The sequence below is a fragment of the Carcharhinus amblyrhynchos genome, chromosome 4 (assembly GCF_965287045.1).
Source record: "Carcharhinus amblyrhynchos chromosome 4, sCarAmb.v2.hapA, whole genome shotgun sequence".
Lineage (NCBI taxonomy): Eukaryota > Metazoa > Chordata > Chondrichthyes > Carcharhiniformes > Carcharhinidae > Carcharhinus > Carcharhinus amblyrhynchos.
In genome coordinates, this window is record NC_137327.1 from 120,813,732 (window position 1) to 120,957,910 (window position 144,179).

Genomic DNA, 144,179 nt, shown 5'->3' on the forward strand with positions numbered 1-144,179 from the left:
TTGACTGCCCCAAGAGCTTTAAACTCTATTACTCTGCTTGGGAGATTATTTCAGCAATTTATCACTCTGGTGAACAAATTAATTCTTCCCAATATCGAGTTTAATCCAGCACTTTTATACATCTGCAAAATGTAATGCTTTGGCTTTACATTGTCTATCCCATTTAATACTTTGCTTACTCAATAAATTCTGCCCTAACTCTGTTTCTTTTTATCTAATTCTTCTTTATTAAAACATTCCTCTCAGGATGCAGACACCATTGTCAAGAGCACATTCATTGGCTTTCGGGACATAGAAAATCATGGTAGGACTAGGCTATTTGGTCCCTTTAAGCTGCTTCACTCATCAATCTGATCATGGCTGTTGGGAACGCATGCATGAATCCTGCAAAATGGCTGCCACATGCTTGTCCAACCCGACGTGCTAAGAAATGTGCGTGTTGGGATGGAAGAATTGGGCCTGATGTTTTTTTTATAAGAAGCTTTTTTAAAGGTACACTAACATCACAATTCTAACTGCCAGGCAGTACAGGCTGCTACTATGCTACTCAATATTTTATTCTTCTATTCTTCTTCTATTCTACTCTTCTGTTCTGTTCTCTTCTAATCTCATAGGACAATCCTCTCTCTTCAGAAATCAAACCTTGTGAACATTTGCTGCTGCCATCTCAGGTAAATATATTCTTCCTTACATGTGGAGAGCATCCAGGTGTGAGACCATCAAAGCTCTGTACATTTGCACCAACATTTCCTTACTCATTTACTTGCCCTGGTGGCTGTGAGAAGCTGGTTGTGAGCTTTCACCTCGCAAACCCAGTTCTTCGCCACATCACTGCAAAAGATAATAAGAATCAAGCTGTGACATCTGAGCCAGATGATCATAGGTTCAAGTCCCACTCCAGAGACTTGAGTACATAATCACGACTGACACTTCCATCGCACCACTGAAGGAATGCAGTATTGCCAGAGGCATTTGGGTGGATTTTCAGTACTGAGGCTGATAGGTCAAGTTGAGAAAATCAGATCTGCCTGGGTAGAAAGTGCCTGGTCAGTCCCAGGGGTGCTGCTGTGGTACAGCCTCTTTGAAAGTGTCCAGGGATACTGTTCCTACGTTAAAGCAGCATTATCAATACAGCTCATTCTGATTAAAGAGCAGAGCCACCACGAGGTGCAAGATTGTCTGCACTCCTGGACAGGTTCATCATTTTTTAAACGCAATATACAGTTTGCAAGAAGTAAATCTGATGAGGTCAAGAGCAGACAGAGATTACCCAGAGAAATAACCTGCCAGGAGGCATACAGATCTGACTGCCACTTCTCTGAGAGTAGAATTGATCCAAATACAAATTGCTCAAATGTGAGTCAATAAATAATAATGTATATGCCTGTGTGAAGGAATCATTTCTTCGCTGCCAGCCAAGCTTATTTTTGATAGTTTTGCCCCGTGCATTAAATTGGGAAATAAACACATGGAATTACATAATTTACAAGACATAACAGGCCATAGGCTTAACTGCTCCATGCTGCTGTTTGTACTCCAACATGGACCATCTCTGACTCCACTTTATCTCACTCTATCAGTGTAGATATCGATCCTTTTCTCCCTAGTGTGCCTATCTACCTTCCTCTTAATTGGATGCTTTTATTCATCTCACTGACACCATATGGGACTGCATTCCACATTGTCACCTGTCTCCAGCTGAGGAAGATCCTTCTGAATGCTTTATTTGGCCCTTTGCAGCCTCTAGCTGCATCTACATGTAGAAATATCATCTCCACTTCCTATCCCTTCATAATCTTTCTGCCCCCCCATCAGGTCATCCTCTCAGCATTCTCTTATCCATAGGGTTCAAAATTGATAAGGATTAGATACGGAATTTTTTTTATTATTTGTTCATGGAATGTGGGTGTTGCTGGCTGGGCCAGCCTTTATTGCCCATCACTGTGGGCATTTCAGGGTTAATCACATTGCTGTGACTCTGGAGTCCCATGTAAGCCAGGCCAGGTAAGGATGGCAGATTTCCTTCCCTAAGGGACATTAGTGACTCAGATGGGTTTTTATGACAATCGACAATGGTTGCATGATCATTGTTAAACTTTTAACTCCAGATTTTTTGTTTGCTCATTTGGAGAGCTGGTGGAGATGTAGTGGGCTGAATGGCCTTCATCTGCATTGCAACAATGCTGTGATTCTGCGAATTGAGCCCCAGCTCCAGTCTTTTTGAACAATCCCATCAGGATGTGATAAATTATACTGATGAATCACCTCAATGTCCCTAACTCTGTAATTGCCTGCAGCCCCACAACCTTTGTGGATATCTGCGTTCATCTAATTTTGACTTCTTGAATATCCTCGATTTTAATCACTCCATAATTGGTGCCTTCTGCTGTTGAAGCCCAAGCTCCGCAATCCCCTCCCGAATCTTTTTTGTTTTCCTATCACTATTCCTTTCTTAAAGTCTACCTCCTTTTATGTGGACATTTAACACAGACGTAGAACCCCTTCAGCGCAGAAGGAGGACATTTAGCCCATCAAATCCACATCAACTCTTTGACAGAGTAGCTTACCTACGCCCTATCCACATAACCTAATGCATTTACCTCCGTGAATCCCCTTAACCTGGACATCTTGGGACACTTAGGGACAATTTAATATTGTCAATCCATCCAACCTGCACATCTTTGGACTGTAAAAGGAAACTGGAGCACCCAGAGGAAACCCACGCAGACATAGGGAAAACATGCAAACTCCACACCGATAATCACCCAAGGCTGGAATTGAACCTGGCTCCCTGGCAACTGAAAGATTGCAATGCCATCCCAACAATTTTTATGATTCAGCATCCAATTTTGCCTAAGAATATTTCTGCTTTACTTAAAAGCTGCTTTATAAAAGCAAATCGCCTGAACTATCATCATATTGTGATGATAAATTGGGGCAGAGCCATTGTGGCATGCTAGAATCGCAAAGTCTGGCAATTTCTGTCGTGCTCTCTCCATCCCTATAGCTACATTGGAAGCAAAGTCGGAAATCACATTCTTATGCGTAAAGGCATTTCCACCGATCAACTTTTAACATTCCAGCTGACGGTTGTCAAAAGTTCCAAAGACATCTCTAGCCAAAGATGAACACATTTGAGGCTCATAAAGAGCTTTCTGGCATCAATGGAAAATGACTGTGGTTTCATGGCAGGAACTTTTAATCTCCTTAAATGAATGAATGTGTTTTACATAATGATCCACAACATGATTTCTTTAATTATTTATGAAGGAAAGTCTTCAAAAAGTGGCAAAACTCCATCATGTATGTCCAGATGGAATTTTCACTTCGTAGTTCTTCAACTGTGGAAAGTAAGCAATTGGGATTTAATTTAATCAATGATATCAATATCTCCTTAATAGTTTGAGATCTACTTCTGTAATATAATTCACATCTGTGTTCGCCGTTTAATAGGGAATAGCAAAGATGCAGTTCTCCAGAGGAATGGACTTTTACAATAGAAGAATCCCATGAACTTGGGATTGTTTTTCTTGGAGCAGAGATGGTGAGGGGGAGATTTAATGGAAGTTATGAAAATATGAGGGTTTTGGGAGTCTAGGTAAGAAACTGTTTCCACTGGCTGAAGAGTTGATAAAAATATAGAATTCCTATAGTGAGAAAGAGACCATTTGGTGCATTAGGCCTGCATTGGCTCTGTGTATTCAAGAGGTGGCTGGATATAACACTTGGGACGAGTGGGATCAAAGGTTACGGGAAAAAAAGCACGTTACGCTATTGAGTTGGACAATCAGCTATGATCATAATGAATGGCAGAGCAGGCTGGAAGGGCCAAATGGCCTCCTCCTGCACCTATCTTCTACGTTTCTATGCTTCTCTAAAAGAGCACTCTACTTAGGCCCACTGCTCTTGTCTTTCCTCATTTAACATGGCTAATCCACCTAACTGACACATCTTTGAACTGAGAGAGGAAACTGGAACACCCGGAGGAAGCCCATGCAGACATGGCAAGGATGTGCAAACTCCACACAGTCACCCAATACCAGAATCAAACCCAGGTCCCTGGTGCTGTGAGGCAGCAGTGCAAACATTTTTGCCACCATCCCGCCAGATTCCTTGTCTCAGCATCTGCTGAAGCTTCATCCTGAGCTGTTCACCTGATAGGTTTTTGTCAGTGATGCTTTGCTGTTGCCTTTCACTCTCAGAGGCATGTCAAACTTCACTGGAATGGGAAATAAATCCACTGTTACTAATGTTCTAAAGTGCAGAATGACCAGTTGTGTTAACCTGCCTTTATATTTCATATTTAATGTCATTCTTGTTTTGGGAACGTGTGAAGTTCTACCAATTTTCTTCGAGAGAGATATAGACCTATTCTTGACTGGGCAGAGATCCCTCCTAGCAAACCAAAGTGCTTTTCTAGATACAATTCGATCTGTGTGATTTCATGGAGCGAGTGCAAGAGGAATTTCTCAAAATATATTAAAATTATTAGTCTTGGGTCATTTTTTTGTTCTTTCTCCTTCCATTCCATCCCTCTCTCTTGCAAATATCTGACACTAAACCAAATTTGTTAGAATATTGGTGTCATATTTAATCCCAGAGTAAGTTTCCTGCCATATATTCACATGATCGCTAAGACTGCTGTTATGGTTCAGGTCAGAAAGTGTTTTATGAAACCCACCTGAATCATAAATTTTGTATTTTGAATTTGGTTAGAATAAGCACGAGATGTTTCACTTCAGGTGTGATTCAAAAGATGCACTAGGGAGCTTTTATCAAACAAAGTTAATTTAATAATGAAGTTAACCTGCATGGAAAGAAAATTAGCAATTACTTCTAACAATTACAAACAAAACTAAAACAACCACAGTAATATATAACCCTTAATGAATATATATAAACTATTCCAATCAAACCAACCTCCATAAACAATGCTTTAAATAGGTTCAGTGCATTAAGGTTCACGTAATACTGGGATTGAGGCCGTTAGTTAAATTCTACAGTCAAATGTTCTTGAGACTTGTAACAGTTTGAAGACAAGACAGCTTCCAAAAACACCAGAGATACTCTGATTCAGCCCTCAATAACAGCAGATCTTCACCCTTCAGAAAAGCTACAGAATTTTCAAAACAACAGGGAGAAAGGGAAATTGCTTCTTTTTAGCTTGCTGTCCCTTCTAAAACTCAAACTCAAACCTATAGCCCCAAACTGAAACAGAAAATGAAATCCCTGTCACCTAAGCTGCCCACAGTTTATTTTCTCTCCTGCCAACAATGACATCACCTATGGCTGTGAGCGTGAATTAAAAAAAACTCTTAAAGGTACACTAACGTCACACTGCTTTTTTACATCACAATAAAAACCATCACTCTGCACTTGCCTCAACTCATCAAAGCTTCAGCCATCCCTTTCTTACCTGTAGAAAAAACTAATATAACACAGTCCTGACTGGCCTCACATTCTACTCGCTTTAAATATAAGGTCAACTAAAACCTGTGTTTCTACTTGTTCCAGGTTTTGTTCCTCCATCATCCCTATGTTTCCTGATATACTTTGGTTTCTGGTCAAGCAACATGTTGATTTAAACATTCTCATCTTATTTTCAAAGCTCTCCATGGCCTCCCCACTCTCTCTCTCTATAAACTCCTTCAACCCCTCAACCCTCCAAGATATCTGTGTTTGTGCAATTCTGGCCCTTTGACCTTAATTTAGCCACCATTCTTGGCCATACCTGGTCCCTAAATTCTAGAATTCTATTGCAAAACTTGCCCTGACTCCCCACTTCCCTCTTCCACTGAAACATTAACCCTTTGACAAAGCTATTGGTTATCTGCCTTAATCTGAGCGGAGGCCCGTAACTAGTGATGTGCCACAGGGATCAGTGTTGGGTCCATTGTTGTTTGTCATATATATCAATAATTTGGATGATAATATGATAAATTGGGTCAGAAAATTTGCTGATGATACAAAGATTGGAGGTGTAGTGGACAGTGAGGAAGGTTTTCAAAGCTTGCAGAGGGATTTGGATCAGCTAGAAAAATGGGCTGAAAAATGGCAGATGGAGTTTAATGCAGACAAGTGTGAGGTATTGCACTTTGGAAGGACAAAGCAAGGTAGAACAAACAAGGTAAATGGTAGGACACTGAAGAGTGTAGTAGAACAGAGGGATCTGGGAATACAGATACATAATTCCCTAAAAGTGGTGTCACAGGTAGGTAGGGTCGTAAAGACTTCTCTTGGAACATTGGCCTTTATAAGTCAAAGTATTGAGTATCAGAGTTGGAATGTTACGGTGAGGCTGTATAAGACATTGGTGAGGCCGAATTTAGAGTATTGTGTGCTGTTTTGGTCACCTAATTACAGGAAGGATATTAATAAGGTTGAAAGAGTGCAGAGAAGGTTCACAAGGATGTTGCTGGGACTTGAGAAACTGAGTTACAGAGAAAGGTTGAATAGGTTAGGACTTTATTCCCTGGAGCGTAAAAGAATGAGGGGAGATTTGATAGAGGTGTATAAAATTATGATGGGTATAGATAGAGTGAATGCAAGCAGGCTTTTTCCAGTGAGGCTAGGGGAGAAAAAAAAAACAGTGGGCATGGGTTAAGGGTGAAGGGGGAAAAGTTTAAAGGGAACTTTAGGGGAAGGTTCTTCACACAGAGAGTGGTGGGAGTGAGCTGCCAGATGAAGTGGTGAATGCGGGCTCACTTTTAACATTTAAGAAAAACTTGGACAGGTACATGATGAGAGGGGTGTGGAAAGATATGGGCCAGGCACATGTCAGTGGGACTAGGCAGAAAAATGGTTCGGCACAGCAAAGAAGGGCCAAAAGGCCTGTTTCTGTGCTATAGTGTTTTGTCGTTCTACAGTTCTGTTAATATTTCTTGATGGTGTCAAATATTGCTTCTGTAAAGTGCTTTGAGACAGTTTATTTCATTAAAAGCCAAACATAAATATGAACAAGGGCAAACAAACAAGGAGCAGTGGTCTATTGGTCCTCTTGAGCCTGCTCCACTATTGAATAAGTTCTTGGCTGATTTAATAGCAACCTCAAACTTGCATCCCAACTACCCCCAATAACCTATCTCCCCCTTGCTTCTCAAGAATCAAGCCACTTCTGCTTTATAAATAGTCAAAGACTCTGCTTCCATTGCCTTTTCAGGAACAGAACTCCAAAGACTCACTACCTTCTGAAAGGAAACATTTTGGGTGGATTTTTCAGCTGTATTTGCCCCAAGACCAGAAAATCCCGCCCAAGCTCAATGGATCTCTCCGTGGTCCATCCCCGCATCCGCTACGATTCCCATGGTGGGCAGAATGAGAAAATTGCACCCTTTGCCTTATTTCTGTTTCAAATCAGCAACCCTTATTATTCAACAGTGACCCCAGTTCTAGATTCTCCCACAAGAGGAAACATCCGCCCCTCTTCCACCCTGAGAAGGCCCCTTAGGATTTTATACGTTTCAATCAAGTTTCAATCATTGTTGTTGTTGCTGTTATCATGATATTATGACCATTGTGGTTGGATCTTGATAACCCACCTGGTCCTTCCCTTCCCATCTTGTCTTTCCACCTTCCAGTTCCATGATCTAACAATTCCCAGTGCCCTCCTTTCAGGCCTGTGGAATGCCTCTGGATTCCTGTCACTGCAAAAATCGGCACTAGACATAGCTCTTTAAATGCAGCCTCACTAACACTTCATAGAATCCCGATACACATCTTGGCATTTATGTGCCTCTGTGAGGTAATAATTACATATTATTATTAATGTAGCACTCACAATGCCAATTTCCAAAGAACTCTCTGGTCACAAGAGACCTAATTAGAAGTACAATCATTGAGAACTCAAATTTGTTTACTGCAATCTGGGCAATTATCTATGCAGTTTGGGATCCAGTTTCCAAGCCCATCATTGTTTTCTTTCAGGGGTGTGAGGCGAGTGTTACAAACCTTTATTTCCCAGGATTGTATTTTCAATCATTTCCAAAGATAAAAATGTTATTACTTCTTTGCTATTTCCCACTCTGCCGTTCAATAAACTTTCACAAAATGTCCACCGCAGCAATCTATACGTCTAGCCTCATTATTGCTACACTCTTCCATTATACGCCCTCCGCCCCTGTGGCTTTATGAATCGTCAAGTGCACCAGATATCGCATCATTCATTTCATTCCTCGCACAGCTGGCTGCATCCGTGCAGTTTGAAATCTCCTTCCCTCAGATGATTTGTTGTGTCATATAGCACCCAAGGTGGAGATAAACTATCCTTGTGGACTTTAGGGATAGAAAGAACAACAGCAACTAGTTTTTAAATAGTCACTTCTAATACCCTCAGAAGGCTTCAAAGTTTTCAATGGCACACAAGCTACTTTTTGAAGCTTAGGCACTACTGCAAACTAATTTCTGCACAGCAGGATCCCGCAAGCATTCGTGAGACCATTGGCCTGTGTGTCTGGTGCTGGTGCCCAGGCATTGGCCAAACTGTTCCTCTTCTGCCCTATACCCTCTAGAGCAACTGGAACAGACAAAGGAGGCACTCAGTTTAACATCTCAGCTGGAAGACAGCAATTCCAACATTGTAGTATTGTATGGTTTCCTTGATGCATTGTAGCGAATTGACAGACTCAATTCAATGATGCCTCCACTGTGTCAGAAAGAAGCAATCTTGCATTTATGTAACACCTTTCACAACACCTTTTTTTAATATGGGGCCAGTTAATCTACATCTTTCTTGGAGCTGCTACTATTTCTAACTTCCCTTGTAAGCTATGGTTTGGCCATCGTTCTTTTCTGATTTCTGTGCCAGATAGAAAATAAATTTCTCTTCATCTCAGTCCCAGATGTTTGACCGCTTACCCTGAGACTGTGCCCCTGTGTTTTAGATTTTCCGCTCAATGAAATCAATCTCTCAGTATCCACATGATCAATCTCTTTCAGAATCTTGGGGGCAATTCTCCCATTCAGTCATACTTGATTCCGGACAAGTCTAGAACCATAGAATCCCCACAGTGCATGAGGAGGCCATCCGGCCCATTGAGTCTGCATCCACCGCAATCCCCATAACCCTGCTTATTTACCCTACCAACCACCTGACACGAGGGTCAATTTAGCATGGCTGATCAACCTTACCGACACATCTTTGGACTATGGGAGGAAACTAGAGCACCCCGGAGGAAACTCACACAGACACAGGGAGAATGTGAAAACTCCACACAGTGATCCAAGCTGAGAATCAAACCTGGGTCCCTGCTGCTGCAAGGCAGCAGTGCAAACCACTGTGCCACCATGCTGTCCCAGTGATTCCAGCAGGGTTCATTTCACGTGAGCACATCTCCCAGGGCCGGACATTTGGTGCCATCAGCTTCCTATCAGAAATAGGCATGGCGCTAAATAAATTATGCTAATTTTAATATAATTTGAATGTTATTAATGGGCCCGGAACTGAAATCTCCAGGTCCGCTAGCATCTCACCACCCCTCAACCCCGCCCCACTCCCCCCTCCCCGCCTGCCAGGAGTGTTTCACTCCAGCAGGGCTTACAGTAGCTTCTCGCCTACAGGGAGCTGGTGAACTGACCCTGTTGGAGTGAACAGAGGGGCAATTTAGGCCCTCCAGTGGGTGAGGTGCCAGGGGGTACTCTTTTGGCATTGCCAGCTTGACAGTGCTAGCTTAGGCCCCCTAGACACTGCCCAAGGGGCAAATTGGCAATGTCCAGGAGGCACCTTTGCACTGCCCATCGGGCATGGGACAGTGCCAAAAAGATGGGGCTTAAGTGGGGGGCAGGGCCTCTGGGGAGGTGATTGGTGGGGTGGGAGATCCCACTGCCAGTCTGCAGTTGGGGCTGGTGGGGGCAGGAGGGAGGCCAGTGTTTGGGGCTGGCCATTTGGATGGGGTAGCTAGCCTGCTGGAGCGGGGGGATAGGGTGTAAGCTGCAGGGGGAGGGTCAGGATAGTGGTGGGGGGGTTCGGGGCTGGCCAGCAATCAAGCTGGCCAGCAATCAGGAGGCCAGCAGTACAGGGCCAATGTGCATGCGCCAATCTCTGCCATGACAGCTCAGTGTGTACGTAGCAGCCTGCTCAATGCAATGCTTCTGACCTCTTTTCAGCAAATAGGCCCCACCCACTGAATTTCAATGGGATGAATACTGAGGCACTCTTCAGTGCACAGAATGTGGGAGATTTAATTCTGAAACTCCCGCTGAATAATCCAGCGGGATTTACCCCAGGTTTTATGCTTAGAATATTTTTGGGAGAATCGCTCCCCTCCCTCCTCTTTGTGTGTATGAGAAAAATATTGGCCCAATTTACTCAGCCCCTCAACATAGGACAACTCCCTCCTCCCTGAATTTAGTACACATGTACCACCTCCAATGTGAATTTACCCTTTTCTAAATGTGGAGACTAAGGGACAGGACATTGCAAAGATCCATTGACATCAGGCAGGATTGTCCGGACTTGGGGAAAACACATCCGAAAACTGCACCGAGTATTTCAGGTGTGGTTTCACCAAAACCCTGCACAACTGTAGCAAGACTTCTCTAATCCTGAACACCAATCCCCTTGCCATTGAGGCCAATGGGCCATTTTTGCCGCCCTCATTGATGATGCATCAGTCTGGATTTTTGCAAAAGGTATGTCATTTGGTTCCATTTCAAAGAGTCCTCTCATTGGAGAAGGTTCAATGTTACCACTGAAAATACATGAGAGCAGTGTTCAAAACTTTGTCCAAAATAAGGCCAGTCAAGAATATGACCAGTGTATACGAAATGGAGTGCCTAGGGTGGTGTGGCATTGATCAGAAGTTGGATCAAAATTTGGATGAATTTTCTTGCTAATTTCACTTTGAATAGATGGATTCAATGTAAGGTTTTAAACTGTAGCAATCCATGTCTTGCAGATACAGATGTACATGGGAGAGAATAGGCTTCCAGCTACCTTCTGATGAATCTGCATTAAAATCTTGCTGCCACAGCCTTAAAAATAGAAAGCAAAGAGCAGTGTAATGAACAGATCACCAAATATAATTTGGAAATTAATGCCCAGTGGAAGGATTTTGTTTTATTACAGGTCATGATTCTCCAGATCTGACAAATTGCCCCAGCCTGGAATCTTGATGGTGAAAGGGACAAATAGGGATTCCGGCTGGGTGTTTAGTCAATCACAATCCTCCCCCCTCTCCCCACCTCTCAGATTCCAGTAAAGTGAAGTAAAGTTTATTTATTAGTCACAAGTGCCGTTTACATTAACACTGAAATGAAATTACTGTGAAATTCCCCAAGTCACCACACTCCCCCTGCCTGTTCGGGTCAATGAACCTAACCAGCATATATTTTAGCTTGTGGGAGGAAATCGGAGCACCCAGAGGAAACCCACACAGACACGGGGAGAATGTGCAAACTATACACAGACAATGACCCAAGCCAGGTATTGAACCCAGGTATCTGGTGCTGTGAGGCAATAGTGCTAACCACTGTGCCACCATGCCACTCAAGTCACATGATCTCTGTGTCACTGCCAGGATCAGTCCCAGGGTGCCAAGGGTTCTCTGCAGATGATAGAATCGCACCCATGGTATTTATCCATGACTCAGGGGCAATAAAGGAGACTGAGTTTTTTTCAAGTAAAACCTCTGATTTGTAAATAGTGAAACAAGCGTGTGCAGGGGCAGCTCATATTTCCAAAAGAGAGTCAAAAGAAGCAAAAATATTATCAATATATAAGTTTGCAACTGTTTTGCCCCCTTCTGAAGTGCAAAATCTGAAAGGCAAAATCTCCTACTGAAGGTGGAAATAGTTGATTTGCATCAATAGATTTGCTTTAAGGGAGAGATTGCAGTCCCAGTTCTGGACTGGGTCCAAATCTTACATATCTGTCTATTGATCGGGTTTGAAAGAAAGTGACTGGATGAAAAAGGATTGGAGGAGCATGGCAGAGATATGGATTGACAGGAGGTTGCCGCCAATTGCATCCATGTTAAATTAGGGGGTCCACATTAAGCCAAAAAGAAATATTATGGATATTGGCAGACATATAATAATAAAACTAAAAATTTGACAGTTCCAAACTACCCAACTGCTTGGGTTATTGCAAAAGATTAAAAAGTCTTAGCATTTTCTTATTCCAAATGGAGGAAGAAATTAGTCTATTGCAACAGAAAAAAAATGGTGATAAACATTGGAATGCATTGAAATAATTTAAAACCTGAAATAAGACCAATTGCTGAAAAAATAGAGAAAATCTGTGAGAAAGATCAAGCTGGATCAGAATCATAGAATCCCGATTGTGTAGAAGAAGGTCATTCAGCCCATTGAGTCTCACTAACTCTCTGACAGAATGTTTTACCTCACCCTGTCCCCAGCACTATTCACCGTGCCTATTCACCATAATCCCCCTAACCACACATCTGGGGACACTAAGGGGCAAATTAACATGGCCAATCCACCTAACCCACACATCTTTGGACACTGGGAGGAAACCGGAGCACCTGGAGGAAATACACGCAGACACGGGGAGGACGTGCAAACTCAACACAAACAGTGACCCAAGGCCAGAATTGAACCTGTGTCCCTGGAGCTGTGAGGCAGCAGTTCCAGCCACTGTGACGCATTGTCGCCTGCATGGTGCACGCATATGAACAATATTGAACCTGCCTTATTTAAGATGCCTTAAATTGGAAGGATTGCCTGCCTTGTCTGGTCAGGAGAGATAATAGATGGAAGGATAGGTTCAAGGAATGGCTGAGGCTTTATCTTGAAATCCACATTTAAAATAGAAGCAGGTTGGTACGAACCGCAATGCAGACGGTTCATATCCTTCATCAAATAGCAAACAAATTTGCCTTATGCAGCATGAGAGGGAGCACCTTAAACAGAAAGTATTGGAGAAAGCTGTGATCAGAATTTTTAATAAAATTCTATTGGAAATCCATCAGGACCTGGTGCCTTACTACTTCACATGGATTTACCTGCCTTTGGTACTTTATCTTGGGAAAGGGGTCTGTCAGACATTAAAGATGGGATGTCAATATCATCAAAAAATTGTGAAATAAAGCACAGTCCAAAAGGGAGTCTGAGGGATAAAGAGAGAATAAGTACATTAAAATTGATCATTGATCTCACGGTGATCGGTGATGCCTGGCCCTGCTGGAATGATGAGTTCAGTGAGGAGAGGAGAGGAAGCAGACCGGCGGGGCTCCTAAGCCAGGAGTCTACAACTTCCTTCGTCATGACCATATAATGCCCACCATGATCTGAGTGTAATGCTTCTGTGTGCTTAATAGACAGAGGATCACATTCAGTCTGTAAAGCCAGATGCCATTTGTATAATACTGGGGCAAGTGCAGTAGAATTCTATTGGTCCACTGAGAGGTGATGGCCTAGTGGCATTATCGCTAGACTATCAATCGGCTAATGTTCTGGGGACCATGAAACTGTTGTCGATTGTCGGAAAAACCCATCTGGTTCACTAATGCCCTTTAGGGAAGGAAGTCTGCTTTTCTTACTTGGTCTGGCCGACATGTGACCCCAGACTCACAGCAATGCGGTTGACTGTCAGCTGCCCTTGGACAATGAAGGATGGGTAATAAATGCTGGCCAGCCACTGATGCTCATGTCCCATGAATGAATAAAAAAATTGGTCAATCAATTGGGAGGTTAAGGGGATGGGACTGAGGAAGGGGCTCAGGTAAGATGCTGTGTTGGAGAATCAGTGTAGCCACAATGGGTTTCTGAACTGTGGCGATTCCATGATCCTAAATGGGGATTCCGATAAGGAATCTGAAAAGAACCGGGGATCACCCCAGCTGGGTGCAGAGACATTCACTAGGATAAATGGACAGCACATTGTCTGCCTTCTACGATAACATAATGGCCATTAAGGTTAGCTCTAGATTGAGAGTGAATGAATTGAATAACATTATAGATCAGAATTGCTGCACATTCTAAGAATGAAACATTTCCCAACACAACCCTTTCGTGTTGGAAAAGGATCAGATTACATCAGTGAGTGCCCCACAAGAAGGTAACACCCACTTTCAGATGATGTAAAGAGACAAAACATTATTTCTTTTAACTTGATGGTTTAGACCTTTCATATTCCAGGTAACAAAATGGATTGGATAACCATCTTCTGAGGCCTTAATATTTGTGGACACCATGACAATAAAAGGTTATTCAAGCACAGGTCCCCACAGATAAACTGCAACAAATAAAAGATTCAATGTATTTGAACCAGAGGTCATCCACCTGAAGAATGCTAAAAACTTATCAAAAGGAAAATAGATTTGTGCATTTGGAAACAAACAACAAAAAGAAAAAGAAGGGAAGAAAAGGAAAGAGAGAACAGAAAGGGGAACAAGGAAAGAAAAGCTCTTCCAATACAGTTACAATACTGGTATCTACCCAACAATGTGGGAAATTGCCCCGTACCAAAAAGCAGGACAAACCCAACCCAACCAATTACCGCCCAATCAGTCTACTCTCAATCACCAGTAAAGTGATGGAAGGGGTTATCAACAGTGCAATCAAGCAGCACTTATTCATCAACAACCTGCTTAGTGATACCCAGTTTGGGTTTTGCCAGTGTCACTCAGTTCCTGACCTCATTACAGCCTTGGTTCAAACATGGACAAAAGAGCTGAATTTCAGAGATGAGGCAAGAGTGACTGTCTTTGGCATCAAGGCTGCATTCGACCAATTGTGGCATTAAGGAACCCTTGCAAAACTGGAATCAATGTGCATCAGGGGGCAAACTCTCCACTGGTTAGAGTCATACCTGGAAGATGGACGTGGTTATGGAGGGTCAGTCTTCTCAGCTCCAGGACATTCTGTAGGAGTCCGGCAGGGCTGAACCATTTTCAGCTTCTTCATCAATGATCTTCCCTCCATCCTAAGGTCAGAAGTGGGAATGTTTGCTGATGATTGCACAATGTTCAGCATCATTCGTAACTCCTCAGATATTGAAGCAGTCCATGTTCAAATGCAACAAGATCTGGACAATATCCAGGCTTGGGCTGACAAGTGACAAGTAACATTCACACTATACAAATACCAGGCTGTGACCATCACCAGTAAAAGACATTCAACGGTGTAACCATCACTGAATCCCCCACTGTCAGCATCCTTGGGGTTACCATTGACCAGAAACTCAACTGGGCTCACCACATAGCACAGTGGCTACAAGAACAGATCAGAGGCTAGGAATACTGTTGTGAGTAACTCAACTCCTGACTCCTCAAAGCCTATCCACTATCTACAAGGCACAAGTCGGAATGTGATGGAATACTCCCCACTTGCCTGGATGGATGCAGCTCCAACAACACTCAAGAAGCTTAATGCCATCCAGGACAAAGCAGCCTCCATGATTGGCACCACATCTACAAACATCCATTTCCTCCACCACTGATGTTCAGTGGCAGCAGTGTGTACTATCTGCAGGATGCACTGCAGCAATTCACCAAAGCTCCTTAGGCAGCACCTTCCAAACTCATGACCACTTCCATCCAGAAAGACAAGATAAATGGGAACATCACCACCTGCAATTTCTCCTCCAAATCACTCACTGTCCTGACTTGGAAATATATTGCCATTCCTTTGCAGTCGCTGGATCAAAATCCCGGAATTCCCTACCTAACGGCATTGTGGATCAACCCACAGAACATGGACTGCTGCGATTCAGGAAGGCAGCTCACCATCATCTTCTCAAGGGCAATTAGGGATGGGCAATAAATGCTGGCCAGCCAGCAATGCCCATGTCCCACGAATGAATTAAAAAAAACACCTCCCCCAACATGGTTAATACTACCCCTCACAGCAGTGTACATCTCACACATGGGCCAGATTCTCTGACTTCAGTCGTAGCCGGGATTGCCCTGTCCCGTAACGGAAATTTGGCTGAGCACCAAATTCTCCTTCTTCGCTGGCAATGGCGGCAAGGCATGAATGGCCAGAGAATTCCAACCAATCTGTTTTGACTAAAGCAACATACAGCAAAGTATCCCAAACAGGAGTATTGCAAAGCTCACATAGGCTAAACAAGGTGCAAAATCTATCCAGAAATAACAGTTTTGTGGGACATTTTTCAAATAGGGAGGGAAAATATAAAGAGAGTTTCAACTCTCAAAGTATCTAATTGCGGCACTGTGGCACAGTGATAGCACTGCTGCCTCACAGTGCCAAGGACCCGGGTTCGATTCCCTACTTAGGTCACTGTCTGTGTGGAATTTGCACATTCTCCCTGTGTCTGTGTGGGTTTCCTCCAGCTGCTCTGGTTTCCTCTGAAAGAAGATCCACAACACCAGCTTAAAATCCAACAGGTTTTTACCCCAGTCCAACGCAAGCATCTCCACATCCTGGTTGGTTGGCCACGCTAAATTGACCCTAGTTTCAGGCAGATTAGCAGGGTAATTATGTGGGGCTACTAGGTTAGGGTGGGATTGTTGTCGGTACAGACTCTAAGGGCCGAATGGCCTTCTTCTGTACTGTGGGGGTTCTATGATGTACGATTCACATGGGGTAAAAGCTAAAAAAAAAAACAAACACCCATGGGTTTTATGTGAAACTTTCCACAATTAATGCAGACTGAATTCAAGATCCAAAGAGATTGCGAAAACCAACAAAACATATCCTGCAACAGAATCCTCATGTATATTAGAAGTTACTTCACTTTGATTGACATAAGTGACAGATACTTGTAGAGTCAAGACAGGATCCAGCAAATTCAGCGAGACGAGCGGTCTGTAAGTCAGCATGCAGAATTAAATTTATCGCCATATTGTTACTAGTGGTAGTAGCAGACCGTGCAATCAATAAATTACCTGGTCAGTTTCATTCTGACTGAATATCAAAATAAATCAGAATAAACCCTCAGAACACTGAGAGACAAACAGCTGAACCTTTTAACCCAATCACAGTAATTCTTTTTGGGATAAATTACAGAAATCATGGGAGTTGCCTTTGGCCACAGCTCCCTTAGTTCCCACCACATGACCTACACCAAAATGGAGTCCTCCTAGCTCAATCTTGTGGTCCTCCCAGTGCTCCACCATCCCCGTGCTACAAAGAAATTCTAACCAGTTCATCAGGTTGTCTAACTTTCCAGTGTGTTAAATTCTAAATATTAGTCAAAAACAGAAAGAACCAATGCGCTGTGGTCTGAAGCAACACAAAGGGAATAAGTTAATCAGGACACAGTTCATATGAGAAATAACCTCCATCTGTTGACACGGCAAGTTGCAATTTAATGATTATACTTGAATGAGAAACAAAATGCAACAAAAGCCAGTGAGAGTAATTTTGATTTGGTGTGATAGAGAGATTTTCAGCTCAATTGGCCCTCATCCATTTAGTGCAACTATCCAAAGCCCAAGTTGTCCCCAGTGAATTCACCATGCTCTTTGCGTTCACATATAAATTAATCTAATGTGGCATTATTCTGTGACTCAAACGATAGTGAGGATGATACCACTGTGCCCAGTTCTGGAAGGGCGAGGAAGGTGACTTCACAAGTCAGCAGGGTTATTTAATTAGCAGGGCCCAGAGGTATGGTTGTTAATTGGCAATGTCTGTCCTGTTGCGCAGAGTGCGGGATGATGATTTAATCAACTATGCCCCCTGGGCTTTTTTGTGAATAGGTAATTCCTGAGTCGATGTACAGAGGGAAGCATTGCACAGAGGAAGCTGGAGGTGTGAACTAGAGGTGCATACTTAATATACCCAATCCGTTCTGTGTAGCATATTCTCAAGGGTTTTTCTTTTTTTTCCATAAAACAGGGGCCAAACCATGTGCCCTCTTGGAGTTAATGTCAGCCCTTACTGCCCCCCTAAACTAATGGGTGGTACAGTAGCACAGTGGTTATCACTGCTGCTTCGCAGCTCCAGGGACCTGGGTTCGATTCCCGGCTGGGGTCACTGTCTCTGTGGAGTTTGCACGTTCTCCTCGTGCCTGCGTGGGTTTCCTCCAGGTGCTCCAGTTCCCTCCCACAGTCCAAAGATGTGCGGGTTAGGTTGATTGGCTATATTAAAATTGCCCCTTAGTGTCCTGGGATGCGTATGTTAGAGGGATTAGCTGATAAATGTGAAGGGATATGGGGGTAGGGTCTGGGTGGGATTGTGGTCAGTGCAGACTCGATGGGCCGAAGGGCCTCTTTCTGCACTGTAGGCTTCTATGATTCTATGATTAAACTCAACACAACGATGTACATTGTCCACCCCCCACCTCCTGTTGCCCCGATGCCACTGTGTCTGCACACCCCACCCCATCCCCTCTCAGTTCAACCAACAACGCCCCTCGATTACATCAGTCCTGAGGCAGACTCAACTTCCCACCCTCCTCATGCCCCACACCTCCCCCTAGCCTAGTGTCCTGCTGTGGAGCTGCTTCTCAGGCCTCCCCTGCCCCTGATCTTGCCCCACAACCCCCTCTAGTGTGAGGTCAGCAGGTTTCTGTTTCTGAAAAATCTGCTGCAAACCCCTGCCAGCTCGATGTCATGTCAGCCTGGGGGGTGGGGGGGGGGGTGCGTGTGTGGGAGGGAGTGGAGTGGGTGGGTGGGTGGGTGGGGGGGTGGGGGGGGGGCGGGGTGGTGGGGTGGGGTGGAATCCAAACATGGGGAATCTTCCGACTCAGAGGTTAGAGTGTAGCACATCATCATAGCCAGCATTCTGTTCAACATCCCGAGCAAATCAGAGCGGTCCAGTTGCTTCCGGGTACTTTCCCATACCACAGACCCTGTACCTGAGGTAGATGGCACCAACTGCTACAGCATCATTGCTAAGTTCCTCGTCAGCCCAGGGTTCCAGCACCGTGAGCTTGTTAATGGTTTCCACTTCATTAAGACCTCCTGTGGTGACATTTCTCAGAGTGCAGCATTTTTATTGTTGCAGCTTTGAGGAAATTCTGATAAAATTGTACAGCAGGTTATCTTTAATTGCATGTGACGATGCCCTGAAAGCTTTGAACAATTAAACAGGAGAAGTCAAAAAACCAACAGAATATTAATCTAATGTGAACAGTTTCTGCATGTTCGCGACTTCAACCAAGGTACTTGGAGGATCAGATGGGGGGAAAGACATAAGTACCGGAGACTGTGGGGAATACAATTAGATTTTGTGCAAAGGGGTGAAATGGTGGTGCAGTGGTTAGCACTGCTGTCTCACAGCATCAGGGACCCGGGTTCAATTGCCATCTTGGGTCACTGTCTGTTTGGAATTTGCATGTTCTCTGTGGTCGGAATTTTATCACCTCACCCACCCCAATTCTGGCTCGCAGAATGGCATTCTCTGTTGACCTCGGGTGAGAGCTTACGACCCTGGGTGGGCAAGGCAGTAAAACTCTGGTGTCCATGTCTGAACAGGTTTCCTCCGGGTGCTCCGGTTTCCTCCCACAGTCCAAAGATATGGAGGTTAAGTGAATTGGCCATGCTAAATTGACCCTGAATGTCAGGGGGACTAGCTAGGGTAAGTGCGTGGGGTTATGGGAATAGGGCTTGGGTGGGATTGTGGTTAGTGTAGACTCGATGGCCCAATTGGCCTTCTTCTGCACTGTAAGGATTCTATAAATCCCAAAATGGAAGTTAGGTTAAATGTATTTCCTCTCTTCTCCTCCAAGACCTCTGTGAGCCTCCAGTTCTGGTTTCTGGCATATTGTCAGCTCTCCTGCAAACAACAAGCTGGCAGCATTCACAAACATTTTCAGTCAGGAATGCTGAATGAATTATCCACTACCGATGGTGCTGCTGATATGTCTTAAATCGGTTACCTTGATGACAGCTCTTCTTGCCCCAGGTCCTGTGAGGACTCCCTCCCATTCTCTCAGTTCCTTCACCTCAGCCACATCTGTTCTGAAGATGCTGCTTTATAATGGCACTGCTGATATGTCTGAATCCCTGAGTGAATGGTCCATCCTGAACTCCTCCTGAGTTTCCCAGCGTCACAGCTGCTAGTCTTCTGACAATATGACCACAACTGAAATATTTCCTTCCTCCAGTTCCTACCCTCCACTTCCTGCCTTCATCTCCTTGAGGCTCGATTTCTGTTGTGATGAAAAGTTGGGGAATTCACCCCTCTCTCCATATGAAAACTCATTCTTCAACCAATAATACTGATTTGTGCACAATTTAGATGGTGCTTTTACTGCATTGCAACACTTCAAATATATCTCATTGATCATGAGGTGATTTGGGATGTGATGGAAGACTTGAAGCCAGCCTCCTGACTTCCAATATCCGCAGAGGGAATTCCACATTCGTACAATGCCCAAAACATTCTCTCCTGCTCATCATCCATTGATCCTCTTCTCTACTGAATCCTACAAAAGATCCATTCATGCAGTGTGGGTAGCGCTGAAACGGTCAGCATTAGGATCCATCCCTAATTGCCTCTGAGAAGGTGGGTGAGCTTCTTGAACCACTGCAATCCATTCAGTATAGCACAATCACAGTGCTGTCGGGAAGGGATTTCCAGGAATTTGATCCCACAACAAAAGGACTGCAAGAAGGACCTATATTTCCAGCTCGGGACGGTGTGTTGAAGGGGAACTTGCAAGTGGTTATATTCCCATGTGTCTTCTTCCTGATAGTAGAGGTCATGTGGTTTAAAAGGTGCTGTCAGAGGAAACTTGTTGTGGTGCTGCAGTGCATCTTGTAGATGGTACACAGCTGCTGGTGTGTGTTCATGGTGGAGGGAGTAAATATTGAAGTGGGAGGGAGTGAATGTGGACGTGGTGACAATCAAGCAGGGCTGCTTTGTCCTGGATAATGTTGAGTTTCTTGAGTGTTGTTGGGAGCTGCACCTATCCAGGCAAGTGGACAGTATTCCTGACTTGTGCATAGTTGATTGTGGACAGGTTTTGGGGAGCCAGGAGGTGAGTTATTTGCTGGAGATTTCCCAAGTTCTAATTGGGTAATTAACACGAACAAGAACTTGAATTTTTCTAGTCACTATGACACAGGTGTCTCACAGGAGTAATTGCGAAACAGAATTTGATTGGGAGTTTAAAGTCCCAGCTCCTTCTTGAATGTGCCCATACAAAGAATATTTAGAAAGAGACACAGGATGAAGCTTGTCAAGTTTCACCCCAAGTTGCACAATAACACAGGACTCTGTGCTCTACCGGTTATTCTGAGGGATGCACTCAGAGGTAAACGTCAACGATTGCTGGAGAACCATCAACTTGGCGAATCATGCTTTTTGGTCTGCCCAAGACATATGTATTGCTATTCCAGTAAAAGAGCTGTCAATGACTGAGTGTTTCAGACTAACGTTTTCCAAGGCCCAGGCCTATGTGCTGAAGGATCCACTTGAACTTCAGGAAATTGCTGCAAAGCCTTAATAAAGAAAGATGCAAAGGCCCTCCCACCATAGTATACTGAGAAACTGGAAACTGTGCAAAATCTTTGGACTCTCCGTTTGACATGAAATGTCAATGAATATTGTAAAGATAGCCAGTAATTGTTAGGGTAGTAAGGCTGTCCTTACAATGTCATGTGGTGGATTAAAATAAAAAAAAGTAAAAGTTCAAGAATTAGTCATATTTAAGGCTTACATTAACATTGCAATGAAGTTACTATGAAATTTCCCAATTTGCCACACTCTGGTACCTGTTCAGGTCAGTGCACCTGACCAGCACATCTTTCAGAATGTGGGAGGAAACTGGAGCACCCGGAGGAAACTCACGCAGACACAGGGAGAATGTGCAGACTCCACACAGACAGTGGCCCAAGCCAGGAATCAAACCCGGGTCTCCGGCGCTGTGAAGCAGCAGTGCTAACCATTGTGCCACCATGCCACCCACGGTATAAAGCCTGTTGCGCAACTATTTACATTTCAACGGTTATGTCACACACATATGCCGATTCTTTGAATAAAGTATACTTTTGGAAAAAAAGCAGACAACGACAGAGCGATGAAAATCTGAGATGTTCATGAGGCTAGAATTGGAGGGACTCAGACACCTTGGGATGTTGTGAACTCGGAGAAGATTACAGAGATAGGGAGGAAGTGAAGATATGGAGGGATTGGGACATTTTAAACTCAAGGTTTTGCCAGACCGGAAACCAATTTAAAAGTCAGCAGGGCGAGCTATCTTTATGCTAATCACTTGATTTGAAATCCATAATAATGCAACTCTAAGGAACCTATTTATATGGAAATTGGCTGCATCTAATTTATCAGTCTCATATTTCTTTTAATCTAAGAGAAAATTCAGTTCTTGTGAGCCTGATCTTGGATTCAATTGACGGTCGTAGAATCACTGAAACGTCACAATGGTGAAGGAGGACATTTGGCCCATTGAGTCGGCACTAGTTCTCTGAAAGGGCAATTTACTTTGTCCCACTTTCTCCCTATGACATTGCTCAGTCTTCCTTTCCAAATAACCCTCTTTTGAAAGCTTCCATTGAATCTGTCTGCACCTGTCACCATCCCAGTTGATGTAACTAGATGGGAAGGTTCCAGATTGGAACCCTGACTAAAAGAGAACAGAATTTTAAATTCTTTTCATAAAACATGGAGGAATGGAGTCACAGAACCACTAATTAATTTAATAATAAGAAGAAAAACCTTCACTAAACCTGAAAAATTGGGTTATGATACAATAAACCTTTATCCCCCCATAACTTCACAATTACATACAGATTTTAAGATTAATACAAATTTAAAGCATATCTTAACTTACAAAATTCTCAGTAACACAAAGTCCCTTTCAACACGCAAGGTGGCTGTGGTCAAATACACGCACTTCACTCTGAACTTCATGAGAATGTCTGTGGATTTCCCTTCAGAAAATAATTGATTTGGCAGATTTTTTCTTGCTTTAAAAAGGAAAGAGATTAGCTTTTTTATAATTAAACTGATTAAAGAAAGACTTTCACATATAAACATTCAAAGCTCACGCAAACACACACAAATACAGATTACGGAGTGGGAATGGATATGTTGGCCATATTAGAGTTCACAAAAATAAAGGTGTATACAATCCAGAGTTGGGTGACACAAGTGCCTACAGGCAGAATTGGATGGCCTCATTGCTTCTGATTTAAGGATGCAGACTACTGAGCTGGTCATTGTTTAGGAGACAGCAATGTTGGGTTAGATTCTTTAATGAATTCTTTATCAGCAACAGGAAGTCCCTGGATGGTTACCGACAGGAAAAGGGACCCAGAGCTTACCAGGTGGGTTAGAGAAAAAAGAATCCAGGAGGGACCCCACTTTGATCTTCTCTTTCAGCTGCTTTTCCTCTGTTCTGCTGAGAAGACACATATAAGGGATTGGTTTGTAATGTGACCTTCCTTCTCCAACTGTCAGAGAGATTCAGTAAAAGGCATTGAGCAAGATTTTACAGCCTTGCTCGCCCAGAAACTGTAAAATCCCACCCGAGGTCAATGGGCCTTTCCGTGATCTGCCCTCGCCCAGATTCCCATGGCAGGCAGGCCAATAAAGTTCTGGCCATTGTCTGTGCATTCTGAAGGTGATTTGATTAGCTCGTGTATGGAAGCTAACTTAGCCAGGGCCCCATTGTCAAAGCGGTTAGTCTTCATGGCCTGTCTCCAAGTGTAGAAAACCTCAGGTGATTGTCAAAACTGCCTTGTTAATGAGACAGGAAATGCAAGGTCATCACCTTCCCTTCTCTTTGGTGGGTTTTACAGAAGACTGGCTCCACTTCAATGAATTGGAATTTAGAAGACACCGTAGTGCAAATTGGAGTTAACTATCTTGGACTTCAATTCAGGTCACTTTGTTTTTCAGAAGTCTGTTTGCAAAAGTTCAATTCAGGCTTCCCACTGGTGGATCATAAAACATTATTTGGCATCAATCATGTTTTCACGTCAATGAGAAAATTCTGCCTGATCTCAGCATCAATAATGTGGAAAGCTCTTGCCTTTTGCCACATCTTATCACATCAGGGCCTGGGGTGTATTATCAGTTAAACATGAGGAGTGTGAATAGTTGGTTTATGTTAAGGCTGTTGATGCAAGAGCAGGAAGTAATCAATTTGAGCAGCATCTGAGCTGGCAGATAATTAAATGACAGTGAATCTGTCCTCATTTCTAAGGGAGCCTTCAGTATCTTTAATGTTTTCAAAAACAAGTTGTCGACTGTCAATGAGATGAAAGATATTGTAGATGTAAATAATGGCAATGGCCATAATGAGAAGTTTTGATACAGACAAGAAGAAACAGTTTCCTCTTGTGGGATATCCAGTGCTGAGAGGATACAAAATTAAGATAATTGGCAAAATAAGCTAGTGGAAGATGGTAATTTTAATACAGCACATTTCTGATCCAGGGAGTTGCTGGGTGGGGGGTTGGGGGGATGAGCAGTAAAGCAGATTCAAAATAAAATTTCCAAGAGGATTCGGATAAATCTTTGAAGGGAAAACAGTCCGAAGCTCTGGCGAAAGAGCTAGTGGATTGGGAATCATTCCATAATCCTTTCAGAAAACAGAAACAGTGATGATGGGCTGATTGGCCTCAGCGATAGACGACTAAGCTTGGCTAATGTGACATTATTGCATCCAGATGCATCAATGATTCTCCTTCCAAGTGTAAAATGGAGCACCGAACATTCCAGTAAATTAAATGGTGAGCATCTGGATTGTTATTTTCACGCTCTGATGTGGATTTTTTCCACAACAGTCATTTTTTATTCATTCATGGAGTATGAGTGTCACTGGCTATGCCAGCATTTACTGCTTATTGCTAATTGCCCTTCAGAAAGTGATGGTGAGCTGCCTTCTTGAACAGCCATGTGATATGGATACACCCACAGTGCTGGTGGAAGGAAATTCCAAACTTTTTGTCCAGTTACTGAGAAGGAAAAATGCAACAGAATCATACATACAATATGGGGCAGTGCAGTGGCATAGTGGTTAGCACTGCTGCCTCACAGCACCAGGGACCCGGGTTCGCTTCCCAGCTTGGGTCACTGTTTGTGTGGAGTTTGCACATTCTCCCCTTGTCTGCATGGGCTTCCTTCAGATGCTGTGGTTTCTTCCCATAATCAAAGATATGCAAATTAGGTGGGTTGGCAATGCTAAATTGCCCCTTAGTATCAGGGGGACTAGCTAGGGTAAATATATGGTGTTACAGGGATAGGGCCTGGATCGGATTGTGGTGGGTGCAGATTCAATGGGCCAAATGGCCTCCTTTTGCACTGTAGGATTATATGTATGTGGTCGTCACTGGCTGGCCAGCATTTATTGCCCATCCTCAGTTGCATTTGAGAAGGTGGTGGTGGGCTGCCTTCTTGAGCCCCTGAAGTCCACGTGGTGTAGGTACACCCACAGTGCTGTTAGGGAGGGAGTTCCAGGATTTTGACCCAGCGACACTGAAGGAACAGCCAATATATTTCCAAGTCAGAATCCTGAGTGGTTGGAGGAGAGCTTGCAGGTGGAGCCAAAGGAGAAAATCTGGAAAATGTCAGTAGGTCTGGCAGCATTTGTAAGGAGAGGAAAGAGCTGACGTTTTGAGTCCAGCTTTGACAAAGGGTCATCTGGACTCAAAATGTCAGCTCTTCTCTCTCTTACAGACCTGCTGAGATTTTCCAGCATTCTCTCTTTTGGTTTCAGACTCCAGCGTCCACAGTAATCCTCCAGTTGGTGGTGTTCTTAGTTTCTGCTGCTCTTGTCCTGCTAGTCATGGGTTTAGGTGCTGTCCAAGGAAGCTTGTTAAACTCCTGTAGTGCATCCTATGGATGCTACACATAGCTGCTGTTTGTTGGTGTTATAATGTCATGGAGTTATAGAGGTATAAATAATTCTATCCCATTTAGCACAGTGGTGGTGCCACACAACACAATGGAGGTTATCCCCAATCCCACCCATTTGGACTGGAGCAGTCCAATTTCACCTGAACAGAAGAGGGCAAGGGACTGTCGAGGTGCCAATTGGGTGCTCATCTCAGATGTAAAATGAAAGTGAAAACAAAGCTAAATACTGGGAGGGGTCTGCAGTGCCTGAGACTGTTATTCTAGCTCTGATGAACCCCATGATGTGCCCTTTCATTGGCAGGGCAAATATAGTTCCATATTACTTGAAGTTGCATGGACTCAGAGGTGAGCTTGTGTACATGAGCAGCATTCTCCCTGCGTGCTCCTTGAGTGTTGGACTGCCCAAGGAGTCAATGGCCACCTTCATGCTCACCTGCGATATCCCCCTTGGAGGTGGTGACACCAGACTCACGCTCATGTAGAACTGTTGTAAATGGTGCCAATGTAACAATATGCTGCCGAGAGCTGAATATTTGGTACGGGGTCAGAACCCAGAGTAAGTATTCACTAATGATATGCTAATGCATTCAAATTAGGTTCACACCCTTCCTCGGCATGTTCCACCTCACTCCGTCAGTGAGGTACATTCAAAATCAGAAGATACAATCTCACCCATGAGAAACACGTTTATCCGAACTTTCGGAGTTTTGAACCGGCTTTGCCATTCCCGTCGACACCGAACGTGGGCTCCAGGTCCACCCATTATCTGCAACCTTCTCGCAGCTGAGGTTTCTTTTCTGAATAACTGCAACCTTTATATTGTTTTGGGCAAGGAATGAGATACTTAATATGCTGATCGATGTTTACCATCCCCTCAGGACAAAGAACAAAGAACAGTACAGCACAGGAACAGGCCATTCAGCCCTTCAAGCCTGTGCCAATTATGATGCCTGCCCAACTAAAACTGTATGATCCTATGAAGCCCGTATCCTTCCACTCCCACTCTATTCATGTGTTTGTCTAGTTGCCCCTTAAATGCAGCTATTGTACCTGCTCTCACCACCTTCCCGGGCAGTGCATTCGAGACATTCACCACCCTGTGTAAAAAAATTAGCCTCACACATCTCCTCTAAACTTTCCCACTTTAAACCTATGTTCCCTGTATCTACCCTAGGAAAGGGCGTCTGACTATCCACTCTGTCCATGCTACTCATAATCTTGTAAACCTCAATCAGGGCACCCCTCAACCTCTGTCATTCCAGTGAGAACAAACCGAGTTTATCCAACCTCTCCTCAAAGCTCATATCCTCCAGACAACTCTGGTAAAGAACAGCCTTGTCAATTCAGTCGATGATGCATCTGTGACTGTAGTCGAAGGTAGATCTGGATCATAAGAGTCAATTTGCCTGGTGATTTTAACATTTCTTTGATCCTTTCAAGTGACATCTGCTGGACTTCTTCTCAGAATCACGCCAGGTTGCGTCTTTAGCATTTGATGTGTTAATTCCCTCACATTTGCTGAATTGGGTGAGAACTTCCCAACCTGTTTCGTTATCCCTGCAAATGGCGGGAGCTCAGTGATATTTCAAGGTGGAAATTCTTTGATCATAGAATCATAAGGCAGTGAAGCAGGCCATTTGGCCCATTAGCTCTGATCACTCTCATTTTCTGAAGATCTGCAATGATAGCAATTTACATACATCATTCTGCTTCTTGTAGACATAGCGCAGCTTTCACTTTCTCACTATACTCTGTTATAGTGGCGCCATGGATTAGGGCATCATCCATGTGTCAAATTATTCCCTCCAATCCTTCCAGGCTACATGTGAACACTCGCTGAAAATGATACTGAGGTGACACCAAAAGAAAATCTGTTAAAGAAACATTTCCCAAATGGTGTCATTAATATTGTAAGTAATTTGGATTCTTCATCAAAGGATAATTGCCAAACACAGTATTCATATTTAGCTTCGTGAAAATCGAATGCTTTTCCAGCTTTGCCAGATTCTCATCCACAAAAAGCATTGCTGGAATTTCCCTTTCAGAAATGTTATTCAACCATGTGAGATCTACACAGGTTCTTAATTGACCCATTTGATTTCTGTGCCAGAACCATACATGAGGGACAATCTCGTAGAAATTGGGGCAGCAGGGTGGCACAGCGGTTAGCACTGCTACCTCATAGTGCCAGAGACCTGCATTCAATTCTGGCCTCGGGTCACTGTCTGTGTGGAGTTTCCTCTGGGTGCTCTGGTTCCCTCCCACAGTCCAAAGATGTGCGGGTTAGGTTGACTGACCATGTTAAATTGACCCTAGTGTCAGGGAATTGGCAGGGTAAATAGGAGGCATTATAGAAATAGGATCTGGGTGGGATTGTTTCCGGTGCAGACTCAATGGGTCATATGACCTCCTTCTGCACTGTAGGAATCCTATGGATTCTATGAAATCTATAAAATTCTAAAAGTATTAGGTATGGCAGATGCAAGAAGGATGCTTCCGATCGTGGGGGTGTCCCAAACCAGGAATCACAGTCTGAGGATACAAGGTAGACCATTTAGGACAGAGATGAGGAGAAATGTATTCACCCAGAGAGTGGTGAGCCTGTGGTATTTGCCACCACAGAAAACAGTTAAGGCCAAAATATTGAGAGGGGGAGAAATTTCTATGGGAATCGTGGTGGGCAGTGGGCAGACCATGCAAAGATCCATTGACCTCGAATGGGATTTTCCTGTTTTGTGATGAGTATGGCCAAAAGATCCAGCCCTGTGTGTTTTCAAGAAGCAGTTGATGTAACCTTTGGGATGCAGAGGGGTCAAAGGATGTGAGGGGGTATGGGGGAGTGGGTAGGGGAGTGAGGACGGTTGCTGGGAGGAGGTAGGATCAGACCAGAGTTGGATGATCAGCCATGACCATAATGAATGGGTGAACAGGCTGAAAGGGCCAAATGGCCTCTTCCTGCTTATATTTTCTACATTTCCTTGTTTCTATACCTGAGCACCAATCTGCACGTTTGCTAACAGGATCACTCCTTGTCTGACACTGAGTTAACTTCCTGTTTTACCTACTGCGAAGGTGGGTGCAGAACTTTCCTGGGTGTAAGCAAACACACTGGCTCTGCTTTGGGATGGGAGGAGCTCTGTTCAGCTCCTCGAGCTGCTTCAACAATTGTGGAAATTCAACTCTAAAATCTTTCGGCTGCGATTGATTTATCAATTCTCACACTCTGTCGATCAATTGTAAGTCTATAGAAGCTGTTCCGCATAAAAATAATCAGCCCTGGTTCTGGATTATGTACCAGATGTCCCCAGACCTCCTCTCTCCAGGTTAAAGTTTTGCAGGCATCTGTTTTTACGTCATGGTGCTTTATACTGGAGGGATGAATAAGATCTTGCTCAAGCCATGGTTCAGTATCAGAAAAAAAACAAAACTCCAGCTCCCGTGTCATGCGTAAAAGGTGTTTTATAATCATCAACTAAAATTCCAGCAGCTTCCCATTGACCCTTTAATCGTAGCCAGGAATTATATCCCTAAGTCATTAATATAAAAACAAGGTGGGGGATGGGGGGGGGGGGGCAGGTGGGGTGCGATTCTTCCGTCACGACGGGCAAATTTTCTGGCGGGTTCAGTCAGGAGAATCACATGTCGGCCATTTTGTGGGATTTGTGCATGCATCCCTGACGCATGCACGTCTCCCAGAGCCAGGGAACAGTCAGAGTCGGGATTGTACTGGAAACTGGTGGGAAGAGAGGCAAGTGATTTAAATCTGTTTTAAATGTATTTTAAATGTAGTTTAAATGTCATTGTTGGGCCTGGCACGGAACCTGCTGGGCCTGATTGCATCTCCCAGCCCTCCAGGAGTGTTTCGCTCCAGTGGGGTTCAGAGTAGCCCCCCACATTTGGGGAACTAACGGGAGGTCCTGCCGGAGTGCAATCAGGGCCCCCCCCCTCCCCCAAGGAGGTCGGGCGGTGGTGGGGTGCTGCACCCTGGGCATGGGTACTTGGGCAGTGCCAGCTTGTGCCCCCCTGGCACTGACCAAGGGACAAAGTGCCCATGTCCAGAGGGCACCTTGGCACTGCCCACTGGGCATCGTGCATTGTCAAGGTGGTGGGCCTACTGTGGGCAAGGCCTGGGGCATTCAGTGGGGTTGAGGGTCCCACTGCCATTCTGCATGGGGATCGATCTGGGCTGGAGGGGGGGCAGAGATTGGTGGGAAGGGTAGTCTGCTGGGAGGTGCCTGCTTCCCAGCGGTGTCTGCCTCCTGCCAGGGGGTCAGCTGTGGGCGGGGGGGGGGTGTTGGTTTAGGAGGTGGGGGGATCACCTCTGCTGGGAAGGGAGTGGGCTGGACATCGGGGCGCTCCGGGATGGGGGTAGGTGTCAGGGCTAGTCCGGGAGTTGATGTGGGGGCTGCGATCAGGCTGTGGTGGGGGCTGGGGGGGGGGTCGAGCTGGCCAGCAAACAGAGAGACCGATAGATCAGGACCAGTGCACATGCACAGAGTTCCAGATCTGTCAGACTCCAATGTGAATAGGCCCTGTCTCCCTGGGTTTTTAATGATATGATGTGGGTATGCCGGCGTTGGACTGGCGTAAACACAGTAAAAAGTCTGACAACACCAGGTTTTAGTCCAACCTATTTATTTGATAATATACTCGCAAGCTTTCGGGTTAGCCCCTGACGAAGGGGCTAACCCGAAAGCTTGCGAGTATATTATCAAATAAATAGGTTGGACTAAAACCTGGTGTTGTCAGACTTTTTACTGTTTTTAATGATATTCATGATTGTGATCTCTGCATTGCAAAGAGAGGAGAGATTCGGGTCTGAAGTTGCAGCAAAAAAACCCCGTCATGATCTGGACAAGTTTTCCTGCCAATTCAGCACTTCTGAGAGAATCCCCCCCTCCGCAAAGAGTCAGCCAGCCAGCATGCTTTACCAGCCCTGATGAAGGATCATCCAGACCCAAAATATTGGCTCTATTCTATCTCCGCAGATGCTATCAAACATGCTGAGTTTCTCCAGCATTTTTGTTTACCAGAGCTGTTAATATGCAATGATTAATTTTACTATGTGACTAGATATAGCACTTGGGGGAGTGGGATCAAAGGTTATGGGGAGAAAGCTATTGAGCTGGACAATCAGACATGATTGTGATGAATGGGGGAGCAGGCTCGAAGGGCCAAATGGCCTCCTCCTACTCCTACCTTCTATGTATATTAATTATTGACCTTACAATAAAGGCACCCTTGGCAGCAGCAATAATTCCACATTCATTTTGAGGGAGAGCGGTGTGTTCAAGTCGAATAATTACACAGTGACACAGTGAGGGTGGCACATTGGCACAGTGGTTAGTACTGCTGCCTCACAGTGCCATGGATCTGGGTTCAATTCCCGGCTTGGGTCACTGATTGTGTGGAGTTTTCACATTCTTCCCATATCTATGTGGGTTTCCTCCCACAGTCTAAAGATGTGCTGGTTAGTTTGATTGTACATGCTAAATTGTCCATGGTGTCCTGGAATGTGTAGATTAAGGGGATTAACGGGATAAATGTGTGGGGTTGTGGGGGTAGGCCTTGGGGTGAGATTGTTGTTGGGGCAGATTAGATGGACTGAATGGCCTCCTTCTGCACTGTAGGGTTTCTATGAATAAGAACTCAGCTCAGGGTGAACTCATTACAAAGGTTGTGGAGAATCTGGCTCAACAACCATAGAAACTAGAAGCAGGAGGTGGCCATTCAGCCCTTTGAACTTGCTCTGCCATTCATTATGATCAAGGTTGATCATCAAATTCAATATCCTGATGCCCCCTTTCCTCCATATCCTTTGATCCCTTTAGCTCCTAGAGCTGTATGTAATTTCTTCTTGAAATCAGGCAATGTTTTAGCCTCAGCTACATTCTGTGGTCATGAATTCCATACGTTCACCACTTTCTGGGTGAAGAAATTTCTCTTCATCTCCATCTTAAAAGATTTATCCCTTATCCCCAAATTATGACCCCTAGATCTGGACTCCCCCACCATTGGGAACATTATTTTTGTATCTGCACGATCTAACCCTTTATAAATTTCTATGAGATCCCCTCTCACACTTCTAAACTCCAGTGAATATAAGCCTAACCGACTTAATCTCTCCTCATATGACAGATCTGCCTTCCCAGGAATCAGCCTAGTAAACCTTCACTGTACTCCCTCTACAGCAAGGACACCCTTCCTCAGATATGGGCACCAAAACTGAACACTCCAGGTGTGGTCTCACCAATGCCCTATACAATTGCAGTTAAACATTCCTATTCCTATACTCAAATTGTCACGTTGGTAAGCCGCAGCATAGGTTCATGAAGGGCAGGTCATGTTTAACTAATTTTGTGGAATTTTTTGAGAACATGTGCAATGGACAATGGGGAACTTGTGGATGTGGTGTATCTGGATTTCCAGAAGGCATTTGACAAGGTACCACACCAAAGACTGCTACAAAAGATAAAGGTGCACGCTGCTATGGATAATGTATTAGCATGGATAGAGGACTGGTTAACTAACAGAAAGCAAAGAGTGGGGCTAAATGGGAGATTTTCTGGTTGGCGATCAGTGACTAGTGGTATGCCTCAGGGATTAGTGTTGGGACCACAATTGTTTACGATTTACATGGATGATTTGAAGTGGGGGACCAAGTGTAGTATGTCAAAATTTTCAGATGATACCAAGATGAGTGGCAGAGCAAAATGTACAGAGGATGCTGGAAGTCTGCAAAGGGATATAGATAGTCGATATAGAAAGTCTAAGTGACTGGGCGAGGGTCTGGCAGTTGGAGCACAATGTTGATAAATGTGAGGTCATCCATTCTGGTAGGAATAACAGCAAAATGGACTATTATTTAAATGATAAAAAATTGCAGCATACTGCTGTGCAGAGGGATCTGGGTGTCCTTGTGCAAGAATCTCAAGGAGTTGGTTTACAGGTTCAGTAGGTAATTAAGAAGTCAAATGGAATTCTGTCCTTCATTGCTTGAGAGATGGAGTTTAAAAACAGCTAGGTTATTTTGCAGCTGTATAAAATGCTGGTGAGGCCACACCTGAAGTACTACGTACAGTTTTGGTCTCCTTACTTGAGAAAGGATATACTGACACTGGAGGGGGTGTGGAGAAGATTCACTAGATTGATTCTGGATTTAAGAGGGTTGGCTTATGAGGAGAGACTGAGTAAACTGAGGTGGTACTCATTAGAATTCAGAAGAATTAAGGGAGATGTTACAGAAATATAAAATAATGTGAAGGGAATAGACAAGATAGAAGCAGGGAAGTTGCGTACACTGACAGGTGAAACTAGAACTAGGTGGTATGGCCTCAAAATAAGGGGAAGCAGATATAGGACTGTGTTAAGGAGGAAATTCTTCACACAAAGGGTTGTGAATCTGAAATTCCCTGCCCTGTGAGGCAGTTCAGGCTACCTCATTGAATGTTTTCAAGGCAAGGATAGATACATTTTTGAACAGTAAAGGAATTAAGGGTTATGGTGAGCGGCGGGTAAGTAGAGATGAATCCACGAAAAGATCAGTCATGATCTTATTGAATGTTGGAGCGTCTCGAGGGGCCAGATGGCCTACTCCTGCTCCTAATCCTTATAAATCCTCTCGCTATGAAGGTCAACATAGCACTTGCCTCCTTTACTGCCTGCTATACCTATGTGATTACTTTCAGCAACTGATGCACAAGGGCACCAAGATCCTAATGAGTACCCACCTCTCTCAATTTACACCCATTCACGTAACAATTCGTCTCCTTATTATTGCTACGAAGTAAATAACGTCACATTCATCCACATTATACTGCATCTGCTATGCAGATGCCCACATACACAACTTGTCCAAATCACGCTGAAGCATCTCTGCATCCTCCTCACAGCTCACTCTCCCACCCAACTTTGTATCATCTGCAAATTGGGAGATAATATATTCAATTCCCTCTTCCAAATCATTAATATATAATGTGAACAGTTGGGGCCCTAGCACAGATCCCTGCAGAACCCCACTAGTCACTGACAGACAATTAGAAAAAGACCTATTTATGCCAACTCTTTGCTTCATTTCTGCTAACCAGCTTTCAATCCATCTCAAGACATTACCTATAATCCCATATGCTTTAATTTTACATAGTAGTCTGTTATGTGAGACCTTGTCAAAAACCTTCTGAAAATCTAAATAAACCATGTCCACTGGTTGTCCTCTATTAGTTACACCCTCAAAAGATTCCAATAAATTCGTCAAACATGATTTCCCTTTTGTAAATCCATGCTTTATCTGATTATACTACTGCCTTCCAAATGCTGAATTATGAAATCCTTGATAATAGATTGTAGCAACTTCCCCAGTACCGACAGTAGGCTCATTTGCCCATAGCTCCTATTTTCTCTCTACCTCCTTTTTTGAATAGCAGACTTACATTTGCTACCCTCCAATCTGTGAGAACCAATCCAGAGTCCGAAGAAGTTTTGGAAAAATAACCACTAATAGATCTATTATTTCCAGGGCCACTTCTTTAGGTACTCTGGGATGAAGATTATCAGGACCTGGGGATTTATCCACCTTCAATCCCATCAATTTCCCCAAAACCATTTATTCACTAATGCTGATTTCCTTCAGTTCATCACTAAAACATGTTTCTCTCAGCACTTCTGGCACATTATTCATGTATTCTTTTGTGAAGGCTGAAGGAAAGTACCAATTTAATTTGTCAGCTATTTCTTTCTTCCCATTATACATTATCCTATTCCTGACTATAAGGGGCCTATATTCGTTTTTGTCAATCTTTTTCTCTTTACATATCTATAGAAATTTTTATAGTCACTTCCTATGTTTCATACTCTATTTTTCCCTTCTTAATCAATCCCTTGGTTCTCCTTTGATGAATTTTAAACTGCTCCCAATCCTCTGGCATATTGTTTTTCTTGCCAGTTGGTATGCTTCTTCCTTGAATCTGATACTATCTCTAATTTCCCTTGCAAGCCATGGTTTGGCTACAAGTCCCTTCCCACCCATCACCAAACAGGAATAAACAGCTTCTCGAGTTCACCTATTTGATCTTTAAATGCCTGCCATTACCTGTCCACTGTCTTTTCTTTCAGTCATGCTTCCCAGTCCATTATGGTCAGTTCATGCCTCATACCATTATAATTATCTTTATTTAGATTCAGGGCTCTGGTCTCAGAATCAACAACATCTTATCCACCTTGGCAAAGAATTGTACCATGTTATGATCACTCATCCCTAAGGATTCTCTCACAAATAGATTGCCAACTAATCCTTTCTAATTGTACAACATCCAGTCCAAGATGGCCTGCTCCCTTGTTGGTTCCTCAACATATTGTTCCAGAAAATCATCCCGTATGAACTCCAGGAATTCTTCCTCTATTGTACTGTGACTAATTTGACTGTCCCAATCTATAAGCAGATTAAAGTCGCCCATAATCACAGATGTTCCTTTAACACATGTTATGGCTCAGGTCAGAAACTCCACAATGTTTTATGAATCCTACCTGTATCATAGGTTTTGCATCTTTAATTTGGCTAGAATAAACATGATGTGATTCGCAGCAGGTATCATTCAAATGACCCACAAGAGAGCTTTTACCAAACAAAGTTTATTTAAGAATACAATTGACATCTATGTGAAGAAAATTAGCAATAACTTTTATCAATTACAAACAAAAGAAAACAACCATGATAATGGTTTAACCCTTTAACAAATATATCTAAAATGTTCCAATCAAAAAAAAATTCCTTTGAATAAAATCACTTTCCACAGATTTAACGCAACAAACACTAATGCACACGTGATACTGGAACTGAGTCCTTTGGTTGGAGAATTGAAACCCTGATTTCTCAGCCTAGTAACTTCTAACAGCCCTCTGGATGCACTCAGAACAGTTTGAAGACTGAACAGCTTCCCAGAGCATCAGGGACAGACTCTGGTCAAGCCTTCATGACACACGACAGCACAGAGTCGCTGAACAGAGACTGATAGCCAAGTTCTGCAACCATGAGGACAGCCTCAACTGGGATCTTGGGCTCATGTCACACTACCTGTAACCCCCATGACTTGCCTGGACTTGCAAAATCTCACTAATTGTCCTGTCTGGGGACAATATACATCTCTTTAACCTGAGCTTAATCCTCTCTCCACTCACTTTGTCTGTACCTTTAAGACTTGATTAGTTGGAAAGACTCTCATTCCAAACATTATTCATGTAAATTGAGTTTGTGTCTTTATATGCTCTGTTTGTGATCAGAGCTCCCACTCACCTGACAAAGGGCCAGTGCTCCAAAAGCTAGTGATGTTTGCTATCAAATAAGCATCTTTGACTATAACCTAGTGTTGTGAGACTTCTTACTGTGCCAGCCACCAACAGCAGACTTTCTGTTCCAGGAAGATGTCTTGCTTTCAACTAACCAGCATAATTTCCAAAACCAGGGAGAGAGAAAAACACTTCTTTTCAGCTCAATGTCCTTCTAAAAACTAAACTGCTGTCAGCTAAGCAGAAAAAGTACCTTAAATACCTAGAAAAAAAACTGCTCAGAACTCATGACTTTTAGTGGCACAGTGGATAGCACTGCTGCCTCACAGCACCAGGGACTAGGGTTTGATTCCTGGCTCGGGGCACTGTCTGTGCAGTTTTTGCATGTTCTCCTCATGTCTGCGTGGATTTCCTCCAGGTGCTCTGGTTTCATCCCACAGTCCAAAAGACGTGCTGGTTAAGTGAATTCTCCCTCAGTGTACCTGAACAGGCACTGAGTGTGGTGACTGGGGGATTTTCACAGTAACTTTATTGTGGTGTTAAAGTAAGCCTACTTGTGACTAATAATGAAACTTTTTAACAATGCTGGGTCATAAAACATCCCAGAGTAAAAACAAACAAATTCTATTTAAGCCACTTAAGGAGCAATTAAAGGACTTCTAGCAGACAGTCCAGCAGCAATGAAACCAAAACTGCTTATAACTGCAGAGAACATGATTTAATAAATACATTTCTTACAGGTACACTAACATCACACACATGTATCTCTGATTTCCAATCTAATGCTTTTCCCAACATTATCAATACAATTTGGTGGTAATCCCCATCAATGCTTTTTGCCCCTTGTTTTCTCTTAACTCGACCGATACAGATTCCACATTGCCTATTGCTCCTCAATATCATATCAACATTTGATCAACGATGCAACTCCACCACCTTTTCCTTTTTGTCTGTCCTTCCTAAACATGGAAATAATGACTATAGCAAGTAATAGCAAATTCAGTTAGGTTTGCCCAGCCGTTAAAAAAACCCCGAGTAGGTCTTTTCCAATTTACTAAAGACTTCTGAAGCCTTATCAAATATCATTCAATGTTAAAGGTTTTTTTTCTTTTTTTGTCCATGGGACCCAGGTGTCGCTGGCTGGCCAGCATTTATTGCCCACCCCTTGCTGAGTGGCTTGCTAGGCCATTTCAGAGGGTAACTAGGAGTCAAGCACATTGGAGTCACAAGCAAGCCAGACCAGGTTCGGCTGGCAGATTTTCTTCCCTAAAGTACATGACTGAACCAGATGAATTTTTCCAACAATCGACAGTGATGGAGTTCATCAGTAGATTCTTAATTCCACATTTTTTTTATCTGCCACGGCAGGATTCAAACCAGGCTCCCCAAAGCACTAGCAGCATTTCTGGAGTTTAGCGATAATACTATAAGGCCATTGCTTCCCCCTGGAACTTTTACTTCAGCTGAGCTTGTGTGAACTGATTCATAATATGCTGCCTCATCCATTTCTCTTTTTTCTTCAACAACTATGTGATATTTGGAATTCTCTGATCCTTTGTCTTACTCCCCATTTCCAAAGACTTCCCAAATATTCTGTCCTATCCCTCTGTTATCTCTTTCTCCAGTAATGAGAAATGGAAGGCATTTTTGCTTCCATTAATTTATCATCCAGTCTCCTTTTTGAATATTAATCTTCAGTCATGGCTCCAAGTATAGTCCCAGTAAGATCTACTATCATTGTGGGTAGGCTAACTGCAGCAATATTAAGGGAAATGCGATGGCATAGTGATATTATCGCTAGTCTTTTAATCCAGAAACTCAGCTCATGTTCTGGGGGGCCTGGGTGTGAATCCCACCATAGCAGATGGTAGAATTTGTATTCAGCGATAAAAAAAATCTGGAATGAAGAATCTACTGATGACCTTGAAGCCATTGTCGATTGTCAGAAAAACCCATCTGGTTCACTAACGTCCTTTAGGGAAGGAAATCTACCGTCTTTACCTGACCTTGCCTACGTATGACTCCAGAGCCACAACAATGTGGTTAACTCTCAACTGCCCCTCCAAGGGCAAATAGGAATGGGCAATAAATGTTGTCCAACCAGCAACGCCCATGTCCCCCGAATGAATACAAAAAAAGGCAGGAACTGGGAAATGTACATTGGCGACGACAGTTTGAGGGTAAATCCACATCTATCGTGTGGAAATCTTTTAAAGGCCATTTGAGTAGAATTCTAGACCAGAATGTTTCTGTTAAAATGAAGGCTGAGGATGGCAAGATTTAGGGACTTTCGATGACAAGAGAAATTGTGAGCTTCGTCAAAAAGAGAAAGGAGGCATATGTAAGGTTTAGCAAACTGATGACAGAGTCCTCAAAGGATTTAAAGAAATAAGTCCTGTTTTGTTTTAACCTAACATCCGCCTTTCCTAAATTCAGTTGCAGCGTTGATTCTGATCTTCCTAAAGGTCTTGAACTTTCTTTGTGCATATCGCCAGTTGGGGAAAAGGCTGTTCTGCAGAATTAATTGCCCTTGTTAGTTTTGTTTAAAAGCCTTTAAGCAGTCTTTGTCATCTATCTAAACAAATGTTATTCTCCCACTGTGTCCACTGCAAGACAGGGTTGCATCTGTATTCAAAGCACGGGGCCCTATCATTTTATTGACAATTGTCCTTGCACGTTCAATAAAAAGGTTGTAGCCAATTCGGCTCCACCAGTGAAGCAAAGAATATTTTACTCAAATGTTGCCTTCCAGGGCACCTTCAGACCAAGGTCATAACTGTGACCAGAAGACTTTTGCTTCCTAATGAAAGACTGTCATATACTCCTGACACAAATTAAAATCTGTATTGATATTCCTACCATTAAAAAAAAGCTGGGCCTGTGTCTTTGCCTTGCTAATTATAATGTGGAGATCAGAATTTATTACTATCAGGGGCTTGACTTTGGATATGGATACATTGGGCCACTGTAACATAATACTTATGTTACTGGATGAGTAATCTATAAGTGTTGACTAATGATCCAATAACATGATTTCATACCCCACCACAGCAGCTGGAGAATTAAATTTCAATTGATTAATAAATTAACCATGAAACTACCAGAGTGTTGTAAAAATCCATCTGCTTCACTAACGTCCTTTAGAAAGGAAGGCTGCTGTCCTTACCTGCCTAGTCTGTATGCAACTCCAGATCTAAAGCAATGTGTTGACTCCTAACTGTCCTCTGAAATAAGCCTAGCAAGCCACACAGTTATATTAAAACACAGCGCAGTGGCACAATAGGCAGCATGGTGGCACAATGCCACCACTGCTGCCTCACAGCACCAGTGACCCAAGTTCAATTCCAACCTTGGGTGACTGTCTATGTGGAGTTTATACATTCTCCCCATGTCTGTGTGGCTTTCCACACAATGGGTGCTCCATTTTCTTCCCACAGTCCAACGATGTGCAGGTTAGGTTGAGTGGCCATGCTAAATTGCCCCTTAGTGTCACAATGTGTGTAGATTAGAGGAATTAGCAGAATAAATATGTGAGGTCGCAGGAAAGAGTCTGGGTTAGATGCCATATCGGAGAGAGTCGGTGCAGAGTCGGCATTCCAGAAAAGTAAATGTCTCATCACCACCTTCTGAAGATAAATTAGGATACATATTAAATACTGTTAATGTCAGTAACGTTCTCATCCCTGGAATTAATAATAATAAAATATGCAAAGTTCACTTGAAAGGGATCAGTTATTTGATTTGATTTGATTTATTATTTTCACATGTATTAGCAAACAGTGAAAAGTGTTGTTTCTTGCGCTGCCAGTGAAGCAAAGCATATTTTACTCAAATGTTGCCTTCCAGAGCACCTTCAGACCAAGGTCATAACAATGACCAGAAGACTTTTACTTCCTAGTGAAAGACTGTCATATACTCCCGACACAAATTAAAATCTGTATTGCTATTCTTACCATTAAAAAAAAGCTGGGCCTGTGGCATTGCCTTGCTAATTATAATGTGGAGATCAGAATTTATTACTATCAGGGGCTTGACTTTGGATATGGATACATTGGGCAACTGTAACATAATACTTACAGTATACAGACAAAGCATACTGTTCATAGAGAAGGAAATGAGAGATTACGGAATGTAATGTTACAGTCATAGCTGGGAAGTAGAGAAAAATCAACTTAATGCAAGATAGGTCCATTCAGAAGTCTGACAGCAGCAAGGAAGAAGCTGGTCTTGAAGCAGTTAGTCCATGACTTCAGACTTTTGTATCTTTTCCCCAATGGAAGAAGGTGGAAGACAGAATGTCCAAGATGTGTGGGGTCCTTCATTATGTTGGCTGATTTGCCAAGGCAGTGGGAAGAGTAGATAGAGTTAATGGACGGGAGGCTGGTTTGCATGACGGATTGGGTTACATTCATAATCTTTTGTCGTTTCTTACGGTCTTGGGCAGAGCAGGAGCCCAAGCTGTCATACAACCAGAAAGAATGCTTTCTCTGTCACAGTTGGTGAGAGTCATGGCTGACGTGCCAAATTTCCTTAGTCTTCATCTTAGTTAGAATGAGGAGTGCCTGTTTCTTACAAAATGGAGGGGATTACTATATTGTGACAACTTACTTCCCTTTTATCCAAGGCTGAATTTGACCTTTCCGAAATAACTTCATGACATAATTACTGCGCAATGCAAAACAATTTTTCTTTCCGTCCTAATTTCAACAGTTGGTGCTGCAAACTCACGTCTCTGCAGTTAATTAAACAGCCAAATTGCAAGACAGCACTAACCAGTGCACTCCTTAAAGCTGTGGAACTGCTCAAAATAAGCCACTTAAAACTCCCTGCATGAAATGGTTCATGCAATTGACGTGTGTAGTTCGCTTGTGCCAAAAGGCATAGCCGTTCCCCACCACTGAGAGGAAGAATCCATGCCACAGTGAGGGAGGATGCTAAATTGCAACAGCTGTCCACTGTGTGTAAAGCCCTGGATCTACTGAGTGAATTGAATCCAAGCACATTGGGAATGGAAGCGACGACAGACAAATACAACAGTTACAGCTCCTTCTGTATGAAGCTGTAACTTTTTGTCTGAATTAATCGTACTTTAAGTTAAATTTGTGGCTGAGATTTGTGGGGACCATTTAACACAAGACAAATATCAATCGTTTGAATGACATACAGAATGCTGCTTGCAGTCGGCAGGTGTACAGAAATCGACCAAATTTGACCAGCATGCATTTGAAGGACCAAAAGGCTTTTTCAGACTAATGGAAACTATTAACAGCTGCCAGATCAACTAAGTCATTGCCTTGCTGCATGGAATATTTAGCAGAAAAAATAGTAAAATAGAGAATGAGAGCAGAGTTAAACCATTTGGCTCTTTGAGCCTGCTCTGCCATTCAGTATGATCATGGCTGATTGTCTATCTCAATGCCACACTGTCCCTATACCCAATGACATCTTGGGGGTGGAATGTTCCTGTCCCACTTGCCACGGGAATCTGAGTGGGCAGGATACGGACCATGCAAATGTCCAATGATCCATGCTTGCCCCAGTGGTGGTTTAAGGGTGGGATAGATCCCTGCAGCCTACCTATTTCCTTTATAGAATCCTTACAGTACAGAAGAAGGCCATTCATCCCATTGAGTCTGTACCAACCACAATCACACCCAGGGTCTATTGCCACCACTGTCTTTTACTAATCCCCCTGACACTAGGGTTAATTTACCATGGTCAAACAATCTAATCAGCACATCTTTGAAGTGTGGGAGGAAACTGGTACCTGGAGGAGAAGCACACAAACATGGGGAGAGTGTGCAAACTCTACACAGACAGTAACCCGAGGCTGAAATTGAACATAGATCCCCGGAGCTGTGAGGCAGCAGTGCTAGCCACTGTGTCACCATGCCGCCCTGAATATAGTCAGTGACTTGGTAGAGAAATCAGGTTGACTAATACTTCAAAGCTATATTTTGCTTTGCTGCCAACTTAGAACTTTGGTGAAACTTTGTGAGCAAAGATATCGTGGAGTTAAAATATCTGTGTAGCTAACATAAGTGTGTTGAAAGCTGAAGCTGATACAAATTGGCATTGATTGATGGTATAAGTGTTTGTTTTCTTGAAAAATGTAGAGAAGCTAAATCTACAAGAAGCCATGTTTGTATATACATACAAATATAAATATATGTTTTCTGAGATAAACATTATCTGTAATTTGCCTTGTAACAACTTGTGAGACGTCAGTAATTTGCAAGTTGTGAATCTTGTGATTTTTAAATGTGTTTTTCACTAAGAAATGAAATTATTGTCATATCATCAGATAATTGGGTCAGCACGGTAGCACAGAGGTTAACACTGCTGCTTCACAGCTCTAGGGGTCTAGGTTCGATTCCCGGCTCAGGTCACTGTCTGTGTGGAGTTGGCACATTCTCCCCATGTCTGCGTGGGTTTCCTCCAGGTGCTCCGGTTTCCTCCCACAGTCCAAAGATTTGCAGGTTAGGTTGATTGGCCATGCTAAAATTGCTCCTCAGTAATATGCGGAGCTTAGAGGGACTAGCGGGTAAATATGTAAGGATATGGGGGTAGGGCCAGAGTGGGATTGTGGTGGGTGCAGACTCGATGGGTCAAATGGCCTCTTTCTGCACTGCAGGGATTGTATGATAATGACCTTGACAACATCTACAACATTCCTGGAGATTGGAATTACTGAAGGAAATTCAGAGCAGATACACAATATCAACTTTAATACCCTAGTTTGAACATAGAATTAGACAACTCTTCATACAATGGTAGCTTAAAGTGGATTTTGATAGGAAAGTAAGATTGTGTCAATGAGATATCTGATCCAGCTTGGAAAGAATGGTATAAAAAATAACAAAGAGGGTTCAGTGCTTTAGACAGGCAATTTGGGGAGGTGCTGAAAGATTTAATCAGCAGGAGGTTGATCACTCACTGGTTAATCATGTTTATAATTCCTTGTATTTGTGGCCAATAGGTGTGTTGCTTATGGATGTACTGTTGATGGTGCGTTGTTAATTGTGTATTACTGATGGGCGCACTGTTTTGCACAAATCTAGCAAAGATAGGCTGCACAGTGGTGCAGTGGTTAGCACTGCTGCCTCATAGCTCCGGGGACCTGGGTTCGATTCCCAGCTTGGGTCACTGTCTGAGCGGAGTTTTCACATTCTCCCTGTGTCTGCGTGGGTTTCCTCCGGCTGCTCTGGTTTCCTCCCACAGTCCAAAGATGTGCGGGTTAGTTGATTGGCCATGCTAAATTGCCCTTTACTATAGTGTGATGCTTAGGCCAGAGGGAGTATCAGGGTCAATATGTGGGGTTATGGGGCCTGGGTGAGATTGTTGTCGGTGCAGACTTGATGGGTTGAATGGCCTCCATCTGCACTGTAGGGATTCTCTGACTTCTCTGTGGGTGGTTAATTTGAACTCTAAGTGTTATTTCATTGTTTCTTGGAATCCTCATATCCGTACAATAATCTCTCAGGGTGTAGTCCACCTTATACACGTTTAGTGGAATTAACCTCTGAAGAATGCAGATCTGTTCTCAACTCAACCTGCAAAAATATTCCACAGTTTTCAAAATCCAATATCAGCAGTTCCACTTTGGAACAAACAGGCAGAATGGAAATAAATAAAGGGTGTGAATCTGCACAGTGCCTTTCTGCAATCTCAGGATGTTCTATCTGCATCACAGCTTAGCTGAAATGCTACAACTGCTGGAGGGATAAGTGACAAGCATCTCCCACAAACAGTAACCAGGCAAATAATCAGGCAATCATTTACTGTGAAGTTGGCTAAAGAGCAAATGGTGGTCAAGAAATCCCTTGCTCTTGTTCAAATAAAGGGAACTTATTAATAAATAAGCTATTTTTTTACTTCCACCATCATTAATTGCAGTTTATAATTCCACATGGGTAATGTGAACCATTGCTGTGAGCGGTATTCTTTGCAATAGATTGCATCAATGAAAGCAATAATTCCCTCTCAAATGTCAACTCAAAAATTTAATAAATGATCCCAACTCCTTCACTCCAAACTAATATTAATTTTGAATATAAAATCTGTTTTTTATTTCTGATGAAGTTTCATCGACCTGAAACATGAATTATTTTTCTCTCTCTCTCTCTCTCTCCGCAAACGCTGTCTGCCCCGCTGAGCATTTGGACCATTTCTGTTTATTGTTCCGATTTCCAACTCTGTTTTATATTCAGTTCTTTGATCCAGGTTTCTTCATGTTTAACAAACAAATTCAACCTTGCACCTTTGATACTTCAAAAGTCAATTATTCTCCACGTACAATATTGACATTTTTTGATTTTGAATGTCCACTGATCTCATCAAAGCTTACAAAGCTCAGTAAATAAAAATGCTTGAAGTGCGAACTAATACCTTATTTTTTGATTATGTTACAAATGACAATTAGGGTTCTGTCCTCAGTTGAAAGGATGTGACTGAGCAAAACTTCAAAGAAAGAAAGCAAGACTTGAATTTAGCGTCTTTCATGACAGCATTTCATGGCAGCCAATTAAAAACTTCTGATGGAGGACACTGAAGACAATTTTCACACGGCAACATCCCACAAACGTCAATGAGATATTGACCAAATAATTTGTCTTATTCCTGTTGACTGAGGAATAAAAAATGGCCAGGAGGCAGAGGTGAATTCACCTCCAAAAAATGCCATGGAATCTTTTACATCCAACTGAGAGAGTGGATGGGGCCTCAGGTTAATGTTTCGCCTGAAAGATGGCACATCTGACAGCGCAGCTTTCCCTCATTACTGCACCAGCGGGGTGTCTGCCTAGGTTATCAACTCGTTAGGAAATATATTCAGTCACAAAAGGCTGTAAAAGTAAAAACAACATGCAACACATTGTGATGGCCAGTGTGAATAGTTCCAATGCAGCAAAAAGATTATAAAAGTGGCAGACTGTTTATCCTGCATCCCAATTCGAATAGCCCAGGCTCATTGGAATGGAAGGAAGCATCATTCTTTGTGGAATGCCATTAGTTCAGCCAAGCATCACCCAGAACTTCATTAACATTGAAGAACGGAATCCCTACAGTGCAGAATAAGGCCATTCAGCCCATCAAGCCTGCACCTACAATAATCCCACTCACACCCTATAACTCCACCTATTTACCCTGCTAATCCCCCGACACTAAGGGGCAATTTAGAATGGCCAATTCACCTAACCAGCACATCTTTGGACTGTAGGACACAACCAGAGCACCCAGAGGAAACACATGCAGACATGAGGAGAATGTGTAAACTTCACGCAGATAGTGACCCAAGCTGGGAATTGTCCCTGGCCCTGTGAGGCAGCAGTGCTAACCATTGTGCCACCATACCACCCTGTGCAGATTTGTCATTTTATTTGTTACAATGCCAGTTGATGTTATAACTGGACTGGAATAACCAAGGAGGAAACCTGGCTCAAAAGACCGTAACTTTTGCTTTTTAAAAACAAAACATGGAGGAAAAGAGTCACACAATCACTAATTCATTTTATCAAAGATAGAGTAGTTATTAAACATGGAAATATTAGATTACAATATAATAGACCTTTACTTCTCCTTATCTTAACAATTACACACAGTAAGAAGTCTCACAACACCAGGCTAAAGTCCAACAGGTTTATTTGGAGTCATGAGCTTCCAGAGCACTGCTCCTTCATCAGGTGATGGGATGTTGCAGTGTGAAAATTGTCTCCTTATTTGATGAAGGAGCAGTGTTCCAAAAGTTCGTGGTACCAAATAAATGTGTTGGATTTTAACCTGGTGTTGCGAGACTTCTTACTGTGCCCACCCAAGTCCATCGCTGACATCTCTATGTCATAATTACACATAGAGTTGAGGATTATCACGGAATACAAAGTACATCTTAATCTTCATTGGTTGCATTAACACAAAGTACCTTTTACACACACAAGATGACTGTGATCAAATACACACACTCTGCTCTGAACCCAAGTCAGCATCTTTAGATTTCTTTTCAGAATCTCCTCAGATGATGATTACATGAAAGTCTCCAAACTCCACTCCTAAAAACTTAATTTAAAATAATCTCTCACAATAATGCTTTCCCTTACCAAAATCCGGTCCAGGTTTTACAAATGACTCTTTTAACTGAAGTTTCTGTTCACTTTTAACAGCAGTCCAGGATTTTATATCACGGCCCATTATGTTTTCTTTGTCACAACTCTGAGATCCAGACATCAATTTCCATAGTTGTTTCAACTCACTTTCCACAAGTTGTAGCAAAGTCTCACACATTTGAAAGTGTCTTCAGATAGCTTCTTGGCATCTCACTCTTCTTCTCAGCTCTGTCTCTCTTGGCTGAACAGTGCTTTTGTTCTCTTACCTTTACCTTCAGCCATTTCTCTTAATTTGCCTAATTTCATTAACTAGCTGCTCTTAAAATCTTTGAACTTGTTTTTTTTAAGCATTGTTCCCTGGTATAGTTTTTCTTCTAGCAAAGCTGAGAGAAATATTTTCTTTCTGGATGTTGAAACCAACTGCTTCTAGCACAACAATGAGAGCTGCCTTCCCTCTCACGATCTCCAACTGTAATCATACTAAATTGTAATAAACTAAAACATAAAACCTTTTCTATCTTAAAAGGCACTAGTTGCTAAGCAGCCATGCTGATTTATTTACCCTTTATGCCGGACCCTATCTAAGCACAAGAGAACCACAGTTGAAACCTAGCCAATCTCCACGTATACAAACACCTCTGGCCAGCATGAATTGAACTCCAGATTTTATCCTTTCAGGCCCAAAAACATTAAATTGACAGAGATATAAAACTTAATGACTAGTTTAATCAGGACAGAGAAGAAAACTTACTCCAATTAGCATGAAATCATTGTCAACAAAACATACCTGGTTCACTAATATCCTTTAGTGATGGTAATCTGCCATCATTATCCAGCCTGGCCTCTCGAGCCACAGCAATGTGGTTGACTCTTAACTGCTCTCAGGCAACTCGGGATGGGCAACGAATGCTGGCCAGCCAGTGATGCTCACATCCCATAAGCAACTCAACGTCAATCACAGAGGAGGCCTCTTAAATGGCCACCGCCAATAAGATCCCCTTGGCGGTCTCACCGTTCTGCTTCACAGCACATTTGGTCGTGGTTAGAGGAACCCACCATATGCCAGTCTGACACTTTGAAGGGGACTTTCCACATGCCTTGTAGCATGTTTTATGGTGGTGGGAAGTGGCCTGCCCATTGGTCGGTGGTGGGATCTTCTGCTCCCTATGCTGTCATTGGGATTTCTCATTGAATCCATCCCTGCTGCTGGAACTCCCAGCCACAGGGGTTCACTGACAGCAGGACTGGAAGATCCCATTGGTGACATAGACTGGAAAATTGCCCTCCCCTTCCTTTGGTATCCCCCCCTCTCTTTGTTTTTCTCATGCTGCTGAACATTTCCAACTTTTTCTGTTTTTTTTTTCATTCTTTGACAGTGTGATGTGCGTGTGATGAAGGAGATGGGTTCCTGGAAGTGCCTGAAATGCAGCCAATTCTTGTGAAGCAGAATATAAATTCGAGTATATTATCTACAACAGTACATGAAACTGGATGCAATTGATCTTTCTGGTTCAATACTACAGAAATTGAAAATTGTAGAAATTATCACCGTCAATGGTCGGATCAACACTGTGCTCCTGATCGTGTACGTGGAATAATTTATACCTCTGTCCTGAAATAAATATATCGGAGATGTTAAGACTCCTCAATGACAGGTGCAGGCTGGATCCAGACTATTGATGAAACAATATACAATTCTTTATTTCAAAATGACACAAAATATCAAGTCAAATTGAATAAAATTCCACGATAAAGAAGGTTGATGATTTATTACCATGTCAACACCAGCACCCCATTCCCCCACCAAGCCAGGACAAAATACTTTACAACCATTGGATTGCCCCTTGGAGTGTGGTCACTGCTGTCATGGAAGAAATTGCAAGAGCCAATTAGTGTGCAGCAAGGTCAAACAAGCAAGAATCCCTGGAAGCCCTACAATGTAGGAGGAAGCAATTTAGCCCATCGAATCTGCACCATCTCGCCGAAAGAGCATCTTACCCAGGTCCACAACCCCCCCACTCCCCTTATCCCTGTAACCCCATACATTTACCATGGTCAATCCCCCTAACCTACACATTTTCAGTCACTAAGGGGCAAATTAGCATGGTCAATTCACCTAACCTGCACATTTTTGGATTGTGGGAGGAAACTGGAGCACCCGGAGGAAACCCATGCCCGTACAGGGAATATGTGCAGTCTCTGTACAGACAGTGACACGAGGTTGGATGTGAACCCAGGCCCTTGGCATTGTGAGGCGATAGTGTTAACCACTGCGCCGCCGTGCCATCTTATACATGAGCTGTCAGTAAGCCTCATAGTGCCAGCAGGGGTTGAAGTATAATTCCTAGTCAGGATAAGGGGATGCACCTGGGTTTTTAACCTTCCGAGTATGCACACGCAATGGGTCCTGAAACTGCCACAATTCCTGCTTTTGGATGTGAGTGGCCTCAGAACGCCATTTCATGCTGGCTCGCCAAATTAACGGACCATCACATGGCACAGTGGTTAGCACTGCTGCCTCACAGCGCCAGGGACCCAGGTTCATTTTTAGCCTCGGGTTACTGTCTGTGTGGAGTATGCACAGTAAGAAGTCTGACAACACCAGGTTTAAATCCAACCGATTTATTTGATAGTAAACTCACAAGCTTTTGGGGTTAGCCCCTTCGTCAGGTGAATGGAGAGTTCTGGCCTCAGATAGAGCATATAACAGCACAGACAAACTGTCTCACAGTTTGTCTGTGCTCTGTCTGAGGCCAGAACTCTCCATTCACCTGATGAAGGGGCTAACCCCAAAAGCTTGTGAGTTTACTATCAAATAAATTGGTTGGACTTAAACCTGGTGTTGTCAGGCTTCTTACTGTGTTAACCCCAGTCCAACGCCGCATCTCCACATCATATGCACACTCTCTTCGTGTCTACGTGGGTTTCTTTCTGCTGCTCCGGTTTCCTCCCACACTCCAAAGATGTACAGATTAGATGGATCGGCCATGCTAAATTGCCCCTCAGTGTCAGGGGAGTGGTAGGGTAAATAAGTAGGATAGGGCCTGGGTGGGATTGTGGTTGGTGCAGACTCAATGGGCTGAATGGCCTCCGTCTGCACTGCAGAGATTCTATGAAATGTGTGCTGGGAAAGGCTCTGCACTGCCGGACATGAGGAGAAAAGGCCTGGCGATTCTAGTGTGGTAACTGAGGGGACAACCATTGCCAAGCTATCTCAGGGAGTTGCAGGTCTATAAAAAGTAAACTGCAATGGCAGCACATTCAAACAGAAACCTCAATTCCAGGTGCATTTTATCATTTTCTTCCAGCCCTGACAGTTCATCCCGCCTTAGATCGAGGATTCAGATGAAACAACATAAAAGCCGCCTGGTGACTGGGCCTGCTCACCAACATTAAAAGCAGACGGGCAATATAAAATTGCATTCTATTGGCCCGTTAATGAGTTAAATTGCCTGCCTGATTGTTGATGGGTGCTCTTCCGACCCCGCCGGCTGAGAACAGCAATGGCAACCAGCTTGGATTTAATCATGATTTAATATCGCAAAATATCCCAAGCTGTTTCACAAGAGTGATGTCAAGAGATAGTCCAACCATCGCCCCTCGAAATTCAATGGCATTACCAGTGCTGGATCCCCCACTATCAACATATTGGCAGTTGACCAGAAACTGAACTTGACTGACCATACACACACTGTGGCAAGTCAGAGGCTAGAAATCTTGTCGTGCATAACTAACTCCCGACCTCCCCAAATCCTGTCTACTGTCTACAAGGCACAAGTCAGGAGTATGATGGAATGCTCTCCATTTGGCTGGATGGATGGAGTGTGAGCAATACTCAAGGAGCTCAACAGCTTATCCAGAATAAACCTTGATTATCATCCATCCACTAGATTAACCATCAACTCCTGCCACCACCAGCGCACAGCGGTAGCCGTGTGTTCCATCTACAAGATTCACTGTTGCTTCTTTGGCAGCACTTTCCAAACTGCAGCTTCTACCACTGAGAAGGACAAAGGCAGCAGATGTTTGGAAATACCACTGTAAAGGAATAACTCTGATGATAACGACTGAGCATGTGCATAAGGAGCTAATGTTAAGGTGATGCCACTCACCTCAGAAGGGATGAGTATGAAGCATCACAGAGAGTCACTCCAGTTGTGCCTTCACTTATTTAAGCTTGGTAAATAGTTTGTATGTAAAAAATGTTTTTGAAGACAAGATCCTTGATTCCAGCGAGATCACTTTTAGAATAAGAAGCCAACAAATTCTAAGATAAACCCACAATAGCAGAACAACCACTTGAAAGTTCCCCTTCAAATCACAAACCACCCTGACTTGGAACCATATCTCCGTTCATTCATTGTTGCTGGGTCAAAATTCTGGAACTCAATGTGTATGTACCTGCACTGCATGGACTGCAGTAATTCAAAAAAGGCAACTCATCACATCTTGTTAAGGGCAATTAGAGATGGGCAGTAAATGCTGGCCTGACCAGTGCCACCCTGCTTCTGTGAAATAATGAAAGGTAAATCAGCAGAGTAAGAGCATGTCGGGGTTTGAAAACAAGGGCAAGGCTTATAATAGAGATGTTGCCAGACCGGGAATCAGTTTAAAGTTTATTTATCAGCATCACAAGCAATCTTACATTATCACTGCAATGAAGTTACTGTGAAAATCCCCTTATTGCCACATTCCAGTGCCTGTTCAGGTAACACTACATTTTGCACCCTCTCGTTTCCTTCTCTACGAACGGTACACTTTATCTGTATAGCGCGCAAGAAACAATACTTTTCACTGTATGCTAATACATGGGATAATAATAAATCAAATCAAGGTACACTGAGAGAGAATTTAGGATGGCCAATGCACTTAACCAGTACATTTTCAGACTTTCGGAGGAAACTGGAGCATTCAGAAGAAACCACACAGGCACGGGGAGAATTTGCAAACTCCACAAGATAGTGACCCAAGGCTGGAATTGAACTAGGGTCCCTGGCACTGTGAGGAAGCAGTGTTAACCACTGTGCTACTGTGCCATCCTTATTAGGTCAACGAGCACAAGGCTGATAGGACTTGGTGTCAGTTTAGACACGAGCAGCAGAAGTTTAACTGAGTTTAATTTTACAGAATGAAGCAGACAGATGATTTACACCTCCTATAATCTAGCACTTCCTCCTTACTACACTGGGTGTCAGCCTAGATTATTGCCATGAAAAAAATGAGGCTTTGAACTGGGTCAGGAAGATGAGTAGTGTCCATCACTATCCCTGGACTCTGAGGTTATGGAGTCATAGAGTCGTACAACACAGGAACTGGCCCTTCAGCTCATCGCATCTGCACTGGTAAGTGAGGAAACAAATTGAGTTAACACTGGTCAAAAAACAGACACAGCATAAATCCCCTGAGAATGAAAACTGATGAATAACATAATTTATAAAGCACTTCAAATATAATGTAAATCACTCCGAGACACATTAATCAGGCAAACAATTAGAACTGAGCAAAAGAGGAAGACATGAGGACAAGTGACCATGAGCTCTGACGGAAAGGCACTTTCAGGAGTTTACAGAGAAAGGTGAATGAGTTTAATTCTCTGGCAAGTGCAAATTTAGATTTTCCTTTCTTCAAACTTGAGTTATGACCTGCTAGCTTGAAGAAGATGCTGTAGTGAGCATAATCCTCAAAAACCAATTAAGACAACTAAACGAGAACAGGCCATTAGCAGCATATGGAAGAAAAGGCCAATTGCTTAAAATGAAACTAAGCCGAAATTAATGGCACAGTTTTACAGAGATCCATATATCTCCCGTGATAGAGAGATGAAGGTTGGGATAATTTTTTTAGATCATTAAATCTCTTCCAATCTCTCTCTCATGAATAGTGAAAGTTGAATAAACCCAGGCAATCGGGAAAAAAAATTCATTAATGCTCAATATCATCAGGTAAAACTCCTGTTGTCTGTTTTCTTTTAGCTTCTCAATATGCACAATGCATCGATAGTAAGGCCTTAAAGACCTGTAATACAATCCAGGACAGCTCTAGAATCTCATGCCTCAGATATATTATTAATAATTAATACAACCAAGAAGTCTCCTATTGCACACCAACCATATTCATGTAGACTTCAGTGGTAGGCAGGAGGAATGTCATAAAGATTCAAGTATCACTGCTATTAAATACAATTAGGGGAGGCAGTGGTGTAGTGATATTGTCACTGAACTCATAATCCAGGGACCTGGGGTAAAACTCTGGGGGCCCGTGTTCAAATCCCACCACAGCAGGTGGTGAAATTTAAATTCAATGAAAATTCTGGGATTAAGAATCTACGGACAACCATGAAACCATTGTTGATTGTCAGAAAAAAAAAACCCATCTAGTTCACTAATGTCCTTTAGGGAAAGAAATATACCATCCCCCCAGGTCTGGCCTCCATGTGACTCCAGAGCCACAGCAATGTGGTTGACTCTCAAATGCCCTCAGGTAACTAGGGATGGGCAATAAATGCTGGCCAGCCAGCAGCGCCCACGTCCCATGTACAAATATGTTTACAAACATTAGCTCACTATTTCTTCACAGACAGCTCAACTGTCTCCTGTGTGGTTCAAAATAAAAGTAACATGGGTTTGATTCCCATTCTGCCAAAGGTTGACTTGGGACCTGCCTCCTTGCCCTGCCCCCAGGGAGTGGAAGGCAATAACAAACTATCACTGAAAGAATCTGCCAAGAAAACAGTTCAGGATGAAGCTTCAGCAGAGACTGAGCCAAGAACTAATCTCTAGGCAGAGGACATATCATTTCTCAAATATCAATGGCTTTGGCCAACACTGACAAAAGGATAGGTACATTAAAGCATTATTTGGACCAGTTAGGTTAAAACAGAGATATTTCCACTGATATGGAGATCTCGAACCAGGGGATATAGTCGAACAAGTAAAGCCACACTTTTCAGAATTGAAGTTACAAGTACTTCTCTGCACAATGTGAGGCCAAAATTTAAAGCTTTCCTTTGGAAAAGGCAACAGATGTTCGGTCAATTATTAATTTTAAGTTTGAGATTGATCATTTTTTTGCTAAGCAAAGGTAGTGAGTCATGGGATTGCAGGTACTATCTTGAACTGGATAGAAAGCTGGTTAGCAGTTAGGGAACAAACAGTTGGCGTAAATAGGTCTTTTTCTGATTGGCAGTCAGTGACTAGAGGTATACTGCAGGGATCTGTGCTAGGACCTCAACTGTTCACATTATATATGAATGATTTGGAAGAGGGAACTGAATGTATTATCTTGGGTGGGAGGGTGAGCTGTGAGGAGAATATAGAGATGCTTCAACATGATTTGGGCATGCTGAGTGTGGTGAGCATCTGAATGGCAGATACAGTGTAATGTGGATGAATGTGAGGTTATCCACTTTAGTAACAATAATAGGAAGACAGTTTATTACTTTAATTGATGTAAATTGAGAGAGATGGATGCTCAATGAGGCCTTGGTGTCCTCGTGCATCAGTCGCTGAAAGTTAGTGCGCAGGTACAGCAGGCAGTAAAGGAGGCAATTGGTATATTGGTCTCCATAGCAAAAGAATTTGAGTACAGAGACAGGGATGCTTTGCTGCAATTGTATAGGGTGTTGGTGAGGTCACACATGGAGTATTGTGTGCAGTTTTGGTGCCCTTATCTGAGGAAGAATGTCCTTGCTATAGAGGGAGTGCAGCGAAGGTTTACCAGGCTAATTCCTGGGATGATGGGTCTATCACATCAGGAGAGATTGAGTCGGTTAGGATTATATTCATTGGAGCTTAGAAGAGTGAGAGGGGATCTCATAGAAACTTACAAAATTCTAACAGGGTTAGACAGTGTACAGAACAAATGTTCCCAATGGTGGGGGTCCAGAACTAGGGATCATAGTTTAAGGATAAGGGATAAATCTTTTAGATCTGAGTTGAGAGAAATTTCTTCACCCAGAGGATGGTGAATCTCTGGAACTCCCTACCACTGAATATAGTTGGGGCCAAAACATTGTCTGATTTCAAAAAGAAATTAGATATAGCTCTTGGGACTAAAGGAATCAAGGGATATGGAGGGAAGGGGGGACTGGGGTATTGAATTTGATGATCAGCCATGATCAAAATGAGTAATTGAAGGGCCAAATGGCCTACTGCTGCTTCTAGTTTCTATGTCTCTATGTTTGGATCAAAAAAATTCCAAAGATGTGCAGGTTAAGAGGATTGGTCATGTTAAATTGCCCTTAATGTCCAAAGATGTGGGTTGGAATTGTCCGGCCATTCACGCCAACGGGATTCTCCGATCCCGCCAGCAGCGCATTCCTGCCTGTGGTTTTCCTGCCAGTTTGGGGTGACGAATGGAGGCGGAAAACTCTCGCTCATGCAGGTGATATGAATTGGCCATGATCAATGTGCGGTGTTACTAGGTTCGGTTGGGAGAGTGGGCTAAGTGAGTGCTCTTTCAAAAGGTCAGTACAGACTGGATGGGTCAAATGGTCCTCTTCTGTACTGTAGGGATTCTATGGATTCTAAAAGAAATGGAACAAAGGCGGATATATGTAATTAGATCGCCCATGCTCTCGTGAATTGTGGATTGGACTTGATGGGCTAAATGGCTTCTTCTGTTTCTTTGATTCTATTTAATATCTAGCTTTGGAGGGTTCATCATCTAGAAAGACGTTGGTAAAGGTTTGCTGGGATTAAAGGAGCTTTGACAGACATCCTGGGAATATTCAGCTTCAGGTTTTATCTTGTTTTGTTTACAGACTTTGGAGAGGGAAAAGATATGGGTGCAACTTTTATGAGGGAACCATTAACATCTATTTCCAAATCTGCCATGGCTCAAGTACTTGATATTGGCACAGCAGGCCAAAGATATGAGAGGAAATTGGCATACAAGTATCAATAATGCCAATGAGGTTATGCTACATGCTAGTATGTCACTGGTGCCAACCTTGTCTAAGACAGAAGACAGAATCCATTTTGGAGGTTACAATATTCAGATTAAGCATACCATAGTGCACTATAAAATAGTTAAATGTATTGAATTCACCGTATTGTGGTTAAATGTGCCATTGTTAAGGCTGTTTTGTGTGCTCCAGTTCAACATACTCTAGTTCAGTGTACCATAGTAAAGCAGCACAGTGGTTAAAACTGCTGCCTCACAGTGCCAGGGACTTGGGTTCAGTTCCAGCCTCGGGTGATTGTCTGTAGGGAGTTTGCATACTCTCCCTATATTTGTGTGGGTTTCCTCTGGGTGCTCTGGATTCCCCCAAAGACTTGCAGGTGAGGAGGATTGGCCATGGTAAATTGCCCCTTAGAATCCCAAGATGTGTAGGTTGTATAGATGAGCCATGGAAATGTGGGGGGTTACAGGAATAGGTTGGGAGAGAAGACCTGTCAGAGTGTTGGTGCAGACTCAGTGGACCAAATTGTCACTTCTACACTGTGAAGATTCTAAGTTTGTTTTGTTCTAATGTATTGTTGTTGACAATGTGTTAGTTTAGTTACTTTATCTTTTAGCCTTCTCTGCAGCACCAGGGTAGAAATATTTGATTATTTACAATAGGACATCAGTTGACCCAACTTTGCCCACAACTTAGAGAAGGAAATTGATCATTTGTTCCAGTAATCGATCAAATTGTCTTCTATACGCTTATAAATAGTAAAATGGTGATAGAAGGTGGAGGGTAGATTAGGGACCAAAAATGAGATTTCACACTGAGACAGAGGGCATGCTTGAGCTACGAAATAAATATTTTGCATCTACTTTTGCCAAGAAAAAGATGCTGTCCAAGTTGTAGGGGAACTAGCTGAGACATTGAATGAGCTAAAAAAAGGAGGTATTAGGAAGATTGGCAGTATTTTTAGTCAAAACATCACCAGGTTGGGATCAGACGCATCCAAGGATACTGATGGTAACTGTGGCAGTTGCAGAGGAATTGGTTAAAATCTGCCAATTTTCCTTGGACTTCAGGATGCTGTCAGAGGCCCGGAGAACTGTCAATACTTCACCCTTCTTCAGAATAGAGTGTAAGAAAACACACCAGTTAAACTCAGTGATGGGAAATGTTTAGAAATGACAAGCAGGTGGAAAATTAACAGTCACCTGGATAAACGTGAACCAATGAACGAATGTCAGAATGAATTTGTTAAGGGACAATTGTATTTAACTAACTTGCCTGAGCTTTTGACAAGATAACAGGGAAGGAAAGTGAGAGTACTGCTGTTGATGTGGTGTGTATAGATCGCATTTGACAAAGTGCCACATATCAGACTTGTATAAAAGATAGAACCCAATAAAAGGGACAACGGCAGCATCAATATGAAATTGTTTTGAGTGGCAGGGAGCAGTGATAAGAGACTTTTTTCAGGTTGGAAAGCAATATACTTATTAAAGTTTATTTATTAGTGTCACAAGTAGGCTTACATTAACATTGCAATGAAGGCACAGTGAAAATCCCTGTGCTGTCACACTCCAGTTCCTGTCTGGGTACACTGAGGGAGAATTTAGCATGGCCAATGCACTTAACATCTTTCAGACTGTGGGAGGAAACTGGAGGAAATCCACACAGAGATGGGGAGAATGTGAAAACTCCACACTGATAGTCACTCAAGTCAGGAAGTGAATCTGGGTGCCCAATGCTGTGAGGCAGCAATGCTAACCACTGTGCCACCGTGCTACCCCTTATGGGTTTTGCAGGGGTTGATGTTGGAACCATTGCTATTTTTAACTATATTAATGACCTAGACTCAGGTACGCAGGGCATAATTTGAAAATTTGCAGGTGACACAATACTGGAGTTACTCTGCTTCTCCAGTATCTCCGTGTAACTGGAATCTCTCGTTCCCGGAAGTATCTTCATGACAACAGGAAAATTGTTTTTTTCATTTGCAGTGAATGTTTCGAGTCTGACAAGCACTGTCTGAGAACACAGTTGAGATAGATTCAATCATGGATAATTCTCTGAATGTGAAAATAAATTGTATTCTACGGTGAAAAGGCAGGGGCTGGGGATTACTGAGATGTCCATGCAACGAGCTGGACTAGATATGATGGGCCAAGTGTGCTCCTCTTGTGCTGTAATCATTCCATGATTCTATGTTCGTTAAACTGATGATGTCAGGTTTAACACAGTTGTCAAGAGCAAAATGGTAAGATCGATCTTTGTAGGATGATCTTGTAAAGGACAATTTTTTTGGCCAGCTGTGTGTTAATATTCATTCTGCATTTAATATGTAAATATATAACCTTCTTGTGATTACAGAAATAAAATTTTATGCGTCCATATATTTATGAATTATGATATGTAGATAAAGTATTCAAAGGCACACCAGGCAATTGGTTGAGCTGGAAGCTTGTTAGGCTCAGTGAGGAGGAGGTCAAAGTTCAGTAATTGGGAGAGAGGATTGGAGAGACAGGAAGCTGAGGGGAGGACAGGCTAGAATGGGGGTTAAAGGAAAAGGGCAACTCCAGCTTCATTTTTGCTGCTTGGTTTCCTAAGCCCTGGATGTTCGAATTCAAGCCATGTTCACAATTGCACCTGGGACCTCAGTTGGAAATACTAAAATGAAACTTCCAGCTTCTCTAAGACATAACACATGCAGGCCACACACCCCAGCAGAGTAAAAGTGATAGCAGAAATGCACATTGTGCATTACACTGCATTCACCAATTTTTTCATTTTTAATCGCATTCTTCTCATTTGGATAGCGTTAGTATTGAGACCACACAACAGTGACAAAATGAGAGGAAAAATGAGAGCGGCAACAAGAACACAACATGACCTGAACTGATCACACATGATTTGATACCTACGTGACAAGAAATGCCCCAATTGTCAAAAGACCTGCAGATCTTGAATTGCCAAATCAGCCACCTTTTATATTTAAGAAGGTTGCAGGTTGCTTAAAGATCATATGATTTGATGATGATGTCATTAGGGTGTTGGCAGGGCTGCTGTTTTACTTTCTTATTTGTACTATGTGCAGTGCAGGGAACAACCCTTGAATGTTGTTGTTACTTTGAGTTCACACCACAAAGCATGTTTCTTTCCTTTCTGTTAAGACCCCAAACCTTAACATAGGGAAGACAGTACAGAAGGCAAACATCCTCACAAGTGAGGGATAGACAATAATGTTGGGAATAATACTGAGGCCATTGTTCATGTAGTTTAGTTTTCAATATATCCGCTGATTCTATAGTTCTGAACAAGATGAAATATCTTCTTGTGACATTCATTTTGATTTGATTTGATTTGATTTGTTTTATTATTGTTAGATGCATTGGGATACAGTGAAAAGTATTGCCCCCTAGGCAGACAAAACATACCATAAAGTACATTGGAAAGAAGGAAAGGAAAGGGTGCAGAATGTAGTGTTACAGTCATAGCTAGGGTGTAGAGAAATATCAGCTTAATATATAAGATAGATTTATCCAAAAGTCTGATGGCAGCAGGGAGAAATTGTTCTTGAGTCGATGTTCTTAGACTTTTGCATCTTTTTCACAACATAACAAGTTGGAAGAGAATATGCCTGGGGTGCATGGGGTCTTTGATTATGCTGGCTGCTTTTCCAAGGCAGCAGGAAGTGTAGATGGAGTCAATGGGTGAGAGGCTAGTTTGTGTGATGGACGAGGCTGCTTTTACAATACTTTGTAGTTTGCAGTCTTGGGCAGAGCAGGAGACATACCAAGCTGTGATACGACCAGAAAGAATGCGTTCTATGGTGCATGTGTAAAAGTTGGTGAAAGTTGTAATGAACATGCTGAAGTTCCTTAGCCTTTTGAGAAAGTGAAAGTATTGGTTGGCTTTCTTAGCTGTAGTGTTGGCAAGGAGGGACCAGGATACATTGTTGGTGATGTGATTGCTGTCTTTTAGACTCTAAGGGGATTAAATAATGTCAGTTTTCTCCGTGACTGGATCCTAGCTTTGACTGTAAGACTACATTCTGCACCCTCTCCTTTCCTTCTTTCTTATGCACTCTATAAATGGTATGCTTTGATTGTATAGCACACCAGAAACAATATGTTCCACTGTATCTTAATGCATGGGACAATAATAAATCAAATCAAAGAGTCTCAGCTGAGATCTGTTCACTCAGCAGAGAGGGTGGGAACTGAACTTGCCACGATCCAGTATACAGGGAAAGTGCATTTCATTATCTTAATGCTGATGTCAGGAATTCAGCTCTGTGGCAATGTGAAACGGCCTTGCTCTCTCAGTAAATAGTATGCTAATAAATTAAACTAATCAATAATTCTTCAGAGGTTGCTAAAGAGTATGTGGGTTGCTCATTCTAATCCATCTATCTGTTGCCGAGAATGTCAGTAGAATCATAGAATCATTACAGTGCAGAAGGAGGCCATTCAGTCCATCAAGCCTGCACTGACAACCACCCAGGCTCTATCCCTGAAACTCCACATATTTACCCTGATGGTTCCCCTGACACTAAGGGGTAATTTAGCATGGTCAATCAATCTAACTCGCACGTCTTTGGACTGTGGGAGGAAACCAGAGCAACTGGAGGAAACCCCTCAGACTCAAGGAGAAAGTGCAAACTCCACACAGACAGTCACCCGAGGTTGGAATTGAACCCAGGTCCCTGGTGCCTTGAGGCAGCAGTGCTAACCATTATGCCACCATGCTACCCACAATCTAGCATCATCCCTTTTCTTTTTAATCTCCTTCAGCAGTAACAGGAACCAACATTTGTACAATGCCTTCAGCATTAGTAAAGCTTCAGACAGTGACCAGAAAAACTACCAAGATTTTAGAAAGCAAGCATTTCAAATGGTAGGGATGGAGGAGTGTTATTAATTGAGTGGCTGGTACCTCTGAGTCAGAAAGCTGTGGGCCCAAATCCCACTCCAAAGCCTTGAGCACAAAATCTGAGCTGACATTCTTTGCAATCCTAAAAGAGTGCTACATTCTCTGAGGTGACAGATTTCATCGCAATGTGTACCATCTACAAGATGCACAATAGCAACTCACCAAGGCTCCTTCAAGGTCATCTCCCAAATCTGTGTCCTCTACCACCAAGAAGGACAAAGGCAGCAGATGTATGGGAACACCACCACCTGCAAGCTCCCCTCCAAGTCACACACACCATCCTGACTTAGAACTATATCACCGTTCCTTCACTGTTGCTGGATCAAGATCCTCAAGCACTGATTCCTGACAGCACTCCAGCCTACAACATATGGAAATGCAGGGATTCAGGAAGACACACTGAGGAGACAGATGTTACATGTGACTGGGGAGTGAACAAGTTGAAAGGTGGTGAATGTTGAAGATGGGCTAAGAATTTAGGGTGATTTCCATCTTCCGCACCTGGCGAAAGGCGGACAGTTCAAAACCAACCAGGTGCCTTACGTATACAAATCCCAACTGAATTCTGAATGCTTCCAATCCAACCCAATCTTCGATTTAGTGACTGGAGTCACAGCAGAGAAGTGTTCAGACAGTGGGCAAGAAGTCAAATCTGGAGACAAGAGCCTGAGGAAGAACAGATAGAGATGAAAGTGGACAAGAGAACTATGTTAAAAGAGAAATACTGCGCATGTTGGAATCTGAAACAAAAACAGAAAATGCTGCAAAATCTCAGTAATGGGGTCAAAGTGAAAATGGTCAAGAGCTTCAAGTTTCTAGATGTCCAGATCACCAACAGCCTGTCCTGGTCTCTCCAAGCTGATGTTATGGTAAAGAAAGCCCACCAGCGCTTCTACTTTCTCAGGGGACTAAGATAATTTGGCATGTCCACTGGAACTCTTACCAACTTTGCCAAAGATGCCCCATCAAAAGCATTATTTCTGGTGGTACCACAACTTGGTATGGCTCCTGCTTTGCCCAAGACCTCAAGAAGCTACAAAGGGTTGTGAATGTAGCCCTGGCCATCATGCAAACCAGCCTCCCATCCATTGACTCTGTCGACACTTCCCACCACCTCAGAAAAGCAGCCAGCATAATTAAGGACCCCACAGACCCCAAACGTACTCTCTTCCATTGGGGGAAAGATGCAAAAGTCTGAGATCATGTACCAGCTGACCCAAGAGCAGCTTCTTCCCTGCTGCCATCAGACTTTTGAATGGACCTACCTTATATTAAGTTGATCTTTCTCTTCATCCTAGTTACGACCGTAACACTTCATTCTGCACTCTCTCCTTTCCTTCTCTGCTATGTACTCTATGAACAGTATGCTTTGTTTGTATAGTGCGCAAGAAACAATACTTTTCATGGAATCCTAATACATGTGACAATAATAAATCAAATCAAAGCAGGTTTGGCAGCACCTGTAGAGAGAGAATAGAGCCAACATTTTGAGTCTGGATCACCTTTCAGTGGAGCTGAAGATAATTATTTGAACTATATGTAAATAATAGCAAAGTATTTCCGTAATATCTCGAGCCATGTCCACATTGAATAAATCTTCACACATATCATTTCTCCATATTAGGCAGAATGCAGCAAGGCAACTTTCAATGTTTCTATTTTTCAAAATATTCATCATGAACTACATTTTAGTTATAGTGAAATTCAACATTCGGTGAAAACAGTTGGATTTTCTTTCCAGACCTCCATGAAAAAAAAAGGATTTTTGTGCAAAGCATGGGAATAAATCAACTTGTAATTTAAACACAGAAACAATATGTATATTTCTGAGCTGATTTATTAATCTGACCATAATTTCAATGTCCTCAGGCAATCTGTTGTACACAGCAATGTTTTATGAGGCTGTACCTAGAATAAATAGAAGAGAAAAAAATGTTGCACAAATGAATTATTTACCAAGATTTGAAATCCCTTTCTCCCTACTCTGGGGTATTAGGGATACAACGAGAATGAAGAATTTGCATTTGTTTAACACAAGGTCTGAAACACACTTTACGTTTTGGGGATGGCATGATGGCACTGTGGTTAAACCTGCTACCTCACAACGTTAGGGATCCAGGTTCAATTCCTGGCTTAGGTCACAATCTGTGCGGAGTCTGCACATTCACACCATGTTGCATAGTTTCCTCTGGGTGCTCCAGTTTCCTTGCACACTCCAAAGATGTACAGGTTAGATGCACTGATCATGCTAAACTCTCCCTCAATGTTCCTGAACACATGCCAGAGTGTGGCAACTAGGGGAATTTCACAGTAACCTCACTGCAGTGTTAATGTAAGCCGACTTCTGAGACTAATAAATCAACTTTACAGCCTTTGAAGTAATTTTGAAATGCGGTTACTACTTGCGATACAGAAAACATGGCAGCCAATTTGTACACAGAAATGTCCCCCAAACAATAATGGTCAGAGTTTAGCCTGGTGTTGTGAGACTTCTTACTGTGCACACCCAGTGCAACACCCGCATCTCCACATCACGGCTTCACATAAAGAAACCACATTATTGCTTCGCTGATCATGATTGGTATGCTTACATTGAATCGATGAACGTAACACACATAACGACCTACGATTGATTTACTTTTTAATTGTGGGAATATTTCATAGAATCATAGAAATATAGAATCGTAGAAACCCTACAGTGCAGAAGTAGCCTATTTGGCCCATTGAGTCTGCACCGACCACAATCCCACCCAGGCCCTACCCTCCCATCCCTACACATTTACCCACTAATCCCTCTAACCTACAGCTCTTAGGACACTAAGAGGCAATTTAGCATGACTAATCAACTTAACCCGCACATCTTTGGACTGAAGCTTTTTGTAGGATCATAGGACCCCTACAGTGCAGAAGGAGGCTATTCGACTCATCAAATCTGCACCCACCCAAGACTTGTTCCCATAACCCCACATACTTACCCAACTAATCCCCCTGACAGTGAGGTCAGTTTACCATGGCCAATCAACCTAACCTGCACATCTCTGGACTATGGGAGGAAACCAGAGCACCCAGGTGGACACAGGGAGAACTCCACACAGTGACCTGAGGCCAGAATCGAACCTGAGTCTCTGGCGCTGTGAGCAGTGTGCCTCACAGTGCCATCATGCTGTCCCCACTTTTGTTTGGGGCATGTGCCCTTCCTCCTCCTATAGACCTCTCTGCACGCCCTCGTACAGATAGTTTGTGCTCAGTGGAAGCAGGTAGAAATCGACTCAATTTCCAGCCTTCAGTGCGATATAATGAGCAACACGTTCTGTCACTAGAACTGGAAACCAACATCAACAACAATTATATTATTTGGACTTTAGAATTCTTCGCTGAAATGTCTCGAGCTAATAATTGCAATGAATCATCCGGCATGACTAATGGGAAAATGAGGAGAGAAACAATTAAAACATAAAGAGCTGCCAAGTGATTTACCACAATCTAGCATTGGATCAGAGTGTGTAATTATAACAAAGGCTGATTTGCCAAGCTTCCTTTGACAGAACCTTCCAAACACACAGTTTTACCACCTAGAAATACAAGCAGCAGCAGATGCACGGAAACACCTCGACCTGAATATTCCCCTTGAATCCACACAACACCCAGACTTGAGTTATGTTTGGGGGGAGCAGTGGCATAATAGTATTGCCACTGGGCTCGTGACCAGGACTAGGTTAGGGGATCTAAGTTCAAATCCCACCATGACAGATGGAGAAATTTGAATTAAATAAAAATCTAGAATTAAAAGGCTGGTGATGACCACAAAGCCATTGTCAATCATTATGAAAACCCATCTGATTCAATAATGTCTTTTTAGGGAAGGAAATCTGCCATCCTTACTTGGTCTGGTCTATACCTGACTCCAGAGCCACAGCAATATTGTTGACTTTTAAATGCCTCTGAAATAGACATAAATGCAAGTTCAGACAGCAAAGCCCACATCCCATAAAATATCTACATTTAAAATTACCATTCACTGTCGCTGAGTTAATAATTTTTCCAAAAGGACTGTGGGTGTACTTATTGGACTGTTGACTCTCCCCAAACGGAGAGTTAATAGTGGGGAATACTGAAGTGGGAGAGATGTTAAATCAATACTTTGCCTCAGTTTTCATGGTGAATGACACTAGTACCATTCTGGTGGGAAGGGGCAAGTCAGAGGTCATAGAAAGGGGAAAACTTAGAAGTCAACGTCAATAGGGAAAAGGTACTCAGCAAACTATTGGGATTGAGGGTACAAGAGTCCCCTGGACCTGATGGCCAACATCCTATGGGATCAAAAGAAGTGGCAGTGGAGATAGAACATAGAACATAGAACACTACAGCACAAACAGGCCCTTCAGCCCACGAGTTGCGCCGATCACATCAACACCTACCAACCTACAGACCTATCTATAACCCTCAATCTCATTAAACCCCATATACTCATCCAGAAGTCTTTTAAAAGACCCCAGCGAGTTCGCCTCCACCACCACTGACGGCAGCCGATTCCATTCACTCACCACCCTCTGAGTGAAAAACTTACCCCTAACATCACTTCTGAACTTCCCTCCTTGCACCTTAAATCGGTGTCCTCTCGTAGCAACCATTTCAACCCGGGGAAATAGCCTCTGAGAGTCCACCCTATCTATTCCTCTCAACATTTTATAAACTTCTATCAGGTCGCCTCTCAACCTTCGTCTCTCCAGGGAAAAGAGTCCCAGCTCCCTCAACCTAACTTCATAAGGCATGCCTCCCAGTCCAGGCAACATCCTTGTAAATCTCCTCTGTACCCTCTCAATAGCTTCTACATCTTTCCTATAGTGAGGCGACCAGAACTGCGCACAATACTCTAAATGAGGCCTGACAAGGGTCTTATAAAGTTGCAGCACTACCTCCCGACTCCTAAACTCAATCCCTCGATTAATGAAGGCCAGTACATCATACGCCTTCTTGACCACCTCCTCCACCTGCGAGGCCGATTTAAGAGTCCTGTGGACCCGGACCCCAAGATCCTTCTGCTCTTCAACACTACTCAGACTTCTGCCCTTGATAGTGTACTCGTTCATCCCGTTGGTTCTGCCAAAATGGACGACTACACATTTATCCGCGTTGAAGTCCATCTGCCACTTCTCCGCCCAGTCCTGCATCCTATCTATGTCCTGCTGCAACTTTTGCCATCCTTCCAGACCATCCACAACACCACCGACCTTAGTGTCATCAGCGAACTTACTTACCCATCCCTCCACTTCCTCATCCAGGTCATTTATGAAAATGACAAACAACAAGGGTCCCAGAACAGATCCTTGAGGCACTCCGCTGGTGACTGACCTCCATTCAGAAAAAGCCCCATCCACAACCACTCTCTGCCTTCTGCAGGCAAGCCAGTTCTGAATCCACAAGGCCAAAGGCCCTTGGATCCCATGCCCTCTCACCTTCTCAAGAAGTCTTGCATGGGGGACCTTATCAAACGCCTTGCTCAAGTCCATGTACACTACGTCCACGGCACTTCCTTCGTCAATGTGTTCAGTCACATTATCGAAGAACTCAACTAGGCTTGTAAGGCACGACCTGCCCTTGACAAATCCATGCTGACTATTCCTGATCATGTCAAACCTCTCCAAATGTTCGTAAATCTTGTCCCTCAGAAGCCTCTCCATCAGCTTACCAACCACTGAGATAGTGGATCCATTGGTTATAATACTCCAAAATTCCCTGGACACAGGAAAGGTTCCAATAGATTGGAAAAAATGTTAATGTAATACCTTTGCTCAAAAAGAGAGGGAGGCAAAATGTGGGAAATTACAAATCAGTTAATTTAACATTGTTGGAAAAGTGTTAGAATCAATTATCAAGGAAGACATAGCAGGACATTTAGAAAGTCAAAACACTATCTGTCAGAGTCAGCATGGTTTTATGAAAGGCAGGTCATGTTTGACTAATTTACAAGAGTTTTTTGAGGGTGTCACAAGCAAAGTGGATAATGAGGATCCTATAGATGCAGCGTATCTGGACTTTTGGAAGCGTTTGATAAGGTCTTTAGGGAAGGACAAAAGGTTAATTCACAAGGTTAGATCACATGGGATTTGGAGTAATTTATTAGCTTGGATGGGGCTCTGGCTGATTGACAGAAGATGAGAGTCAGGATAAATGTTTTTTTTTCCCAATGACAAAAAGTTGCTAGTGGGGTGCCACAGGATTCGGTCCTTGAGCCTCAGCTACTTAATTTATATTCGTAACTTGGATACTGGGATAGAAGGCTCTATAGCCAAATTTGCAGATGGCACAAAAATAGGTGGGACGGTAAATTGCAATGAGGAAATAGGAATCTTACAAATGGATATAGGTAGATTAAGAGAGTGGGCCAAAATGTGGCAGATGGAGTTTAACGTGGATAAATGTGAGGTCATGCATTTTGGTCAGAAAAATGAGAAGGCGACATTATTTAAATGGGGAGAGACTTTGAGGTGCTCCAGTGCAGAGGGATCAGGATGTCCTCGTTCATGAGTCATAAAAAACTAGGAGACAGGTACAGCAGATAATAAAGAAAGTGAATGGAATGTTGGCATTTAGAGATAAAGGAATAGAATATAAAGGTAAGGAAGTATTGTTGCAACTATACAAGACATTGGTGAGCCTGTACCTGTTTTCTCTTGTATTGGAAGAAAATGTAATGACATTGAGGCAGTTCAGAGGTGGTTCACTAGATTGATTCCAGTGTTAAAGGGTTTGTTGTATGAAGAGAGATTGAACAGTTTAGGCCTATACTCTCTGGAATTTAGAAGAATGAGGGGAGATCAAATTGGCATATTCAAGAAGCTAAAAGATATGGATAATATAGACATGGAGCAGATGCTTCTGCTGATGGGGCATTCTAGGACGAAAGGTCATAGCCTGAGGATAAGGGGTAGCAAATTTAAAATAGAGTTGAGGAGAAACCCAAAGAATTATGAATCTGTAGAATTCATTACCTCAAAGGACAGTGGATGCTAGGACAGTGATTAAATTTAAGGAGAAGTTAGACATATTTTTAATTGGTAATGGGTTGAAGGGTTATGGGACAAGGCAGAAAAATGAGGATCAGGATCATATCAGCCATGATGGAATGGTGGAGTGGACTCGATGGGCCGAATGGCCTAATTCTGCTCTTATATCTTATGAGCTTAATTATAACCATAATTGGGCAATAAGTGCTCATCTTGCTCACACCCATAAAAGAATTTTGAAAATGCAAAGGTCCATTAATCTCGGATGGGATTTTCCCATCTTGGGACAAGCGTGGCTGGAAAATCCTACACGAAACTAAGAAAATTTGGCATGTCAGTTACAACTCTCACCAACTTTTACAGATGCACCATAGGAAGAATTCTTTTGGGTTGTGTCACAGCTTAGTATGGCTCCTGCTCTGCTCAAGGCAGCAAGGAACTACAAAAAGTCATGAATGTAGCCCAATCCATCACGCAAACCAGCCTCCCATCCATTAACTCTGCTTATACTTCCCACTGCCTTGGAAAAGCAGCCAGCATAATTAAGGACCCCAGGCACCCCGGATATTCTCTCTTCCACTTCTTTTTTAGAGAAAAAGATACAAAAGTCTGAGGTCACGTACCAACTGACTCAAGATCAGCTTCTTCCCTGTTGCTGTTAGACCTTTGAATGGACTTACCTTGTATTAAGTTGATCTTTCTCTACACCCTAGCTATGAATATAACACTACATTCTGCACTCTCTCGTTTCCTTCTCTATGAATGGTATGTTTTGTCTGTATAATGCCCAAGAAACAATATTTTTCACGAGATGTTAATATATGTGACAATAATAAATCAAATCAAATCAAATCAAGAAAGGTCTTGTGGTTCTTATTCTGTACACAATAACATTACTGGGCCTGAGCCAGCATTTTATTTTGAAAAACTTAGCAATGGCCCCCTCAGTTTCACCAATTAGCCTCTATTTCTAAAACCAAGGTTCCAGTGCATTTTTTTTTAACAGCTTCCTCAACCACTTTCTCGTGGATCCACTGCAATCAGTGATTCGTTCTGCAGCCGCTGTTCTCTTGAAGAATAATCAAGTTGTTCCCTGGATGACGTTGGAGGCCATTAAAAAGCAACCACATTATCAGGGGAATGAATTTTTATGGAAACCACAGAACCTTCCCTGACCTGAAGGATGCAAGTGAACAAATTGGATTTTTCCTGGTGCTACCCCATAAACTACTCGATTTATTGAACTGAGTTTCACAAGTCAGGCTGATAGGATTGGAACTTGTGACCCCTTGCATTATAAAATCAGAAGAGAGCAGCATTGGCAGCCGAGTTGTAGGTTGAACCATACGTTTGTTTGTGTTGACTGAAGCTGAGTGACAACCATCAAGATTGATGGGGCCAGAACAAGGGGTTACGTGGATACTGTCAAGAACTGAAAAGGATGGCTTTTGTTTTACCAGCACTAAGCTGCCAAGAATGTTGCCACTCGCAATCGATAGATTTCGGTTGGGCAGTTTTTGAATTTATTTCAGTCATCTTAAGACTCACAGCATTAAAACAGCAGCAAGGGTTTTGTCCAATCGCTAATTTTGATCGGTAAGTTAATGGAAAGGATCCTGAGAGATAGGATTTATGACCATTTGGAACATTTCAATTTAATCCAGGATAGTCAGCACAGTTTCGTGACGGGTAAGTCCTGCCTCACAAATTTGATTGAATTCTTTGAGGAGGTAACTAAGTGTGTGGACGAAGGTAGAGCAGTTGATATTGTATACATGGATTTTAGTAAGGCATTTGATAAGATTCCCCATGGTAGGCTCATGAAGATAAGGAGGCCAGGGATAGAAAGAAATTTGGCCAATTGGATAAGTAACTGGCTGTATCATAGAAGATAGAGGGTGGTGGTGGAGGAAAAATTTTCAGACTGGAAGCCAGTTACCAGCAGTGTACCACAGGTGTCAGTGCTGGGTCCTCTGCTTTTTGTGATTTTTATCAATGACTTGGAAGAAGGGGCTGAAGGGTGTGTTAATAAATTTGCTGACGACACCAAGATTGGTGGAGTAGTGAATGAGGTGAAGGGCTGATGCAGAGCTGGGCCAAAAAGTGGCAGATGGAGTTTAACCCTGATAAGTGTGAGGTGATTCATTTTGGTAGGACAAACTTGAATGCAGATTACAGGGTCAACGGCAGGATTAAGGAATGTGAAAGAACAGAGAGATCTTGGGGTTCATATCCACAGATCTCTAAAGGTTGCTACTCAAGTGGATAGAGCCGTGAAGAAGGCTTGTAGTGTGTTAGTGTTTATTAACGGGGGTGGGGGGGGGGGGGGGGGGGTGGGTTGAATTTAAGAGCCGTGGGGTTATGCTGCAACTATACCAGACATTAGGGTTACCACATTTGGAATATTGTGTTCAGTTCTGGTCACCTCATTATAAGAAGGATGTGGAAGCATTGGAGAGAGTGCAGAGGAGACTTACCAGGCTGCTGCCTGGTTTGGAGGGTAGGTCTTATGAGGAAAGGTTGAGGGAGCTGGGGCTTTTCTCTTTGGAGCGGAGGAGGATGAGAGGCGACTTAATAGAGGTTTGTAAGATGATGAGAGGGATTGATAGAGTGGACGTGCAGAGACTATTTCCTCGGGTGGAGGTAGCTGTTACTGAGGGGCATAACTATAACGTTCACGGTGGGAGATATAGGAGGGATGTCCAAGGTAGATTCTTTATTCAGAGAGTGGTTGGGGTGTGGAATAGGCTGCCTGCTGTGATAGTGGAGTCGGATACTTTAGGAACTTTCAAGCGGTTACTGGATAGGCACATGGAGCACTCCAGAATTATAGGGAGAGGATAGCTTGATCTTGGTATTGGACATAGCTTGGCACAACATTGAGGCCTGAAGGGCTTGTACTGTGCTGTAATGTTCTATGTTTCTAAACCCATATCCCCCTTTCTTCAGCTGTCTGCTGTTGTAACTGGACTACATAAGCTGGAGCACAGTCTCTGCTCCATTTGCAGCACCCTACTTCAATAATAGGATCGGTTCAACAAATAGAAACCTACTCCATTCAGATTGAATGTTGCATCACAGAAACAATTCCACAGTGCAAAGAAAATCAGCTGTGGGTCATCTTGTAGTGTTCTTCCCTATCAGTCAGAAGGGTTCATGACCTACTTCAGGTCTAAGTGCAAAAATCAGGGCTAACTCTCCAGCATAGTACTGAGTGAGTGTCACTATGATTAGTCTTTGCTAGGAAATCTGATGTCCCTTTGTGACCAAAATAGACTGGGGACTATTCTGATTGAGGGTTAATTGGTTTCCAACTATAAGATTGTTAAGTCACCATGTGACCTGATGTTGCCATGGTATGAACAGCTAAGAAACAGAGAGTAAATAGACAGTTAATGGCTGTGGGGTTGTGTCAGATTTTATTGGTTGGCAGTTTAGAACCACACTGAGGATTCCTTTAAAAAGGAAACATGCAGCATTCTATCTGAATGGAGCAGGTTTCTATTCGTTGGTCTTTGAACAGATCTTGTTATTGAATCATGGTGCTGAGAATGGAGCAGTGACTGTGTTCAGCTGTAAAGAGAAGACAGCTGAAGAAAGGAGGACAGAGGTTTGGGGGTTGGACTAAACCCTTGTAGCTGTTTTAAGTTTGTGAGAATCCACCACAACATTTGAAAGTGTCGGACAAGGGATTTATCTGAAGATTCTGCACCATCAGGTGGAGATGGTGGGGCCATGGTAATGTGATTGGATTAATAATCCAGATGCCCAGGCTAAAGCTCTGAGGACATGGGTACAAATCCACCATGGTACCTGGTGGAATTTAAATTCAATCAATAAATCTGGCACTGGAAGCTAATTCTAGTAATGGTGACCATGAAACGATCATTGAATGTTGTAAAAATCCATCTGTCATCTTTACCAGGTCTGGCCCATTTGTGACTCCAGATTTACAGCAATGTGATGCGGTTTAGCAAGCCACCCAGTTCAAACACAATTAGGAATGGACAATAGAAGCAGACCTTAACAGCTATATCCACATCCTGTGAAAGAATTAAAACAATCAGAACTACTGTGATCTAACTGAGGGGAAGTTTGTAGGCTCTGTCAATGGCAACTCTGTCTGGGGATTCTGGGTAAAATATTATAATGAGTTTAACAAGGTCCATGAGGTTGGCCTCTTGGAGAATAAGCTCCCTGATTGAGGTCATAATTGCCTGCCCAAACAGGGAACCTCACTTGTATGTAAATATGGGAGTTTCAGGCCTTCTGACACTCTAGATTCTGATTTTGTACCTGAAATACTCTAGGAGTGGAACTGAGTTTGTAAATAAAGGAAAACTGGGAAAGGAATACTGGCTTCTAAGAAGTTATTTCAAATATGGTCTCTGGCAAAAAGACTCATGGTTTGAAACAATTGAGTGGGATGTCATAGATCCTACATAGACAGGGCAATTTGGAAATATTATGGGATTAGAAGAAGACCCACATTTGTGCAGGAAGTAATGTGTGATGGTCATATCTTGTCTAAGAAGATAATTGTGCAGTGTAATCTGCATTTCTTAAAAGGAAGCAACATGGAACAATGGGCACTGTATTCTCTGATTTTTTTTTTGTTTCTAGAAAGTCAGATGATTTCTGTTTGCCATTTTTGGGCAGACAGAATCAAAAGGCAGAGTTTTCCAGCTCGCCTGTGGGTTACCCCAGTGTGACTGATAAACCATCATTGCATTTATATATTGGGTGTTTTGTAAATAAGTGTTTTCCCTTCTTTTGATTTAAACTTACCAGAAAGTCTGTTCGTGTCCATTCTTTAAGTTCACAGCAATGCAGAGGTTTAAAATACTCCTTCTCAAAAGCATATCCTTTTGCAGTTAGCTTTAAGGCAAGGAGAGAAAGAGGAAAAGTTATCCCAGCACATCTACTTATTCATAATAGATGTGAGTGCGTGTAACTAGGTGAAGCATGTCATTGATGTAGTGACTACTTGAAATGAAATCTGACTCTTGGGCATGTTTGCTTTCATCGGACAAGGCATCAAGTATAAAAGTTGGCAAATTATGTTAGCTATGTAAAACATTTGTTCGGCCACATTTGGAATACTGGTGGAATTTTAGCAACACATCTGCCTGAGGCCAATGGAGAATGCCTCACCCAACCCCGAATTTGGGGCAGTCATGCCGGTAAAATTCCAGCCACTGTGTCCAGTTCTGGTCACCACACGACCAGAAGGACGTGGAGACTTTGGAGAGAACACAGAAAATGTTTGTTAGGATGTAGCTTGGAATGGAGCATACTAGCTATGAGGAAAGATTGAATAAACTGGGATTGTTCTCCCTGGAAAGATAAAGGCTTAAGGGCGACCTGATGGAAAGTTATAAAACTATGAAGGGTATGGGTGGGGGTGAAGAGTAGGAAACTTTTTCCTACAGCAGAAATGACAATTACAAGGAGGCACAAGTTCAAGATAGCGGGGTAAAGGTTCAGTGGAAATATGCGGGGAAGGTGTTTTGCACAGAGGATTGTGGGGGCCTGGAATGCACTGCCAGATGAAGTGGTTGAGGCAGCCACGTTAGTGACATTTAATATTTATCTGGATAGACACATGAACAGATGGGGAATAGAGGGATACAGGTGGTTGGTCTATATCAGATAATGTAATTGGTGCACACATAGAGGGCTGAAGGGCCAAGACAAGAGCTGTCATGTTCTTTGTTATTTCTTAGAAATAACCTTTGCCTATTAGTTAATGTTTGAGTTATGTTGATTTGAGTCAGTTTGCTGCAGTGAAATTTTTAAAATTTGAAATCTCATCAGTTTCTCTTCAATGGTGTCATGAGGATTCCTTTCCTTTAAAAAGTTTTTGGTTGCTGTGGGGATTGGAACACAATGGTGTCAGAGATGCTGTGTTTTGGATGAGGTGGTTAAACTGAGTTCCTGTCAGTCCTTTCAGAGGATGCAGAATATCCCATGACCCTGCTTTGAAGAAGAGCAGAGGAGTTCTTCTTGGCATCGAATAACGTGATTGGCACATGTTTGGAGGGCCAAAGGGCCAGTTCCTTTAATTATCTCTCAATCAACACCATGAAAACTGATTATCTGATGATTATAATATTGTCATTCATAGAAGCTTTTTGAGGGTAAATAAATTGTCTCATTTTTTACATTCCAATAGTTGCTGTACTTATCAAAAGAGAAAATGCTGGAAAATCTCAGCAGGTCTGGCAGCATCTGTAAGCAGAGAAAAGAGCTGACATTCCAAATCCTGATGACCCTTTGTCAAAGCTATTGTACTTCATTGGCCATAATGCATTTTGGCACGTACATAGCTCATGAAAGGTTTTTCCTGGTCGCAGCAACATTTCACTCGATCACCTTGAAGCTCCCCACTGGAGTGCACTTAACCTTCTGGAGAAGCAGGAAACTGTTCAACCTCTGACGCCTCCACACCAGAACCAAGACTACCCCAACTTCTGTCATCAAGTTGCAGTATGCAGACGCACCTGTATGTGTGCACTCTCAGAGGCAAGCTACAAGCCATCATTGACACATTTGCCAAGGCATATGGGAAAATGGGCCTCAGGTTTTTCACAATAATTTCATTACAGTGTTAATGTAAGCCTGCTTGTGACACTAATAAATAAGCGTTTATAAAAAAACTTTTAAATACTGAAAATTAAGCTTTTCTATCTGCCTGCTCCTCCCACAAAACTGTCCCCCAACCATCAAGATCCATAGTGAACTTCGGGACAATGTGGATCATTTCCCATACCTTGGGGACCTCCTCTCTACGTGAGCAGGCATCAGAAATGAAATCCAGCATCAATGCCAATGCTTCAGTGCAATGTTTGGACAGCTGAGGCATAGAAACCACAAATCCAGCACCAAGATCATGGTCTACAAGAGTAGCCATGGTCCCTGCCCTGCTGTATGCATCAGAAAAATGGACAATATACAGCTGACACCTTAAATTCCTGGACAGGTATCATCGACACTGCCTCCGTAAATTCCTACAGATCCACCAGCAGGATTGGCATCCCAACGTGATTCGGTATCCTCTCCAGTCACAATCCACAGTATCAAGGTCACACTCAACCAGTTGTGGTGGGTGCACCACATTGTTCACCCGCTGACACAAGACTGAATTTGATTTGATTTATTATTGACACATGTATTAACATACAGTGAATAGTATAGTTTATTGAGCGCTATACAGACAAAACATTCTGTTCATAGAGAAGGAAATGACAGAATGCAGAATGTAGAGTTACGATCAGAGCTAGGGTGTAGAGAAAGATGAACTTAATGCAAGGTATGTCAATTCAAAAGTGTGGCAACAGCAGGGAAGAAGCTATTCTTGAGACAGTTGGTACATGACCTCAGACTTTTGTATCTTTTTCCTGAAGGAAGAAGATGGAAGCGGGAATGTCCTAGGTAATTGAGGTCCTGAATTATGCTGGTTGCTTTGCTGAGGCAGCGGGAACTGTAGACAGTCAATGGACGGGAGACTGGTCTGCGTGATGGAATGGGCTGCATTCATGACTTTTTGTAGTTCCTTGCAGTCTTGGGTAGAGCAGGAGCCATACCAAGCTGTGATCCAACCAGAAAGAATGCTTTCTGTGGTGCATCTGTAAAGGCTGGTAAGATTCGTAGCTGACATACCAAATTTCCTTAGTCTTCAGAGAAAGTAGAGGCAATATTAGGCTTTCTTAACTATAGTGTTAGCATGGGGGGCACCAGGACAGGTTGTTGGTGATCTGGACACCTAAAAACTTGAAGCTCTCGACCTTTGCGACTCACGAAACAAGTGCTCTACTCTGAGCTTTGCAATGGCAAGCGATCAGTAGAAGGGCAGACAAAACACTACAAGAGCACTCTGAAAATCCCTGTAAATAAATGCAACATTCCCATCGATACATAGGAATCTCTTGCCTTCGAATGCACAAACTGCAGAAGAAGCGCCAATCCCCTCGAGCGTCACTGCGTGGAGCACGTGGAGGCCAAACAGCAGAAACAGCCTGCAGAATCCAGAGTGTCCCACCCACCCATCTCATCAAGCACCATCTGCCAAACCTGTGGTAGAGTATAAGAACATAAGAACATAAGAAATAGGAGCAGGAGTAGGCCAGCTAGCCCTTCGAGCCTGCCCCGCCATTCAGTAAGATCATGGCTGATCTGTCGTGGCTCAGTTCCACATTCCCACCCTCTCCCCATAACCCTTAATCCCCTCTCTTATCAAAAACCCATCAACCCGCGTCTTAAAAATATTTAGCGAGGCAGCCTCCACCACTTCAACGGGCAGAGAATTCCAGAGATTCACCACCCTTTGAGTGAAGAAGTTCCTCCTCAACTCCGTTCTAAACTGCCCCCCCTTTATCTTGAGGCTGTGCCCCCTAGTCCTACTGTCTTTTTTGAGCGGGAAGAGTCTCTCCACCTCTATCCTATCCATCCCATTCATCATCTTATACATCTCAATAAGATCTCCCCTCATTCTTCTAAACTCCAACGAGTACAAGCCTAGTTTATTCAGCCTCTCCTCATAGCTCAACCCCCTCAACTCCGGTATCAACCTAGTAAACCTCCTCTGCACTCCCTCCAAGTATGCAGCTCCAGGATTGGAGTATTCAGTTACCGCAGGACCCACCTCCTTGGAGTGAAAATAAAAAATCCTCAGAGACTGCCAGTATAGAAAATGTTCATGATAGGTCCTGTCCAGAAAGAAGAGCCATAAAATCTGTCTCCATAGTGCCACTATTTTCAGTGGTATTGGAGCCCGGTGGTCAAGAAGAGAGTTCAAGGTGCGCCCCCATCACCCTCCCACCCAACTTTTAGCATGACATCTATCTATTGCCGTCATAGAAAAACAGGCAAGTGTGCAAGGAAGAGATGGAGCAGTCAAGTGTGAGATATTTTTGCTGGAAATGTTCCAGAGGTGAGCGCTGTGGGTGTGATGCACTGAGTAGTGGGTGAGGCTATTGGGTCGAAGATGACATCTGACCTCAACCAGTTATGCGAGGTCACCCAGTATTTTCCAGCACAGCAGACTGGGGACCAGCCTTCTTACATGGAACTCCATAGTCAGTGACATAATTTCACTTTGCCATGAATATCTCGAGGGTTTCCTAGTACTCCACATTGTCTATTTAGACAGGGGGTGAAAAATTCCAAATACCGCCTCTGAATTGGAACATGAATCCACAATTATTTGCCTCAGAGACCAGAACTGTCCACTGTTCCACACCTGTCAGCCTCAGAATTAATGAAATAGTTGGTTTTGAGGCCATGCAAGGTACAATCACAACTATCTGTTCCCAGAAATTCTCCAAACCTATGCCAATCCACAGAATCTCCTCAGGACAATAATGCTGGGAATCCAAAATCAAAACAGAAAATACTTGAATATTGCAGCAAGTCTGATAGCATCTGTAGAGAGAGAAGCTGGATTAATGTTTTATATTGATGACCTTTCATCAGAAGTCATTCTCCATTCATACCAAAGTTCATATTTAACGGCTGCTCAGGATGCAAACCATTCTCTTCTGCGCAATTCTAACAGTTCTGGACTTTCAAACTCTTGTTTGCAGCCTTGATATTTGTCAAGTTACAGAAATAGAGATGTGTTCATTCTCAGCCATCGGTGCAAAAGGTGCGAAATGCGTTCCACCTTTTTCACGGTTGTATGCAGATTAAAAGGTAAAGAATTAAGTTCTGCATTTTTGCACTCACCTTGTAGTTCTGGGGAGCAGCAGGAGGTCTGGCTGATCTAAAATTAGTTCTGTCAATGCAAAATAAACACTCTCTCAACCGTTCAGCTGCAGTTATTCACGTAGTGCATTCTATGACAACCTGCAAAGAGAAGGTCAAAAATCAGATTGTTTTCAACTATGCAGATTGTTTGGATTTAAGGTTGGAGATGATAGGTCTACGTGCTGCATTTTTCTGATCTGTTTCTCGATGTTCTGCTCACCACTACATCAATTATTTGCTTAGGATCATTGGCTACAAAGTGTTTTTTTTTCTAACATAGCTTGACATTATGATGAATATGGATCTAAATTTCTAAAAGACTGAAATTGAAGAAAACAGAATATTAGACAAGATAAAGGTAAGATTGGCGCTTGTTATTCTCAATAGGGCATCATTCTTGACACTTTAATAAATCATGCATTAATCTTGTGCTGACACTGTGCTGTGTTGAGTCAAATTTTTTAAATGTGTTTTTACAGTAAAATAGTTGCTCTTGTACCACATTGCCAGCAACAATTCTGAAAGATATTTCAGATACCAGAGGATGACTATGAATGGTGCCATCTACTCAATGAGGATAGATAAATTCACTGTGAAGGACAGTAGTGTTAGAAATTGAGCTTACTAAAGATCTTAGTCACAATCCGTAGATTCAGACATGTACAATTCACTGCATCAAGTAGAGCCCAAAATTGTCCACATTGTTTTGCCATTGTTGCCGTACCCATTCTTGATAATTCATTGGGAGGACTTCATCCAGGAAACTTGGAAAATTCAAGCAGGAAGTCAACAATTATTCCTGTGCATCTTGGAGCAGAGGAATCACACACCAGAGGGCCAGTCAGGCCTCATTATAACAAATACGCTCTTTATTCAAAAGAACAAATACAAAACATTTATATGAATGATTTGGATGAGAATTTGAGATGCATGGTTAGTAAGTTTGCAGATGGCACCAAGACTGGTGGCATAGCAGACAAGTGGAGAAGATTAATTGAGATTGCAACAGCATTTTGATCAATTGGGCCAGTGGGCTGATGAATGGCAGATGGAATTTAATTGAATAAGTGCAAGGTGATGCAGATTGACCCAGGGTAGGACTTATTCAGTTAATGGTAGGGCACTGGGGAGAGTTTTAGGCTAAAGAGATCATGAGATACAGTTTCATAGCCCCTTGCAAGTGGATTCACAGGTGGACAGAGTGGTAAAAAAGGCATTCGGCATGCTTGGTTTCATTGGCCAGAGCATTGAACACAAGAGTTAGGACGTCTTGTTGAAGTTGTACAAGATGTTGGTAAGGCCACACTTGGAATACTGTGCACAGTTCTGGTCACCCTATTATAGAAAGAATATTATTAAACTAGAAAGAGTACAGAAGAGATTTACTCAGATGCTATGGGGGCTTGATGGTTTGAGTTATAAGGAGAGGCTGGATAGACTGGGATGTTTTTCCCTGGAGCATAGGAGGCTTAGGGGAGGTTTTATAGAGGTCTAAAAAATAATGAGGGATATAATTATGTAGATATTCAACATCTTTTCCCAAAAGTAGGGGAGTCTAAAACTAGAGGGCATAGGTTTAAGGTGAGAGGGCAGAGACACAAAAAGGCCCAGAGGGCATTTTTTCACACAGAGGGTGGGGAGTGTCTGGAACAAGCTTCCAGAGGTAATAGTAGAGGTGGGTACAATTTTGTCTTTTAAAAAGCATTTAAACAGTTAAATGGGTAAGATGGATATAGAGGGGTATGGGCCAACGCAAACAATTGGAACCAGCTTAATGATAAATATTGGGTGGCATGGACAAGTTGAGCCAAAGAGCCTGTTTCCATGCTGTAAACCTCTCTGATTCTATGCCTCTAAAACCACATGGAGACACCCAATGTCAAAGCATAGGCAGCTTCTCAATTATGTCATTGTTCCGGTCAATGTGTGTATCACTTGAGCCACGTGGGATCTGATGCCTGCTGGATAGTCCATAGACTTGCCTGATTGGCGATGAACATCCGCTGCAAGAACCAAATGTCCATGAGGAAGAAGATCAGTGTCTCAGCCCTACAGCAGCCTGATCGAAATGAAGAATTCCAATTACAATTCAGAACCAGTGTTGAAAATCTTCACACATCGAACTCCATTGCTGACCAGTGGGGTCAAATAAAGTCAGCTTACACTAGACTCCCCAGAAGCCTTGTGGTGCAGTGGGTTATGTCCCTGCCTCTGAAGCAGGAGTTTCAGGTTCAAGTCTGACCCCAGTTCTTGATGCCCAAAGAAAGTGCATTCATAACACAATCAGACAGCTTGAGTGTCAACCTACAAAATCTTTCCAAACATGCTAATGGCTATCGGTAAGAGCAGGAGAGACTCTTGGTCAGATGTGCTTGGTGTGCAGTGGTGTCTGTCAAGCTATCAGTCCCTGATCTAGAATACTGTACCTGGAATAACGAAATGGAAACAGAAGAAAGTGCACCAGTAACTGTGTGAAGAAAAAGAAGACACTCGTCTCTTGTATCCAGCTGACAGGTTTTGAGCATCATTTAATAACAGCAACAAAGATTCAGGTGACCTCCTGTAACAATAGAAAATGCTGCAAAATGCGACAGGTCTGGTAGCATCTGTGGAACGAGAAGGCAGAGGTAACACTTTGAGTCTGTACAACTCTTCCTGAACCCTGTATTTCACTTTTATAATATTACAAATAGAGCAGCCATCGTTGCCTGTCACAATAGCTGGTCACCCAATAGGAAGACAGCGTTCCAACGGCTAAAGCTGACACCCAAAGGAAAATCTAGAAAATAACGCGGCACGGTGGCACAGTGGTTAGCACTGCTGCCTCGCTGCATCAGGGGCCCGGGTTCGATTCCCGGCTTGGGTCACTATACGTGTGCAGTTTGTACATCCTCCCCGTGTCTGAGTGGGTTTCCTTTGGATGCTCCGGTTTCCTCCCACAGTCCAAAGAACCGAGTTCGGTTGATTGGCCATGTTAAATAGACTCTAGTGTTTGGGGGGGTTAGCAAGGCAAACGTGTGGGTTTACAGGACTAGGGCCTGTGGGGGTCAGGGGGGATTGGCAGCTCACACTGAAGAGATCCAACATACTCACTGTCATAACTTGCAAAGACTTTGTGAAGCTACCAGATAGACAAAACCAAATGGGCAAAAATCCCCTTCGTTTACAAGATAGTGTTTCTCTTCTTAAGGATGACAATGCCATCCATCAGAAAACAGAAGAAAATACAACAATTCCTCATCCGTCGGTCCACAGAGGCAGCTGATTCTAGCCGGATTATTCCTCAGTGCCCTCCGGTGGAATGCAAGAAGGAACTGCCATTGATGGGAGACCTGCCACAAACAATCAACTGGGTCTAAAACAGCTCCGTCATAAAGCTATCAGCCGATGGCTCTGACATCCATCATAGTGAAGTGCTTTGAAAGGTTAGTTATGGCACGAATCAATTCCAGCCTCCCGGACTACCTGGATCCATGACAGTTTGCTTACTGCTGCAACAGGTCCACAGCAGACGCCATTTCCCTGGCCCTGCACTCAGCCCTGGAACACTTAGATAACAAGGGCACTTATGTCAGACTTCTACTTGTTGACCACAGCTCAGTCTTCAATACTATTATTCCCACAAAACTCATCTCCAAACTCTGTGGCCTGGGCCTCGGTACCTCCCTCTGCAACTGGATCCTGAACTTCCTAATTCACAGACCACAATCAGTAAGGATAGACAACAACATCTCCTCCATGATAATCCTTAACACTGGTGCCCCACAAGGCTGTATTCTCAGCCTCCTGCTATACTTCTTGTATACCTATGACTGTGTGGCCAAATTCCCCTCCAATTCAATATTCAAGTTTGCTGATGACACCACGTAGTGGGTTGGATCTCAAACAATGACGAGACAGAATACAGGGATGAGATAGAGAATCTGATGAGCTGGTATAATTTTTACCTCAATGTCAACAAAACGAAGGAGATAATCATCGACTTCAAGAAACATAAAGGAGAACATGCCCCTATCTACATAAATGGGGATGAAGTAGAAAGTGTCGATCACCAACAACCTATCCTGGTTCCCCTCATGCTGACATTATAGTTAAGAAAGCTCACCAATGCTTAAACTTTCTCAGAAGATGAAGGAAATTTAACATGTCAGCTACATCTCTTACCAACTTTTATGGATACACCATAGAAAGCATTCTTTTTGGTTGTATCACAGCTTGGTATGGCTCCTGCTCTGCACAAGACCATAAGAAACTATAAAATGTCGTGAACGTAGCCCAATCCATCATGCAAACCAACCTCCCATCTGCTGACTCTGTCTGCATATTCCGATGCCTCGGGAAAGCAGCCAGCATAATGAAGGATCCCACGCACCCCGGACATTCTCTCTTCCACCTTCTTCTTTCGGGAAAAAGATACACAAGTCTGAGGTCACATATCAACCAACTCAAGAACAGGTTCTTCCCTGCTGCTGTCAAACTTTTGAATGGACCTACCTCGCATTAAGTTGATCTTTCTCTACACCCTAGCTATGACTGTAACACTATATTCTGCACTCTCTTGTTTCCTTCTCTATGAATGGTGTGTTTTGTTTGTGTAGCACGCAAGAAAAAATACTTTTCACGGCATGTTAATACATGTGACAATAATAAATCAAATCAAACCAGGGGTCATCCAGACTCCAAATGTCTGCTTGATTCTCCCTCAACAGATGCTGTTAGATCTGATGAGATTTTCCAGCATTTTCTGTTGATGTTTCAGATTCCAGCATCCGCAATATTTTGCTTTTATGAAAACAGCAAAGCTTGTGTTATTTTCTTCAAAACCGATGGACTCTTGCTCACGTTAAGTCTCCATGCCACTCACCCTACAGAGATCTGTCGATGATCCCTCATGGCCATCATAATATCCACCCCTCCTCACGTCCGTTTCTTTCCCAACACATGCAACACGGGAGAGTTGGGGTTAGGGTTTCCACTGCAGGATCAGTCAGGCAATGTGCTCAGTCACTTGGGAACAAGAACCATACAATCTCAATCTCAGATGGGCCCCTGGATACACAGCTATCTCATTGTACAGGGCCTGGTCATCCAAAGGCCAGTTACACAGCCATCAGGTCATAGAAATATAGAGATGAGAAACAAGGGGAGGCCATTTGGCCCTTCAAACCTGTTCCACCATTCATTTTGGCTATGGCTGATTATCAAATTCAATATCCTGATCACCCCCTTTCCCCAGCTCCCCCCCCACCCCCTACCCCTGTCCCTTGATTAGCCCTAAGACCTATATCTATAGAAAAGAGCTATATCTATTGAATCTATATAGGTCAGTGCAGAGTTGAATCTGAATCAAGAACTTTTGCAAGCGAATGGATCATGGCAGCTACAACTTAAATTCTAACAAATTGTAAGGAAAATAGTAAATTAATAAAAATGTTCAGATTTTAGAATGAACAAATTGGCAACAGGTTTGAAGTTAAGGTTCCAAGAAATAATGGATTTGCATTTACAAAATTCTGCCTGAATGCCTTTCATATATGCATAAGGTTCAGAATGCAAGTGCTGAATACATAATATATATACACATGCAGAATAACATGTGAAAGTAAGTGGAAGAAAAACCCTTTAGGCCATTCATGCTAACCCTCTTTCTGAAACTGTGATAAAAATGTTGAAGAGCCCAACACCAGGAAGCAGGAAGCTAAAATAGTCACTAATTAATTCAAATATAAATTACTGCGGATTCTGGAGACCCAGAATGAAGGTTGAAATCATTGAGAACACTCAGCACATCCAGGTGCCTCTGTGAAGAGAGAAACAGAGTTTACGCTTCAGGCCAACAATCGTTCCTACCTGACAAATCCGACTGGGAATTCTTCTCTGAGTTGCAACCTGACTGAGGTGTTCAAGATTATGAGAGGCATGGACAGAGAGCAGTTGTCCCCAAGTTCAAGGGGACACAAATTAAAAATATAGGGTGGGCGGTTTAGGGGGGGGGGATTTGAGGAAAAAACCTTTTCACCCAGAGGGTGGTGGCAGTTTGGAGTGCGCTGCGTGAGAGAATGGTGGAGCGGGATTTCTCACATCCCTTAAAAACTATCTGGATGAGTACTTGGCACACCATAACATTCAAGGCCAAGTGCTAGCAAGTGGTATTAGGTGGGTAGGTCAGGGCGTTTCATGCATCAGTGTAGACTCAATAAGCCAAAGGGTCTCTTCTGCACTGTAGTATTCTGTGATTCTCTGATTCTGTGAGTGCTGAGAATGTAGAATTCATTACCATAAGGAGTGCTTGAGCCAAATCATGCAGATGCATTTAAGGAACCATTTCAATAAACAGATGAATGCGAAAGGAATATAACTCGAGTATTCCTTATCCAAAACGCTCAGGGCCAATTGTGTTTTGATTCCAGATCATTTTGATTTTTTAGATACTGCATATAAACTTAACATGACAGTAACCTAAGCCAAGGCCAGCTGTTGTCTAAAGTAAATAAAATGGCTAGACCAGCAGGATGTATCACAGAATAATAAATACAGGGTGCTGGTAGTAAGTTTCTTTTTTCCAGGTTCAGCACAAAAAACCCCAAGGTTAACGGTGAAGAAAAACTTCCCGTGGTAAATGACAATGACATTTAAAACAACACACTGTGTTTGGATGTGTTTGATTTTTAGATTTCTGGATAAAGGAGTCTGAACTTGTACAGAGATCTGCAATAGGGTGTAACAAAAAGTTTGGGAGAACACCTGTGTGGTCCATAAACAGCAGCATGGACTTTTTGGACTGAATGGTCAGCTTCTGTGATTTAACCAGGAATGCTAGGAATGAGATAGGATGCCCGCTTACCCCAGATGGTTATACTTTCACCTTCAAATCAGGAGTACATTTTCCAGTCCCACTTGTGACGGAAATCAATGCAGATGGGACGGAAGATTTGACAGACCATTGAAAGATCCATTGGCTTTGGCTGAAATTACCAGCATCAGGGTGGACAGGACTGGAAAATCCCACCGTCATGTGGGAACTTACACTCCCCTCCAGGACTGAAGCACACAATGCAGGATAACACTTCGGTGCATCACTAGGAAGTGCTGCATGGACACAGGTGCTGTATTTCAGGTACCCGTGACATCAACCTCCAGCTATTTTTGCATTTCCAGTTGATGTGAAGGTCACTTTGACAGAATCTGTAGGAACAGAGTTCTCTTGATCAGAGAATAAGAGTACAGAGGAGGAGAGAAGGCCAGTTGGCCAATCATATCACTTTAAAATATTTATCCAATTAATCTCCTTCCCTTTTTTTCCCTAGAACAGTTGCTTTCACAAGTTTATCCAATTCTTCTTTGAAATCAGAATGAATCAATGAAATTTGAATCTGCTTTCAGAAAGCACATTCCAGAATATAACAATTCTTAGCCCAACAATACATTCTATTGTTGTTTCCTCTGGCTCTTTGGTTTGATCTCCAGACCAAATTTAGCCCTGAACCAAAACAAATATGGTCTACTCTACACTGGGGAGGTTAAATGCACATTGGGTGACTGCTTTGTGGAATGTCTTCACTTAGCTGTCAAGCAGGCCCCCAGCAACCATTTTGCTTGCCATTTTACCTCATAAGAACATAAGAACATAAGAAATAGGAGCAGGAGTAGGCCATCTAGCCCTTCGAGCCTGCCCTGCCATTCAACAAGATCATGGCTGATCTGTCGTGGCTCAGTTCCACATTCCCGCCCTCTCCCCATAACCCTTAATCCCCTCGCTTATCAAAAACCCATCAACCCGCATCTTAAATATATTTAGCGAGGCAGCCTCCACCACTTCAACGGGCAGAGAATTCCAGAGATTCACCACCCTTTGAGTGAAGAAGTTCCTCCTCAACTCTGTTCTAAACCGCCCCCCCTTTATCTTGAGGCTGTGCCCCCTAGTCCTACTGTCCTTTCTGAGCGGGAAGAGTCTCTCCACCTCTATCCTATCCATCCCATTCATCATCTTATATGTCTCAATGAGATCTCCCCTCATTCTTCTAAACTCTAACGAGTACAAGCCTAGTTTATTCAGCCTCTCCTCATAGCTCAACCCCCTCAACTCCGGTATCAGCCTAGTAAACCTCCTCTGCACTCCCTCCAAGGCCAAAATATCCTTGCGTAAGTGTGGCGACCAAAACTGCATACAGTACTCCAGTACTCATGCTCACATATCCGTCCTTGGCCTGTTGCAATGATTCAGCGAAGCCCAAGGCAAACTATAGGAACAGCGCCTCACCTACCGATTAGGCACGTTACAGCCCTCAGAGCTCAGCATTCAGTTCAAGGACTTTAAATTGTCACCTTTCTCCTCCACCCTAACCCCATTTTTTAATCTCAGTGCAAAGGTTCCCCCTATTCCTCACTGGGCTATCTGTCATCTGTAGGATGTTTTCCAACACCTTTGTTGCAATCTTTCATGAATCACTGTTCCAGCTGCTCCCCATTCCCCACCCCGGTCAAGCCCCCTCCCCACCGGTCACCTCAGTGGGGCTGGAATCACATGAAGGCCAGACCTGGCAAATTTTCTTCTCTGAAGGACATTAATGAAGTGAAGGAGATGGATTTTTGCGACAAATGACAATGAGTTGATATTCATCATTAGACTTTTAATTCCAGCTTATTTTGAATTTCACCACATGCCATGATGGGATTCACAGCGTGCAAAACACAATAATTTTCACTGTATGTTAATATATGTGACAAAAGTAAATCAAATCAAATCAAATCAAAACCACTGGAAACAATCTCTCTGGATCTTACTGCTCAAGGCCACTCATTATTTTAAAAACTATTATTCAATTCCCCCTAAACTGATCAATGGTAGTTAATGAAACCAAAAGGAAAAATGCTGGAAAATCTCAGCAAGTCTGGCAGCATCTGTAAGGAGAGAAATGAGCTGATGTTTTGAATCCAGATGACCCTTTGTCAAAGCAGCATTTTGCTTGTATATAATGGTGGTTAATTATGGCCAACAATTATCTTCAAGTAATATTATTAGAACAGATTATCGGATGATTATATCATTGTTGTTTTTGGGAGCTTGCTTTATGCAAAATGAACTGCTGCATTACAATATTACAACACAGAACACTTGCAGCTTCTCCTTTCTCTCCTGTCTCTCCCGTGACACTTGAATCTGCCTGTCTTATCCAACTCTGGCAGTCTGGGTGAACACCATTGGGACTGATTCAGGCGCTGAGGGATTTTTAGTGCTGAAGATTTGCCTTTGGTTTTGTCAAGTTTGTATTGTGTCACTTTATGCACAGTGTCATCACCAACTGTACTCAAGGTGCCAGTCTTTGCAGAATCCATTCATCTGCACTGAGAGGTGCGAAACAATACTTTTCTCTATATTAATACTTGAGACAATACTAAATCAAATTAAATCAAGATCGTTTTCCAATCTTGTTCAACAGCAATATGTTGAACAATATCAATATGATATATTTTTCACCTAGTCTTCTGTCCTGAAAATCACCTCCCTCACCTTCAAGGTGCTGCTGTAAACCTACCTCTTTGTTTGAGAATTTTGACACCAGTCCAAATATCACCTTCTCTGACCGGCTGTCAATGTTTAATAACACTCCTGTCAAGCACTGTGGCTGTTTGACTACATTCAAGGGGCTACATGAATACAATGCTGTTCAAGTTTATTTTCCTTGTCTTTCATTTTTCTATGCTTCTATATTTCATCAGTCGTTTCTTAAGTTGTTACATAATGAAGAATGAACCTTTAACCAGGGTTTAATTATGTTCTTAAATGAATGAAATTAGTTGAAGGAAATCTACAAATGAGCTATATATTTTGCTGGTCAGCCAGTGATAGATTCCTTGTCTTGAGAAATTTAACTTACGTGATCTGGGAGGCATAATGGCACTGTGGTTTGCATCGCTGCCTCACAACACCAGGAACCGGGATTTGATTCCTGGCTTGGGTCATTGTCTGTGTGGAGTTTGCACATTCTCCCAGTTTCTGCATGGGAATCATTTGGATGCTCTGGTTTCCTCCCACATTCCAGATATGCAGGTTAAGTTGGTTGGCCATGCTAAATTGTCCTATAGTGTCAGAGGGATTAGCAGGATAAATGTGTGAGGTCACCGGGATAGGAATAGGATTGTTGTCAGTGCAGGCTTGATGGGCCAAATGGCCTCCTTCTGCTCTGTAGGGATTTTAAAATTCGATGAAATAAACATCTTAGAAAATTTGATCTTTTTCTGAGCTCACACTGCTAATTAATCCCTCATTAACTGCAATGCTAAACATAAGAGAACTTTAAATCTATTAAATTTAAACCTAAATGCAATTGAAATTAGTTTTTTTCCCCTATTGTTTTTCTCGTAACTGCTTCTCCCCAGATAATGTGGTATTTATACTAGATAAATAACAATTTTAAGATTTTCACTTTAGAGAAGTAAGGGTTGTTTACTCAGATGTTTGAAGCTTGTCATCAGTAATTAAGGTTGAGTTATTAACTTTAAATAACCATTGGGAAAATTCCCACACCACATTCAGAATGAGTGCTCTTTGCCTGATCTGATGTTTGCTCATCTGTCTGACTGAAATTAATAACAAGTTGTTTAACCTCAGTGACAGAATGGAGTGGGCTTTTGAATTACTGCAGAAACCAAGGAAGCCACATAGACCTGGACTTGAATGTAATTAAACCTGAGCACAGATGTGCCCATTGTGTCTCATGTTTGTGCAACATACACACAATAGAACTTCATTTCAATTTTAATACAAAGGTCTAAATCAAGATCTTTAACCCCGCACTCCAATATCCTGCTTGGTCAGTATGCACTGGGATCCATCTTGTTTGCGCTGGGTATCTCAAGTCGTAAATAGATGTTTTTTCTTCCACCCAGAGAGATCTCTTTCACTCTAAGTTTTTGCTGGAGTACAAGTCGATAACAGTCCAATGAGGGCAGTGGGTCACCTGAAACCTCAGTAAATGCAAGGCCCAACAGTCTAATTCTTTTAACAAGGAGATTTATGGATTGAGAAATCAAGAGGAATGAAGGAGGAAGAAATGGGGTGAATTAGGGGTGAAGTTAGGTATGGAAGGAGGAGTGAAAAGAGAGGGAAAGAAACATTGGATTGAGAGAGACAGGGGGAAGGAGAGAAAGAGAGAGAGAGACAGAACGGTGACTGAAAATTCAAGTAAGAGTTTATTTTTCAGCTTGAAACTTTAAAATTCTTTAAAAACTTGCGAGGATTGGGGAGGCAATGGCATAGTGGTATTATCACTTGACAACTAATCTAGAAGGTCCTGGTTAAGGATGGCACAGTGGTTAGCCGTCTGTGGCAGGGACCTTGGTTCGATTCCCAACTTGGGTCAACAACATGTGTGGAGTCTACATGTTCTCCCCGTGTCTGCATGGGTTACCTCTAGATGCTCTAGTTTGCTCCCACAGTCTGAAAAATGTGCTGTTTTGAACATTGGCCATGCTAAGTTCTCCCTCAATGTACCTGAACAAGTGCCAGAGTGTGGCACCTAGGGGATTTTCATAGTAACTTCATTGCATTGTTAATGTAAGCCTACTTGTGACACTAATAATTAAACTTAAAATTAAACTAATGCTGTGGGGACCTGGGTTTAAATCCCACCATAGCAGATGGTGAAATTTGAATTCAAAAAATCTCTGGAATTCAAAGTCTAATTATGACTATTAAACTATTGTTGATTGTTGCAAAAACCCATCTGGTTCACTAATGTCCTTTGGGGAAGGAAATCTGCTGTCTTTATCTGCCCTGCTCCTCATGTGACTCCACACCCACAGAAATGTTAGTGATTTTTAACTGCCCTCAGAGATGGGCAATAAATGCTGACCCAGCCAATGATGCCAACATCCCCCGAGCAAATGAAAACAAGGGGCTAAACAGTTTATGTTTTTGAAAAGAAGGACTCAGTGTTTCTGGAAATCTGAAATACAATCAAAATCCTGGGAATACTCAATAGGTCTGGCAGCGTGAGTGGTGATAAAAACAGAGTCACACGTTCTAGCCCGGGACCATTCATCAGTACAGGGAAAAGATAGAGATGTAATAGATGTTGATCAATGGGCTGAATGGGACAAGGACAAAAGGGTGGTCTATGATAGGGGGGAATAGAGGAGTGATTGAAAGACAGAAGAGTTATTCCTCCAGGGCCAAAGTGAGTGGGGGAATGGGGCAAGAATGGAAGCAAAGAAACAAAAAGGTGTTTAATTTGTTTTGATTTGATTTAATTTATTATTAACACATGTATTAGTATCCAGTGAAAAGTATTGTTTCTTGTGTGCTATACAGACAAAGCATACCATACATAGAGAAGGAAAGGAGAGGGTACAGAATGTAGTGTTACAGTCATAGCAAGAGTGCAGAGAAACATCAACTTAATATAAGGTAGGTCCATTCAAAAGTCTGATGGCAGCTGGGAAGTGTAGACAGTGTCAATGAATGGGAGGCTGGTTTGCGTAATGGACTGGGCTTCGTTTATAACCTTTTGCAGTTTCTTGCAGTCTTGGACAAAGCAGGAGCCATACCAAGCTGTGATACAATCAGAAAGAACGTTTGCTATGGTGTATTTGCAAAAGTTGGTGAGAGTTGAAGTGACATGCCAAATTTCCTTAGTCTCCTCAGAAAGTAGATACATTGGTGGGTTATTTTAACTAAAGCGTCTGCATGGGGGGACCAGGTTACTGGTGATATGGACATCTAAAAACTCGAAGCCTGTTCAAGTCTGTGCTGTTTGAAAATAAACAATATTTTTCAGAGAAAAACTAAAATTAAGCTAGGAAAGGAAATGAATTGGAGGATAGAACTTATAATTTGAAACTGTGGAACTCAATATTGAGTCCAGAAAGCTGTAAATGTTCCTAATTGAACAACGAGGTGCTCTGCCTCAAGCTTATGTTAAGCTTCAGTGGAATAGTGCAGCAGGCCAAGGACAGAGATGTCAATATCAGAGTGAGGTGGAGAATTAAAATGACAGGCAATTGGAAGCTCGGGATTATGCACATGCATATGCATAATCCCGGGAATATGCATGGCAGATGCAGTATAATGTGAATTAATGTGAGGTCATCCACTTTCGTCACAATATTAGAAAGCAGATTATTACTTGAATGGGTGTAAATTGAGAGAGATGGATACTGATGTTGGTGTCCTTGTGCATCAGTCACTGAAAGTAAGTACGCAGGTACAGCAGTCAGTAAAGAAGGCAAATGATATATTGGCCTTCATAGCGATCAGATTTGAGTGTAGGGAAAGGGATATTTTGCTACAATTGTATAGGGTGTTGGGGAGGCAAACCTGGAATATTGTGTACAGTTTAAGTGTCCTTATCTGAGGAAGATGTCTTTGCTATAGAGAGAGTACAGTGAAGGTTTACCAGGCTGATTCCTGGGATGGCAGGTCTGTCATATGAGGAGAGACTAAGTCATTTAGGATTATATTTGCTGGACTTTAGAAGACTGAGAGGGGATCTCAGAGAAACTTATAAAATTCTAATAAAGGTAGACAGGATAGATTCAGAAAGAATGTTCCCAATGACGGGGGAGTCCAAAACTGCGGTTCATAGTTTGAGGATAGGGGGTAAAGCTTTTAGAACTGAAGTGAGGAGAAATTTCTTCACCCAGAGTGCAGAATTCACTACCATGGAAAGCAGTTGAGGCCAAAACATTGTCTGATTTAAAGAAGAAATTAGACATTGCTCTTGGGACTAACAGGATGAAGGAATATGGGAAGAAGGGAGAAATCAGGATATTGAATTTGATGATCAGCTATGATCAAAATGAATGGTAGAGCAGGCTCAAAGGGCCAAAGATCCTATTCCTGCTTCTAGTTTCTATGTTTCTATGTATGCAGACTGAACAGAGCTGTTCTGTAATATAATCACCCACATACTGTTCCTTTGTTTCCATTCTTACCCCAACCCCCATTCCCTTTGTTCCCGGAAGAGAAACTCTTTGTCTTTCAATCACTCCTCTTTTCCACCCTATCACAGATCTTCCTATTGTCCTTGTCCATCCAACCCTTTCACAAAACTTATTTAATGCTAACTTTTCCCAAATGGGGTGAAAGATCATTGACCTGAAATCTTAACTCTGTTTCTTTCCATGAGTTCTGCAAACCTGTTGAGTTTCTCCAACAATATTTTGTTTTTAGTTCAGATTTCCAGCATTGGCAGTATTCTGCTTTTCAGGAAATTAAAGTGTCCAGTCTGGTTCTTACATACTGCCAATTGTCATCAAAGATTTGTAAAATTACAATTATCAGCCAAAAATATTTTTACTTTTCATATCAGTCACTGTCTCCTCCCTCTTCCTAAATTCAAACAAGTCTCCCAAAGCCTCAAAAAAAAGTCAGATGACCAATAACTTGGCCAATGATGCAGGTTTTATTGAGTCTTTAAGGGGAAAGAGAGGTAGAGAGATTTAGGGAAGGTATTCCAGAGATATGGGCCGAGACAGCTGAAGGCATGGCCATTAATGGTGAAATAATGAGGATTGATAATGTTTGAGAAGTCAGATCAAAGTGAAATACTGCAGATGCTGGACTCTGAAACCAAAATAAAAAATGCTGGAAAACCTCAGTAGGTCTGACAGCATCTGTGGAGAGAGCATAGAGTCAGTGGCCAAACCCTACTGGGTGGGCAAGTTACCCAGAATGGAAATTTCTGTTGGCTTTGGATGGGATTTTACAATCTTGCTCGAGCAAGGCTGTAATATCCTGCCCAACTTTTCAAGTTTAGATGATCCTTCGTCAGAGCAAAGACCAAAGAGATTCAGCAGAGATTTATACTATGAGGGTGGACAGAAGATGGGAATGGACAAAGGGAATGTAAATAAGAATGAAGAAGGCTGAGAAAGGTGTAATAGTGTGTATTAATTGATGAGAATGTGTGAATGGCAGAACAGAAGTACAGTTAGTTAAGGGACTGTCTGAGAGGTCAGAATCGGAAGAGAGCAGATTTGTTGGAGAGCAGTATGCCCTCCAGTTGTTTTTTTTGCTGGAATATATGGATGATTTGTCTAAGTGCATCACCCTTGGAGAAGCTTACAGCACCATGCCAGTGTAGTTATGTAAAGGAGCTGCCTTTTGCATGGCCTATGTCAAGACTTTCAGTTTACTCATTGGTCAGGCAGTGTGGAACAAATATCAGCCATTGGGCTTGAGGTCTCCTAGAGAAAGGGGAAGTTGAGACCATGTTGGGACTTGAGAACTTGCCTGAGAGTTTTAAATTTGAAGTGTTGCAGGTCTGGGAGCACAGGGTGGTGTATAAAGAAGTCTTGGGCTGAGTTAAGAACATAAGAATATAAGGATTAGGAGCAGGATTAGACCATCTGCTCCTCGAGCTGCTTCACCATTCAATATGATCCTGGCTGATCATTTCCTGGACTCAGCTCCACTTGCCCACACATTCACCATAGCACTTAATTCCTTTACTGTTCAAAAAGTTATCTATCTTTGCTTTAAAAACATTCAATGAGTTAGCCTCAACTGCTTCACTGGGCAGGGAATTCCACAGATTCACAACCCTTTGTGCGACAAAGTTCCTCCTCAACTCAGCCCTAAATCTGCTTCCCCTTATTTTGAGGCCTGCCAGTGGAAACAACATGCCTGCTTCTATCTTTTCCATTCCCTTTATAATCTTATATGCTTCTCTACGATCTTCCCTCATTTTTCTGAATTCCAATGAGTATAGCCCCAGTCTACTCAGCCTCTGCTCATAAGCTAATGCTCTCAACTCCAGAATAAACTTAATGAATCTCCTCTGCATCTCCTCAGTGCCAGTATATCCTTTCTCAAGTAAGGAGACCAAAACTGTACACAGCAATCCAGGGATGGCCTCACCAGCACCTTAGACAGCTGCAACAGAATCTCACTGTTTTTAAACTCCATCCCTCTAGCAATGAAGGACAAAATTCCTTTTGCCTTCTTAATTACCTTGCTTCACCTGCAAACCAACTCCTTATGATGCTTGCACAGGACACCCACGTCCTCTTAACAGCAGCATGCTGCATTTTTTTACCATTTAAATAATAGTCCATTTTGCTATTATTCCTACCAAAATGGATGACCTCACATTTACCAACTTTGTACACCATTTGCCAGACATCTTGTCTCTACTCACTTAGGCTATCTATACCCCTTTGCAGGCTTTCAGCGTCCTTTGCACACTTTGCTCTGCCACTCATCTTAGTGTCATCTGCAAATTTTGAGACACTGCACTTGGCCCCAACTCCAAATCATCTATGTAAATCGTAAACAATTGCGGTCCCAACACTGATCCCTGAGGTGATTGTCAACCAGAAAAACACCCACTTACCCCCACTCCTTGCTTTCTGTTAGTTAAACAATCCTCTATCCATGCTAATACATTACCCGTAACACTGTGCACCTTTATCTTATGCAGCAGCCTTTGGTGCAGCACCTTGTCAAAAGCCTTCTGGAAATCCAGATACACCACACCCACAGGTTCCCCATTGTCCACTGCACATGTAATGTTCTCAAAGAATTCCACCAAATTAGTCAAACATGACCTTCCCTTCATGAACCCATGCTGCATCTTACCAACAGGACAATTGATGTCCAGGTGTCATACTACTTCTTCCTTGATGATAGATTCAAGCATTTTCCCCACTATAGAAGTTAAGCTAACCGGCCTATAGTTACCCGCCTTTTGTCTACCTCCTTTTTTAAACAGTGGCGTTACATTAAGAGATTTTCAGACAATATATGTTTCCCGCAGTGATGCTGCAATTAAAATTTGCAGCAATACATTACTCCAATACGAATAAATTCTGCATCTTTATGTAGTTAAGTGTAATCATTAGCAATGATGCAGGGTGAATTTATATTGGCACATGCTAAAGAGTCATTCTTAATTGGAAATTTTGTCACGTATTTTAAAAATAATTGGCAAAACTCACGATTGACTTGCAGTTTGTACAAGGTTTTATTTTTAAAATGTTTGTGCTACATACGGCAATTAAAACATTAACTCTGGTTGCTTGAAACTTCTGCATGAATTGTATGCATAAAAAAACCTCTGGTATTTCCAAAGTTGAATGAAAATAATAAATGCTCAAGTTGATTTTCATATTCCTCTCCTTACATTTATCAGAAAGTAACTGTCACACAATGGGTTTAGCAATAGGCTCACAGCAGTGGTCAATGGTAGTCCACTCCCATTGAGACTGGCGATGCAGCAAGAGCCATTTTGAAATGGGGTCCTGCCATCAGTGTCCAAAGAACACCCCCGATTCAGGCAGAGGGCTCATTTCAATATGGAACTCAAAGCTCTGGCATAAATAGGAACATTAATTGCCATTTTAGGTCAGGAGTGATTGGATTGCTTTACACTGAACCAGAAAATTAGAGCCAGTTCTAAGATGGGAGCAAGACTCAAAGAGGCCAGTTGCCTTTTATCCACCAACTCCCAGCCCAGACAGGGAAGAAAAATAAAATAACAATCAAACACCAGTCATCAGAAAAGGCTCTTTGACCATGGAAACATGGATCCTCTTTTATTGCATCACTTAAATGTGACCCTTCACTTTAACTTACCTCAAACAAGTGTAAGAACTTTAGAGAAGTCAGGGAGACATGGGTTACTCTGCCCCCAGGATGAGCAACTTCCCCTCCCAGTCACTCATCATTCTGACCTGACAGTATATCTCCGTCTCATCAATGTCTTTGGACCAAATTCCTGGAACACCCTCAGTAACAGCACTGTGGGTGTATCTACACTACATGGACGGCAGCAGTTGAAGAGGGTGGCTCACGACAACTTGCTTAATTGCAGTTTGGGATGGGCAACAACTGCTGGACTGGCTAGGGATGCTGATATCCCATGAATGAAGAAAGAAAACACAACTGTATAGTTGTTAACTCTCTTTGTATTCCACTGGAGTCACCTTTAAATTCTTTTTGTTGTGTGTGACCTATTTATTTCGATACTCGGTACTTTTACATTTCTTTGCAAAGACATACATGCACGGTATTTTAAAAGGGATAACTTGTGAATGGGCTACAAGATGCCTTGCAGTTTGCTGTGTGACTCCATGTTCAGGTACAGGTCAGAAATCTCACTGCGTGATGAATTCTGACTAGACCCTAACAGGTTTTCTATTGTGGCATTAGCGTGGGGATAAGGTGTTTCACTCCAGGTCTGATTCTTTTTTTTAACATTTATTTATTAACCACAAGTAGGCTTACATTAATGCTGCAATGAAGTTACTGTGAAAATCCCCTAGTCGCCATACTCTGGCACCTGATCGGATATACTAAGGGAGAATTTAACAAGGTCAATACACTTAACCAGCACATCTTTTGACTGTGGAAGGAAACCCATGCAGGCATGGGAAGAACATGCAAACTGTACACAGACAGTGACCCAAACAGAATTCAAATCTGCATCCCTGCCACTGTGAGGCAGCAGTGCTAATCACTGTGCCACTATGCTACACTATTCTATTCACACACTAGGAAGTTTTGATCAAAACATGCTTTATTTAACAACACAGTTGAACTAACATATGAATGACCTTAACCTTTACCAATTGAAATAATTAAACGTGAGAGTATACAATTCTTAACTGCTAACACATTTCCATTAGTTCCAATTCAAGCAATATTTCTCCTATAGACTTAAACTTCTCTTCAATATCAGTTTACAACACACAGGCTAGCATGCTGGTACTTGGGCTGCAGTCCTCAAGCCTCCAGAACAGCTCTGGAGAGAGAGAGAGAGACAGCCAGAGAGAGACAGAGAGATAGACCTTTCTCTCCTAGCAGATCCCAGATAGCAGAAAGAGAGAGGCACACACACCTCTTGCTTCTTTCAGAACCTGGCAGCAACTGTCCGCTTTTCCCTATAAGCTTAGTTCCCTTCCCCCTTAGCACATGACTGTACCAATCAACTGAATCAAAACCCTACTCTGGAACCCCAGGAGAAAAACACCAAAAATACATTAACTCAGATTAAAACAAACACATTCCTATTAGGTAAAACCAATTATTCTCCTGCATTCTCAACATGGAGCTTTATTGTTTGCAGACAAACCAGCACTGTGTAAAACAGAGCTGAATTTTAAACATACCCCTCACAAGAAACATGATGTAAATACATTTCTTGAAAGCACAGTATCATCACACTGTGTGTGTGTGGAACTTACAGGAACATTCCTGTTCACCATCAAAATGTTTCCCAGACATAAATATGCAAAAGAAAACTTTGCAACTTGTTGATCAGATATTCGCACCCTCCAGGAAATCATTGATGCCAGATGCATGTGCTGGTAGAAGAATGTGTCCAAACATGATATTCTGGGAATAGATATTCCAATAGGCAAGTATGATGGATCAAACCATTTTCTGTCCTTGTTGATTTTATGTGTTGCTAGGACCTATCAGTATAGCTGTATGTTTGCTTGGCATGTCAGATTTTGCAAGGCACTAATAGCACTATCATTTTCTCCATATTGTGTGACTAACATCTGCCATTTGAAATGTGGTGTACAGTGATTAGCAGTGCTGCCTTACAGCGCCAGGGACCTGGGTTCAATTCCTGTCTTGGTTCGCTATCAATGTAGAGTTTGCACATTCTCCCTGCGTCTGTGTTGGTTTCCTTCGGGTGTTCTGGTTTCCTCCCACAGTCCAAAGATGTGCGGCCATGATAAATTGCCCCTGAGTGTCCTGGGAAGCGTGAGTTAGAGGGATTAGTGGGATAAATATGTAGGGTTATGGAGATAGGGCCTGTGTGAGATTGTTTCTGGTGCAGGCTTGATGGGCTGAATGGCTCCTTTCTGCACTGTAGGTTTCAATGAATTTTTCTTTCCATGGAATTTACAAGGACCTTTAGTCACTTCAGAATTGCGGCTGGGTGTTTGTCTAACTACATTCCTGGTGCTGCCATGCAAATTCTTTTAGAAGTATAATTTTTGTGGGTTTTTTTTGTGTGCAGATTGGCTGCTGTGTTTCTGAAGTTATAACAGGACCGACACTTCAAATGTACTTCATTGATGAAAAATGCTTTGAGAACTGTTGTAGTTATTGAAGATGTGAAAGAAAGGCAAGCCCTCACTCTCTTCCTTTGAAGTGTGTCATCATATCATGAGAGTTTCATATTTTATGCTTCTGTAGAATTTTTTCAAATTCAGTGTTTTTGCACAGGAAGACAGTTGTCGAAATTCTGCCATGGAATTGGGGCAGGCGAGTGATGGACAACGGAAATATCCGTTGACCTCGGGCAGGAATTTCCAGTCTTGCTCAAGCGAGGCCATAAAGTTCTGCCTGTTGAGTTTGTAAAACAGGCAAGTCAGATGCTGGAAAGCAGGATAGTTACACATTCTTGCTGTATAATGTTTATTTCGCAGAAGGCTTAATGAGCTTTTATTTATAAATGGGAGATTTCCCTTGGGTTCTTTTAAATTAAAGAAATGGTGTACGCATTTAGGTTTATAGAGTCATGTGACACTAGAAGTGGGGGGAGCTAGATTTGTGGCAGCGAAAGAGTCTCACTTTCATTTTTTAGGGTTGGTGGCTAGAGCTGCTTAAGGACTGACGTCTCTCTCTCCACAAAATCTCTCCACAAAGTCTCTCTGGCAGCTTCAGGACTTGCTTCACTATTTTATAACAGGTATTCCTGGGTTTGCTAGCTCTATCTAAAGTAGGTTTAGGTCTATGGGAAGTCTTGTTGCTTACTTGGAACAGAAACACTGATAAGTTAGAAACTGACATTTTTTCACATGTAAAGATTGTTCAGTTGTGAGAAGTTAAGCTATTTCATTTTGTTTGAGCTATAATTAAACTGTGTTTTGATAGAAGGATCCCTAATTTGTCAGTGAAATTACTCCTGGAGAGAAGTCCTTTTTATTCACATTAATCTCAAAATAGAAAAAAAGTGTTGTATTCTGGTCAGAATATACCCTGGGGTTCTGGTCTGCGACCCTAACACTTGATAGCCAGGGAATATTCTCAGAGATTTATTGGATTCCAGCACCAGAACTTGATTTGATCCACCTTTAGATGTGTTGTGGGGTAGTGGGAGATCCTACTCCAATATAGGCAATGGGTTTGATGAAATGCTGGGGAAATTGTGGGTGGATTTGCCTCCAGAGAGGATTGCACAGTGAAAAGGCAGAAAGGGGAAGTCTCCAATATATCAAAGGAGAAAGTGTTGAGTATCTTAAACAACATTAAGGTAGACAAGTCCCCGGGGCTGGATGGGATCTGTCCCAGGTTACTGCAGGAAGCAAGGGGAGAAATAGCTGGGGCCTTAACAGACCTTTTCACATCCTCTTTGACCGCAGGCAACGTTCGGGAGGACTGGAGAAAAGCCAATGTTGTTTTCTTGTTTAAGAAAAGAAGCAAGGATGATCCAGCAAATTATGGGCAGCTGAGCTGACATCAGTGGTGGAGAAGATACTGAAGGACAGGATACATGCACATTTGGAAGAAAATAGACCAGTTAGTGACAGGCAGCATGGGTTTTGTATGGGGAAGGTCATGTCTCACCAACTTGATTGAGTTTTTTGAAGACGTGATAAAGATAATTGATGAGGGGAGGGCTCTGGATGTATGGACTTTAGTAAGGCATTTGTCAAAGTCCCACATGGCATACTTGGACAAAAACTAAAATCACATAGGATTCAGGGTAGGCAGGCTAGATGGATACAGAACTGGCTTAGCTATAGAAGAGAGAGAGTAGTAGTGGAAGCATGTTTTTCAGAATGGAGGTCTGTAGCTAATGGTGTTTCACAGGGATCAGTGCTGGGACCTCTGTTGTTTGCGCAATCTATAAACGGTCTAGAGAAAGTGTGGGGAACTGATTAATAAGTTTGTGAAGACTTGAAGATTGTTGGAGTTGCTGATAGTGTTGAGGATTGCCAGAGGTTAGAACAGGATTGTTAGAGGATATAGATTGGAGACTTGGGCATAAAAATGGCACATGGAGTTTAATCTGCACAAATGTGAGATGATGCATTTTGGAGGATCAGATTTAGGTATGGATTGTACTGTAAATGGCAAAACGCTTAGGAACATTAAAATACAGAGGAATCTGGGTGCGCAGGTCCACAGTTTCCTTAAAGTGGCAACACAGGTGGCCAAGGTGATTAAGAAGGCATATGGCATGCTTGCCTTCATCAGCCGGGGGCACCAAGTACAAGAGTTGGGAAATCATGTTGCAGCAATACAAAACCTTGGTTAGGCCACATTTGGAGTATTGTGTGCAGTTCTGGTCATCACACTACCAGAAGGATGTGCAAGCTTTGGAGAAAATGCAAAGAAGGTTCACCAGGATGCTACCTGGTCTCGAGGTTGTTGGTTATGAGGAGCAGTTGAATAAAGTAGGGTTGTTTCCACTGGAAAGGCAGAGGCTAAGGGGTGACCTGAAAGAGGTCTACAAACTTATGAGACGTAGACAAGGGGGATAGTCAGAGGCCTTTTTCCAGGGTGGAAGTGTCATTTACAAAGGGGCATAGGTCCAAGGTGAGAGGAGGGAAGTTTAAGGGAATAGAGTGTGGGTGCCTGGGATGTATTGTCAGAGGAGGTGGGGGAAGCAGGCACATTAGTAATATTTAAGAGCATCTGGGTGGGTGCATGAATTGAGAGGGAAGAGAGTGATATGGACCAAGTAAGGCTTCTTTAGTTTAGTTACACCATGATTGGCATAGGCTTGGAGGGCCAAGAATAGGCTTGGAGTTGACGAAGTGGAGATGCTGACATTGGACTGGGGTAAACACAGTAAGAAGTGTCACAACACCAGGTTAAAGTCCAATCAGTTTATTTGATAGTAAACCCACAAGCTTTTGGAAACGCTGTTCCTTCATCACCTGAGGGGTTTACTATCAAATAAACTGGTTGGACTTTAACCTGGTGTTGTAAGACTTCTTACTAAGGAGTTGACGACACAGCTACCCAAGCTTACTCTGTTGTTCAACTCCCGGTTGAGATGCTGCATCATTTCCTGTTTGATTCCCAAATCTCTTGATATCCGAGAGGAATCGCAAATCTGTTAGTCTATGTTTTGAGTATATGCAATGATGGAGCATCCACAGCACTCTGTGAAATGATTTGGTAGCAGTTAATAGCCTTATTGTTTTCATTGAAGTCCTCTTATGATAATGATAAATTAGTGGGCCTTTTACTCCTTACACAGCACTCTACTGAATTAAAATAATCAGTAAAAAAATTGAATTACGTTTGCACTTTTTTTCAAGCCAATAATTCACCTCACTTCATATTATCCTAAATAATGGCTGATGTTATTAATAATAAAAACGATGCCTCTATATGCTTATTTTGTAAATGTTGACAAAAAAGTCACAGATGAGTACAATAAATCTGAGATCTTTGTCAAGAGTAGAACTTCACTGATTGTTGCCATGACACCAACACAGTTCTTTGTCCAGGTACGCTAAAGCGTGGCAGATTCTCAAATCAATATTTATTGCAATATGAAATCTCTGTGGTCTGTTTCCATTAGTGTATTGAAACATCAATCATTCAGGGGGTTTTTTTCGGCCTTGAATGCATTGAACCATTTGCTTGTCGCTACAGACTGATACGTTTATTGTTGAAATGTAGACGGTCTGTAAAGATACCAACATGAAGACGGAGTGACGTTTTGTAGTTTGAACATCCATCAGAATATTAAAAATCTTGCATGTTTTGTGTATCTGTGTCTGTCACACCATGGCCATCACTGGTAGTGTGTACAGTATTTGTTCTGCACGCATCCGATTTGCTGAAATGTCACGCTGTTCAAATTGGAACAAAGCGTTCAGAAAAATCTGATTGGAGATAGAAAACAAAACATATTTATATGGCACTAGAATGTGGCGAAATAACACAGCACTGTGCACTATCTCCCAGATACACTGCAGCAATTTACCAGAGGTCCTTATGCAGCACTTTCCAAACCCCACAAACACTCCCATATAGAAGGACAAGGGCAGCAGGTATATGGGAACACCACCACCTGCAAGTTCCCCTCCAAGCCACTCACCATCCTGACTTTGAAGTATGTCGCCATTCCTTCACAGTCGTTGGGTCAAAATCCTGGAATTCCCTCCCGAATGGCATTGTTGGTCAGCCCACAACATTTCGACTGTAGTGTTCCAAGAAAGCAGTTCACCACCACCTTCTCAAGGGCAACAAGGGATGGGCAATAAATGCTGGCCAGCCAGCGACGCCTATATCCCATGAATGAATAAAAATATGCCCCACAGCTCTTCCTTGGGGAGTTATGAAAGTGAATTTGATATTGGATCACAAAAGGACACATTAAAATCCCTACTTTATCCCCATTTTTCTTACTTTTCCCCTTCTTTTCTTCCCTTTTCCCCCTTTTTTTCAATTTTATCTCTCTCCCACCCATCTCCCCCCTCCCTTCACATCTTCATCTGCCACGGTTTACCCTCTGATTTCAACTTCTCTGCCATTTGGCCTTTCACATCTTCGGTTCTCTCCATGGTCGGTCATTATCAGCCCTTTACTCTTGTTCTGGTGGTAATCTTTCATTCCCTCACCCTGCAGTACAAATATCTCCCACTTTCTATGCCTTTCAACTTTGACAAAGGTTCATCTGGACTCGAAGGGCCTGATTTTACCATTGCTTTGCACCCATTTTCAGGTGCAAAGATGTGGTAAAGTTGGGCGTGAAGTAAGTAGGACTATCCACGCCTGCCTCCGTGCCCGCTCCGTCTTCACCAATGGCCGAAATTGGCCATAGTCGGGACTGCACCCGAAACGGCATGTGTGTATTTAAATTGATTTAATGGTCTGCATGCCCAAACTTATTGGCACTGCCCCCTTTACTACCATGTTCGCCTGTCCAGACTTGGAGCGAAACAGACATGGTCCACAAAGATCTGATTTGGGTGCTCCAGCTTCTGAGGAGGTAAGTTCAAAGCTTCTGGCTGTTCTCTGACTCAGATTGGTGGTGGGGTGGTGGGGGGATGCTGTGCAGGAGGGAGGTGGGTCAGATGACTCTCTAATGAGAGGGTGGGGAGGGTAAGGGTAAGGGGGGGGGGGTCCACTGCCATTCTGTGTGCAATCAGTGGGAAGAAGCGGGGGTCCGCTGCCACTCTGCGTACGATCGTTGGGGGGAAGGGCGGGGTCCGCTGCCACCCTGCATGTGATCAGCAGGGGGGAAAGGGGGGCAGGGGGTTGCAATCGGTCAATTTCGTCGTTGGGGTGGGGCAATGTCTGTGCGGGCCGGGGGAGAATTATCCGGTCTGGGAGCGATGTGACAGGGGAGTGTTTTTCTGTTGCTTTTTACTGCACATGCGCAGCTGAAGGCTTCGATCGGAGCTGCAGGGTTTCAGGCACGATAAGCTCCACCTTCAGGCTTCTGCAATGTGATTCAGAATCGCTGTTATTTTTTCAGGAGAAGTGCATATGGGGGTGCCTGCGAACGGGTTCAAAAGTTTGATCTGAAACACTCCCAGTTTTAAGTCTGCCCTGTACTGAGAGTTAAAATGGTAAAATAGGGCCCAAAACGTCAGCTCTTTTCTCTCCTTACAGATGCTGCCAGACCTGCTGAGATTTTCCAACATTTTCTCTTTTGGTTTCAGAATTCAGCATCCGCAGTAATTTGCACATATATTAAAAATAGTGATCAAAAGCTTCATCAGAAAGGTAGGTTATCAGGAATATCTTCAATGGAAGAAGATGGTAAACTTTCGGGGTGAAATCCTGGGGATCAGGACTTAACAATCTAAAGACACAACTGTCAATGGCGAATCGATGCAAGCTAGGGATGCACAAGGGGTCAAGATTGAAGATTGCAGGGTTCAGGGGGTTGTAGGGCTACAGGAGATTACAGAGATAGGAAGAGACAAGGCAATTGGGGTATTTGAACATAGGAATGAGAATTTGGAGATTAAGATATTGCTGGACTGGTACTCTGTTGTACAGTGAGCACAGGGTACTGTGTAAAATGGGACTTGGGGCAAGTTAGGGCCTTGACACCAGAGTTTTTGACAAGCTCAAATTTACGAAAAGGACACAATGGGAATCCAATCAGGAGAGAGCTAAACAAAATGCAAGAAGGAGCAGAGTAATTAATTACATTACGAGAAATACTTTATGAAACAAATGTTATTTTTATTGGCAATTGAAGGAACTATAAAGGCACTTAACATGATGAACATATTAAACTAACATATTGCACAAGGCTACTGAACTGAGTGGAAGGTTAGGTTTTTGGTTTGAAATGCCCGAAACAATGCTTCCCCCCTTCAACTGCTTGTCTCTTGAGAAACCAATTTTTGAAAATACTGTCATTGTTATACAGGCAAACACGGCAGTCACATTGCACACAGCAAGATTCAAAATCCAGCAAATAAATAAGTGAGCGGATCACTGTGTTTATTGGCAGATAGGGGAGAGATTATGAGGCGAGATGTGAAGAGAACTTGATGTTTGACTTTCAGATATATGAAGTTTTCCATGGCTGCTTGAGCAGAACATTATGTTCCAAAGACTATCTCTAGTTACTCCATTACAGCTTCGGCCTAGATTATACACTGAACTGCCAGAATTGGAATAATTGTGAGGCGCTCATATAATCTAATGAATCTCTACAGTGTAGAAGGAGGCCATTCGGCCTATCAAGGCCACATTGATCACCATCCCACCCAAGCCCTATCCTTGTAATCACACATAATTCCTTTTACACTCGGGGAAATCGCACCCAGACCTGTTCCCCGGAACCCCAAATATTTATCCTGATAATCCCCCTAACCTTCACAGGGGCAATTTAGCATGGCCAATCCACCTAACCAGCATGTCTTTGGAGAGTGGGAGGAAACCAGAGCACCTGAAGGAAACCCACGCAGACACAGGGAGAGTGTGCAAATTCCAGACAGTCAGTGACCCATGGCCAGAACTGAACCTGAGGTGCTATGAGGCAGCAAGCTAACCACTGTGCCACCGCGCCACCCTAACTAATGTGACATCTCGAGTAAACAATCAGGGGATGTGTGAATTTGTTCCTTCTTTTTCCTTTTGGTCTTTTTTTTAATCATCATTGTATCATAGAATTCCTACAGTGTAGAAGGAGGCCATTTGGCCCATTGAGCCTGCAATGACGGACAGAACATCTTACTCAGGTCCTCTCCGCCACCCTGTCCCCATAACTCCACAGATTTATCCCCATGGTCAATCCATCTAAGATACCCATCCCTGGGCACTAAGGGGCAATTTAGCATGGCCAATTCACCTAACTTTCTCATCTTGGCACGCTAAGGAGCAATTTAGCTCGGCCAATCCACCTAACCCGCACGTCTTTGGACTGTGGGAGGAAACGGGACCACCCAGAGAAAATCCACACAGACACGGGGAGAATGTGCAAACTCCACACAGACAGTGACCCAAGGCCGGAATTGAACCTGAGTCCCTGGCGCTGTGAGGCGGCAGTGCTAACCACTGTGCCACCGTACCACCCTAACCAGTGATTCCTTATTTCTAACATGACTGCACTAGCAAGCTTGAATTTATTCTAGTATTCCTGCTGTTAATATAAATCTTAAATGTCTCTGCTCTGCTCTGAGATAAGCATAACTGAGTGCACTAAGGCTGATGTAACCTCTTAGAATACATTAGAAATCGAAAGATTAAACAATGTCAAATGTCCGAGAGAGTAGATGTCAAACATTCAGTCAGCAGCTGGGCAGATCTCTTTGTGCTGCCAGCTAAGGGATGTCAGAACATTCACTGTGTTTCATTTTGTGTCCAAAGCAGATGTTTTCAGTTATGGGACGAGACCAAAATAGAAGTCATTCATATAAGGCAGTCACTGAAAGTTCCAGTGGGGATTTGAGGGGAAACATCTTTACTGAGTGAGTGCTGAGAATATGGAACCACAGCAAGCAATTGAGTTGATTAGCATTGATGCATTTACATGGAAGCTAAAGGAACATTTGGGAGAGAAAGGAATAGGGAGATATTCAGAATGGATGAGGTGAAGTAACGTGGGAGGAGGCTTGTTTAGGCCAGTTGGGCTGAATGGCTTGTTTCAGTACTGTAAAATTCCATATAATCCTGCGTCAGGATGAACTGTCGATCAAAGAACTTCCTGCTTTTATTATTTTTTTAAAAGTGCCATAGAATCTTCATATCTATTTACACGTTGCTTTGGTTTAACCCATTCGTCAGTGCAGCACTGTGGTCCAAAGCTGAAAGAGCAGCCTAGATCAGATGCTGAAGACAATTGGTGACTTTAGTCCTGAAACCAGACTCTAGAAATGGGTGGAAGAAAATGGTACAACAGCAAAACACTGGACATTGGAAATACACAACAAAGGTCTCAAGTCCCTTGGAACTGAGACCATACCAGATTAGGCATGTTTCTGGATTTCAGGTTGAGTGGTTGGATGTTGGCAGTTCAGGTCAAGTGGGGTCAATGGTCACTTGGAGCATGGGATAGAGGAACATGAAGCCATTGCAGGGCCTGGCTGAATTGTCCACGTAAGTTATTTTTCATTTAATTTCACTCAATTTTAATTGATGAACAGAACATTGTAAAAATGTTCAGTTTTTGGATATCGCTAATTTTCAGATTACCTGATTCCAGATACTCTATCTGTACAAATGCAATAAAAGGTAATGTTACTGTCGCTGAAAGTAGCAAAGCAGGTGGAGAAGGTAGTCAAGAAGGCATATGGCATGCTTGCCTTCATCAGCCAAGGCGTTGAGTGTAAAAATTAGCAAATCATGTTGCAGCTTTAGTTAGGCTGCACTTGGAATATAGTGTTCAATTCTGGTTGGCACACTACCAGAAGGATGTGCAGGCTTTGGAAAGGGTACAGAAAAGATTAACCAGGATGTTGCCTGGTATAGAGAGCTTTAGCTATGAGGAGAGGTTGGAGAAACTTGGTTTGTTCTCACTGGAATGAGAGAGGTTGAGGGGCAACCGGATAGAAATCTACAAGATTATGAGAAGCATGGACAGAGTGGACAATGAGAAGCTCTTTCCCAGGGTGGAAGAGTCAATCACTAGGGGCACAGGTTTAAGGTGCGAGGGGCAAGGATTAAAGGAGATGTATGAGGCAGATTTTTTACACAGAGGGTTGTGGGGGAGATGGTGGAAGGGGATACGGTCATGACTTTTAAGGGGCATCTTGACAAATACATGGATTAGAGGGATATGGTCCCTGGGAAGGGTAGGGGATTTTAGTTCAATCGGGCAGCATGGTCGGTGCAGGCTTAAAGGGCCAACGGGCCTGTTTCTGTGCTGTAATTTTCTTTGATCTTTGTTCTTTGTTCTAGCGATACTCAGCAGGTTAGACATCATCAATGAAGAGAGAAACAGAACTGGCCTTTTCTCAGAAGAACATGCCAATGGTGTATAATGCAAAAGGATGGACAGAGGCTCAGATGTGAGGGGGGCAGGTAGATGGATCCAAGAAGTAGGGTTGCAGGAGCCTCAGTCTTAGCCCAAAATATTTGATATTTTGATCCCTATGTGGATGAGAGCAGGGACTGTAGGGAGGATGAGCAACCTAATCATAGCATCATGGTACAGGGTGCAGGAAAAGAAGAGAAATGTAGTCGTAATCTTTGATAGTATAGTTTGGGATATAAACACTGTTCTCTGTGACCAGGATCAAGAGTCCCGTAGGTTGTGTTGCTTATCAGGTACCAAGGGTTTGGGATATCTCATCTGGGCTGCAGAGGAAGTTGGAGTGAGATAGGAAAGATCCAGTTGTCGTGGTCCACCTGGGTACTAACAACATAAATAAAACAAGGATAGAAATTCTGCTAAGGAATATGAGCAGAAGGTCAATAAGATTAAAGAGGTAAATGTATGGCTGAAAGATTGGTGTGGGAGAAACATGTTTGAATTCATGGGATATTGGCACCAGTACTGGGGAAAGAGGGAGCAGTTCCAATGGGATGGTGTTAACCTGAATCACATAGCTAGGGTTGTAGGGAATTAAAGCAAGGCTGGGGGAGGGGTGAGGGGGAGTGGGGGGTGGGGGTGGGGGGTCAAATGCATGGAAATTCAAAATTAAAGAAGAAGTTAGGAGTGCAGATTAGTGATGAGGCAGATTGTTATCAGAAAACAAAAGGAAGGGACAGATTGTGTGAGCATCATTTTGCAACAAGGAATTATACAAGTGGAGGGAAAATTGATAAGAGAACCTACTCTGCAAGTCTTTGTGGAAGGAAACTGGGGCACCCAGAGGAAACTCACACAAACACAGGGCAAATGCCCAGACTCCACACAGTCAGTGACCCAAGCCAGGAATCAAAAACAGGTCCCTGGCGCTGTGAGACAGCAGTGTTAACCACTGTGCCACCCTATATAATATCTTGCTGGCATATCTGATGTTAACTTGTTTCAAATGAAGAGATTAACTCTTCCATTGGAATTATGGAAACTGAATATTTGATGAGTCCATTGAGTGTTCAGTCTTTTGCATCCCCATTAATAACTTCAAATCTCAAATATGATCATTATGCAGGTGCAATATCTCATTCCTGTGCACACTGGCCTATACTGGCTCCCTCTCTGGCAGCACTCTGATTTAAATATTACCATCCCTGCATTGAAAGTCTTCCATGGCTTTACTCCTCTCTGTCACTGTAATCTTCTCCAGCCCTCCCAAAGATCTACCCTCCTCCATGCCTTAAAATCTAACACTTTATTGCCTATTACCACCTGTACTAATAGTTCCTTATTTGGTTTGCTATCAAATTCACCTGATTACATTCCTACAAAGCATCTTAGGAGGTTTAGCCTTATTAAAAGCATTTTATAGATATGATTTTTCTGTTGTGGTTGAAGCTCCTGTTCCACTTTAGTTTGTTTAAGTGTTTTGAGTTGGTTTTGAACACAGGTATATTAGAAATTGATTTGCTGAGATTTTTCATTGCCAAAGCAGATTTAAAGATGATAGTCAAGTGGTTTGCATAATATCACTTTACACTTTCAAACACATTCTGTACTTCTGCGGGAATCCTGTATAATTACCTATTTAGATTAAGTTCAGAATGGTGCATTACAATTGCATTCCCCTTGTCAGTCACACTGCTTGAATAACTAAGTCCAATTATTTCTCCATCTCACAGGGAAACTTCAACGAGATTACTCATTTGGGATCCACTTTGCATAATCTGTCTAACCTTCGCCATTATCAATCACCTTCACTTCAGTGAATAACCTTTGAAGGGTTTTAATCTGTCACGGCAAGATATACAATTTTGCCCTTACTTACTTCATAATTCTGACCATGGAGAAGGCAGGAAAGTGCAGAGGCTTCAATACTATTTTTCAAGGAATCCAGTACAAATTTAACTCAGAAAGTATCAATTAGTGAAATGCAGAGCATTGTGTGAAAATATTAGAGGAATGCAGTTAAATGTAAGCGGCAAGAATTGCTATGGCTGAACATCCAAGAAAGAGGATGCCTGTCAACATTGTGTCGTCACAAAATCTTTCTTGGAATGTGAGTGTTGTTGGCGTTTTCTACCCATTCTGCTTCCCATGAAGAGATGCAGAAGGGCTGCAGTCTGTGCCCACGAGAATGGAGTCCTTGGAAAGGAGTTCCAGAATTTTGATGCAGCAATGACGAAGGAGAGCTTTTTATCGTTCCAAGTCAGAGTGATGTGTGACTTGGAGAGGTTCTTGGGAGTGATGGTGTTCTCATGTTCAGACAGTTCCAAGTGCTGGATAAAATGCATTCTGTTCTCAAGCCTTCAGGCACTAAGGATGAAATCAGTACTCACATCACTATGGCAATCCTACGACCATGTTGCGCAATGGTATTTCTCCAAACATCTCTTCCAGTACAGTTACAACACTGGCATCTGCCCAACAATGTGGAAAATTGCCCAGATATGTCCTGTACACAAAAAGCAGGACAGATCCAACCCGGCCAGTTACCACCCAATCAGTCTACTCTTGATCATCAGTAAAATGATGGAAGGGGAAATCAACAGTGCTATTAAGCAGCACCTGCTCAGCAATAACCTGCTCAGTGACGCCTAGTTTGTGTTTTGCCAGGGTCCTTCAGTTCCTGACCTCATTACAGCCTTGGTTCAAACATGGACAAGATCTGAATTCCAGAGGTGAGGTGAGAGTCACAGCCCTTGACATCAACGCCACGTTTGTCTGAGACATCAAGGAGCCCAAGCAAAAGTGGAATCAATAAGTATCAGTGAGCAAACTCTTTGCTGGTTGGAGACATGCCTGGTACATAAGAAGATGGTTGCGGAAGGTCAGTCATCTCAGCTCCAGGACATCTCTGCAGGAGTCCCTCAGAGGAGTGTCCGAGGCCCAATATTCTTCAGCTGCTTCATCAATGATTTTCCCTCCATCAGAAGGTCAGAAGTGTGATGTTCACCAATAATTGGACAATGTTCAGCACCGTCCGCGACTCCTCAGATACTGAAGCAATCCATGTTCAAATGCAACAAGATCTGGGCAATATCCAGGCTTGGGCTGACAAGTGGCAAATAACATTCGCGCCACACATATGCCAGGCAACACCAATATGAGACACTCTAACCACCACCAAATGACATTCAATGGTCAAATCACTGAATCCCCCACTGTCAACATCCTCAGCGTAGTCATTGACCAGAAACTCAACTGGACTCATCACATAAACACAGCAGCTACAAGATCAGGCGAGGGATAGTGTGGCGAGTAACTCACCTCCTGACTCCCCAAAGCCTATTCACCATTTACAAGGCACAAGGAGTGTGATGGAATACTCCCCAATTGCCTGGATGGATGCAGCTCCAACAACACTCAAGAAGCTTGACACTATTCAGAATAAAGCAGCCTGCTTGATTGGCACCACATCGACAGACATTCAATCCCTCTACCACTGACGCTCAGGAACAGCAGTGTGTACTATCTACAAGATGCACTGCAGCAATTCACCAAAGATCCTTAGACAGCACCTTCCAAACCCACGGCCACTTGCACCCAGAAGGGCAAGGGCAGCAGATAAACGGAAACACCATGATCTGCAAGTTCCCCTCCAAGCCACTCACCATCCTGACTTGGAAGTATATTGCCGTTCTTTCGCAGTCGCTGGGTCAAAATCCTGGAATTCCCTCCTTAGCGACATTGTGGGCCAACCCCCAGAACATGGACAGCAGCAATTCAAGAAGGCAGCTCACCAGCACCTCCTCAAGGGCAGCTGGGATGGACAATAAATGCTGCCAGCAAGCAACACCCATGTCCCTCTTTTTCATGTAAAACAAAGTCTTGCATACATCACATTTTTAATTTGTAAGTTAGGCACACACATGGTCTACAATGAAAATTGTCACGTGTGTACAAAACACATTATAGAGACACAAAATCTTTAAGGTGTTCATTTCTTCAAATAGTATGTGTGCAGATAGTGATTGGCTGTGTTTTTTTTAAGTTAATGTTTGTTTATTTGTGTCATGAATAAACTTACCTTAACACTGCAATGAAAGTACTGTGAAAATGCCCTAGTTGCCACACTCCGGTGCCTGTTCAGGTAACACTGTGGGAGAATTTAGCCTGGCCGATGCACCTAACCAGCACGTCATTTGGATTGTGGGAGGAAACCGGAGCACCCATACAGACAGGGGGAGAAAGTGCAAACTCCACACAGTGACCCAAGCTGGGAATCAAACTCAGGTCCCTGGTGCCATGAGGCAGCAGTGTTAACTAATGTGCCACTCACATATTTTCTGTCCATTGTTCCTGGGGTGATGTTGCTTCTTCGGGGAATTTTGCTACTCTGGCAAATTTGCTACTTTGGTAATTGTTACTGTTGACCTGTTAACTTTGCTGGGGAATAATTGACTTCTGAGACTGATAGTTATTCAGTTTCTTATGCAATTGATAAACTCAAATCCAACAGCATTCAAGGTGCTTGACACTATCCAGAACAAAGCAGACCACTTTATTGGCACCCCAGCCACAACTATTCAATCCCTCCACCACTGATGCTCGTGGCAGCGGTGTGTGCCACCTGCAAGATGCACTGCAGGAACTCACTGAGGCTCCTTAGATTGAACATCCTGACCACCTTGAAGGACACGGACAGCAGACACATGGGAATATCACCATCTGGCAGTTTTCCTTCAACCATCTTTGGAAATATATCACCACTTGGAAATATATCACCATTCCTTCATTGTCACTGCGTCAAAATCATAGAATTGCATCCCTAACAGCACTGTGTGTGTACCTGTACCATATGAACTGCAGTAATTAAAGAAGGCAGCTCGCCACCGCATTCTCAAAGGCAATTAGGAATGGGCAATTAATGTTGGCTGAGTCAGCAATGCTCACATCCCAATAGTGAATAAAAATGATCTCACTTTTTAATTTGGAGCCTATTGCACTGCTCCTTTTCTGAACTTTATTCAAGAGGATCTGTATCTGACTTTCTGGCCTTCTCCCTTACCTGGGAGTGTCTTCGGGGACCTTGTTCTGTCCCACTCCCTTGGAGTTTGAGATCTTCTTCCTGATTTTTCTAGACTCCCTCTCCATGTCCTGCTCCTTAGGCCCCCTGCTCTGCAATGGCACTCATCCCCAGGTCACCTGACCTGCAGTTAGACTTTTCCTCTTTTTCTTCTGCATAGGTGTGCAGGACCAGTTCCTGACCTGAAGACGTGAAAGAAATGAGTTACACTAGTCCAACCCTTCCCTGGCCGGAGCTTGTGTAAAAAAAACACAAAGCATGCGTGTGTGACTGCCACCCATCTGCGCATGCACAGGAGGCTCCGGGTTATTCCCGGCCTCCAAATGCCCAGTCATCAACTAACCGTTTCGATAATGTTGGATTTTGTCACATTCTATTTTGTTTGTTTGTTTATCAGTATCACAAGTAGGCTTACATTAACACTGCAATGAAGTTGCTGTGAAGATCTCCTAGTTGCCACATTCTGGCACCTGTTTGGGTACACTGAGGGAGAATTTATCATGGCCAATGCACCTAACCAGCACATCATTCAGACTGTGGGAGGAAACCGAAGCACCTGGAAAAAAACCCACACAGACAGAGACCCAAGCAGGGAATCAAACCCAGGTCCCCAGTGCTGTGAGGCAGCAGTGCTAACTACTGTGCCACCCCGCTGCACTGGAGAAGGCACAACAACAGTTCACCACAGCTTAGTGTTTAACCCTCAGGAAATACTGAAGAGTCTGGGGAACCTATCTGTAGAACAGAGAAAATTGAAGGGCGACCTGGTGGAAGTTTGTGAAGCAACAGAGGAACATGGGAGTTAGGAGCAGGAGTAGGCTACCCCAGCTTATGTTTCACTTCCAAATGATATCTCTGCAAATGGAGTAACAGCCTTAGCAAATGATTTGGAGCAGATCAAAACAGTTTGAGAAAGATGCTTTTTTTGTAGTTCATGGTTAGTATCTAACTGGTCTTTCCCAAACAGAATTAAGACCATAAGACATAGGAGCAAAATTAGGCCATTCGGCCCATCGAGTCTGCTCTGTCTTCACTCATGGCTGATATTTTTCTCATCCCCACTCTCCTACCTTTTCCCCATAACCTCTGACCCCCTTATTAGTCAAGAGCCTATCTATCTCTGACTTAAAAATACTCAATGACCTGCCTCCACAGCCTTCTGCAGCAAAGAGTTCCACAGATTCACCACCCTCTGGCTGAAGAAATTCCTCCTCATCTCTGTTTCAAAGGATTGTCCCTTTAGCGTGAGGTTGTGCCCTCTGGTTCCAGTCATTGATCATTGAAATGATCATTGAAATGCTCACAAGCAAAGAAAATAGTGAGACACTCTTTCCCAATCTGTGCATTGTCTCATTCAACTTGAGTTAATGTTCAGTTTGCAAATGTAACCAGTTGTTCTTGCTACATGAGGGTTGCTCCAAGTCCTGTTTCACATGTATTACACTGCAGGATGAATTCATTGTTACAAGTATTGTACCTTAACCAGGGCATTGCCATCATCTGTTTCTCGATACAAGTGAAATCTGCTTCTTGTTCTATGCCTCAACACCACTGACCATCCTTTGCAATGAGCTTCCTTCAAGGTTCACACTTTGATGACAAATTGGGCAAGAACTTGGCTAAGGGTTCACATGTCATGGAATCATAGAACCCCTACAGAGCAGAAGGAGGCCATTCGGCCTATCAAATCTGTACTGACCGCAATCCCACCCAGTCCCTATCCTCGTAACCTTACCTATTAACTCTACCAACCTCCTGACATTAAGGGGCAATTTAGCATGGCCAATGAACTTAACCCGCACATCTTTGGAGTGTGAGAGGAAACCGGAGCACCAGGGGGAAACCCATGCAGACACGGGGAGGAAAGACATGCAAACTCCGCACAAGCAGTAAGCCAAGCCGGGTACTGAACTAGGGTTCCTGGCACTTTGAGATGGCAGTCTTAACTACTGTGCCACCATGCTGTCCCAAATTAATGTCCAACGAGTCGGTGTGCCATTTTCACACTGGCTAGTATTTGCATCTCTGCTGGAGCTCACACACTCTCAGGAGCAGGGCAAGATCCTGTCAATGCATGAACTGTATACTTGACTTCAGTCATCTTCAGTTGCAGTTTCTTCTAACTCAGCTTCAAGTTCACCTGGCAATGCAGTTTCACTAGATTCTGATCCTGTCTGCAATGGCTTCTTCCACAGTATCTCCACATCCTCAGACAAACAGATCATCCACAATTGCTTCCACTCATGGTAGATCAATTACTATCTCATGCTGTTGGCAATGTTCCTCTTCCAAAGCAATTGAAATGCCAAACAGCAGGTGCAACCATCTGTATCTCACAAATGGCGTGCAGAAAATAGTCAGAAAACTGCTACTTTCATCCAATTTTGTTTGCCAATATCCATCCTTTACATCTTGAGTAGTTGAAATCTTTGCCTCAGAAAGTTGTGGCACATTTTCTTCAATGGTTGGCATGGGCTAGTGAAATCTCTTCAAGTTTTATTGAGGTCCTTTAAATCTATACATATCTCAGCTTTCCGGATTTTGTTTATGGCCACCAAGCGGATAATCCAATCTGGAGGAGTTGTCATTTTCTTGATGACTCCATTTTTTTCAAACTCCCCGATCTTATCTTTTGGACTGGACTTGAGAGCAGCTGGAACTCTCATTGGAAGATGCTGAGTTGGCCTTACATTCTCATCTACTTCAAGATGATACTCAACCAATGCCCGTGAAAACAACTTTGTGATTATTTAGAACTTGTTCAGCAGTCAGTGGCTTTTGTGCTGTGTGAAACATCACAAACGCCTTCTGATAGGGTGACAAAGTGTTTGGCTTGTTTCAGCTGAGATGAGTGAATTTTGCTCATTACCCACTCCCTGGAACTGTCACTCTTCTTTCTTCCCACAGTGTTGGACCCTTGGTTCAGTTTATCCTCTTGCAGATAAGCACAGTTCCATCCTATAGCCTCAATTTTATTTTTGGCGCTTTCAATTTTGGGTCACCATCTTGAACATCTTCCCACAGGTCCTTGAACCTCTTGTTGTTGCACACGGTACTAGTGTCTATCTGACACTTCACTTGAATCTGATGTGCTCCTTCTGCAGTTGTCATTCCAATAGTCAGTCACAAACCACCTTTTACTTTGAGACTTGAGGATGTCAACCTGTTTCAGCAACTAAATCAAGATCAATGTCTGATATCTCTCCAGTGACTATATTTCTAGGCTTGTTTTTCTTCTTCCCAGCAATACACTTGTGTGCAAAGTCACCCGACGTTTTGCAGTTAGAGCATTGCTTTGCCAACATTGGGTATGTTTCCTTTAGTGTGGTGTCCTCCTCAATATTTACAGACAGCATTTTGGCCTTGATCTTACTTCTTCCATATTGGCAGTTTGATGGCACCACTGTCTCACAGTACCAGGGACCTGGGTTCAATTCCAGCCTTGGGCGACCATGTAGAGTTTGCACATTCTCCCTCTGTCCACATGGGTTTCCTCTGGGTGCTCCAGTTTCCTCCCACTGTTCAAAGATGTGCAGGTTGGGTGATTGACTATGCTAAATTGCCCCTTACGTCCCAAGAGGTGTAGGTTAGGAAGATTAGCGGAGTAAGTATATGTTGTTATGGGGATAGGGTGGGGAGAGGGGGTGATCCTGAGTAAGAAGCTCTTTCAGTGAATCGCTGTAGACTCATAGGGCTGAATAGCCTCCTTCCACACTGTAACCATTCTATGATTGTTCAAAGTCTTGCACTTAGAAGGTCTGGACCACCTCTCAGTATAGTGCAAAGCCTCATCAGTTCTCTCATCAATACTCTTCAGCTGATGATTAACCAGTTCAGATCTCCAAATCATGTCAGTAACTTTTTTGAAAGTAAGTTTCTCTTCTTTCAGCAGATATGCTGTCATGATGGGAACTCCTGTTCTTTAGTCAATTTTATCGCTGATCAGATCTTCCTTCAGTTGCCCAGACTGACAAGGTTCAGTTGGAAATCGCTGCACTCACAGGCTGATTAGTATTCACCTTCTCTTGCTGAATTCTGATGTTGAACACGTAATGTTCATACGTAACATTGATACAAGTCCAAGGTAAGTTTTCAAAGCCTCCAAAGCTTCACAACATTAGCTTTCTTTGCTCCTCAGGGGGGTCCAGTTGATATATAAATTGGAGCATTCTTACCCTAGCACTGATAAAAGTTGCTCCTCATATTTGTTCAGGTTTAGAAGGATAAGGGGGGAATCTAATCGAAACGTTCAGAATACTGTGAAGGCCTAAATAGGGTGGACATAGAGAGGATGTCTCCACTAGTGGGAGAGACTAGATCTCGAGAGCACAGCCTCAGAGTGAAGGGACGCTCATTTAAAGCTGAGATGAGGAGGAATTTCTTCAGCCAGAGGGTGGTGAATCTGTGGAACTCATTGCCATGGAGGACTGTGGAGGCCAGATCATTGAGTTTCTGTAAGACAGAGATAGGTAGGTTCTTGATTAATAAGGGGATCAGGGGTTATGGGGAAAAGGCAGGAGAATCATATCAGCCATGATTAAATGGCGGAGCAGACTCGATGGGCCAAATGGCCTAATTCTGCTCCTATATCTTATGGTCTTATAGTCCTTGTTTAGCTCTTCGAGAATTTCATAATTTTGCCATTGAGATGGGAAGAATTCCAATTTATTTTCATATTTGCTCTCATGTCTATCGGAATCATTACTGGGATATTCAAAATGATACTGACTCACCCAATTTCTTGTGCAAAGTTGCAGACTGAAATTTTTATTATTCTTTGCTGTTCCTACCAGCTGTCGTAGTCCACCCAATTTCAGCTGCACACTCATAACACCATCTTCCGAGTGGTGGATGAATGAAATGGTTTCTACTCTCAAACCTTTTTACCTGAGGATAACATCAGAGGTCACATGATTATTACAATGATACTGTGTCTTGAAGAAATATATTTGAGTTACGTATCTTGTGCAGAATTTCTTCCTACTGTCTGTTTTAACTGATGCCGCCGGGTCTGTAACCAGAATTTCAAGGTTCTCTTAAGGTTAATGTGCAGGTTCAGTTGGCAGTCAGGAAGGCAAATGCAACGTTCGCATTTATGTCAAGAGGGTTAGTATGCAAGGGCAGAGATGTACTTCTGAGGCTGTACAAGGCTCTGGTCAGACCCCATTTGGAGTATTGTGAGCAGTTTTGGGCCCCATATCTAAGGAAGGATGTGCTGGCCTTGGAAAGAGTCCAGAAGAGGTTCACAAGAATGATCCCTGGAATGAAGAGCTTATCGTAGAAGGAACAGTTGAGGACTTTAGGTCTGTACTCTCTGGAGTTTAGAAGAATGATGGGGGATCTTATTGAAACTTACAGGATACTGCGACGCCTGGATAGTGTAGGCATGGAGAGGATGTTTCTACTAGTAGAAAAAACTAGAACCAGAGGGCACAACCTCAGGTTTAAGGGACAATCCTTTAAAATAGAGATGAGGATGAATTCTTCAGCCAGAGAGTGGTGAATTTGTGGAATTCTTTGCTGCAGAAGGCTGTGGAGGCCAGATTATTGAGTGGCTTTAAGACAGAGATAGATAGGTTCTTGATTACTAAGGGGGTCAGGTGTTATGGAGAAAACGCAGGGGAATGGGGATGAGAAAAGTATCAGCCATGATTGAATGGCAGAGCAGACTTGATAGGCCGAGCGGCCTAATTTTGCTCCTATGTCTTATGGTCTTATAGTCTCTATTGTTACTGCAGCATTATAATTGCTAGAATATTTGTTTCAATTTGGGTTAATTTGTTCTGTTGTTTTCCTGGAATTTTTCAGAGTGGGATTTGATTGGCTTGATTGACAGAAAACATCAGGTGAATGGGTCAATCCAGGCTCACACAGGAAATACAAGCTCAGTTGTTGTTTACATGCTGCTCGGAGTTGTTCGGAAACAGTGCATCTCTTTTCCCCTCTCTGACGTTGGAGGCAGGAATCTGCCAGGAAATAAGGGCGTGATTTTAATGACCTTTTTATGCCTCGCTCCCGCTGCAGCAAGGTCAGAGAATTTTGTGCCCAGCCATATCTCCATTCACTGCAGTGGGACTGGAAAACCGTGCTGGAGTAACTGACTGTAACATTCCAGCCTATGTCTCTTTCTCTGAGATTCTGCTGTATGAGTGTCAGGAGACAGGTGTCTGTCTGGATTTCTGTCCAGTGGTCCAGAGTGGTGGCGCAGTAACACTGTGGCTAGCATTGCTGTTTCACAGCACCAGGGTTTGATTCCCGGCTTGAGTCACTGTCTGTGTGGAGTTTGCACATTCTCCCCGTGTCTGCGTGGATTTCCTTTGGGTGCTCCGGTTTTCTCCCACGTTCTGAAAGATGTGCTGGTTAGCTGCATTGACCCGAACAGGCTCCGGAGTGTGGCGACTAGGGGAATTTCATAGTAACTTCATTGCAGCGTTGATGTAAGCCTTACTTGTGACTAATAAATAAACTTTAAAAGGCTGGAAATCTAGCATCCACATGAGCACATTAATTTTTGGTGTGTCTGTGGGGATATTGCTAAATTGGAACAATAGAGATGGATATTTATTAAGAATTATACTTTACTATGTTTAAGTATTTTAATTGGTAAAGGATATGCTACTTATTTTTCTTATATTCTAACTGTGTTCGTAAATAGTTTATTTTGATAAAAGCTTCCTAGTGAGTCACTTGAATCATATCTGGAGTGAAGCACTTTATTCTCACACTAATGCCAAGATCAACAGTAAAAGTTCGGATGTAGGCAACTTGATAATATACCTTGGAGTTTCTGATCTGGTCCCTTACACTCTGGAACTCCAATGGCCATATTGCACAAAGACACTTGTCCAATGCAGGTGGGAGTTGTCCACCCGGGAGTGGTTAGCACTGCTGCCTCACAGCACCAGGTATCTGGGTTCAATTCCTGACTTGGGCCACTGCCTGTGTTGAGTTTGCACATTCTCACCATGTCTGTGTGGGTGTCCTCCGGGTGCTTTGGTTTCTCCCCACAGTTCAAAGGTGTGCGGGCTAGGAGGATTGGCCATGGGAAATTGCCCCTTAGTGTCAGGGAGATTAGATGGGTAAATATGTGGGATTGTGGGGATAGGACGCTGGGGGGAGTGTTGTTGGTGCAGGCTCAATGGGCCTCCTTCTGCACTGTAGGATTCGATGAAATGTATTCAGAAGGCACTGTGGAATTATGCCTTTGATGGACAGCCTGGAGTCCATCTCTCTGTGAAGAATGAGACACTCCAGTGTTTGTCTTCCCAGCCGAACTGTATAATAGATGTGAGCTCACTTCAGCTGGAGCTATTCATTGAATTGCCTCAGTAATCACATCCAAGTTAACTTTTTTTTCCCATTTGATTTTAAATAACCCTCTGAGAGAACATCGACAACTGGAGTGGCAGTGTCATTGACAGAAAACGGATCACTTCATTAGCTCTAACTTGGAGGTAACATCTTTAATGGGAATTATATTTTTAGGTTTGTACAAATCTTGTTAAGGTCAATTAAAGTCTGCTTTAAGCATATGGTTCTTTCAGTTCTATCCTCTGTCAATTCGTACTTATACGCTCTTTAATCTCAGCTAGACTACAGTTAATGGATTTAGTACAAAGGCAGAGTTTGTATTTCAGGTGCACAGGTTTGAAAGGTAGCATGATCTGTTTAAAACTTTTCATCGTCCTGGCAAAATACGTCCATGGGGGTAAGTCACCAGCTTCAGTTCCGACATTGTGAAGGTAATCACAGGGCAATGGCAGCAGTTTTCCGGGGAGGTTGTTAAGTTTCAGTTTATTTATTAGTGCTACAAGTAGGCTGACATTGACACTGCAATGAAATTACTGTGAAAATCCCCATGTCACCACACTCTGGTGCCTGTTCGGGTACGCTGAGGGAGAATTTAGCATTTGATTTGACTTGATTTGATTTATTATTGTCTCATGTATTAACATACAGTGAAAAGTATTGTTTCTTGCGTGCTAAAGAAATGAGAGGGTACAGAATGTAATGTTGCAGTCGTAGCCAGGGTGTAGAGAAAGATCAATTTAATGCAAGCTAAGTTCATTCAAAAGTCTGACAGCAGCAGGGAAGAAGTTGTTCTTGAGTCAGTTGGTACTTAACCTCAGACTCTTGTATCTATTTCCTGAAGGAAGGAGGTGGAAGAGAGAATGTCCGGGGTGCATGGGGTCCTTAACTATGCTGGCTGCTTTGCCAAGGCAGTGGGAAGTGTAGACAGAGTTAGCTGAAGGGGGGCTGGTTTGTGTGAGGGATTGGGCTACATTCACAACCTTTTGTAGGTCCTTGTTGCCTTGGGCAGAGCAGGAGCCATACCAAGCAGTGATACAACCAGTGTTGAAGTGGAAATTTTCCTGCTTCTTGACTGTGGTAGAAAGACTCAACAAAATTCGTTCCAACAAAATAACTTGTCTTTATTTACAAAACACTGCATGCAGTATTGGCAAAAACTTGAGTTCAGAGAGCCGTTGTTATGACTTGCTAATTCTTCTTCAAGTCTGCGCTTACGTAAAGAATCAATTCAGTATTTATACATAATCATTATCAGTTTGCATGACCAGAGCTTATTGAGGAATTCAATTAGTAATAGCGTCATAAGCAATGTCATAAAACATGGTACAACCTGCAGACCTCCTGGAACTCTTTGTCTCATCAGTCATACCTTTATCTTGTCCTTTGATAGAACAGAGGAAGGTTGGTGACTCCTTCATCCTTAACCTTATCTTGTCATACTCATACAGCTCTAGGTTATGCGGAGTCAGCCTTATCAGGTCTTGACCTTCTCAGTCTTATTCATGTCTTAGGTTATGCGGAGTCAGTTTTCCTTACTTTGTACCAAATACTTGACCAATTTTCCCATCATGCCACTACTTCATTTGTACGGCTTCACACCAGAAAGAATGCTTTCTAATGTATCTATAAAAGTTGGTGAGAATCGTAGCTGACATGCCAAATTTCCTTAGTCTTCTGAGAAAGTAGAGCTGTTGGTGGGCTTTCTTAACTATAGTGTCCACATGGGGGAACCAGGACAGGCATGGTAAATGCACCTAACCAGCATGTCTTTTGAACTATGGGAGAAAACTGGAGTACCAGGAGGAAACCCACGTGGACGCGAGGAGAACATTCAGACTCCTCACAGTCACTTGAGGCCGAAATTGAACCCAGGTCCCTGGCGCTGTGAGGCAGCAGTGCTAACCACTGTGCCACCATACTGCCCTTGGCTACTGAATAGTATTATCTCCGATGAAGGGGCAATACAGGTGGGTACAATCTCACCTGTGATCCATGAAACAACCAACGCCTGTAAGATGCTTCATGGCCTGTCCACATTGCCATTGGAGATTTGATGGGAATGACATTCCTTAGCCTACAGTTGTTATGGAGCACCTTGTCACCAACTTATCCAATGGACAACACGGCTTTCAAGTAATTGAAACAAAAACAGAGAATGCTGGAAAATCTCAGCAGGCCTGGTAGCATCTCAAGGGAGAGAAATCAGAGTTAACATTCCGAGTGGTTTTGAATCTTCTTCAGAACAAAAAGAGAGGGAAAATATGTTGGATATTATATCGTGTAACAGGGGGTGGGAAAGCAGTACCAGTGATTAGTGGGAGCTGGGAGAAATTGAAACACAGACGTAGAAAAACATAAGAACAAGTAACAGATGGCCCATTGGGGGAGGAGGGTTTTGGGTTCAGACAAAAAAAATGTATGAGATGCTAAAAATAGGGTTCAAGATGAAGGAGAAAGATCATGACCTAAAGCTGCCAAACTCAATGTTGAGTCCTAAGGACTGCAAAGTAACTAACCGGAAGATGAGAAGCTGCTTCTTCGTCTTGTGTTGAGCTTCGCTAGAGCACTATCACAGGCCATGGACGGATATGTGGCTATATGAACAAGATGCTGAGTTAAAATGGTGGCAACAAAAAGACTGGGCGTCTTGCTTGCAGACCGTTCGAACATGTTCTGAAAAGTGATCACCCAATCTGCGTTTAGCCTCAACAGTGTAGAGAAGGGATGGGGTTAGTGGTGAAAATGGGCTGATGGGGGAGAGGACATTAGGAAAGAGAGGTTGACCTTAAAGGGGGTTGGGGGGTGCGGGCAGGGGCGGCTGCGGGGATTGGTTTGCAGGTGATGCCTGAAGCTATAAGAACTTCTGATGAAAGTGCTCCTCCCATTCCCAATCTAAGACTTAAATCTGATCATTTTCTGGCTTCCCCTACACCTGGGAGATCACCCACTGGCCTAGATATTGAGGCTAGGTGGGAAACGGCCAAGGGTTGTCAATAGTTAATCACTTAAGAAAGGCTCCTTTGGGGAAAAGGGTGGGACTTGTCCACCCTGGTGCAAAATTGCTGGGAGGTTGGGACAAGCAGGAAGCCAGCGGAAAGCCCATTCATCCGACTTCATATAAACCCCTACCCACCTAAAAACCCATCAGCGGCAAGATATGAAATTCAGGCTCAACTTATCAATTCTTTCATTGTCGATAAATCCATTCCACTTCTTTCAGCCCAATCCATAAGATAAAGTATGAGACGGATATTGATCAGACTGTGTGTGATTTCAGGCAGAGTGTCCTGAACTATCCTGCTGCTTCTCACTTAGTTCCACTTTGCTTCCTGGTGATTTGTGCCCAGATGTATAAATCACACATAGTTACACAAAGCGTTTGCTTGTGATATGTTGCAGATTTTCATGTACACAAATTGGGTTTGCAGCCATCGCAATGACAGCTTCATTCACTTCTTTTTCTGTTCAGACATACAATACATATCAGCAGTGACTGTAGCTACATGACTTTTCTAACCCTATTAGCCTCGCAAAACAAATTGATTCTCTTGCACAGTGCAGTACACTGCAGCACACATTTTCCATTCCAATCACTTAACTCGGTGACTTCCTTGCTGTGACTGGATTTCATTCTGCAATCTCCTTTCTGGTTCTGCCAGTTTTTGATGCAGCACTGAACACACTGGCAGCGTCTGTCCAATCAGGCAGTGGGGACCAACCAACTAGCCCAGTCCCAGCCCCATTTACACTGGCTGGGGTAGTTAAAGGGAGCCAAACAGATCTTCCAGAGACAAATCACTGGAATAGGTGCTGGAGTTCGAGCTGGAGGCTTTGAATGGTCATGTGTCCATGGCCCATAGATCTGCTGGGATTGAGCACGGCACAAACTGCAACCAGTCCTGATCTAGCATTGCAATTGGGCTCCAATTTCATTGAGTTATGTCAAGTCTATGATACATCTGGCTTATGGCAGTGCTCCACAAGGGCTTCTTTGCAACCCATAGACCATAAGACCATAAGACACAGGAGCAGAATTAGGCCAGTTGGCCTAGAGTCTGCTCCGCCATTCAATCATGGCTGATATTTTTCTCATCCCTAATCTCCCGCCTTTTCCCCATAACCCGATCTCCTTATTAATCAAGAACCAATCTATCTCTTCCTTAAAGATAGCCAATGACCTGGTCTCCACAGCCTTCTGCTGCAAAGTGTTCCACAGATTCATCACTCTCTGGCTGAAGAATTTCCTCCCCATCTCTGTTTTAAGGATCATTCCTTTAGCCCGAGACTGTGCCCTCTGGTTCTTGTTTTTTTCACTCGTGGAAACGTCCTCTCCACATTCTGCACTCATTCCTCTCACTCCAGCTTCATCCTTCCTCGATCACCTTTGTGTGTGTTATAGCTTCATTTTAAACTACACTTATGCTCTTTTCCTCAGGTGCATCCCCATGGAAATCGGTTTAATATTCTAATTGTTCACTGGGAAATTAAATTTCTCTTGAATTCCCCATTGGATTTAATAACAACTACCCTAATTTCTGGCCCTTGTTTTTGGTCAGAATCCATATTTGAAAATATCGGGTGGCATTTCTTCCTCCTTCCCACCAGTGACTTGTTTTCTGACAGTGGAGGCTGTTTGCCATTGGTCACCAATGGGATCTTCTGGTCATGCCGGGCATTGCTCAACCCTGCACCCCACCACAGCGGAACCCATCATGGGGGAAACTGAATGATTGCACCAAGGGTAAGGGCTAGAGAATCCTGTCCATCTTCTTTCAATGTACCCAAGCACCATCTTTTATCATCTTAAAGTTCTCACTCAGGTCACCTGTCAGCCATTGTTCTTCCAGAGGAAGGGACCCAAGCCTGTTTCCAGTCAATCCTGATGTGTACACGCCCACCCAGTTCTGATGAGATCCTTCCAATTCCATATTGCACATTTTAACATGATGTGCATCTGCTTCCCAAGTTGAATGCTCTCGGATTCACAGTGCATCATTGACATCATTGGCTCGCTTGAGCAAGATAATTATTTGCAAGACTCATTAAGCACAGAAACCAAACAAAATAGTGACTCCTCCTATGTTAAACTGAAGGTCCATAGTTGCCTGTTAGGTGGATGTAAAAGATGCAATGTGCTATTTTCACCCGGAGAGTGGTGAACGTGTGGAATTCACGACCACAGAATGTAGTTGAGGCCAAAATGTTGTATGATTTCAAGAAGAACTTAGACATAGCTCTTGGGGCTAAAAGAATCAAAGGATATGAGGGGAAGGAGGGATCAGATATTGATTTTGATGATCAGCCATTATCAAAATGAATGGCACAGAAGGCTTGAAGGGCTGAATGGCCTACTCCTGCTTCTACTTTTTATGTTTCAATGTTTCTCTGACATCCATTGAAGAGCAGGTGATCCCAAAAATCCTCTTACGTAACTGGAATTTTCTGGTGCCATTGAAAGTGATTGTAGTTTTGGCTGGAATGCCGAACTTTCCATTCCCACTCGCCATGGATCCCACCATGAACAAGACCAGGAATCCCATCCATTGTCTTCCATATGTTTGCCCATGCTTTTGATTTGATTGGATTCTGATTAAATTTGATTTATTGTTATCACATGTATTAGCATACAGTGAAAAGTATTGTTTCTTGCACTTTATACAGGCAAAGCACACCGCTCACAGAGAAGGAAATGAGACAGTGCAAAATGTAATGTTACAGTCATAGCCAAGTCTGTGTGAGATTGACCAATCCCACTAGAGACAGACCCACAAGTCAATTCTCTTAGCTACTTGTGAGACTTTAACGTGTGAAAAAAGTGGCTGCCACATTTGCCTGTGCTACAACAGTGGCTAAAGTTCATATTAAAAACAAAATGATCATGAATTCTTTCTGCATACCAGCGCCAACTTCAGAAAGATCTGCCATGCTATTGAATGTTAAAAACACAATGGTTACCAAATTAACAAGTAAGTACAAGTTCATTTAAACAAGAGTTTTTTTCTATGCTTCAGGGACCAAGAATAATCAATGTCCTTGACTTTTAGTTTAACCAGATGTCACTTGGAAAAAAAAAGTTCTTTGAATGATTTTCCTCACATGAATGCATCGTTATTGGAGTGTAACATTAGTAGGAAGATAAGTTGTCTTCCAAGAAAGGTGGTTGCTCTTTGTGAAGGATAAGGGACAATGCCAATCCAAGAATTAATTACTACCACAAATGTCTACGTTGCTGAATGAAGGTGGCAGATAGTGACAACTTGATGAGCACAAATTTATTTCACACTGTTCCAGGACCAAGAGTCCATTAAATAGGCAGATTGTACACAAAGCACTTTTTAATCAAGCACATAAAGCAAGTAAGGCATTGTGAGTGTAAAAAAAGTTATGAACTAAAATTTGAGCCCAAACTTTTCGATCCAGTAAAACTCTGACTTTGCCTGAGATTTGTGTTCTCTGTATTGCTCTGACTTGGAGATAAGGAGCATATTTTTCTACTTCTTTCTTCTGGCATCATCATTTCACTCCCCTCCCTCAGAATGTACTGTCAAGTCTCTAGCTGTGTTGTGGCAGAAAGAAGGAAAATTTAATTTATTTTCTACTGGAGAGGCCAGAATCACATCAGACAAGATAAAATGTGGACACACTGCACTGAGAGATTATAAATAGAGAGAATGTGTCCCAGCTACATCTAGATTCAACACATTCATGATCAAAAGAGGGAAAATGAGAGATAAAAGAAACATTTATTGATGAAAAGGCTGATTGACGAGTTACTGAAAAGCAAAACATTGCAGTATTTCTCTATATCTAGCAATTGTTTTAGCTCCAAGCTGTTGGCGAACATTTAAACTCATTTTTTGTGAGGATGTGAATCCAAGAGGGAATTCGGATTGGAGGGAAGCAGAACCATTAGGTTTCCAAAAGGCATTTGATAAGGTGCCATATCAAAGGTCATTGTGGAAAATAAAAGCTTGTGTTGTAAAAGGTAACATAATGTCATGGATAGAGGATTGGCTGGCTAATGGGAAGCAGCATGAATGGAACTTTTTCAGGTTGGCAGAAAGGTAATGAGTGGTGTGCCACCGGGCTTTGCTCAGGGCTGCAGAGGAACTCACAGCAGAAGGAGAAGACCCAGATGTTGTGGTGCTTGCAGTGATGAGGGATCAAGATTGAGAAATTGTAACTAATCAAATGGTAGAATTGAAAGCAGGAGAACAGGATAGTAAAATGGGTAATGAAGATCAGAGAATGGCCGGAAGGGACAGAGAGATAAAACCCAAGTGTACACCAACAGTTACAAAGATAACAAAAAGACAAAACTGAAAGCTCTGTTTCTGAATGCGCGTAGCAGTTATAACAAAGTAAATTAATTCACCAAGCACATTGAAGTAAATAATTATGATCTGACAGCCCTTACGGAGACATGGCTGCAGGATAATAAAGATTTGAAAGAAGTCACAAGTGGGAGTGGTCTACAGGTCTCCTTAAAGGAACTGCAAAGTATACTAGAATAAAAATTGCGGGCTTACAATAAAGAGATGGCAATAATCATGGATGTTTCCAATCTTCATTTCAACTGGAAAAATCAAATTAGCACAAATAGCCTGAATGAGGAGTTGACAGAATGCTTTTGAGGTAGTTTCTTATGCAGCATATTCTGGAAACAACCAGAGAGTAGGCTATATTAGACTTGGTATTGTGCAATGTGACAGGGATAATGAATATTCTGAGAGTATAGGCATTCCTAGGTAGCAGTACCCACAATAGGATTGAATTTTATATCCAGTTTGAAAGGGAGAAGGGTGGGTCTAAGTCTAGTATTTTAAGCTTAAATAAAGGCACTGTGTGGGCATGAAATCTGAGCTAGCTGAAGTGAACTAGAACACAAGACTGGAGGATAGGTCAATGGAGAACCGGTGACAGACATTAAAGGGGATGTTTCAGAATATTCAGGATAAGCACATTTTTACACAAAGAAACAATTCTGAGGGACAGGCATTTGTGGTTTCCTAAAGAAGTTAAGGAGAGTGGCATACTTGAGGAAAAAGTATAACAAAGCAAAGAAGAATGGCAGGTCCAACACTTTGTTAGAATACAAAAAGCAGTAGAGAATGACTAAAAGGTTAACCAGGAGAAAGAAGTACAGTGTGAGAGGAAGCTAGTTAAAATGTAAAAATGAATTACAAGGGTTTCTGCAGATACTTATAAAAAGGAAAAAGTAAACAAAGTGAATGTTAGTTCCCTGCGGTATGGAAATGGGGTATTAATAGTAGAACATTAAGGATCTATGATTTTATGAAGTAGGAGTTTTGTTGGTAAATGGCGATTCACAATGTTTTTGGACGTTCTCAAAACTTGACCATAAACAAACCAGAATGGGGCTGTGGAAACCATGGATGAACAGGGATATCCACTGTTTGCAGAAGCCCAGGTCTGAGGCATTTGAGTCAGGCGACACTGACCTATACAAGAAAGCCAGATACAATCTAAGGACATCCATCATAGGAGTCAAAAGGCAGTACTGGGCCAAGCCAGAGTCCCAGGCTAGCCACACCCCTCCCTGATGAGCTCAATGCATTCTATGCCCATTTTGAGCAAGAGGTCAGTGAGACCATGCTCTCCATCCTGGAAGTCCTGGATGAACCTATATCTGGGGTCACCATTGCAGATATTAGAGCAGCTTTTTCGAAGGTCAACCCATGGAAAGTGACTGGCCCGGATGGGATACCCAGCCGAGAACTCAGATCCTGTGAGGATCAGCTGGTGGGGTTATTTGCAGACATCTTCAACCTCTCTTCACAACAATCTGAGATCCATATCTGCTTCAAGAAGATGACCATCATCCCAGTACCTAAGAAAAACCAAGCAGTGTGCCTTAATAATTATTATCCTGTGGCTCTGACATCCAACAGTGCTTCAAAAAACTAGTCATGACATGAATCAGTTCCAGCCTCCCGGACTACCTGGATCCAGTACAGTTTGTTGACCACCGCAACATGTCCACAGTAGATACCATTTCCCTGGCCCTGCACTCAACTCTGGAACTAGATAACAAGGACACCTATGTCAGACTCCTATCTACTGACTACAGCTCAGCCTTCAACACCATTATTCCCATGAAACTCATCTCCAAATTCTGTGGCCTGGGCCTCGGCACCTCCTCTATGACTGGATCCCGAACTTCCTAACTCACAGACCACAATCAGTAAGGATAGGCAACAACAGCTCCTCCACGATCATCCTCAACACCAGTGCCCCACAAGGCTGTATTCTCAGCCCCCTACTATACTCTTTATACATCTATGACTGTGTGGCCAAATTCCCCTCCAATTTGATTTTCAAGTTTGCTGAAGACACCACCGTAGAAGATTGGATCTCAAACAATGATGAGACAGAGTACAGGAATGAGGTAGAGAATCTGGAGAACTGGTACGGATACAATAATCTGTCTCTCAATTTCAACAAAATGGAGGAGATTGTCATCGACGTCAGGAAGCATAAAGGAGCACATAGTCCTGTCTACATCAATGGGGACGAAGTACAAAGGGTCGAGAGCTTCCAGGTTTTAGGTGTCTAGATCACCAACAACCTGTCCTGGTCTCCTCATGCTGACACTATAGTTAAGAAAGACCACCAACGCCTCTACTTCCTCAGGAAACTAAGGAAATTTGGCATGTCAGCTACAACCCTCATCAACTTTTACAGATGCACCATAGAAAGCATTTTTCCCTCGGTATGACTCCTACTCTGCCCAAGACCGCAAGGAACTATAAAATGTCATGAATGCAATGTTAATGTAAGCCCAATCCATCATGCAAACCAGCCTCTCATCTATTGAATCTGTCTACACTTTCAGCTGCCTCCGCAAAGCAGCCAGCATAATTAAGGACCCCACGCTCCCTGGACATTTTCTCTTCCGCCTTCTTCTGTCGGGAAAAAGATATAAAAATCTGAGGTCATGTACCAACCGACTCAAGAGCAGCTTTTTCCTTGCTGCTGTCAGACTTCTGAATGGACTTACTTTGCACTAAGTTGATCTTTCTCTACACCCTAGCTATGACTGTAACAATACATTCAGCTCAGCTTGCATTCTCTCATTCCCTTCTCTATGAATGGTATGCTCCATCTGTATAGTGCACAATAAACAATACTTTTCACTGTATGTTAATACATGTGACAATAATAAATCAAATCAAAGATGGATATCTGAGATAATCTATGAACAGAAGTTAAATTATTTACCATTGATACCATCAATTGTTATCCCAAGGACTTAGACAGAAGAGATTGCACCATTGAAATGATATACTTACATAAAAATGGAAGGGAATAGACAAACAGAGGATTGCTTCTCCAGTTGTCCAATGGAAGTTTCCTGCTTTAGTCAGTGGAACATAGTTAGGGAACGTCAAACTCAACAGAAGAATCGTAAATCAACTGGTCGATAGCAAGACTGACCTACCACAACTTCTGGAAAAATAGAAAAGTGCTTGAAAGGTCACTGGACTCAATGATAGGAATTGAACCCCAACTCAAAACTAAACCAGAGATTATGCCAAAATGTCTGAAAGCTAGAACAATACCCAAGCCATCAGACCAAAAGTCAAAGAAGAACCAGAAAGGCTAGTCCAAACAAGAGTCATTAAACCAGTCACTTCAGTGATTGGGCTACACCATTTGTGCCAATACTAAAACCTGATGGCTCAGTAAAGGTGTGTGGAAATTCAAAGACAACGGTTGTGTGCTGATCAACAACTACTCTGACTGGCTGGAAATTTATTTGCTGCATTATCTGGAGGCCAAGAATTCACTAAATTGGATGTATTGCATGCATACTTATATTTAACGTGGTTGCAAGTTCATAACTGTCACTCGCTATTCTGACACACTAAAGTTTGTTTCAATACGGGAAACTACATTTCAAGATAACCTCCATACTTGCCCTATTCCAGAGGTCCATGGATCAAATTCTGAGTGGTCTAAATGGTGTATAGTGTTAGCTGGGTGATATTCTAATCGCAGGTTCAAGTAGACAAGAGTACTTGAAGAACTTGGAAGTTACCACTGGAACGTCTGCCAAATAATAATCTCTGATTGAAAAAGGAAAAGTATGACTTTTTCAAAAAACTCATAAATTACTTGGCTCACATCATGGATAAAGATAGTTTGCATAAAGGACCAAAAGAGATAATAGCAATTTTAGAAGAACCATGACTTCAAAATTGGCAGATGGACTTCAACCCAGATAATTGTGCGGTGATTCATTTTGGCAGGTCAAATGTGATGAAAGATTACAATATTAAGGGTAAGACTCTTGGCAGTGTGGAAGATCAGAAAGATCTTGGGGTCCCGGTTCATAGGACGCTCAGAGAAGCTTCGCAGGTAGAGGATGTAATTAAGAAGGTGTATGGTGTACTGGAATTGAGTTCAGAAGTCGGGAGATAATGCTGCAGCTGTATATGACCCTGATCAGACCCCACTTGGAGTACTGTGCTCATTTCTGGTCACCTCATTACAGAAAGGATGTGGAAGCCATAGAAAGGGTGCAAAGGAGATTTACAAGGATGTTGCCTGGATTGGGTGGCATGCCTTATGAGGATAGGTTGCGAGAGCTCGGTCTTTTCTCCTTGGAGAGACGAAGGTGACCTGATAGAGGTGTATAAGATGATGAGAGGCATTGATTGAGTGGATTCTCAGAGGCTTTTTTCCAGGGCTGAAATGGTTGCCACAAGAGGACACAGGTTTAGGGTGCTAGGGAATAGGTACAGAGGAGATGTCAAGAGTAAATTTTTCACTCAGAGGGTGGTGGGTGCATGGAATCGGCTGCCGGCAGTGGTAGTGGAGGCAGATTCAATAGAGTCTTTTAAGAGACTTTTGGATAAGTACATGGAATTTAATAAGACAGAGGGTTATCGGTATGCCTAGTAGGTAGGGATATGTTCAGTGCAACTTGTGGGCCAAAGGGCCTGTTTGTGCTGTAGTTTTTCTATGTTTCTATGTTTCTAAAATGCGAAGCAACTGAGATTGTATCGAGGATTGATCAACTATTATGGTAAATTTGTTCCAAACTTAGCCATGCTATTGAAATTATTGCACAATTTGATATATATCAAATGGGCCTTACATTGCACAGAACAATGTGAAAGAGTTTACAAAGAGGTAAAAGAAAACTTAAGGAAGATGAGGCAATTGATATATGTTAAACCTAAGTTGAAGTTACAATCTGCTCGTGATACATTGTGCTATGGGGTAGGTGCAGTCATCTCACACGTAATGCCTTCGGGAGAGGAATGACCAATAGCCCCTGCATTGTGAACATTTATTAGTGCGGAAACAAGGTATGTTGAGCTATAAAAGGAAGCTTTGAGTATAACATTTGGAGTAAAAAGATTTCAGCACAACCTCTGTGGGCATAATTTTACACATTTTATAGGCCATAGACACTTAAAGACTATCTATAAACTTATCCCTTTAGCAGTGAGTAGGTTACAGAGATGGTCTTCAATATTAGGGGCACATACTTACAATATTAAGTACGTCATTTAGACCAGCACGTGAATACTGATGCCTTGTCAAAATTATCGATCCAATGATAGGGAAGGTTAGGGAAATGGTCCTAAAAGGAATTATGAGGGAAGGACATCACAAGAAGATTTGAGTTGACAGTCCAGATGAAGTTTTACTGTGGGAAATCTGAATGATTATTCTTTTGTGCTTGCGTGGAAGAATCCTTGAACACTTATCAAGGGACATCCAGAGGTGGTAAGAATGAAGGAACTGATGCATAATTATTTTTGCTGGCCAAGATTAGATGCACAAATTGAAGATAAAGTGGGGCAATGTCAGTCCTGTCCAAAACTAAAGAACAATCCACTGCGACAACCCTTACATCCATGGTAATGGCCAAAACTGCCCTGGAAGAGGGAACACATATATTACGCTGGACCAACAAAGGGACATGCGTAACTAGGATTGGTAGATGCACATTCCAAATGGCTGAAAGTAGTGATCATGAAATCCATGACCTCAGAACAGACTATTGAAAAGTTGGAAGAAATATTTGCTAGATTTGGTAGACCTGAGCAAATAATAAGTGATAGTAAACAGTTCTCTTCAAAGGAGTTTGAAGACTACTTCAAAATAATTGGTAACCAACACATCAAGTTGATTCTGCAGTATCCATCAACAAATGGATTGCCGAACAATTTGTACAATCACTAAAACACTCACTGAAGGCATCAAAGGGCCAATGGACATTGTTGGGATGAGGAAATAACTCCTTGTTATCTGACAGAAATATCACACACGCAACATCACAGAGCTCACCAGCGATGCTGCTTTCAAAAAGAAAGCGAAGAACAATGTTTGACTTTTGATGCCACCTGATTTATCAGAAATTGCCAAATGACCACAAAAAGCACAGATGGCTGGGAGAGAACAAAGCTCTAAAAGATTATTTGCTCAAGGAGAATGAGTACTAACAAGAAGCTACACTAATAACAAAAACAGGCCATTATCCTGGCAAAAACAGGTACAATATTTTACACCAGTCAGACATATGATGAGAGAGTTTGGCAACGTCATACTGACTAGATATTAGCCTCAAGAAATAAAATCACTGAAACTTCAGCAGAAATATTTACATTAGAAATGTTAAATAGTGAAACATCTGAACAGAGACTAAACACAGAGGCAAATTTAAAGGCTATTTCTGAGGAATCTTCATAGTTTCACATGAAGAATTATGAAGAGAGTACTTCAAAAGTCTTGACTTGCCAAATTCCAGAAAGTTGAGTACAACCCAAAAGAAATGGTCATCCACTTGACAGCCTGCCTTATTAATTATATTTGGGAAATAATGGTGCAAAATAATCTATTAACTGTTTACTTGGGTCTGATCAAGCATCGGAAAGAGTTGTCAGGTGGGGACTAAAGAAATAAAGGGGGAGGGATGTTATGTATTTAAACTGATTGCATCTCTTCTGGTATAAAATCACATAATCTGTCGCAATGTAAGCAGAGAGATTTGTCGGCTGTTGTGGCCTTTCCATCTTAGATCTAGAATTAGCAGCACCTTCTGAATAAATATGCGTCATTTTTCACTATATAACATCTGTTTATTTCTACACATTGTTTATTGCCCTCCAACCAGTTTTTTATCCATTTTTATACAGGCTTGATAGGCTGAACTGCCACCTCCAACTTCTAGTCCTCTGTTTCATCTAAATTGTAATATTGATGGTTTTTTTTATATATGTGATCAGGAAGCTTCCCTCTTCTTGTTCGGACATTGAGTAAATGTCCTTGTCCATGGCATGGCTGGGACCATGATCTGACCAGCGGAGAAAAATGTAGTTGTTTAGGTGAACGTTCTGCAAGATTCTACTGACTTTGGTCTCTATCTAATAGCCTTGACAATCTCATATTGCCGCTAAGTCAGCCCTGAATCAACTAAGCTTTATTACTTGAACTCTGTTGCTTCTTTCAAATGCACATCACCTTCCCATACAGATGTCAAATAGTGCAGATGCCGGAAATACAAAATAAAAACAGAAAATGTTGTAAATGTAAACAGTCCAGTCATCCTCTGTAGGGCCAGAATTTTCTGGCCATTTACACCACCAGTACCTTCTACTCTCGTTGAAGTCATACTCCTGCCATGTGTTTCCAGGCGATGAGAGGTGCATTTAACAGAAAATCCCGCTGACCATGGTGGGATCAGAAGATCTCAACACCAGCCAATGGCTATCATGCAGCAGGTTGTGTGGAAAATCCTGCCCAATATTTTGGATCACTAATCTTCCATTAGAACTGCTCTTCATGTATTACCTATTAAGATCCAGGCCAAAAACTCCAAGGTATTTTGTGAAGTTAGCCTAGACCTAAGTTTTACATTTGAATTTTGCACAGGTAAGCATAAGATGTTTCACTCCAGGTATGATTTAAGTGGCCCACTTAGAATATACCAAAAAGAATTAGCACAACTTTTACCAGTTGGAAGACTTAAACATCTCACAGTAGAACTCCTAACAACTAGCTATCTCTGTTGTTCCAATGTAAACAACCCCATTGACATAGGCAGACCCTTCTTTAGATTAAGTTAGCACTAAAGCTAACTTAAAGCACTAATGTTCTTGTGATGCTGGATTTTAACTTTTAACACCTTTGTGAAATTGCCCTTTGAATTTTGGATCAAATATATGAAGCTGCCCAGTCGTGTAAGTTGCTGGAGAGAGGGAAACAGAGACACACTGCTTTCTTCCACTAGCTCCTGGCAGCAACTAAGAAACAAAATTAAATCTAGAATGCTTGGTACAAAAAAGCTATCCTCAGTCACATGGCATAAACTATCAATCAATCCCAATCAAGCTCCACTCAACAATCCCAGGGGACATTAAAACCACAAGACACTGCATTAGTTCAGATTAAAATCAACATTGCTTCGATTATCTGGCTTCAGCAACAATAAAAAGCATCAGTTACAGACAACACAGTGCTGACAAAATTCCAGAGCTTGCTAGAAGAATCCTGCAGAGAAACATGATTGAAATACTCCACTTAAAAGTATAGTACTGTCACATACATTAACCATTTATTTTATGAACACTTGGCCTAAATCTAGATTCTTGTTGTATTAGCCTCTTGGCGCTGCAGCATTTGTATGAAATAAAGCTACATTGCACCAACATTGTGTTTTGATCTTCTCCCAGTGTTGGAAGCAGGGCTATTAAAAACTTTTACATGTCATGGCACACAAACAAATTGGCAGTTAAGGAGAACTTGTTTTGAAATAATCACTGGCTTCACGGAAATTGAAGTGTTAAAGTTTGTAAGCAATTTTCTGCCCGTTGAAGTGGTGGAGGCTGCCTCGCTAAATATTTTTAAGACGTGGGTTGATGGGTTTTTGATAAGAGAGGGGATTAAGGGTTATGGGGAGAGGGCGGGAATGTGGAACTGAGCCACGACAGATCAGCCATGATCTTATTGAATGGCGGGGCAGGCTCGAAGGGCTAGATGGCCTACTCCTGCTCCTATTTCTTATGTTCTTATGTTCAATTTAGTTACAGATTTTCAGCTGAATGGTGATGGCCACAACATAATACTGGGTTTGATATTGACACTATGTGATTGTGTTAAGTAGCAATGGCTAAGTCCATAGCCATTACAATTCACCTCATTATTTTTTGACTTTCACTGACTACAATGCTTATATTAGCAGCTGCAATATGTGGAAATGGGAACTGATAATGGTTTGAACACATCTGTTTATTTGAGCTATGTGCCCAAGAATGATCAGAGTGTGGAGTTTTACGATTATCTCTCTAATGCTCAGAATACAAAAGGCTAGGCAATTGAGTGAAGCGCTGTAGGTATTTTTTAAATGTAAGAATTTAATTTTACATACAAATTAATTTGATGGTTCGGATAAGAAAGAAAGCAATATTTATTCATAAAATCGCTTTGTTACTAATTATTGCAGCTCAAGTCAAAGTCATTTGGAATATTGCATGCACTTCTGGTCACCAAGCTAACAGAAGGACTTGAATGCTTTGGGGAAGGTGCAAAGAAAGGTTTACAAGGGTGGTGCTAGTCTGGAGAAATGGTTGGATAAACTCAGATTGCTTCTACTGGAAAGATGAGGCTGAAGGAATACCTGATAGATGTCTACATAATTATGAGAGGCATGGTTAGGATGGATAGTCAGAGCCTTTTTCTCAGGATGTAAGTGTCAATTACAAGAGGGTACAAGTTCAAGGTGAGAGGAGCTAAATTTGGAGGAAATGTGCAGGAAAAGATTTTCTCACAAAGGGTGTTGGGTGCCTGGAACACACTGCCAGTGAAGTTGGTGGAAGCAGGCACGCTAGCAACTTTCAAGGCGTACCTTAGTAGACACATGAATGGGAGGCGATCAGTGGGATAGAAATCACATGCTGGTGCAGGCTTGGTGCGTCGAAGGGCCTGTTCCTGTGCTGAATTTGTGGAATTCTCTATCCCAAAGTATGGTGGATGCTCAGACAATTCACTAATTTAAGGAGGAGTTAGACAGATTTTTAATTAGTAATGGGTTGAAAGGTTAAGAGGGAAAGGCAGGAAAATGGGGATGAGGAGCAGATCAGCCATGATCGAATGGCAGAGCAAACTCAAAGGGCTGAATGGCCTAACCCTGCTCCTAAATGTTTTGAACTTATGGTTCCTTATTCTTTGAGTTAAAGGATGAGAGATGTAGTGATTGGCACTTCAAGACAAACTTTATTGAGGAAGGATCAACACCCACTGTGATGAATCACTGGAAGGAGCAGAGTTTTCCTGGTCTGATGGAGAATACTATGGACTAGTTTACAGCATGCAGCTACTGAAGCAACCTTGTAAATAAAGTCATTTGCTCAACTCACAATGTCTCCCCCCAGGCGTACATCTTTACAGATCAGATATATTGATTAAGAGTGATGCTACGATCCTAATTAGGCAGGATTGTCAAAGACAATGAACTCATTTGGCTCGAGTTAGGGAATGGGGAGCGCTGGTCCAAATTGTGTACAGTATTGTTTACAGAGCTCTAAGTGAGAAGCAGATGGATGAGCAAATTTGTTGGCAATTCTCAAACAAAAATACAGTAGTGAGATTATTAGGAGACTTCAATTAATGTAATACAGATGGGGAGAAATGAGTGCTACTAATGGCAAGGAATGAAAAGAATTTCTGATACATGTATGGCAGAACTTTCTCAGCTAAGATATGTGTGCAAATCAACAAGGAAGGAATTACAGAATCATACAGTACAGAAGAGGCCGTACAGCCCATCGAGTCTAGACCAACACAAGAGAAACACCTGACCTCCCACCTGATCCCATTTACCAGCACTTGGCCCGTAGCCTTAAATGTTATAATGTGCCAAGTGCTCACCTAGGTACTTTTTAAAGCAACCCACCTCTATCACCCTCCCAGGCAGCGCATTCCAGACCGTCACCACCCTCTGAGTAAAAAGGTTTTTCTTCACATCCCCCCTAAACCTTCTGCCCTTCACCTTCGTCCCTTATCCTCTCATGACTGACCCTTCAACTATAGACGAACAGCCACTTGCCCACTCTGTCCATGTCCCTCATAATCTTGTACTCCTTAATCAGGAAGTGGGAAGAAAAGTAAAGAATGTTGGAGATACTCAGCAGGTCCAGCGGCACCTGTGGAAAGAGAATCAGAGATCAATGACCTTCCATCAATACTTACAAAATGTCTCAATGTTGCCAGATCTGCTGGGTGTTTCCTACTTTCATTTCAGTTTCCACTAGGGTTGCACAATGTTTAGCAATGCTGTCTCACGGCACTAGAGACCTGACTTTGATTTCCGGCTTGGCTCACTGTCTGTGCGGAGTTTCTATGTTCTCCCCGTGCCTGTGTGGATTTCCTCCAGGTGCTCCGGTTTCCTCTCACAATCCGGAAGACGTGCTGGCTGGGTGCTTTGACTGTGCTAAATTCTCCCTCAATGTACCCAAACAGGCGCCATAGTATGGTAACTAGGGGATGTTCATGGTAATTGCAGTGTTAATGTAAGTCTACTTGTGACACTAATAAATAAACTTTAAAAAACTATTTTGCTTTCATATGAAGGAAGGGAGCAATATTGAAACTTGTCATAAGATTGACTCTGAGAAAGTGGAGCACATTACAATTCAACACTATACAGCTAACAGTGATCACAACATAATTCATACAAAGATTGATAGAGTTCTAGACCTGAAAAATATCAAAAGATATGGGGATAAAGCGGGAACATTGCACTGAAGTCGAAGAAATCAGCCACGATCATGTTGAATGGTGGAGCAGTCTCGAGGGGCCAAATGGCCTCCTTTTGTGCCTATTTCTTGTGTTCATAATTTGGTTTAAAGTAATGATGGAAAAAGATTGGATAATATCAAAAGTAAAAACTTTCAACTAAGGAAGACAGAATTTCTAGCATCGCTAGATAAATCAGTGATAGAGCTAGGGAAGATACTTCGAGAAGAGATGGTTCAAGTTCAAGCTCGACGTAGTGCTTTGAAGGGAGAAAGCAAAGCATCAAAGCTAACGTGCCTTAGATGATAAATGAAATAAAAGATGAAATACATCAGTAAAAAGAAAGCTTACGACAAACGTCAAGAGCAAAATTCAGTTAATAACCAGGAAGATGATGGAGGGAGCAGGAGTAAATTGAAAAAAGTTAATGTAGGAGGCACACAAAGGTTACAAGGAGAGATTAACAGACAAAATTAAATTGAAGCTTTAAACACTTTATAGAGATATAAACTGTAAGCAGTTAGCTTGGGAAAAGAAATTGGGCCTATTAAAGATACAAGGGAGATCTTCAAGGAGAGGTAGAGTATACTCAGAAGTATAGATCAGTATTTTGCATCTGTCTTTGGAAAGAAAGTGGATGATATGATGATAAAAGAGGAAAGCAAATTACAGACAGGGAAGAAATAGATAGAGACAATTTACTGAAAAAAAAATACCATTACAGAAAGTTGCTTGGTCGAGATGAAATGTACCATAGATTGTTGAAAGAATCAAGAGTAGAAACAGCAGAGGCATAGGTTGAAATCTTTTCTCCTCATTGGATATCAGATCTCACACTTCCTTAACGGAGTGGGATCACTAACTTCATCTCCTGTGTAATGGTCAGCTTGAAGCAACTGACATTTGTGAATCTGAAGCCCCTTTTTTTTATTCATTCATGGGACATGTGTTTGGCTGGTTGGTCAGCATTTATTGCCCATCCCTAGTTGCCCAAGGGCTGTTGAGAGTCAACGACATTGCTCTAGCTCTGGAGTTACATATAGGCCACACCGGGTAAGGATGGCAGATTTCCTTCACTAAAGGACATTAGTGAACCAGATGGGTTTTTCCAACAATCGACGATGGCTTCCTAATTCCAGAGTTTTTAAATTGAATTTTATTTCCACTGCGGTGGGATTTGAACCCGGGTCCACAGAACATTAGCTGAATGCTTGGATTAATAGTCCAGCGATAACACCACGAGGCCATCCACCTGCAAATTACCAAACTCAGAAGAGAAGCATTGAAAAATGGGTCAGGTAAACATACTTTCTACTTAAGCTCAATATGCATTTATGTAGCACCATGTACAGGCTTGAAACATCAGAAAACACTGCATACCTTCCTTACTTCTTCAATCCCTCCTTTCTTATTTCTTTCCTTCCTCTGATCTTTCCTTCCTTCCTTTCTTCTGTCCTCTGCCCCTTCCATTTCTTTCCCACTTCCATACTTTAGTTCTCCTTTTTCCTTCTCACTTTCTCCTCTCCATTGAATTGAAACTGCATTTCCTGTGCACTTTTGAATTGGTATTTTGAGCCTTTAATTTTTAATGTGGAATTTACCCTACATCGTTCTGAAAATATACAGCCCCCTGTAATAATTTTTGTCACAAAGCGATTTGATCCTTTTCGCCCATTGGCACTCAGTACTCTCTAACCATCTAGCTCCCAACAGCATTCGGTTGGTTGACCATGGAAAGAAGCCAACAGCTAATCCATTGTGTTCTGTTCCACGGCCGAAGCCCATTCCTGGACTATGTTTTAGAAATACCTAGTGGAACAAAACCAATTTGACCTGACAAAGGATCATCCAGACTCAAAATGCTGGCTCTATTCTCCCTCGATGTGGGAATGCCGGCGTTGGACTGGCGTAAACACAGTAAAAAGTCTGAGGCCAGAACTCTCCATTCACCTGACGAAGAGGCAGTCCCCTCGAAAGCTTGTGAGTATTATCAAATAAATCGGTTGGACTAAAACCTGGTGTTGTCAGACTTTTTACTCTATTCTCTCTCCACAGAGGCTGTCCAGACCTGCTGCGATTTTCCAGCATTTTTCTGTTTTAGATTTCAGCATCCGCCGTATTTTGCTTTTATGATCTGATCCCATTCTTTTTAACATCTGGTACAATTTACAATAAAAAAAATCAGTGTGGCAAGCTTATAAATGCATTGTCAGGGTGCAATAAGAGAGTAATTTACCACACTATTTAGGTGAGGAGATTTCTATGTGATGTATTTCATTCTGTGGAATTCATGTCAGCATAGCATGAAAGTGAAGTGAATAATTTTCAATTGTCAAATGTGCAAATTGTGCATCCTCCAACTGAGCTCCAGTTATTTGTTTCATAAAACTATTGAGATGTTCAAAAATGGAAGGTGGAAAGTAGATGTTATTAAATGTGTATTCACTATAGCGGAACTAACAAGAGCAAAGAACTTCACACTCCATTGAAAATTTCCAAATCTTCAGTATCTCAGCATAGGAGGATAATTTGGCAAGATTATTAAAGGTTCAAGTTTAAGAATGGATACGGAAAAAAAAAAGACATATGAAGAAGAACCTCACTTAGTTCGAGGGCTGGGAGAATTAGAGTCAGATCGAGCAAACAGGCTTTATTAACTCGAGGATTAAATATTTGTTGGGTCCCATCTCACTGGAGTAAGGCAGCTAGTGAGACACATTCCTGCACCGTTCTGCGCAAAAAGGTTTCTCCAGGAGTGTGAGATGATATCACTGGGTTGGGTCCAGAATAAGAGGGCATTTGGAACATTCATGAATAACTGGACTGACTTTCTATCTTAATCAATGAAATTTAAGAATAGAGAAATAAACAGAGGAATGAAAATGGTAGGGGGGAGGGGGGGTGGTGGATGAGGGGTGGGAGTGGTGGGTGAGAGGTGGGGGCAGGTAGAATTGGAGTCAATCACATATTGAAAGAGAAATCCATAGAACCATTGAATAAATCAGAAGGAAAGGAGGCCATTCAGCCCAGTGAATCAATATCATCTCTTTCAAATTCCTCCACTCTTAATCCCATGTATCTCAAAGTTCTATCTCCTTCAAATACTTACTGAATCACCCTTTGAAAGCTACTATTGAATTTGTATCCAACATCAGACAGAGCTCCTCTGAAGCTTATTGCATGAAAAGGTTTTTTCCTCATGCCACCTCTGTGAAAAATCTGGGATACTGACCGGCATTTTTCGTGGCAGGGATCAACTTTGAAGAAACTGGCAGATCTCAATGGCGGAAAGGGCTGGGAAATCCCACCCTCCATCCCCCATGTTACCAGCCATTAAATCACTGGAAATACTGTTTATTTTCTCCATCTAAACTTTGAACAATTTTAACAGCCTTTTCAAATCTCCATTTAGTCTTCTCAACTCTAAGAGCACAATATTCTGTTGAAGTGAAGGAAAGGCCAATTGGATTAGGAGAGAAAGAGAGTATATTTTATGAAACAAATTAAAAATCTGACCTTATTCGCCTCGTGACCATCAACTGACCAGCTGCTGGGGTGAAAAAGAAGGGTTTAAATTATTCCAGTTCTGAGCCAGAGTTTGATTAGCATTGCATTTATCAAAGATATCCACACCCTGGAATTCCAACCCGAACTCTCAGCACTCATTTATAAGGTCAATCAAAGGGCAAATTTAGTAAGTTCTTAAAACTAACAGCAAGACTGAGGGTGAGACATTGGGAGGAATTCTCTTCTGCCACCGTCCAGTGTGTGCAGCGATGGGTACGGGGGTGGAATTCAGTGGGATGTCCAAACATCAGGTTTAGCCGGCGTGAATTTCCTGCGGGATCTTCCTCTGCTGCCAGCCACAGCGGATTCGTATATCCCTGCATCCCGATAATGGGATGTAGATGAAGGTACGACCAGAATCTTGTATCTCTTACTCCGATTCTCAGTGCTGCCTGCAGGAAAACAAATTGGCTCAGATCATGTTTGGAACAATTTGATGAGCAGAAGTTGGGACTTATCTGAAGAATGCCTGGAGCTACCTCCAGAATTTGGGCTGCGAGTGATCCTGAAACCTGGAAAACCACATCAATGGGTTGGGGGTTGGGGGGGAGCATCTATCAGGTCAATCTTCCAGATTCAAAGTTATCAAAGAGGTCTATCTCCCAGCATCAGTGTGTTCCTGGAGTCATAGATTCATAGAAGTTTACAACATGGAAACAGGCCCTTCGACCCAACTTGTCCATGCTGCCCTGTTTTTAAACCCCTAAGCTAATCCCAATTGCCCGCATTTGGCCCATATCCTTCTCTACCCATCTTCCCCATGTAACTGTCTAAACACTTTTTAGAAGACAAATTTGTATCTGGCAGCTTGTTTCAGACATTCACCACCTTCTGTGTGGAAAAAAAAAATTGCCCCCTTTTGTATCTCTGCTCTCTCACCTTAAACCTATGTTGTCTAGTTTTAGACTCCCCTATCTTTGGGAAAAGATATTGGCTATTTGCTGATCTATGTCCCTCATTATTTTATAGACCTCTATCAGATCACCCCTAAGCCTCCTATGCTCCAGATAACTCAAACCATCAAGTTCCGGTGGCATCTTAGTAAATCTTTTCTGCACTCATTCTAGTTTAATAATATCCTTTCTATAATAGGGTGACCAGAACTCTACACAGTATTCCAAGTATTGCCTTACCAATGTATAGTACAACTTCAACAAGATTTCAACAAGATTACAGATACCTGTATTCAATATTCAACCAATGAAACCAAGCATGCTGAATGCTTTCTTAACCAGTCTGTCCACCTGTGACTCCATTTTCAAGGAGCTATGAACCTGTACCCCTCAATCTCTTTGTTCTCTAACTCTCCCCAATGTCCTACCATTAACTGAGTAAGTCCTGCCTGGGTTCGATCGTCCAAAATGCATCACCTCACATTTATCTGAATTAAACTCCATTTGCTATTTGTCAGCCCACTGGCCTAATTGATCAAGATCCTGTTGCAATCCAAGATAACCTTCTTCACTGTCCACTATTCTACTTTCTGGTATCATCTGCAAACTTACTAACCATGCCTACTTAATTCTCATCCAAATCATTATTTTAAATAATGTGCCTGAGGCACACTGCTGATCACAGGCTTCCAGTTTGAAAAACAACCCTCGACAACCAACCTCTGTCTTCTGGCATCAAGTCAAGTTTGTATCCATTTATCTACCTCACCCTGGATCCCGTGTGATTAAACCTTATGCAACAACCTTGTCAAAGGCCTTGCTAAAATCTATGTAGACAACATCAACTGAACTATCCTCATTGACCTTCCTGGTTACCCCTTCCAAAAACTCAATCAATTTTGTGAAACATGATTTTGCACACTCTCCGCTTGTCTGCATGGGTTTCCTTCAGATGCTCTGGTTTCCTCCCACAGTCCAAAGATACGCAGTTCAGTGGATTGGTAATGCTAAATTGCTCCTTAGTGTCCAAAGGTTAGGGGAACTAGTGGGATAATTGTGTATGGTTATGGAGATAGGGCGCAGGGTGGGTTTGGGTAAAGATGCTCGGAGAGTCGGTGAGGACTTGATGGGCCGTATGGCCTCCTTCTGCACTGAGGGATTGTATGATATAAATGCTTGTTGGAATGACCAGAGCAAAAGTAATAATACCCTATATAAAAGCAAATTACTGTGGATGCTGGAATCAGAAAACATAAGAGAAAATGCAGGAATATCTTAGCCGGTCTGCAACATCTGTAAGGAGAGGAAAGAACTGACGTTTCGAGTCCAGATGACCCATTGTCGGACCTGAAGAGATTTCCAGCATTTTTTCTTTTGGTTTCGGGTTCCAGCATCCACAGTAATTTGCTTCTATACCCTTATTCATGTCTGAAACAGTTATGAACTTTTAAAACTTTTTTCAAAAAAAAGCAAAGTAAACAGTCCTCTCCTGATGTAGAATCTGAAAGGCATTGACAGATCTAAGCTGTGTAAATACAGCCATACAAACCCACTAAATTTAGATTATTTTGTCCTCACCGTGAAAACTTGACTAATTGTAGTTGCTGCAACAGTGGAGCTTTGTGTATGATTCACCAGATCCTGTAAAACCATGAAAACAAATCTTAGGTGTGTTAAAGATAAGGATGTGGAGGCTTTGGAGCAGGGAAGAAAAGATTTACCAGAATGTTGCCTGGTATGGAGGACATTAACTGTGAAGAGAGAAACTTAGTTTGTTCTCACTGGAACAATGAAGGTTGAGGGGTGACCTGAGAGAAGCCTACAAAATGCTGAGGGCTTGGATAGAGTGGATAGTCAGAAGCTTTTTCCCAGGGTGGAAGAGTCAATTACTCGGGGCTCAGGTTTAAGGTGCGAGGGACAAGGTTTAAAGGAGATGTACGAGGCAAGTTTTTTTACACGGGGGTGGTGTTTGTCTGGAACTCACTACCAGGGGAGACAGTGAAAGCAGATACGATAGTGACTTTTAATGGGAGTCTTGACAAAAACATGAATAGGATGATAATAGAGGGATATGGTCCCCGGAAGGGTAGGGGGTTTTATTTCAGTCAGGCAGCAGTGTCGGTACAGGCTTGGAGGGCCGAAGGGCCTGTTCCTATGCTGCAATTTTCTTTGTTCTTTATTCTTAAGATAGTCCTTTACGGCTCTGGTGACGACGGTGGTTTGGAATGAACAGCAATGTTCCAGATGCTGTTAGCAAATGTCAATTACTGTGGGTAATTCCCGAGAGCGTCCTAATTCAAAATAAGACAGTCAAGTTATTGAAATGCTACAAAAATTACTATCTTCTGTTCTACTCCTCGACAGAAATGATTATCTTAGCTGGCTTCCTACTTTTGGAACCATGTTCTGCCTGCTCTTTGATTGGAATAATTGCCTGACTGATCTACAGAATGAAGAAATATGCTTCACCAAGAGCAATGAGAAGGAGATATTAACAAGAGATAATAATCCTTACATGTCACTTAAATTGAGCAACATAAAT